At 44.9% G+C, this 144,179-nt stretch overlaps 1 protein-coding gene across 1 annotated transcript; it reads left to right on the top strand.

Annotated features, from left to right (window-relative positions):
* Positions 1 to 53,666: 53,666 nt before the first annotated feature.
* CSTF3 (cleavage stimulation factor subunit 3) lies at positions 53,667 to 126,618 on the top strand. The gene is made up of 21 exons (XM_088470444.1): positions 53,667 to 53,930; positions 64,783 to 64,884; positions 64,998 to 65,093; positions 103,301 to 103,333; positions 103,680 to 103,777; positions 105,256 to 105,322; positions 105,407 to 105,441; positions 106,881 to 107,007; positions 107,098 to 107,175; positions 107,555 to 107,717; positions 108,520 to 108,629; positions 112,258 to 112,374; positions 112,562 to 112,636; positions 113,155 to 113,298; positions 115,332 to 115,434; positions 115,760 to 115,829; positions 116,088 to 116,283; positions 116,673 to 116,826; positions 116,941 to 117,035; positions 118,174 to 118,234; positions 125,777 to 126,618. The coding sequence occupies exons 1-21, from the start codon at positions 53,847 to 53,849 to the stop codon at positions 125,977 to 125,979; spliced, it is 2,211 nt and encodes a 736-aa protein (XP_088326570.1). The 5' UTR covers positions 53,667 to 53,846; the 3' UTR covers positions 125,980 to 126,618.
* The last annotated feature ends 17,561 nt before the right edge of the window (positions 126,619 to 144,179 follow it).

The raw sequence follows: 144,179 nt of genomic DNA, 5'->3' as shown, positions 1-144,179 counted from the left end.
GTCAGTTCAGACACTGCCAGCTTGAGTCAGATCATTCCCCTCATCAGGCTTTTGCAGAAGCAGCTGGAGAAAGTGAAGGAGGAGCTAAGATGGAGCGATTCCGCTCGGCATGTGGGACTTGTGGATGAAGCCCTTCATTCGCTTTGCCAGGATTCCAGGGTGGTCAATCTGTTGAAATCAGACCACTACATTTTGGCCACCGTGCTTGATCCTAGGTTTAAAGCCTATGTGGTGTCTCTCTTTCCGGCTGACACAAGCCTGCAGAGGTGCAAAGACCTGCTGGTGAAAACACTGTCAGCTGAAGCGGAACGTGACACGTCAACAGCTCCTTCTTCATTTTCTCCCGCAACTGGGGCTGCCAGGAAAAAACTTAGGTATCCTAAGCAACCCGCTGGCAGTGATGCAGGGCAGGCAGGATCAAGTTTGGAAATCTGGTCTGGACTGAAGGACCTGGCAACAATTTCTGACATGTCTACTGTCACTGCATATGATACTGTCACCATTGACAGAATGGTGGAGGATTACATCGGTGACAGCATCCAAGTAGGCATGTCAGACAGTCCGTACCTGTACTGGCAGGAAAAAGAGGCAATTTGGAGGCCCCTGTACAAACTGGCTCTATTTTACCTGAGTTGCCCCCCCTCCAGCGTGTACTCTGAAAGAGTGTTTAGCGCAGCCGGGAACCTTGTCAGCGAAAGGCGTAGGAGGTTGCTTCCACAAAATGTGGAGAAGATGATGTTCATAAAAATGAATTATCAACTCTTCCAGGGAGACCAGCCTCCAGAACGTACAGAGAGACCTGTGGTGGTGGATTCCAGCGGGGAGTTAATACTCTGTGAGGATGAGGATGTACACAATACTGAAGAGGGTGAGGAATCGGTGGATGAGGAGGATGAGGACGACATCTTGCCTCCGTAGAGCCAGTTTGTGCAGGGACAGATTAATTGCCAGCTTGTTTTGTGGGGGCCCAAATGAACCAATCATTTCAGCCACAGACCCTGGCGCTGAAATGATTGGTTTGTTAAAGTGTGCATGTCCTGTTTATACAACATAAGGGTGGGTGGGAGGGCCCAAGGACAATTCCATCTTGCACCTCTTTTTTTTCTTTGCATTTGCATTATGTACAGTTTGGGGCCTAGTTTTTCAAACTGCCATCCTGTCTGCCACTGCAGTGCCACTCCTAGATGGGCCACGTGTTTGTGCCGCCCACTCGTATCGCTTAGCACAGTCATCCAGCTACCTTGGTGCAACCTTTTGGACATAAAAACACTATTGTGAGGTGTGAGGTATTCAGAAAAGACTGGAAATGAGTGGAAATTAAGGTTATTGAGGTTAATAATAGCATAGGAGCAGAAAAACCCACAAATTCTGTGATTTTAGCTGTTTTTATGCTTTTTTTAAAAAAAAATACAGATCCAAAACACAAAACCCAGAACCCAAAACACGGAAGGGTGGTTTTGGCAAAATCAATCCAGATCCAAAACACGAAGAAAGATCCAGATCCAAAATCAAAACACAAAACACGAAAAGTGGCCGGTGCACACCCCTAGTTTTACCCTACTGATGAGGTGTTGTCACCATAGTAATCCTGCTCAGTACGAGAGGAACCGCAGGTTCAGACAATTGGTGTATGTGCTTGGCTAAGGAGCCAATGGGGTGAAGCTACCATCTGTGCGATTATGACTGAACGCCTCTAAGTCAGAATCCCCCCTAAGCGCGATGATACCGCAGCGCCGCTGAGCCACGGTTGGCCTGGGATAGCCGGGCCCTTTCCCCCCTTGGGGCCAGGGCCCGGTGCATAGGGCCGCTCGCCATGGGACCGGCGCATGGACACAAGTGGGCCGCCTCTCTCCTGCAGCGCATCGCATATTCGCTGGGCACCCGGTGCTAGATCATTCGTAGACGACCTGATTCTGGGTCAGGGTTTCATGCATAGCAGAGCAGCTTCCTCACTGCGATCTATTGAAAGTCATCCCTTGAGCCAAGCTTTTGTCGACTCCAGGTGGGGGCAGCCGCGTGTGGCGCGCCATGCACCCGACGACTCCCGCCCCAGCCGGCCCGACTTGGTCCAGGGAGAAGGAGGAGATGGCCGGGGCCCTTTTTCCTCGGGGCGGGAGGGTCCTGCAAGCAACAAAAAAAAACGCCAAGTCTCTACACCCGGACTTGGATGGTGCCCCTCGCCCGGGCACCCAATGGGGCACCTCGGTCCACCCCAGAGGGCGGCAGAGGGGCGCCCATCCTGGGTCCCTCTCTCCCCTTGAAGGCAACCCCCATCCCCCAGCATAAGGACTGGAGGGGAGGGTGAAGGTGCTTGGATGTGATCTGCCCCTCTGAGAACTTGGCCGGCGCCTCCATCGCCCCGGAGGCCGAGACGGGTTGTCTCCCAGGTCCCGCTCCCGCCCTCGGCAGGTCCTGCCCCGGGCTTAACGGTCGGCAAATGGCGGTCACCGCAGGGGGGATGCTTAAGGCTTAAGGGTCATTTTTTTTCGGGAGAAGGGGGTGGTACGGCCAATGGACCCCCGGCCCTGGCTTAATGGCAGGCGGGTGCGGGGGAGGTCAGCCTGATTTCTTGCACTGGGAAGGCAGGGGCGGGCATCCCAACCGGTACCTCAGTCTCTGCGGAGGGCGGGAGGTGGTTCCCCTCGTGGGAGGTGCCGCTGGGATGTTACACCCCCTTCCCCGGGCTAAATAGTTGTTTTTTTTGTTGGGGAGGATTGGGGGGGCACTTTTTTGCTTTATTGGGAGTGGGGCAGTCTACCCGTAGGTAGGTGCCTGCATTTTTTTATTAAAAAAACTATTTTAATGGGAGGGGGGGCAGTCTACCTAGGCATAGGTGTCGGCATCTTTGTTCTTGTTTTATTGGGAGGGGTTCAGTCTACCCGGGAGTAGGTGTCGGCAGTTTTTACATATTTATATTTTTTTGTTTTGTTTTATTGGGAGGGGTTCAGTCTACCCAGGTTTAGGTGTCATCATCAATTCATCATGCTGAATTGACGAATACCTATAAGGTACCCTCACTGGCCCTGAAAGTAGGCCATAGCCTCCAAAATATATCTACCATGGTTGAGTGCCAGGCACTTATGGAGGGGCATGCCCCAACTGTGAAGAGTGCACGGAGCTTCCAAAAACTATACAAGGCAAGGTGGAGCGAGATGATCTTGGCTGCTGCCCTCAAAACCCTGGAGGAGCAAAAATGGAACACCCCCCTTCTACCTTTCACGGATGATGTAAAACAGTTGCACCTGTATCTCACTGACAGACAGTGGGAGTACCTAGAGGATTTGTCCACCCACCTGACCACAAAGAAGTGGTTGCCGCTGGCCAAGGTAACCCTCACACAGCTAATCCTATTCAACCAACGTAGGAAAGGTGAGGTCTCAAAGATGATGCTTTGCTCTTTTGCATCTCGGCACACAGCTGATTTACAGAGTGATGTGGTGCTGGCCCTGTCAGAGCCAGAAAAGAGGCTATGTCAGCACTTCACACGCATTGAGGTTCCTGGTAAGAGAGGCAGGAAAGTCCCTGTCCTCCTGTCCCCTTGCATGCAGAGTGCAATGGAGCACCTCACAGAGAAAAGGGTAGAGTGTGGTGTCAGTCCTGACACTGTCTATGTGTTTGCAAGACCCTCCGCCTTGTCACACCTCAGAGGATCCGACTGCATTCGTCTCTATGCACGGGCATGTGGGGCCAAGCATCCAGAAGCTCTCTCCTCTACCAGGCTTCGGAAACATGTGGCCACCCTTTTGAGGGTGCTGAACATGAGTGACATGGAGATGGATCAGCTAGCCGATTTTCTAGGGCACAATATCCGTGTGCACCGCCAGTACTACCGCGTCCCTGAAGGTACCCTGCAATTGGCCAAAATTAGCAAACTCTTCATGGCACTCCAGCAAGGTCGATTGGCTGACTTTAAGGGTCAAAGCCTGGAAGAGATCTCCATTGATCCCAATGGTAAGTAGCATGGGTCCTCACCCGACTGGTTGTTCCAAGGGGGATACTGTGACCGGGGATCTCTGTTTATCTCTGTATTTCCAGAACCAATCCTGCTAGCCAGTGATGAGTCTGATGATGAGCCAGAGATGGAAGCTGGAGCAGTGCATGTGGAGAAGGGAGATGGAGAGACATGCGCCCATGGGTACTAAAGGTGTGTGTGTGTCCGTCAAATCCATTGGGTGGCTTGGGCTGGCGGTGGGTTTTTGGGTGACTGATCTCTTCCCTCTCTTGCACAGGTGATTGCATGGGTTCTAAAAAGAAACCGTGGAGCAGAAAAGAAGTAGCAGCTGTTGAGAGACACCTGATGCGATTCATCCTCTCCTGCAAGGTACCCGGCAAAAAGGATTGCGACGCCTGCCTCGGTGCTGAGGAGCAGGCTGAAGGCTAGGAACTGGCTGTCGGTCAAATACTACATAAAACACCGAATAACTGCTATCAAGCGAAAGTGTACAGTCTGACTAAAATTTCTGTTGGTCCAACCAAGGCGTCTATCTTATTTACTTTGGTGAAACCATTAAGTGGTCATAGCAAAGGGCATACCCACATGGTTAGGAATACCTGACTAGGTCCCGGTGAGGCATAATGGTGTCTGGTTTCTGTCAGCAAGCTATACGGCACATGCGCGCTGGGTGATATGATATAGATACCCGCCAGCATGCACGGGTTGCTGGTCAAGCTGTTTGGGCAATGGGAAGCAGGCGTCCCCACGATGGATGATCTAGTCATGGGTCCTGAAAAGGTCACAAAAACAAGCATGTGTGTGTGTGTATATATATATATATATATATACACACATACACACCTGTGTGTGCATGTCTATATATATATATATATATATATATTTATATATTAGTCCCACTTTATGCTGGCCAATGCTCTGGTGCCCAGTCATATGATTAAAATACACAAACAAAAAGAAGGCAGCATTCAGAGACTATCATAAAAAAAAATCCAATGTATTAAGGTCAAAATGAGGTGACATTTTGGGGTGCAACCCACTTTCTCAAGTCAACACCACATATATCTATTGGCTTGAGAAAGGGGGTTGCAGTGATGACTCAGGCATGCTGTCGGCCAGAGAGGAGGACCTGAGGAGCTGTCAGAGACTCACACTCATGGAAGGAACAAAGGAGGGGGCCTTGGAGGGGGTACACTACTGGCACTGGGGGGAGCACTAATAGACTATATGGATAGGGGAAAGGGAGCCCTAAGGGACAGACAAGCAGGGGGAGGGGGGATTATGGTAATTACAGACTGGGATAAGGGGGGGCTGATGAGGAGGAGGGAGTGGGGTTAAGTCACACAATTAGGGACATCAAGAAGGGGAAAGGGAATGTTTGAGGAGGTCAGTTAACATAATACAGAGAAGGGGGGAAGGGTCACTATAGGGAATATACAGACAAGGGTAGGTCACTATAGGGAATATACAGACAAGGGTGGGTCACTATAGGGAACATACAGACAAGGGGGGTCACTATAGGGAACATACAGACAAGGGGGGTCACTATATGGAATATACAGACAAGGGGGTCACTATATGGAATATACAGACAAGGAGGTCACTATAGGAAATATACAGACAAGGGAGTCACTATAGGAAATATACAGACAAGGGGGTCACTATAGGGAATATACAGACAAGGGGGGTTACTATAGGAAATATACAGACAAGGGGGTCACTATAGGGAATATACAGACTAGGGGGGTCACTATAGGGAATATACAGACAAGGGGAGTCACTATAGGGAATATACAGACTTAGGGGGGTCACTATAGGAAATATACAGACAAGGGGGTCACTAGGGAATATACAGACTAGGGGGGTCACTATTGGGAATATACAGGCTAGGGGGGTCACTATAGGAAATATAGGTTTGGGATATTATGCCCATTAGCTGCTTAACAAATATGTCACATTTCCTGATGTTTGCTATTTTTAATAATATTACGGACTAAAACAAGTCAGAAATTCCAATGTACTCTCTTAAGATACAGTAAAAGTTATAATTTTGTCATGCAAAATATTGAATTTGTTCTTTAAAACCACAAAACTCAAACAAATAGTTACTCCACCGGGCTGGGAAGTGTTTGAATAAACCATAATGGGGCCTATTCATCATACCTTAAAATTCGATGGAGGTAATTAGGTTTAGAGCTTGCATGGAGTTCTACCTAATTACAGGAGGAATTCATCATTCCTCCTCTCCATAACTATCTATTCCGAAAAGCTGTCATTTTTGCGATGACAGCTTTTCGGGAAATAGATAGTTTTCCCACTCTACACTAACTTACCGCAGCTGTAATCTGTGCTGCACATGTGCTGTTACATTCATAAACCCAGCGCATGCGCAGCACTAACAGCTGCGGTAATTTTGTATACCCCCCCAACCCCCCCTCTCCCCTCCCTTCTCCGCTCACCTCCCCCCGTCCCACACTTTCCTGCCCGCGCAGCAGCCTCCGGCTCAGTCCTGCTGGTCTGAGACGTGGTCTCCCAGCACACCACAGTACAGTTTAGAAAAAAAAAATGTTGTTTTTTTTCTAAACTTTATTGTATTCTGCTGGGAGAACACAGTTGCCCGAGCAACCACCGGAGCCAGAGGAGGGAACAGAGTGCCGGAGGGGGCTGCGGAGGACTTGTCCAGCTGGAAGCAGGTAAGTCTCACCTGCTATTCACCACCTCACAGTGGCGGATAGTACCTCCATCAAATTCCGAAAATACGTAATTTTCGGAATTTGATGAATACCATAATTTGTATATCCCCATACTAATGTACTAATGTATGGGGAGTGTGGAAATTAATGCAGGGGGACTTAACCAGGAGATATCAGCGATATCTCCTGTGGTAAGATGCTTCATGAATACCAAAATAACGTTATTTAATGACATTTCCTTAAAAAACTTTATTTTAGTGTTGATGAATAGGCCCCAATGTCTGTAAGTTGTCTCCCTGAGTGTCCCTTACCAAGTCTGTGTACCTCCAACTCCCTGTGTGCCTCATTACCTCTGTGTGCCTCATTACCTCTATGTGCCTCATTACCTCTGTGTGCCTCATTACCTCTGTGTGCCTGTGTCTGCAGTATTCTGTGACAATCTATAGGGAGTGAAGTGCAGGTAGTGAGGGAGGGAAGGAGGAAGTAAGAGGTACAGGGAGTGAGAAAAGGAAGTAGGGAGTGAGGGATGCAGGATGTTACAAAGAGAGGGGAGGGAGTGAGAGGTGCAGAGGGTGAGAGATGGATGCTGACTATTTTGAATGGCCACGCCCCTTGTGATGTGACACCACGCCCCTCATGTCGTGTGACCACATGACTCGCGCATGCGCAGTGGGGAACATCGACCCACTTGCGAGCGTACTGCCGCTCGTGAGTGGGTCTGAATGACCCCCACAGTTCCTCCATACCCCCACTAGAAAATTCCCAATTCGACCACTGTTGTAGATTTTACTACACAAACTTTAGAAAACTCTAACATCTTGTGCAGAAATCTTCTCCAAACCCCTTTCCCATTTCCCCTCCTCACTTCCATACCACAATGGAAATGACAGCTGTAATCTGGCAAGCCGGCTCACAGCTTGGCCTGGCAAAGCTGTGTTACACCTAACCACTTTGTGCCAGTATTAGTGATAAATATTTTTAATACATTGTAGAGATAAGTGATTTATCACCACAAAGTGGCTGTTCACAGTGAATAGGTTCCAACATCTTTGAATTGGATCTGTTACTTTTATCAGACATAAAATTCATCTAACTCCTTATATTTATTTATTTATTATTTATTATATATTAATCGCTGGATGATGACAGATTACACATATGGGGGTTTATTTACTAAGCACCAGGTTCTAAAACCCAGTGCTATCCATCGTGTTTATGCCTGAACTGTGGGAGGGCGATGATATTACTAGTAACACACAGCCAGTAACAGCATTGCCCTTATAAACAATGGGCATAAACACGATCAGAAGTGACAGAACTTAGAACCTGGCGCGTAGTAAATAAACCTCATTGTAATAAAATTACTGCTATAAAGATGATAAATATTAATATATATGTATATATATATATCTATGCAATGTGTCTTATTTATTATAGTGAGAGACTATAAAATATCAGACTTGTGGTTACATAGCCTATGTCCTTTCTATAGCGATGGCAGCTTCCCATGTGGATGAGCTCCGCTCTCCTGCACTGCCCCAGGGATGTTACAGAGGGGGAGACCAGCCAGAATGCACGCTGCAAGGTAGGTGGATTTCAGCCGATGACACTAGTTCTTTCAATGTATCTAGCTAATCATTGTTGTGGAACTACAAAGCACAGCATGTCCTGTCAGAGGCGAAGCTGGAACTTGTACTTCTAAAATAACTGGAGAACCTTAGGTTACACGGGCAATGTCAGCATTCATGGTACCTGAATGCATCTTAAGAGATGGGCATTATTCATACAGTATGTGATGCGTGCATGTACCCACGTCCCATCGGCCCTTATGGGCCTCTACCATTGCATTTTCCCAGTGGGTCCTTCATGCCCCAGTTCCACACTACCCCTGATATTGTTTTCTTTATTTACTATTTGAACTTGCCTCCATATGCTGGCCTGGCCCCATCCCCACATAGTATGGGGGACGGGACACTGTAACATGTACTTGCTCCAGGTGCTATAGCTCTGCACTCCACCGCTGGTCACAATAAGCCTTGTATAGTGTTTTGTTATATTGTCTCATTGTATCACTATATTTCATAATGGGGTCTCCAAACATCAGCAAAATGTTTTCCACCAGGCGCGGGTGACATTTGCCCCCCCAGGGCCGGTCCCATGTAAAATGCATTGGACTGAAGGGTCACTGATAAGAGCAAAGCATACCAGGCCAGTTACGCTTGGTCATTTATTGATGTCACTTATCTGTAAAGTAGACTCCAAGCCAATCACTCAGGCTCAGACTTGTGCACAACCCCCATACGCTCTTTCTGTATTCCGGAATGGGGGTGCTTAGCAGTATAGAACAGTCTGTGTGGAAAGTGTTTCACATAACTGGCATGCTGAGCGGGTTATTTATGTTATATTAGGTACATGGCACATAGGAGTGGTGTATGTCACTGCCCATATGTGGGCTTATCTGCTCTTGTAGTTATAGCAATGATGCATTGCTGGTAATTACAGGGCCAGATTAATGTCTGTGGGCACCTAATGATAAAACTGTCAGTAAGATATACTGGCGATGTTATTATGTGTAACTACTCCCAGTACCACAAATGTGTTATACACAATGTAGTCCCCCAGTTTCCATTATCCCACACAGAATCCCCAGTTTACATACAGTATGCCACATATGCCCCCCACATGGGATGCAGTCGGGATCCCGACAGTCTAAATCCTGACCGTCGGCATCCCGACTGTCTAATCCCGGCAAGGGTCTAATGACAGGTGTCGAAATCCCGACACCTGTCATTTTACCTACGCCGGGAGCCCGGCATTCTGATCGAAGGTAAGTCGGGCACCAGGCACGGACAGCCGAATGGGGAAGGGTTAGGTATGGGGCTCCCGGGGTTAGGCTAGGGGAAGGGGAGTTAGGGTTAGACACCCCCGGGTGGAGGTTAGGGTTAGGCACCCCCCAAGGAGACTTAGGTTTAGGCACTTAGAAGGGGGGGTTAGGTTTAGGCACTTAGAGGGGGGTTAGGGTTAGGCACTTGCATACCTCCCAACATGACTCTCTCCAGGAGGGACACAATGCTCTGGTCCTGGACTTCCCTGGTAAGAGGTGGGGCTGCAGCGCAGTTCAAAATTCAAATAGGGGAGCCACACCAACTGCCAAACATCACTGGCTGGGACTCACTGGCAGTTGGTGTGACTCCCCTATTTGAATTTTGGCCTGTACTGCAGCCACACCTCTGGAGCCACAACCAATCATAAATTACCAGGGAAGTCCAGGACCAGAGCATTGTGTCCCTACTGGAGAGGGTTATGTTGGGAGGTTCAACACACGACTGATGTAGCTATGTATGTTGGTCTCCCGTGTGTTGGGGCCCCTCAGCAACTGCCCCAGCTGCCCTGTTATCACTATGTTTCTGTGTTACTGCTCTGTATGACAGCTATCACCTCTCTTCTAGACAATTATGTTTCTGTGCGGGGATGGGCTGAGTCTTTCCACAGGTGATAGAAAGCCTAGATGTGCCCCTGCCAGTATAGGGCTGCACATGATCAGAAGAGGCACCCGAATTGGCCCTCTGAGGCACAGTGTGTGTCCTAAGAGGCTGGAGCAGCATCGCCAGGCCCCTACCATAACTGTACTATGGTGCTTGGCAATGCTTGATCCACTGTACAACATTCAGACATGTGACAATAGAAGAAAATAAGCCCTCTCTAGTCTGCAAAACTGCCCAATTTGGGTGAAATATTGCCCCCTTTGGGCTTTGTAATTTGGGGCAGATGGGCGATATGCTATCCTGCCCCTGTTCACCTCTAATCATAGTCAGATACTTTATTTCATACAAATATCTGCCTGTATGGCTGCTGCTAATGTCTGTGTGATGACATCACAGTGGCCCATTGTTACACAATAAGTGGTAAGCCAGGACAGCACACTAGAGGTTATCCTGTTGCGTGGTACCCCCTAGTGCAGGAAGCGTTGTCTGGAGCTGGTGGTTTAGTGTATTCTTAGTGATAGGTTTGAGTTATTTTATTATTATTTTATTATTGTTAGTTTTAGGCATTTCTTTGTTTTAGTGTTATATCTAGTTAGTATATAAGTATTTTAGTTTATATAGTAGTTTATTTAGTGTTAGTTTTAGGCAGTTTTCTTATTATAATTTTTCTTATTATCTTTAGTTTAGTATATTAGTATTTTAGTGTATATAGAAGTTTAGTGTTAGTTTAAGTCAGTTTTATTTTTATATTATTTTTATATTATATTTAGTTTAGTATTAGTAGTAGGGGAGTAGGGAATAGAGAGTAGGGAGTAGAGAGGAGGCGTTAGGGTGCAGCCATGCCCCGGCCAGGCACCAGGAGAAAGGTAAGTGCGCTGTTATTGTTATTTGTTACTTGCACATTTAGGATTTTTCATGGATCTCAGAAGGGGCGGAGCTCAGCTGAAAGGGGGCATTTCTGGGCATAGAGAGTGGTGTTTTGTCCCAATTTAGTAGGTGTAAATGTTTGGAGGTGTCTGTGCCCAAGTCTCACTAAACTAAAGGGTTATGTATTACTTATAATTATTATTATTATTGCTGGTTCCCAGTGGTGGTAAATCGTAGGCGTTACACATGAGCTGATGGATGACAGAGACAGAGGGCAGATTCTGTGACCCTTAGTCACATGACGGTGATGTATATTTCTGTCTCCCACTGTCCTGTATATTGGCTGTATTACCCTCTCCTAGCACCTGGGTCATATAACACAGCTGGGTTACTCAGAGCATCTGCTGCCATGGTTGTGTGGTGGGCAGCAATGTGTATTGGTTGTATTACTCTCTCCTAGTAGCTGGGTAAATGATTGTTTTAGTCCAGGAGTATATCACATACGGCCCTCCAGCTGTTGTGGAACTACACTTCCCAGCCCTGTCACTGTTTTGTGTTCCATAATAGCTGGAGGGCCTCATGTGGAACCCGTATGCCTGTAACATGGGGCACTGATGAGTAAATGTCATTCTGTATCACACTGCTTACACCTAACAATGTAATATAGCCCCAGTGTAATGACTCATATACTCAATGCTGTAAGTACATTATTCTCTCTCTCTCTCTCTTAGAGCCCACGTAAACCCCAGCTGGCAGAGCAGCAAATTGAGGCACCTACCTGTAAGTACTCATCTCACCTTTTTTGGTCTTTGGGGAGCGCTAGATACCAGACGTGTGATATGGAGGGAGCATACTTACCCATTCTCCCTCATTGTCAGGGAGACTCCCTAACATACCAGCAATCTCACTGTTTCCCTGAAGAGTCCAGCAATCTCCCTGATTGTACCTTACCCCCATTACATATGTAGCTGTTATATTACATTCATCATTAGTATCATTTCCCTGCATTGGTTATAAGGCACAATGATCCCTATGGCTACATGCATTTTCTGACAAGTATTAGTGTGTTTTTTATCAACAAATAGATCTTACTGACTACTTTGGGGCTCATTTACATTAGGATGTAAGTCAGTGTTATGACACGCCTCTCAGATGTAGCGGTACATGCCCACTTTACTGCTGCGTTCATATCTGTTGCTTTCACAATCTCCCTAAAAAGCTTTTTCAAAAGTAGGCACGTATGGGAGAGATACATGTGTGGTGTCAGCCATGATTGCATTTTAGAGCAGCTGTCCCCGCACCAGGAGCAATGATGAATTGCTTCAGTGTTAACCATCCACCGCGGCGAGTAGAATATATTTACAAAGCAGCGGTATTTAATTTTGTGGTGGTTGTCTGATGGTTTTGCACTCCACAGATGTTTTATACCCCATACAGATGGAAACCACAGAGAAGCCAGAGTTTAACATACAATTGATCATCGGTTCATAGATACCCCGGATTTACTAAGCAACAGTTCTAGAAACCACCTACAAACCTGCCCAAATTAATGACCCGCCTGAAGCAGGCGTGTTTCAATTTTGATCTGTGCAGGCTTTTATACAAAAAAAGGTGAAAATTTTCAAAAATGAAGGAGAATTAAAAATAAAAACCCATCAGTGTTGGGTCCCCAGCAATTAATAACCATCCCTGTAAGCCTAGGCCGATTTTGAAAAATAAGGGGGGATGTATAATAGCAAAATCCACTATGTTTTGCTACTGTATTAAAAGCATTGCCCTTCCTTTGTGCTTAAACACGCCGGCTCTTACAAGACACTGCTTAGTGAATAATTCCCTGTAGCACCAACTTTTAAACATGGAGGAGGAAGTGCAATGGTCTGCGGCTCCTTCTCTAGACCCGGTGTCGGCACCTTGCATAGAGTGAGTGACAGGGAACGTGTGTAGTGTGAGCCCAATTATTGGTCTGCAATGGGACACATCAAGATAGCAATTTATATATCTCTAAAGGCCAACCTAGAATGATAAATATCACCTGTTTTAGGTAATATCTTATGTTATCATCTAGATGTTATTTATGAACAAGGAGGGTGATAGCTCAGTGTACACACATACACATATGTATGTATATATATATATATATATATATATATATATATACTGTACTATAGTCACTGAGTGTGATGTAGCTTACAATGTGTGCTTTTCCCTCCTCTCAGGTGCAGGGTCTGGAATACTATGGACTATAAGGAGGTGAGTGTTTATCCCAAATATCATAGACCCCCTGTCTGCATGTAAGACAATATACAAATGAATATACAATCCTGTAATGAGAGAGAGAGATCACAGCATGACATGATGGAGCAGAGGGAGGCGTGTACAGGTCAGGCAGTAGCTGTACCTCAGTAATGGAGGCATAGAGGCACTCAGGTTTACTTGTCGCTTCATATGACGTATATCATTTTAATTGTCACACCGGAAAAGCAATGAATGTGCTGGTAAATTTATATATTGATAATTCCCACTCTGTCTTTCAGGAATATGGCCCTCCTGTTCATAGTGGCAGTAGTCTGTGGTAAGTCCTTGTGTGTGTATATACTCACTGCCCCCAATACACAGCCCTTATATCACTCACACGGAATGGGTATGAAGTCCCAGCGACTGAATACTAACCCTAACCCCACTTCGCTCCCTAAACCTAACCCTCCCCCAGCGGCTAACGCTAAGGGCGCCCCGGTCTTACCTAATTCGGGCTGGTGCCCTTCGGCATTCCGGCATTGGGATTAAGATAGGCGTCGATATTTAGATGCCTATCTTAAGACCCTTGTCGGGATTTACTTGCCGTTAATGAGACCGGCGGCATTGCGGCCTCCAGTCTCATAACTACATCCCACTCACACTCCCCAATGCCCATCACTTACTCTCTGTACACTTACACATATTCTTATGTCTGTTATGTTTAGGCCTTCTATTCTGCATCATATCAGGTCTGCTGACCATGTTAGCGAATCAAAGGACAATCTTACTGATTCAGGTAAATTGATTTCTTATTAGATGTCATTTTGATTACTTTCATTTCTCATTATCACCATTATTAATTACAGCTGTGTCCTTTTATACCGTTGCTTCAGTCGCACCAAATAGCTCCTCTCAGCGATCCAGGTCCAGGGTGACTCGAAAATGCGGAGCATCTTTTTTGTCACAATGTTCATCTTAGTCACATAAATAAAACAAATGGTAGTGAGAAAGCTGCATTGCTGGCACACACAGACCACTGGGGACTGGGACATTTGTACATATGTGCGTGACTATGGGGCTATTCATTATCACTTCATTTCTACAAAGCTGGTGAAAATGAATATTCCCACCTGCTTTGGTAGAAAAATGATGTTTTGGAGCCATTCATCATAAAGGTAACGCAGGAGATATCACATAAAATTCCTACTTACCTTTCACTCCCAATGTGGTCCGCTGTCCCCATACACTAGTATCACAGATATCTCCTACTTACCTATCACTCCATGTGGTCCGCTGTCCCCATACACTAGTATCACAGATATCTCCTACTTACCTATCACTCCATGTGGCCCGCTGTCCCCATACACTAGTATCACAGATATCTCCTACTTACCTTTCACTCCATGTGGTCCGCTGTCCCCATACACTAGTATCACAGATATCTCCTACTTACCTATCAGTCCATGTGGCCCGCTGTCCCCATACACTAGTATCACAGATATCTCCTACTTACCTTTCACTCCATGTGGTCCGCTGTCCCTGTACACTAGTATCACATATATCTCCTACTTACCTTTCACTCCATGTGGCCCGCTGTCCCCATACACTAGTATCATAGATATCTCCTACTTACCTTTCACTCCATGTGGTCTGCTGTCCCCATACACTAGTATCACAGATATCTCCTACTTACCTTTGACTCCATGTGGTCCGCTGTCCCTATACACTAGTATCACAGATATCTCCTACTCACCTTTCACTCCGTGTGGCCTGCTGTCCCCATACACTAGTATCACAGATATCTCCTACTTACCTTTCACTCCATGTGGTCTGCTGTCCCCATACACTAGTATCACAGATATCTCCTACTTACCTTTCACTCCATGTGGTCCACTGTCCCCATACACTAGTCTCACAGATATCTCCTACTTACCTTTCACTCCATGTGGGCCGCTGTCCCTATACACTAGTATCACAGATATCTCCTACTTACCTTTCACTCCATGTGGTCCGCTGTCCCCATACATTAGTATCACAGATATCTCCTACTTACCTTTCACTCCATGTGGTCCGCTGTCCCCATACACTAGTATCACAGATATCTCCTACTTACCTATCACTCCATGTGGTCCGCTGTCCCCATACACTAGTATCACAGATATCTCCTGCTTACCTGTCACTCCATGTGGTCTGCTGTCCCTATACACTAGTATCACAGATATCTCCTACTTACCTTTCACTCCATGTGGTCCACTGTCCCCATACACTAGTATCACAGATATCCCCTACTTACCTTTCACTCCATGTGGCCCGATGTCCCTATACACTAGTATCACAGATATCTCCTGCTTATCTTTCACTCCATGTGGTCCGCTGTCCCCATACACTAGTATCACAGATATCTCCTACTTACCTTTTACTCCATGTGGTCCGCTGTCCCTATACACTAGTATCACAGATATCTCCTACTTACCTTTCACTCCATGTGGTCCGCTATACCTATACACTAGTATCACAGATATCTCCTACTTACCTTTCACTCCATGTGGTCCACTGTCCCCATACACTAGTATCACAGATATCTCCTGCTTACCTTACACTCCCAATGTGGCCATTTTCCCAGTGACCTGTGCATTCACTATAGACTCTGGTTGCACTCTAGGGCCCAGAGTCTATAATTCCGGTGCTGGCCGCGCACAGCTCAGTGCGCTGCCGGGTGGACAGGAGGGGGCCCATGTCGGAGACTGCACATGGGCCCCCTCCTCTCTAGAAATGCCCCTGCAGGGAGGAATCCAAAGTGTTGTGCTGACATGACCTCATTGGTACAGACAACACACATATATCTACTCACACATTCATTGTACATTCTCAGTACACATCATTGTCTAACACAGCAAAGCATAATGCAATTATACATACAAAGTGACTGAGATGTTACACAATACATTTATACATGTAAGAAATAAAAAACCACACATATGTAGCCTGCTATATGTGGAAATGGGGCCCTAGACTGCACACCCTGAAAATATATATAATGGGAGGTGCTACCTGTGGAGACTATTGTTGCAAACATACAAAAAAGAAATACAGATGCACTACAACATTTTTCAATATATATTAATAATACATTTTGCAATAGAATTTTGCAAATAATAAGATATTTTGGCATAATCATTGCCATGGTTATGGGCCTACCCACCACGCCCAGGTAACCTCTGAGGGTAGGTCCCTAACATACTGGGGTTGAAATCCAGAGCACAGGACACCCCCAAACCAGCCCAGCTGATTCACCCCAGGGCATCACTCCAATAAGGAAAGGTGAAGTGTAAAAAGGTGTAGAATAGAAAAGAGCAGCTGCTGCTGCATGTAGGGAGGTGAAAAATAAAGATGTGAAAATACCCCAGCATGTTAGGGACCTACCCTCAGAGGTTACCTGGGCGCAGTGGGTAGGCCCATAACCATGATTATGCCAAAACCTCTTATTATTTGCAAAATTCTATTGCAAAATGTATTATTAATATATATTGAAAAATGTTGCATCTCTTTTCTTTTTTGTATGTAGCCTGCTATCCTGGTGTACATCTATAATGAGACTATAAATCTCCTAGTTATATGTGCAGAGCTGGTCATAGGTGTGAGAGCCCTGATGGGGACTAATGTGTAGCATCAGTTAGAGCATACTTACCTACTCTCCCAGGACCTGCGGGAGGCTCATGATTTTTCCGGTAGACTCACTGGCTCCTGTAAGAGTGGGTACTAGAGAAGAGGACAGGATGGAGAGAATAATACCTGGAATCATGGTGTGTGAAGATGGGGCAGGGACTAGAGATGTAATGTAGTAATTTTGGTGATGTGGGGCCTAATGAGGCAAATAGTCAGACCCCACCCCATCACCAGCCACCTGTATCTCCTCTCTGGGCTTCTCCTGGAGAGCAGATTAGTAAGTATGCAGGTATGATTTACAGGCTAATTCCACTAATACTGAGTGCTCAGGAGTTACACAGAATATCACCTATCAGCGGGCAATCACCCGCTTTCTGGCCCATTCTGGCCATGCTGTCGCTGCCCCTGCCAGGTCTCTGTCATACAAACAATATGATGTCAGAGTGTGGTAATCACAGGACTATGTCAGACATTGCCGAAAATGTCCAGTTAGGTGGTTGTATTACCTTATTGTACTGGTGGAACTAGTGTTGATTGTATTATATACATATATATATATAGATACTGTATATGTATATATATATATATATATATATATAATATATATGTATTTCTATTAGAACCTGTCATTCATGTGGGGATTCTCACCTCTGTTGCCTTGTGTGAGAAGAGACATCTGGTGTCATTGGCTGAACTGCGTTGCTGCATTGTGGCACCGAGCGTCTAACTGTAGAAATGTTTCCTTGACCAAGTGTTTCGTGTTGTTCTGCTCAGTAACGTAACCGCTCTTCACCTAACATTTTCTTTTTAGAAAGATCTGCTGAGGCTGCAGGCGGAGAACGAGGATCTCCACAGGGAGGCTGCAATTCTGCAGGTAAATTTTAGACTCTTGTGCATCTTACACTGAAGCTTGTGTGTACTGGCCACCAGTATTTCTGTCACGCCGTAGGGAGCAATGATCCTCATACTTGGAGGTTTCAGAAAGAGCTGATGAGTTGTTCTTTATTTAAACTGAATATTAAAATGACCAGAAGGTTCCATCATTGAGTCCAAGGCCTTAGTGGTCTGATGTACAGCTCAGTCCATCTCTGGGTGTATCGGGTACAAGATTTTAGTTAGAGCTTGTTGTAAGTCAAACACTTGTTTTATGGTACTTTGTCAGCAGACGGGATCTCTACCAAATTGTTGATGACTTTCATTGTCCATGGATATATAAACGTTAAATAATGAGTTCCTTGTTCCCTGAGACTTGATAGGCTATGCTGTAATGAATATTAGCCCAGCCCACAAAATGAATACCTCCACCAGACCTCATGTACCACACACACTAGGGTTCCAAAAAAAGCCACTTTGTCCCTGGTGCACCTATATGGCCTGCTCAGTGTACAGTGCCCACCTACCTTCTGGTGCGTGGAGAAGCCTCTGCTAATTAGCTGCTGATAATCTCATGCTTTGTAGTTGATGTAGTGTAATTCTCCTGCTGTGTGGTCTGGTTACCTGGTAACTCACAGACACTCGTGTATCTGGCCATAAAGACGCACAGCTTACTGTGTTACCCCCTGTCATCGCTCAGATGCCTATAATACCATGATTTATACCTCTGTGCAGGAACAGGGATATTATATTCCCAAAGTGCCTCTGCTGGTACCTGTTATATAGTAACCCTGTCTCAGGCACACATTGAAGGAGGGGGGGTTTATTCTTATCTACCTCCAATGTGCCAGCTATGCCCCTCGAGCGCATGATGTCCAGGCAGATGCAGGAACCGTGGGGCAGCAACTTTGCCAGCCACAGAGCCCGGTGCTTTGTTTGGTGGCACCTCTTGCACACCCCCTTAGTTAAATCCCTGCCAAGAATGCCCAATACATGTTATACACTATACGTCTATGCTGGCACTGCCACTCTGCATAACACACCGTGGGCCATACGGGTTGTTTGGGAATATTTGGGTGTGACGCAGAATCAGGCCCAGCATTTCATTAATAGATAAAACATTTGATAAGTGTGAAGCCGGTTGTAGGTAAATTGTCCATAAATGTGATATGAGGCACAATGTATTGTTCTGTGTAACATGTTATTAGAGCTCACAACAATATATTATGTTACTGCAAGAAAAATAATAAACTAGTATTACATTCCATATGTAAGTGTTACTTAGCCACTCATGGATCCTGCTTTATTTATCCACTTGGCAGATGAGAGCGAACCACTTGCAAAAAGTACTGACCATGATGAGGAGATCGGAGGTAAGAGAAATAGGAATATACTCAACAGCACAATTCATTATTAGATACAGATGCAGTCACCTCAAACAGCCCCTCATGGTGCGACTGGTCCTGTGAGCCCCTCATGGTGCGACTGATCCTGTGAGCCCCTCATAGTGTGACTGGTCCTGTGAGCCCCTCATGGTGAGACTGGTCCTGTGAGCCCCTCATGGTGTGACTGGTCCTGTGAGCCCCTCATGGAGCGACTGGTCCTGTGAGCCCCTCATGGTGTGACTGGTCCTGTGAGCCCCTCATGGTGCGACTGGTCCTGTGAGCCCCTCATGGTGCGACTGGTCCTGTGAACCCCTCATGGTGCGACTGGTCCTGTGAACCCCCATTGTGCGACTGGTCCTGTGAGCCCCTCATGGTGCGACTGGTCCTGTGAGCCCCTCATGGTGCGACTGGTCCTGTGAGCCCCTCATGGTGCGACTGGTCCTGTGAGCCCCTCATGGTGCGACTGGTCCTGTGAGCCCCTCATGGTGGACTGGTTCTGTGAGTCCCCTGATGGTGTGACCGGTTCTGTGAGCCCCTGCTAGCGCTGGGCGTCTTTTTTGCATCTTTTTGGGCAAAAAAATGCATCACAATGTGCTGCCATTAGGACACTACAGAAGACTGTGCTGTATAATCTGATATGTGATACTTGTTATCTGTGTGCGACTGAGACTCTCAATCAGCATGCGAATTGCTACGATGCAGCGGCCGCAGCTTTTTTCCACACCAAGCGCCATGGACATTCTCATTTGCACACACATAGACAAGTGTTACATATCCTATTACTCAGAATGGTCTCCTGGTGCTTCCTAGTCACATTACATAGCGACTTAGATGCATTCTCAGCACAGAAAGACTCCCGGCACTAGCAGAGCTGCACAGGACCTGACGGCTCACTCACACCAGGCATATCGTGCTGCATGGCGTATTGAGGACACATTTGTAGAAAGAAACTGGTTACAGCTGGTAAATTTTGCACGTAGGGCCGCACATGCGCCTGCTGACCTGTAACAAGTTGCCCATCACTGCTTTAAAGGCCGTCCAGCTGACCATAACTAGAGCATAAAGTCTGATCCAAAGCAGCACCTCCGCCCTTATTTACCATCCCATGCAGGCTATTATATAAGAGCTTCATGTCCTAATATGTTGTGTCTGCTGCTCCTTAATGGTCCAGAGCCCAACACAGCTGCACAGCACAATAGTGAGTAATAAAGCAGCAGACCTAAGTGTAGTATAGACAGATTATTATCATTCGTTGTATCCTATCCCACTGTTATATTGCTCTATTGCTCCATGTTACGGGATTCATTCAGGAAGCGGACGGTCGAAATGCCGGCCAACGGCTTCCCGACTGTCATATCCTGGCAGGGTACTAATGACAGGCGTCAAATCCCAACGCCTGTCATTAGACCTACGCAGAGAACCCAACGCCCGGCATAATGAATAAAGGTAAGCCGGGCGCGGACAGCCGTAAGGGGGAAGGGTTAGGTTTCAGGGCTCTTGGGGGATTTAGGATTAGGCACCCCCCAGAAGGGTTAGGGATAGGCTAGGGAAAGGGGGGTTAGGGTTAAGGCCCCCATACATCAGAGATTGATTGCAGCAATCATGCTATTTGCAATCGATTGTGTATAAAAATCTTTCCCTTTTTCAATCGATTGTGGCATCTCTGCAATCCGCAATCGATTGAAAAAGGGAAAGATTTGTATACACAATCGATTGCAAATTGCACGACTGCTGCAATCAATCTCTGATGTATGGGGGCCTTTAGGCACCCCCGGGGGCAGATTACAGTTAGGCACCCCCCCTTAGGTTTAGGCACCTACCGAGTGGTTAAGGTTATGCACGAGGGGGGGAGGTTAGGGTTAGACACCCCTAAGGGAGGGTTAGGGAGGGGGGTAGGGTTAGCATAACTTACCTAAATCCGCTGTCGGGGTCTTCACCCCTGCTGGGCTCCCAGCATCGGGATTTGAGCATAATACATACTGATTCCCGTCTTACATAGAGAGACACATAGTTCATGTTAGTAAATATATATTTATAGCAAATCACACTTGCTTACATAGTATTTTAAAAAAAAATTATATTTTAACATTCATTTCCTTTATCTTCAATTCCAGAGGGAAGGTTTCGGAGCAGCGAGAATGTGGGGACTGATGGACATGTTCAATATCAGCTCCCTGATCTTTCATTTATTTTTTGTCAGTCCCAACTGGCTAGCGATGTATAGATGAGGAGAGACCGACCGTTGGGGATTGTTTCTGGTGGAAATGGAGATTCAGGATTACAGCAAGAGTGATATGAGAGTGATATAAATTAAACAATCTTGAGAAAGTCCCGGCATCCCACGGGACAAAACACATTGATTGCGGACCCCCCTTCATCTACACGTATTCTGGCTCCGGTCACCTGTTATTTCCCACCCAGAGAGATTGTGCTCCAACCACCTCTGAAGCCACCTCACCCCAAACTTCCTCCCCAACCACCTCTGAAACCGCCTCACCCCAACCTTCCTCCCCAACCACCTCTGAAGCCGCCTCACCCCAACACTCTTCTGGGAGCTCAAATCGGGCAGCTTCAGCCAAAGACGTGCCGGACCCAGTAGAGGAACAACATGGTGCTGAAGGTACATATAGTGTAAAGTATATCACCTATAATACCTGCTCTGATCCCTCCATTGGCGCTGTCAGCCAAATCACACATATGTTTGTATGATGGAAGTGTTGCAGCCAAATGTCCCAGATGCCATAATGCAATCTATAACAAATGTAGGAACCTGTAACTAATGCCATGTGAAAGCAGCATTAACCACAGTAGCCAATGTGCTACACTGTGCACTATTAGCCGGTGAAGGGATACACACAAATATTCATGGCTATGGTGGGTGGGTGATATTTTAAACTGTTATTATTGTCTAAAAAATACATCAAACACTAAATTTTTTGTTTTATTTATACTTCAGTTGAACAAGAGGAGACATGGCGGAATCTGCTCCGGAGGGAGCTCACAATCATAGCCACAGCTGTGCAAAACATTTTGGAGGCCATCAGCCAGAACCAAAGGGCCCTTTAAAAAAAATTTATCTTTCGAATAAAAAAACATGTGTTAAGATATTCCATTAGTTAGATTTTTTTTATTTAACTTTTTTATTACAATTTATCTATCTGTCTATATGTTCATTTTAATTTACCATTTAAATATATATATATATATATATATATATATATATATATATTTATTAGGAAAGTATAACAATTGCTCCAAAATCCAAACAAATTAAAGGGTTGGCCAAAAGCTTGTGCAATTTAAGATCCATATTAATCCCAACACATTTCCCTCTATATCAAAGTAAGAGCTATGGGCCCGATTCAGATATTTTAATAAACCCGATGGTTTACATACATATCTGATGTTAGTGGTTCTACGCATGTGCAGAATGAGTCCTGTGTGTTAGTGGGCAGTGCCCCCTAGCTGTAGCACGACTGACATGCTGTGACCATATGGGGGCAGTCCTGCATTCCAGGAAATGGAACGTATCGCCCCCGTTTCCTAGGAGTGCCTAGGCCAGGTTCTGCAGGTGTCCTGGCCTCATAGACCCCAGGATTTGGCCAGGCTGCGTAAGCTTCATCTTACACAGCATGGCCAAGGTAGCAACCATCACTACTGAGGGCCACAATGGTGATCCGAAGCAGCATCTACGGACGCTGCTCAAGATCACAGATGGCTGCAGGAGGCGTTTATTTCCTACAGAGACCTCCTGCCGCATTTGCATATTAGTTGGACAGTATTGCACAGCAGCATCTTTGCGGCTGTCCAATACCTGCCCACATCTGAATCAAGCCCTTTATCCCCTGGAGGTACATGCCACTTTGCATGCCATGAAGAGGGATGCCATACCCACCAACTGGAATGTTCCAGCAGGCACCTGGACAGATGCTAGGAATCTATCAATGATGTTCACAGTTAGACACAGGGATTCCAATTCCAAGTGCTTGTGATGCCAAATAGCCAGAGGATAAGTTCTCCTCGACACTCTGGCTTGAGCTGCAAGAAAAACACCATTCACAATTCAAAGTGAAGAACAAAACATTATATATTTCACTTTAGGTAAATAATACAGGGTTTTCTAGCAACTTTCCAATACTGAAATAGGGCTAATAAAATTAACATATCCTATGTATGTGATTTGCAATTGCATTTAATACACTAAATGTAAATTGCCTAAATATATAGGAATAACTTCAAGGCCTCCCTGCTCACAGCTTTAATGGGCGTATCCACTACACGATAAAAATGAACGATTATGACATCGTTATCACCGGCTCCAGGGGTTGGAGCACCCTGTACTGCCCTTTACATCGCGCGTGTGACCTAATTACCATAGGCCACGCCCCCTGCATGATGTTATTTGGAGGCGTGCCCGCTGAAATTGGGATGTTGGTGAGGGGTGCGCCATCTATGGGTGGCACCCCTGTTCGACCGCACTGGTCGAACACCCCTAGAGCCGGCCCTGGTTATTGTTCATTAATCATGCAGTGAATATGCCAGTGATGCACATTCCTTCTTTTCATTGACGGCATCTGTCATTGCCTGAACATGCAGGCCAACCTGCCGATATCGACAGGTTGTGCATGTTTGGGGATGAAGGAGAGTGCCTGCACTGAACGACATATCATTCAGTGTGGGTACATTCTCCCACTGCATGGTATGATGAACAATTGAATGATTACGATGGCCCTTTTTTGGGTGCATTATGTCCCTTTGAAAAATGAGGGGGGCGCCAATGCTCTTTCTGGCACAGGGCACCAAAAGTCTAATTACGGCTGTCACTCGTACATTGGCATGTTTACATTTCTGAGTATTTAGTAGGACAGACCATGTGGAAAAACATTGGGCGGTATTCAATAAATTTTGCAGCGGTGGATAAGTTTCGCCTGCCAGAATTTTCGCCGACATCGGGTCTGTTGAAAGCGGTAACTTATCGTGCGCTCCCCCGCTATTCGCTGTATTCAATTCCAAAAGACGCAAAAACGGAACCTGGCGGATCACATGTGTTCAATATCGTGAACAGTGGTGGATTTTGCCTAGGGGCTGCAGGGCTGCAGCCCCCCAGTATAATTCACCACCTCAGTGTAGTCAGTGCAGTCCGTGACTGCACTGGCTACACTGTGACTGGCAGTGGCTTCCTATTGGAAGCACTACCTGTCAGTCACATATACAACAGGCAGTCTCAGGGGGAGGTGTCTCCCCCCCTGGGACTGCCAGTCTGGGCTGCTTTTAGCAGAGAGTGCCTTCCAAGAGGAAGCCACTACTCTGCTTTCCGCCAGCCCTAACCGGCTCCTAGGGGCTGAAGACAATGCAGCCTTTTGGAAGCTGGTGACATGCTCATGCACTGCTCCCAACCGCTAGTGCGCATGCACCAGTCCCAGCGCCTGACAGATTGATTGTGCAGGAACCGGGACCCAGCCATGAGGAGCAGGTGAGTGATTGCACCCTCCTGCTTACAGCAGCGGCAGCCACCCTCATCTAAGAGGGTAGGAGCCACCATTGATCGTGAACCACTCCTGATTGCAACTGAAATGTCTAGTAGTACCTGAGTCAATATACCAGCAATTTCTTCTGCAACTGTCTGTGACACTTAAGGCAACTCATTCTTGCTATTACACTTCTTTTTCTGTGTAGCATTAACAGAAAGGGGGAGAGGGGTGCCAGTGCTCACTCTCACCCAGGTTCTATAATATCTAGTTACAAATCCAAGTAGCACAAGGCTGTAAGTCCAGTGCTTTTATGCAGGTCATTGAAAGAAATCTGTGAGAACTTTTTATGGAATAAATTATGGTAGTAGGAGCATTAGTCAGTATAACACACAAGTTTAATTAATACTGAAATGATGAAACAGGGCTGACCAATTATAATTATAAGAGATGACATCAGAAATTTCTGTATATACATATATTAATGACATGTGTATTACCAGCATATTGGAAGATACAGATGTGCCTAATGTCCTGAAGCATCAATATTTAAAATGATCACAGATCTCCTAGTCAGCATCTAATATTCACTTAACACAAGTGACATTAATTTTGGCCACCTCACAGCATCTGAAATTGCGAGGAAGGGCCTAAATACAATCCAAAACATGCAAGATCCATTATTCTAAATCCAAGTTCCGAATTGCGAGAAGACCAGAGTCAGGACTCTGTTCTACTTGGAACCCCAAAGTGACTACAAACTGGAACTTGATTCGACTTGGAACGCCTAGGTTTGGGTGTGTTGTGTTCAGATTCATATTTACTTAATTGTCAGGGGCCACCCGTGCCCTGATAATAAACATAATGAATAGACCCCTTAGATTTGGATATTTTTTATGTAAGTTATGTGGCACAAGAAACATCACTAAGCACCAAATATATAGATGGATTATAAAGGTATTTATTCAAATTATTTAAATCAATTGTAATATATATACTGAACAGATGACTGCAAACAATGTGCTGATTGTCAAGCTGGGGTGAGGTTTCTATTCCCGAACTGGAATCAGGGACTGGAGGGAGTGAACCAGTTATGCACTGTACACTAGAGGGCCTGATGTAGTTCCTGCGCATGTACTTGGTGAAGACTAGGCTGAGATGTATCAACACAAGAGAAGGCTAAGCAGGATGTAGACAAGTTTGGGAGGATCTGCGTCTAGACTCTGGAGAAGAATTGGTGGACTGGAGTCTAGGTTGCTTCTCAGAGGGTAGTTAGAGTCCTGAGCAGACTGAGGAGTGGCCTGAATCTGGGCTATGTACTGAAGTGACTGTTTCCAGGCTGGTACCGGAGAGACTGGGTTCCGGGCTGGTACTGGAGAGACTGGGTTCCCGGCTGGTACCTTAGAGACTGGGTTCCTGGCTGGTTCTGTTAATCATAACCTGCATGGGAGTCTCAGTGTGGGAGCACTGAGGAGCACAGAGACAGAACTCAAGCAGAACACTGTGAGAAAAGTTGCAGTGGCAACCAGCTGGCCACCCAGGAAGACCTTTTATAGCTGAGAGTTGCTGTTGATTGGTTGCCAGCAGGGAAGAATCAGGAACTACCTTCTCATTGGTAGTTCTTGCATCAGGTGACCATGCCAAAGATGGCTGCACCCGCACAGACTGACCGGTGGAAAGACCTCCATGTGGGATGCCAGCATCAGCGGTAAGCTGGAGTCGGAGTGTCAGAGGGAGAACTGCAGCGGCCATCGCTGGACCGGGTGAAGGAGCACTCAAAGTGGCCACTGAGACCAGATGTCCACTGACCCCTGATGCGAAGCGGAGAATAACAAAACAGCACCCGGACAGGTAAGCAGCGCGGTCTGATTCTGGGGTCTCTAACGGGAGCCATGACACTTATATAGCAAGTCATGGGATGTTTTTAACTGCCCAACATCTAATCCTCAGGCCGCAGGAATTCTTTGTTTCTCGAAATGCATGATTCTATCTTGTCCATACAGTCGAGCAGTTCACTTTCCTTGTATTCTCTGGGCTGCACACTGAAAGTATGGCCTCGGCACATCACTCTGCCTTCTAGGGTCATGCAGCAAGCTGCCAATAATGATGGTGAGTAGGTGGTAAATATGTAGTCAGACAGTCAGAACTGCAATATCTCTGGCTGGTGCAATGGCTTTGTCATTCTGTGAAAGCTTCCCATCAAATGATACAGAGATAGAAGTAGTGTTGTGGGAACTCCCAGATGGAACTGGAGTTCTGTCAAGTATGGTGCACTCAAGCTGGAATAACTGGACCCAGCTGAAGGTGTTAAAGCATATATCCAGCAGCTGTTCCATAGTTGGATGTCGTTGTGTCTCCACCTGAAGGGGATCAATAAATTAGTAATTTGCACAAGGAATGGATTGCAAGTTCTGATAGAATGTAGGGCCTGATTCAGACCCGGACGCAAGTGGCCGTTCGCTCGTCCACCGTACGAGCGGAAATATTTAAATTCAAGCGCTCGCTCGTATGTTCGCTCGTAGCTAATCTTCTTCCCCATAGTCTCCCAACCCCTCCTCTAGCTAGCGAACGTTCAAAATAGCGACCGTCCGTCTCCTCTTTGGTTGCAGGGACCGTTCGCACAAGTCAATTCCGGAAGTGGCCCTGTCAGTTTTCGATTGCCTGCTATTTCATTCTGCAAACATACTTGAATCGATTACTGGCAATCACTTTATTAATTACCTTAATTGTCATTCACATGTTTGCAATCCTTTTTTTTTTTTCAATGTCAATAAACTTTATTCTTGTCAGTGTGTGTCATTTGTACCGCAGAATACGTACAGTTTGACCAATGGGATGGTTTTTCGAAATTAAAAGTTTTTTGGAATGCTACTATTGTTTTGCGTTGTTTTTTCTAGGCAGATTATAATACTTTAATTGTTTTATTTAAATTAGCTTACGCATGTCACTGCATCAAGCCTATCATAACTCTCATTATATTTGTGAGGGTGTAGGTCACATGACTCATACAATAACCAATAGAATGGTTCCTGTTAATTTACAAAGTACATTAGCCAATCAAAATTTTTCTAAAACCTTTATTAAAACTGTTTTGTGTTAAAAAAATCATTGCCATAAGGAGAGCCTCAGCGTTTTGTAGGCATGAGCTACTGGTCCTCACTGAGGTGATGGACCAGAGAATAACTCACCATCCGCCCCCCATCACCAACCTCCGCAAGCGGATGGCGTACACGGAGGTGCGCCGCCGCCTGCGTTCCATGGGCTATCGCCGAAATATCGGCCAACTGGAACGCAGGTGGTCGGATTTGAGACGCCGATCCCCACGCCTGCTGGCCCTTTTGCGTCTCCAGATAGTGGAAAGTAAGTGTTTATGTATTTTTTTATATATATATTATTAATTTGTTGGATTTTTTTCGCCTACCTGCGTTTGCATGTTTACAGTATAGCCCTCTTTGTTTATTTTGGACCTACCTGCGTGTGCATGTTTACAGTATAGCCCTGTTTGTTTATTTTGGACCTACCTGCGTGTGCATGTTTACAGTATAGCCCTGTTTGTTTATTTTGGACCTACCTGCGTGTGCATGTTTACAGTATAGCCCTGTTTGTTTATTTTGGACCTACCTGCGTGTGCATGTTTACAGTATAGCCCTGTTTTGTTTTGTTTTTAGTATTTTGGTTAAATATAAAAAAAATAAAAAACATTGTAATTAAAAATGTTTCTCGCCATCATTTAGGGGCTGAGCGGAGAATGAGTCGGCGGTGTCTCGTCCCCTATCCCCCGCTCCCACCTAAACATCCTCTGACCACTCTTCCCCAAATTCCCCCTCCACCCCAGACCTTGCCGCTCGTCAGTCCCCTCCCTCTCCTCACCTTACCATCCCTCCAACTTCCCCCTCCCCTCAAACCCCCCCTCTCTTTTCCTCACCCTCCACTTCATCCCAAATTACCCCTCCTCCTTCCCAGAGCCACTGGCCCACCTCAGAAGAGGAGGAATTCGGGGCTACAGGCCCAGGCAGCATTTTGACCGGTATGTTTACATTTTAAACTATGGTTTTTTGTAGGAATTTTAAATTTGGGTTGATGTTGTGCAGTTTAAAATAGTAAAGTAGTTCCAATGTTTTTTATATATATCTTTGTGAAACCATGTCAAGGATGTTTTCCCCTTACACATATGACACATGTCCAAACACTCACACTTGTGTCTTTCTTGTTTACGTTACCCACAAATGTCGGATTTTTGCCACTTTTTTGGGGGGGGGGATTTTTATTTATTCTTTTTGGGCCCTTATTTGTTTTGAATCTGTTTGTTTTGCATTCCTTTTGTTTTGGTACCTGATGTTTTTTTTGGGGGATAGTCTGAATTTTTGGGTTGTTTTTAAAATCTAACTGAAGGTGTCATTTTAGTAATCCGCACATTTTTTTTACCCACAGAGGACCAGAGGCGTAACGAGGCATTTGCTGCAGGATTAATGGAGCTACGGGGCCATGTACTTGCCATGCTGGTGGCATTGGACCATCTTTTGGCGAGCCTGCGCCACTAATTTTTTGAGTTATCCAAAAATAATTTTATAAAAAATAAAGTTTATTTTGATTTATTTAAGTATCATTCCTTGTGTGTAAATCTTAGATTGTTGAACCTTACATAAGTGTACTATTTGTCCATGAGTTTTTAAGTAATGTAAATTTGTTTGTAGAAAGCTCAAGTAAGTATGTAAGCTTGCACATTAAACACATAACAATACCAATAGGTTTGTAGAATTAACCTCAAAAATAGAATAATTTTTTGTGTGGGTAATGTAAAAATTAAAGCTACCTGCTTAGGCCTAGAATTGAAAACATACTGATTCACCATAATACCTTTGGTGTTTGTTTTTAGCAACAAAGCAGGGTACTAAAGTTTACAAATTAAGAAATTACAGCATTAGGCATTAAGCAACTTTGCATTTTTTGCAACAGGTTACACTTGGTTGTAAAAGGCCGATACAGCACTCCACCACCTGCCTGGTGGCTGTAAGTGTGGAATTATACTGACTTTGTGGCCCTGGTGTGGGAACCAAATAAGGAGTGAGCAGCCAGGGCGTGCAGGGGTAACCACTGTCTCCTGTGAAAATAAAAATAACAGCATCAGGACCATCGAGTAACAAGCTTTGCATTGGTTTCAACAGAAGGTGTCAACTTACCCAGAAGCCACGCATCACCAGCTTGAAGGTTGTTTAATTTGTGCCAAATCCCTGATTGCCGGATGACGAAGGAATCATGTGCACTGCCTGGGAATTTGGCATTCAGGGACAGGATCTGGAGGGAGGCATCACATACCACCAATACATTCATCGAGTGAAAGTGCTTTCGGTTCCTAAATATAGCCTCCAGCCTTGCTGGAGGCTGAAGTGGTATGTGAGTGCCATCCACAACCCCTATGATGTGTGGGAAGCCACCAATTTGGTAAAAATTAGCCTTCACCACATTAAGGAAACCCATATCCAATGGCATTTTAATAAAATGATGGAGGTGTTTAAAAAGTGCCTCCATCACTGCCCTCATGATCCTTGAAAAGGAGGATTGGGATATTCCTGCCACTATTCCCACGGTGGTTTGAAAGGATCCTGAGGCACAAAAATGTAACACCGACATTAATTGCGTAAGTGGTGGTATTGCTGTAGGACTGTCAATTTGCCGTTCAAGATCACTCTCTATTATGATGATTTGTGGCGGAAGACGGTATCGCCTTAACACCTCATCATCTGGCATTCAAAAAAGGGTGACATGTGTTCTATATATCTGGGGCCTTGCATGCCTACGAGGCCTACGCCTGGGACGAAGTTGAGGTTGGTCGGGTTCTGGAACCATGGCCAATATAATACGACCAACATCAACCTGAAATGTTAAGCCAGGTAGTTATTGTTTTAGACAAATGTGTTAAGACAAATATACTTATCTTTTCCAAGATATTGAAAAATTCTTACAGGCCTGGGTCGTGTCATGTGAAATTCATCCTACATTGCAAAAGTAGAAAATATTTTGAAGATTAATTTAATAAACTAGGAATTAAACAAAATATAGTTGGCGAAATTTAGAGAAGGGAGCAAAATAGTACGCTACATTTAGAGTTAACACATGATTTTACACAGAAGAAGCACATATTACTTCGCAAAATAGTACGCTACATTTAGAGTTAACACATGATTTTGCACAGAAGAAGCATATATTACTTCGCAAAATAGTACGCTACATTTAGAGTTAACACATGATTTTACACAGAAGAAGCACATATTACTTCGCAAAATAGTACGCTACATTTAGAGTTAACACATGATTTTACACAGAAGAAGCACATATTACTTTGCAAAATAGTACGCTACATTTAGAGTTAACACATGATTTTACACAGAAGAAGCACATATTACATCGAGAAACATATGCTAAGACCAACACATCTAATTTGTTAATTAATAAAACCAAAAACACTTACCAAAAACAGACAAATATCCCAAAGTTTGAAAAGGTCACTTGGGTTCCAGCCAAAATAACTGTTTGAAAAACAAATAAAAATAATTTTAAAAATTTTAAAACAATTTAATAATAAATGTTTATGAGAATTTTTGAAATACTTACTCAAAAATATAAATCAAAATAGGAAAAAAAAACCGCAAAAATGCTAACAAACAAAGAAAGTACTAAAAAAACGCTCCTTCAAAAAAATACAAACTCCTTCACGAACCACCAACCAAAGAACAAACCACTACACCGAAATACCTCCAGCAATCCAAAAATGCCACCTCGAATGGAGTCACACCAAGCCATAAATAGTCTTTATTTTCACGCTCAAATTAAGGACGGACAATAGGAGCGCACAATCAATGATGTGGCCGAATAATGCTGACACGTGTATAAAAACGTCACTGAAATCCCAAATCGGTCTGCTGTAGTGAGAACTGAGGTCCAAAATGACTACAGAGCAGCAAAGCACTGGCCAAGAGGCGCCAGGTAAGTATTTGTCTTTTTTGTGGAAAATGATTATGTTTAACAATAATTTTGGAAACATTTTACATTATAAATTTTATTATCATTTTAAAAAAAGGTGTTGAGGATGCCATGGAAGAGGCTGCTGGGCCTAGTAGGCCAACTAAGCAAAAAAAAAAAAAAGGCAGCCACAATTCACAAGGAAGGAGATGGAGGTTTTGGTGCAAATGTGCAATGACAACCTACCACAGGCACCAAGGAATATGGGTGCAAGCCAGAGATGGAAAATGTGGGATGACATAGCCAGTGCTGTCAATGGGGTGGGTGAGTTTGAACGTTCAACCCGGGAGGTCAAACGCCGGTACGTAAAAACTACATTTGACTAAAAAGTGTTTACAAGTCAAAATACTGCTGGAATAATGCCAACTTTTTAACCAACAGATGGAGTGACTTCAAGTATCAGCTGAAACAAAAACTTGCTCATAGGGCTAGGCATGCAAGGGGGACAGGTGGGGGTCCCACCCCTGTGTCACTTGAGCTCACTGATTTGGAGGAGCTGGAACAGGGGTGTGTGCAGGATGAGGAGGTGTTTGGCATGTCGAACATGGATACCGACATGCCAGACTTTGCGGCTCCTCATGTTGACCTAGGTAAATGTTGTAATGTTAACAACTCGGAAATGTGTTATGGAAAATATCTAGATTTTAAATTTACTTTTTCTCTTTTTTCTCACAGAGACACAGGCGGATGAGTCTGCTCCAGAGGTGAGCTTTGGCCGCAGAATTTCTTCTGGCTCTGCACGGGAGGAAGCAGTAGATCCGACTGGGGACCCTGTGGAAGACAGTCCAAGGCATTCCCCCTCGCAGGCAGTGGCCCTCCTCACTGATCTCAATGTTAAAATGGATCAGCACACCGAGATTCTGCTGAGGATGGACGCCAATCTGCTGTGGGTGGCGGACGCCCTGGAGGAAAATGCAGCGGCCAACGTAAGAATTGCAAATGCCCTGGAGCAGCTCATTTGCCAACACATGTTGGAGCCGGCCTCCCTTCCTGCCGGAACATCAGGACCCTCCATCTCTGGAACAACAGCCATCCCTCCAAATGTGCCTAGCCCTATGCCTAGTCCAGAGGCCACAACATCTGCCTCTGGACAGGCCAGCCGAAGGCCATCCTGGACCCGTTCAGGCTCACTCCAACCCCCGGCCAAACGGCCAAAAAGGCGATGACAGCACTGGCTAATTTCCCCACAATCCATCTCTGTGTTTGCCCCATATTCCTTAATGCCCAAAACCTCCCTCTCCTTTCTTGTGAATTGTTTTTTATTTTGTATATTATTTTGATTGCAAGTGCCATTTATTTTGTTTTTGTGGCCCAAATCATTTTTTTGCATTTACCTTTCCAAACATTATTTTCTGGAAAAAAAAAAAAAAATTACATTTAATAAAATTATGTTGCAAATATGCAAAATTCTATTGTTGATTTATTCAAAAACTGGTTAAAAAGGTAATCCCTCAAACAAAATTAAAAACAATACAACGGAAATATAAACATTATTTTTTTAGAAAAAAAAACAAGGGTTAAAAACAATTTCTGAGTTTTAATTAACACTTATCAAACAAAAAAAAGGACGATTGGTTTCTTGGGCAAAAAAAATTTAGCAAAATATACAAACATGCGTACAATATTGTTTCCGTAAAAAAAAAACACTTACAAATATTTCAAAAGCCCACAAAATAAACCACAAAATGTTAGCTAATTGACTGTATTACCCAGAAATTAGCAGCTGAGTTGTTCACCTGCGTGCGGTTTTTAGCTACTAAAAAAGGTCTATTTGTGAAACAACTTACAATTAAAAGATGATTGTTTTTGTGGCCACAATTGATAAATTGAAACACCATCGACGAGCCCAGGTTAGGATGAAGAGACCATCGTCATTGCGGTAGACTATACCAGACCACAAGCTGAACGAGCAGTCTTAAAGGAAATTGGATCAGACAGTGACGTATCACTTGGTCACATTTGGCGCACGCATAAGATAATTTATGTACACCCAAAAAACGCCTCGACACGCCTGCGTTTTCCCATTCCACCCCCGTCACCGCCACAAAATGGACAGTTCTGTCAATCACATTTGACATGTCACTTCCTGTTCGCTGTTCTACGATCGACTGAAAAATGACCGCAAACAGACGTACGCACATGCGCACTGTTACACCAACGCATGCGTAGTTGTACAACATCGGCTGACTACGAACGAGCAGCCGCTTACAAGCGGCTCTGAATGAGGGCCGTAGTCTACATACATAAATAGCAAACAGTGATGTTGTCTATCATTTATACATATATATATATATATATATATATATATATATATATATATATACTGTATATATATATATTGTGATAGGATCATTGGTAAAGTGGTCTGTGGCAGGTACATTTGTTCCAGATTCCTGTCTTATGTGTTTTAAACCTCCAGGAGAAAGTCTGCAGTGTAGCAGGCTTGAGTCTCGGCTTTTTGAAAAGCCGGTTTGGGACCTGGGGGTTGTGGGTGAGAGGAGAGGGAGGGCTCCACCCACGGCCACTCCAGGTTTTGGTTCTCTTAGCCTGGCAACAGGCTTGTTAGGGTTTCCACCTGAGAGTGGTCAATATAAGCCTAGTGTGTTGAGGTCTGATTGTCTCACCTGGGAGAGCAGACAGGGAGTTTGCTCAGAGACACTTGAAAACCTAACTGTGAGTGTTGTGCTGTGCCTTTGTTGCTGGCGAGGGTATTAGGCCCTGCCAGGTTCTGGTAGTGAGGGAACTACCTGTGAAGTTAGTGCCCCAACAGGGCTAGGATTTATGTTTATGTTTTCTTTATGTTATTTCTGATATTGTACAACAAAGACTGGCGCCGACCAGCTTGTACTTGCATCCAGACTGGTGTGCTGCTTCCCTGCTGCTGTGTGTGTGTGTAAGGAAGGAGTCCTCTAACCAGGAGAGGGACCCCCTAACCTAACTGTGTCACAATATATATATTAGGGGTGTGCACTGGCCACTTTTCGGGTTCTGGGTTTTGAGTTTTGGATCTGTATTTTTTGGGGAAAAAGCATAAAAACAGCTAAAATCATAGAATTTGTTTTTTTTTTGTTCCTACGCTATTATTAACCTCAATAACATTAATTTCCACTCATTTCCAGTCTATTCTGAACACTTTACAGTTGCACCCCAAAACGTCGCCTCACTTTGACCTTAGTACATTGGATATTTTGATAGTCTCTGAGTGTTGTCTTCTTTTTGCGATTGTGTGTGTATATTGTAGAGTGCTATGTATGTGAATAATGCACAGTGATGTGTAGTGCAGTATTGCTCAATTTTGTGTGTAATGTGTGCAGCATAATATTGCACTGTGCTGTGTATGTGTATACTACACAATGCTCAGTATATTTTTGTAAACCCTCATCATACCAATTGTAAATAAATACTGTAATTATCCAATATATTCAAGTTCAATGTTAATTACCCTGAGTGGTGGTAGACATGCCCCATAGCAAAACACACCCCTCAATGGCATGCTGCAAGTGGCAGACTGGCCATAGGCATCACCGGGAAGTTCCCTGGGGGCCGCCTATTGGCTGGGTGACTTTTTTTTTGTAAGATGTGGACTAGAGAGAGATACTGCAGACTATACATACACCAGACTCTATATCCCCCTTTGCTGCTGCAGCTAGTGGCAGGAACACTTCCATTGTTACTCTGACAGGTACCCCCTTATGCCCTGTACTCTCTCCCCCAGTTCCCTTAACCCCTGCAGCCTCTCCCCCCTCTCCCCTGCACTCTCTTGCACTGTCCCTTTCTCCCCTGCAGTCTCTCCCACTGTCCCTGTTTTCTCATCTGTACCTGTGCCCCCTCCTCATCTGTGCCTATGTTCCCCACCAGCATGATTGCCTCTGCCCCCTTACCGCATGGCTGCGATCAGATATGGCATGGATGGACGGTTCACATTCACATTCAACAACACAAAATTGAACCTAAGGATGGCAGGTAATCACAAATTCAGTTACTAAGGGGCATATTTATCACAATACAAATTTTTTATGCGGATGCGATAAATATTTTACACCAAAGCCTCAATGTGTAAATTAATATTTTCATTCAAATTTACTAAAATCCTCTTGCCTGGAGACAGGCTCCGATAAGAGCCTGCCCTGGTGAAGAGCTGGAAGCTTTCTGGTCTGTTGGCCTGCGCATATATCACCAGGGGCCGATGGAGAGGGATCTAGAGCACCCCTCTCCAGAAGAATTTGCAAAATTGTAGCCCATGGGTAACGCCATCTGGACATGGCGTTAACCTAACGGGGCCAAGCTCGGGAGTGTTTCACAATGTACTAGTAGAAAAGCTGGGGACACTTACTTGTGTTTGCCCCCCAGGCTGAAAGTTGCCAGCCAGTCCCTGCTTGTGCAGTATCCAGATGGAGTGCAATATCTGTCACTGTCACTGTATAGTCTCCACACTCTCCAAGCAAGTTGCTATGCTCTGAATTAAATCCTGTTGTTTAGTTATTTCTTGCATGAACTGAGCCATTTGGTTCTGCATAGCTTCCAGGTTTTCCAAACGGCCTGCAATACTTCGGAATAAACCCACTCCAGACTCCTGTCCCGTGGCCGGGTCCATGTGGCCAATGCAAACTGTTAGGTTCTGGTTTTGTTGTGGACCCGGGGTGGTAATAGGAGTAGACACTGAAGCAGATTTAAAAGTAAACGTAAAGTTTTAATGAGTGGGTTAACAGACATGAATGTGGCAAAACAGAAAGTCCGGGTTTAGCACTAAAGTGCACTTGGGAACTGTAGTGATGCAATGGGAAAAAGTCCAGGTAGTGGTAACAGAAGGCAGTCCAGTATTCCAGGTTTTGTGAGGCTGAAGTGAATTGCAGGCTGTGGTGAATTGCAGGCTGTGGTGAATTGCAGGCTGAGGTGAATTGCAGGCTGAAGAGAAAATGTCCAGAGGAACTGTAAGTGGAGGCAGGGTGCAGGGTAACAGCTGACACAGGAACTCAGGCAATAGGAGGAGGCAGTGGAAGAAGGCAGTGGATGTCCAGCAGGGTAAGGAGCAGGTTAGGTGAAGCAGGCTAGGCAGAGATCCAACAGGCAGGCGGACAAGCTCAGGCACTCTCTCTCAGCTAGCGCTCTCCCTTAAATGCCCAGTGCCGCACTGTGACAGGCTAGAGAAACCATGTGACACACCAGGATAGGGCAACTAGGTCACATGTCCGGAGGCAAGATGGCAGCACCCATGCCAGAACGGAACGGAAGCACCACCAGGCCTAACCAGACCAGAGTGACAGTATCCCCACACAGGACTACGCACAGCCAATGCACCCCGCCAGACACCAGCGCCACTGCCAGAGGCCCCTCGCCATAGCATCCTCACAGGTATTACCCGTCGTCCCCTATGCCAGGAAACCCTTGTCGTGACAATTTTGCATGATGGGGCACGGAGCCCAATGTCGTAAGTGTCTGGCCCCTTCCCCTAACGTGGATGTCTGCATCTTCTCTCTAGGCTTCTCCTGGAGAGGAGACTTAAAAAGTTGTCCAGTATGGAATAGGGTTTACCTGTCAGCCCATAGATTATAAACCTGGCCTATAGACTGTAAGCCTGTAAGCCTGTGAGCCTGTGAGCAGGGCCCTCTTACCTCCCTGTCCATCTGTTATTAACCAATCTTGTTTTATTACTGTTTTGCTCCCAATTGTAAAGCACAGAGGAATATGCTGGTGCTATATAGGTATACTGTATGTAACTAAATAACCTTACCGTGCAAAGCTGTCCTGTCTAAACTGGCACTAATGGGAGGTATGAAGTCCTACAGGCTTAAGGTGCACCGCCGGGAATTGTGCGGTCCCCACTGCCCGCACGATATGCCGGCTCCCCCCCTCCTCCACTGGAATGGGATCGTACATCGCATCCCAGATCAGATGGTTCTGCAGGAGGGAAGCAATCGGGAAGCCGACTGCCTAAATACCGGCAGCCGGCTTCCCGACTGTCATTTCCCGGCAAGGGTGAAATGCCAGGCATCTAGATGTAGACGCCCGCATTTCCCCGACGCCGGGAGACCGGCGCCCGGCATCACGATCGTACTGATGCCGGGCACCGCGAGCGGACAGCCGCGGGGGGGGAGGGTTAGGTTTAGGGCTCCCGGGGGGGACTTGGGGTTAGACACCCCCCGGGAGGGTTAGGGTTAGGCTAGGGGGAGGGAGGGTTAGGCAACCCGCGGGGGGGACTTAGGGTTAGGCACCCCCCGGGGGACTTAGGTTTAGGCAGCGGGGAAGGGGGTGGTTAGGGTTAGGCACTTAGAGGGGGAATTAGGGTTAGGCACTTGGGGGGGAAGTTAGGGTTAGGCACCCCTAAGGAGGGTTAGGGTTAGGGGGGTTAGGTTAGTGTATACTTACCTATCCACGATCGGGATTTCCAGTGCTGTCAGGCTTCCGCTGCTTCGATCTCTGCTCCTGTCGGGCTGCCACTGACGGGAATCGAACCGCCGGCCGCATACCCATTCCCTGCAGGAAAATCTGGGGATGCAATGTACAATCCCACTGGAGCGCGTAGCACGATATCAGTACGTATATTGTGCCGTGTATGGGGGCCTTTACTACACTGACTGGTCCTACTGTCTCATTAATCTCCCATTTCCACACTGATACTTTCCCAGATGAGCAGGAATTGAAGTTTGTATATAATACTGGTGCTCAGACCTTTGTAAAACCTTATGTGACCACTAAACCAATTGTGCCCTATTTGATCCACACACATCTATTAGGGATTGAAAACTAAACGTTAATAATCTTAATTGTTCTTCCCTTTCTTAATTGTTTTAGATGTATGAGAGTGTTCTTACTGGATATACTGAGGAGCTCATTCAGACCCGCTCACAAATTGCGGCCGCTAGCTGGCAAAAAGGGGCCGGATGTTTAAATGAAGTGCTCGCACTGCGTTGTGTAAGGACGCCCACTATGTTTTAGCGAGCTATGGCAAAGTGTGCTCGCAAGTATCTAAAGACGCCCTCTTGCCACTCACAATACACATCATCTCCGTGAAATGTAGGATTAATCGGGACCATCGTGAGGCATCGGAGCTGCTCGCAGCCCTTGAGGTTGCCTTAACCCGCCGCAAGCACAGCGATCAGTACTGGCTGAAATACATGCAGGTGACGTGTACAACGATGCTACTTTGCTAATTATGCATGCTCTTCAAACAGTGTTTTTGTGGCCTGACTTCCCTCCGTTCGCACATCCACTCCCCCATTCACAAGCACCTTCCCCTGTTACCACCCACAAACGGCACTATCTATCACTATAAGCAGCGACTTGATAGTGGCTTATGAGCAACCAAAATCAGATCGCAATGACTGGCTTGCACACGCGCACTGCGAATTATACGCATTCGCAGATAGGCGAAAATCACTCAGAACGAGCACAACTTAGCGACCGGGTCTTAATCAGGTCATGAATTACTCAGAGAACCTTCTCAGAGGAAGCCTGATCCTGGAACAAAGATGTGACATGCAGATGTGGGCACAGCAAGGCAACAAATCAGGATTACAGCTGATAAATCTGATACTAAGTAAAACGTTTCTGCTTTTCACTTAAAATACCAATCTATATAGCATCATTTATGTCTTCACTTAGTGTAAAAGTGAGAAGGTATCAGGAATGTATTTAGGATATATGGTAATATTTTGATTATAAAGATGCATTTTTTTTGTCTGCTTCTGCAGTTCTGATTGGATCCAGCTCTGATGGGCTTTCCTGAGATTGGCTCCTATGAGCAGTGTGGGGATAATGGCAGTCTCTCTGCTACAGGAGGCCAGTGTAACTGCTGGGCTTTCCTGAGATTGGCTCCTATGTGCAGTGTGGGGATGATGGCAGCCTCTCTGCTATAGGAGGTCAGTGTAGCTGCTGGGCTTTCCTGAGATTGGCTCCTATGTGCAGTGTGGGGATGATGGCAGCTTCTCTGCTATAGGAGGTCAGTTTAGCTGCTGGGCTTTCCTGAGATTGGCTCCTTTGTGCAGTGTGGGGATGATGGCAGCCTCTCTGCTGTAGGAGGTCAGTGTATCTGCTGGGCTTTCCTGAGATTGGCTCCTATGTGCAGTGTGGGGATAATGGCAGCCTCTCTGCTATAGGAGTTCAGTGTAGCTGCTGGGCTTTCCTGAGATTGGCTCCTATGTGCAGTGTGGGGATGATGGCAGCCTCTCTGCTATAGGATGTCAGTGTAGCTGCTGGGCTTTCCTGAGATTGGCTCCTATGTGCAGTGTGGGAATGATGGCAGCCTCTCTGCTATAGGCGGTCAGTGTAGCTGCTGGGCTTTCCTGAGATTGGCTCCTATGTGCAGTGTGGGGATGATGGCAGCCTCTCTGCTATAGAAGGTCAGTGCAGCTGCTGGGCTCTCCTGAGATTGGCTCCTATGTGCAGTGTGGGGATGATGGCAGCCTCTCTGCCATAGGAGGTCAGTGCAGCTGCTGGGCTCTCCTGATATTCGCTCCTATGTGCAGTGTGGGGATGATGGCAGCCTCTCTGCCATAGGATGTCAGTGTAGCTGCTGGGCTCTCCTGATATTGGCTCCTATGTGCAGTGTGGGAATGATGGCAGCCTCTCTGCTATAGAAGGTCAGTGTAGCTGCTGGACTTTCCTGAGATTGGCTCCTATGTGCAGTGTGGGAATGATGGCAGCCTCTCTGCTATAGGAGGTCAGTGTAGCCGCTGGGCTTTCCTGAGATTGGCTCCTATTTGCAGTGTGGGGATGATGGCAGCCTCTCTGCTATAGGAGGTCAGTGCAGCTGCTGGGCTCTCCTGAGATTGGCTCCTATGTGCAGTGTGGGAATGATGGCAGCCTCTCTGCCATAGGATGTCAGTGTAGCTGCTGGGCTCTCCTGATATTGGCTCCTATGTGCAGTGTGGGAATGATGGCAGCCTCTCTGCTATAGGAGGTCAGTGTATCTCCTGGGCTTTCCTGAGATTGGCTCCTATGTGCAGTGTGGGGATGATGGCAGCCTCTCTGCTATAGGAGGTCAGTGTAGCTGCTGCACTTTCCTGAGATTGGCTCCTATGTGCAGTGTGGGGATGATGGCAGCCTCTCTGCTATAGGAGATCAGTGTAGATGTTGGGCTTTCCTGAGATTGGCTCCTATGTGCAGTGTGGGGATGATGGCAGCCTCTCTGCTATAGGAGGTCAGTGTAGCTGCTTGGCTTTTCTGAGATTGGCTCATATGTGCTGCGTGGGGATGATGGTAGCTTCTCTGCTATAGGAGGTCAGTGCAGCTGCTGGGCTTTCCTGAGATTGGCTCCTATGTGCAGTGTGGGGATGATGGCAGCCTCTCTGCCATAGGATGTCAGTGTAGCTGCTGGGCTTTCCTGAGATTGGCACCTATGTGCAGTGTGGGCAGGGGCGGATTGGGCCGCCGGGAAGCCGGGCCGTTTCCCGCTGGGCCGGTCCCTTATTTTATCTTTAGGGGCTGGCGGCAGCCCTTCCCTCACCCGGCCCTCTGCCGGCCCAGCTGCAAGCTGCCGCGATCGGAGCTCACCTCCGATCGTGCAGCATTACAGCTTCCGCACATGCTGGCAACCGCCCCATTCCCCACCCACCCTTCTGTTTAGACAGCCCAGCTGCCGCCCGATCGGGCAGCGTTACAGCTGTCTGTGTACACTTAAGCAAAAATGTCAGACGCCGGGGAGCTGTCGTGCATGCCCAGCTGCTGCAGCTCCCCCATATGCCCTTGCGGATGCCTGTCAGTCACTTCTGACGGCACCACCTCCAGGCTTTCTGCGGGCCCGCCTGGGTGCCTCCAGGACGAGTTATGTACACACCGGCAGGGCAATGTGCACGGAACAGCAGCATCCTGCACACAGGTGCCGACAGGACAGCCTACAGACCAATTGTTGTAGTAAGTAAACTATATTATTTATACCTAATATATGTCTGCCTGCCTAGATAGATATAATATATATATATATATATATATATATATATATATATCTATGTGTGAGTGTGTGTATATATATATATATATATATACACACACATATATACTATATATATATATACACACTGTGTGTGTGTGTATATATGTATACACACACACAAACACACACACACCCAAAGTACGGCCCATCATTTACTTGCTATATAGTGTTTATGTGTGTGCATAATATATATATATATATATATATATATATATAATATATATATATATATATTTGCGTACAGAGATGCTGAATCGATCTCATTGGAGGCCATACTGTGATGAAATGCAACTTGCATATGGTTGGGGCAAGTTTTGATGGTGTAAGCAATGGTGTCGTCTAAAGGTACACCAAGCAGTATTGCAGCACTTGTAGCGTTAATGCTGCGTACACATTTAATGAGCATAGTCTCAGTGATGGGCCCAGCGGTGGTGTCGGGAGCAACATCGCCATGGCAGGTGCCATGCTGTATTCGGCAGCATTGCCCTCTCTAACGATGTCACCTGTCGGACCTGCATGCAAGTCCAAGAGGCAATGTCACTGACGATGCGCAGGAGTGTGCATCATCAGTTAAACTGAGGATACACACTAGACAATGGCCCTCATTCAGAGCCGTACGCTCTGAGCAGAGCGCACGCTCTGAATGAGGGCCGGCCTCCATGAAAATGGAGCGTCCTTCTGGATGCTCGTATAGCTGTGGGTCACCACCCACAGGCTATACGAGCGTGCATTTTGATGTCCGGGATGGTCGAGACCATCGCGACCATCGAAATTGCGAGCCGGAGCCTGCGGTTGAGGTTTTCAACCGCAAGCTCCGGAGTGATTTTGGCTCTATCAGAGCCAAAATCACTCCCACTGACATCACTAGTGATGTCAGTGGGCCGGCTTCTGACGGGAGGCGTTCCCATGGGAACGCCCCCGTCAGGGAGGCACGCCTACCAAAGGGGGCGTGCTGTCAATCAACATCAACAGCACGCCCCCTTTGATCAGACACAACGAGCGAAGGACTTTCCTTCGCTCGTCGCGTCTGGCGCATGCGCACGACGGAGCTCCCTCCATCGTGCGCATGCTCAGTCCATAGCATCGACCCACTTGCGAGCGGACAGCCGCTCGCGAGTGGGTCTGAATCAGGCCCAATGTTCCCAATATGTCGTCCAATCCGTCCGGATCGGACAACATATCGTTTAGTGCACAGGTTCTCAAACTCGGTCCTCAGGACCCCAAACAGTGCATGTTTTCCAGGTCTCCTCACAGAATTACTAGTGAAATGATTTGCTCCACCTGTGGATCTTTTAAAATGTGTCAGTGAGTAATGAATTCACCTGTGCATCTGCTGGGTGACCTTGAAAACGTGAACTGTGTGGGGTCCTGAGGACCGAGATTGAGAACCACTGGTTTAATGTGTACAGGCCATAAGACTATGTGTCTCAGTCCTTGCAGATTCAGATGCACGGCTGTGCACCATGCAAGGGGTTAGTAGTAGCCGCAACTGCGTTCAATTTACAATCAGGGCCTATAAAGAGGGAGTATCCCATTCCCTCAGACCCCGCCCTCTCAACAGAGCCCACCCCCATCAGGGCTGCTTCCAAAAATTTCCAATATATTTTATGTGGAAGTGGTTTGTTGCAGTGTATTTTATGTGGATCTGGCTGGGCTCGCTCCCAACGCGACTAAAACCGGGTGTGATGCAAGGTCATACTTCTGCAAATGTCACACCACAGGCATGCACACAGAAATGCGGCGTGGGCTTGTGACAGCTAGGCCACACCCCATTTTTTGAGCGCGCGCCGTAGGCGCGCGCGCTCTATCTTTTCTTTAGCTACATATATTTTTCAGCGCTTTGCCTCTGACAGGTTAGACACCCCTGTACTCAGTAGTCACGGTGGCTGTCATTCTGTGGTCTTTCTAGATCACGCTCCCTTACTGTGATACCACACCCCCTCACGATGACGCCACGCCCACTCCACAATATTACTGCTTCGAGGGGGGGGGCGCATTTTGACTGCTCGCACTGGGAGCCTCAGACCCTAGAAACTGCCCTGCTCCTAATCTATAGTTGCATTAATGCAAAATTAGCTGTGTATTTATGTGTTTAATTTTGTACATGTTTGTAATTGGTATTGTTTAAATGTCTGTGAATCTTTTTTTACTTGCTAGCCATAGTCATGACCTGTGTTTGGATGGGGATCACTGAAGCATAGTTTATAGTGCCATACAACCTGTTTACTTAAACTTAGTGCAATATATGTCCACTGATCAATCTGCATTTCAACCAGCTGACCAATTGGCTCAGATGTAAGCTAGTGTCTTAATCAGGCATACTATTTCTTAACATTCAGTCTTAGGGCAGCTTGCTGAGGGTAGCAGCTTGATGTGGTTATGCATTAGGTGGTTAAAATCAAGTGTGCTTTCTGAACAGTTAAATAACAGTTGAATAACATTGAACAACATCAAAGACCAGGTTATTACAAACCCATTACTTTTTTTCCCAAATACAAAAAAGACAATGTATCAAAAACTTATTTTTACAATCCCACTCCATGGAATCATCTCTAAGGCTACTACATCCTTTACTCTTCCTGCAGCTCACCCTTCTGTACATATTGCTACTTCATTAATCTACTCTCCACTTATGAACACACATGAGCTTTTAACTTATCTATACACACTGACAATAACATTTACAACCTGTCGCCATAAAAATCTTTCGGACAAATCCAACAATTATATTTATTTCTCTCTCCTGCTGCTTCTATTAGCTTGTGACATATCACCAAATCCAGGCCCAACCCATATTCCACACCCACAATGAACTGTAAATCCAGCTAACCTCATAAACATTGCGTGCCTTCCTTCACCATCCAAGTCACTAAAATGTGCCTTATGGAATGCACGCTCTGTCTGCAATAAGCTAACATCCATCCACGACCTCTTTATTTCAACCAACCTCAACCTTCTGGCAATAACAGAAACATGGCTTACACAATCAGACACTGTCTCCCATGCTGCACTTTCACATGGTAACCTACACTTCTCACACACCTCCAGGCCTGGTAATTGTAAAGGAGGTGGGATAGGAATATTACTATCCCAATCTTTCACATTTACATCATTTGAAGTACATTCTATCAGGACTTTCACCCCTTTCTCTCTGCGAGTTGCTGTTATCTATCACCCACCTGGGCCACCTCAACAATTTCTGGAACACTTTTCTGCCTGGCTTCCTCACTTTCTATCCTCAGACATCTCCACCATCATTATGGGTGATTTCAATATCCCCATTGACAGTCCACAATCTCCTCATGCCTCCAAACTACTCTCTTTAACATCCTCTCTTGGCCTCTCCCAATGGACTGACTCCTCTACTCATCAGGAGGGCCACTGACTTGATCTTGTATTCACCAGATTATGCTCAGTTTCTGATTTCACTAATGCTCCTTTCCCTCTCTCAGATCACAACCTTATCACCTGCACACTCTCCTCCATTACATCAACATCATTGAAATCAACCAAACCTAAACCTAAAACCTGTAGAAATATTAATGCTATTAACCTTCGACAACTATCTACCTCTCTACAACAACAACTTTCACCAATTTCTACATTCACTTCTCCTGAGACTGCTGCATCACACCTAAACCAGATTCTAGAAAAAGCCCTCGATGAAGTAGCTCCAGCTACCCATCACACACCACGTAGAGTTAGACGTCAACCATGGCATTCTAGCTTAACAAGGCATCTACAAAAACTCTTGAACATCAGTGGCGAAAGTCTCATACTCCAAGTGACTTCCTCACATATAAGACTATCTACAACTCTTATCGTACTGCTCTGGACACTGCCAAACAAACATATTTCCAATCTCTAATCTCTGCTCAAGATTCTAACCCCAAGCGACTTTTTAATACATTAATACATTTAAACTGCTTCTTACCCCTCCATCACCCAAACCACCTGCTACTATCTGTACACAAGATCTTGCTTCCTATTTTAGGGACAAGATTGATAAGATCCGAAATGAAATGGTAGGCTCTTCCTCAGCTAGTGACCTGCACAATTCCCCACCTGAACCCTCTGGCACATTCTCTTCATTTGATCTCACAAACGAAGATGAAGTATCTACACTCTTCTCATCCTCCTACTCTATTATCTCTCAGATCCTATACCCTCACAAATCAGTAAAGCTCTGTCTCCTATGCTCATCCCAACCCTAACTAAAATCTGTAATCTCTCTCTCTCTACTGGCAACTTTCCATCACTGTTCAAGCACGCAGTGATTACTCCCATTCTGAAAAAACAAAATTCTGACCCTAGTACTCTCTCAAATTACCGTCCTATCTCCCAGCTCCCATGCCCCTCCAAGCTACTTGAGAGACTTGTCTACACCCACCTCATACACTTTCTTAACTCACACATCTTATTGGACCCACTTAAGTTCGGCTTTCGTTCCCAACACTCCACAGAGACAGCACTGACTAAGGTAGTAAATGATCTTGTCACTGCCAAGGCTAAAGGCCATTACTCTCTCCTAATTCTTCTAGATCTCTCTGCTGCTTTTGACACTGTTGACCACTCTCTTCTCATACAAACACTGCAATCCCTAGGTCTTAAGGACACAGCTCTTTCTTGGTTTTCTTCCTACCTATCTGATCGCTCTTTTACTGTTGGTTTTTCTGATTCTGCCTCCTCTTCGCTACCTCTATCAGTTGGAGTACCGCAAGGCTCTGTCTTAGGTCCTCTGCTATTCTCAATCTATACCACCTCTCTTGGCAAACTAATCAGCTCTTTTGGATTTCAGTACCATCTGTATGCGGATGATACTCAAATCTACCTATCCTCTCCAGATTTATCTCCATCTGTATTGGTCCATGTCACTGAATGTCTTTCTGCCATTTCATCTTGGATGTCATCTTGCCACCTGAAACTTAATATTTCTAAAACAGAATTAATTATATTTCCACCGGCCAATAACAGTTACCAACCTGATCTCTCTATCACTGTTGATACCTCGACCATCCACCCCGCCCCACAAGCTCGCTGCCTTGGTGTCATCCTTGACTCTGAACTGCCCTTTGTTCCCCACATTCAATCTGTCTCAAAATCATGTTACATACATTTAAAAAACATATTCAAAATTCGACCATATGTCACACAAGACACTGCAAAAAATCTAATCCATGCACTTATTATTTCCCGCATTGACTATTGTAATAGCCTCCTTACTGGTCTTCCCAAAAATGGGCTATCACCATTACAATCCATTATGAATGCAGCTGCAAGGCTTATCTTCCTTGCGAAACGTTCTTCTTCTGCTGCCTCGCTCTGCCAGTCCCTCCATTGGTTGCCGTTTTTTTACCGTATTCAATACAAAATACTTTCACTTACACATAAGGCTATTAACCAAACCACACCAACATACATCTCTTCACTCATCTCAAAATATCTCCCAACCCGACCTCTCTGCTCAGCACAAGATCTGCGTCTCTCATCCCGATGCATTACTTGCTCCCATTCATGGTTACAGGACTTTCTTCGCTCTGCACCCACTCTATGGAATGAACTACCTCGCACAATAAGACTTTCCTCTAGTCTCCAATCCTTCAAGCATTCCCTGAAAACTCACCTCTTCAGGCAAGCTTATCAGATTCCAGAACCGCCCACATAACCTTCATAGCTTTTTATCTAATTACATCCCCTTTTACAGACCACACACAATCTCACACATCGTCTTTCTCTCACATCCTCATGACATTTGGTCAACATTCCTGTGTGACTGGATCATGCAGCCAACCGAGAAACTGTGCATTCTGGCTGGACCAAAATGCAATATATAGCACCTATCCTTGTGTATCAATGCCTATTTCCCTATAGATTGTAAGCTTGCGAGCAGGGCCTTCCTACCTATAAATCTGCCTGTTATTACCCAGTTTTGTTCTATTAATGCGTACAATTGTAAAGCGCAACGGAATATGCTGCGCTATATAAAAAACTGTTAATAAATAAATAAATTGAATGACATTGAGGTTGAAGTAATGGAGGAGAGTGTGCAGGTGATAAGGTTGTGATCTGAGAGAGGGAAAGGAGCGTATTGAGATGCCCACCGGCGGCTATTGAGACTCAAGCAAGTGTGTACAAAGACTCAGCCACTGTTGCTGATAATTCCATAATCAGTTACCTGAGTAGCCCTGTGGTCACGCGGAATGGCTGCCTGAACTGAGACCTCGGAACCAATTTATTTACATTTGGGATCGCATACACCGGCTACTAGTGCCCCAAAAACGGGGCAGGATGACACCTTAAACATGGAATGTCACAACAGAGGTGCAATTGATCTATCCTATAGCACCAAGCACATTGAAATCAAACACCACTTTGTGAGCTTGTGAAGAATGGATCGGTTGCTGTGGTCTATATAGCAAGTGGTCACAGTGTCCCCTAAGCCACAGCATTGACATGTTGTGGCCATTTGGGGGGAGGGGTAAGTAATTTTATTCTGCTATTCACTTAAAATACCAATCTTTTTAGTGTCATTTATGTCTTTACTCTATGTAAAAGTGGGCACAGAAAAAGACAAATCACAGGTGCACAACTCCAAATTACTAATTATATATAAATACATTATACAATAAAATTTTGCAATGAATAGAGGTTTTTAGCATAATCATGGCAAAGGTTATGGGCCTACCCACCATATCCAGGTAAGCTCTGTAGGGTAGGTCCCTAACATACTAGGGTTCAAATCCAGAGCACAGGACACCCCCAAACCAGCTCAGCCGAGCCACCCCAGGGCATTGCTCTAATGAGAAAGGTGAAGTGTAAAGTAAGATAGATAAAAGCAGCTACGGCTGCATATATAGGATGGAGAAGTGAAAGTACAAATATAATAAACAGTAAAAGTGTTAAAATGTGCAAAAAAGGAAAAATGTGTTATAAGTCGATGCCTTGAAGCAGACCAACCAAAGCAATCCAGGGGACCCATGCCCCAAAAATTAACCCAAAGTTGCACTACAGTATATAATTTGTAGGACTTACCTAAATTGTGCCTATTACTAGTGTGCATTCACAATGCCAGACTCCATGCTTTAAATCAATATATATTCAGGGTGTGCAGTCTAGGCGATCCGTCGCTGGATCAGGGAAACACAGCAAGTTAAAATTCCCATTTTGTGGTCTGAATTGGCGAGTAGGGGAAATCCAACATGGATTTCTCCGGTCCCCCTGTTATGGTAGACTGAGAGCAAACGACCAAAATAACCTGTAAGGAGAAAGACACAAACAAAGGTGGTAAAAACAAAACTGGTGACTTTAATGTCACTAAAAACTGGAAACAGAAATAGTAACGAAAAGTTCAAAAACAGAAGAGACGGCTGAACGTCGGTGATGTGGTAAGATAGCAAATTATATGGCTGCGCAGCCTGCGGAATAGTCAGAGATCATAGGTTGGCTATTGTAGCTGGTAAGCTGATGTTGCAGTGGTTGCACCGATGATGTGGGAAATGAGCCGGTGTTGCAGCTTGGGAGCCAGTGATGTAGCACGTAACCCAATGTTGCAGCTAGTGAGATGGTAATATAGCTGGTGAGGCGCCGATTGCGCCGATGATGTGGAAAGTGAGACGATGATGCGGCTAGGGAGCCAGTAATATAGCTTGTAAGCTGACGGTGCGGCGATTGCGCCAATGATGCAGCTAGTGAGCCAATTATAAAGCTCATGAGCAGATTGGTGTGGCAATTGTGCCGATAATGTGGCTAATGAGCCGATGATCCAATGATGCGGCTAGGTAGCCGGTGATTTCGCTTGTAAGCTGATGGTGCGGCGATTGCACCGATGTTGTGGCTAGGGATCCGGTAATGTAGTTTGTAAGCTGATGGTGCGGTGATTGGACCGATAATGTGGCTATGAAGCCGGTAATATAGCTTGTAATGTGATGGTGCGGGGATTTCGCTGATGATGCAGCTAGGAAGCTGGTAATGTATCTTGTAAGCTGATGGTGCAGCGATTGCGCTGATGATGCGGCTAGGAAGCTGGTAATGTAGCTTGTAAGCTGATGGTGCGGCGATTGCGCCAATGATGTGGCTAGGGAGCCAGTGACGCAGGAACCTGATGACAAGCAAGTGGACTCAGACATAGCAGGTACATAAGCTAGAGCCAGCAGGGTGGAGAGTACTGCAGGTGGAGTAAGTGGTTCACCAAACTAAAGAAGCAAGTGGTAGCAATCCAGCAGGGCTGAGTACTGGCAGGACAAGGATACTATCAAAGTGGTACTGGAAACAACAGAAACTGTGGAAACTCTGGATAGTCGGGTACTTCAGACAGTATAACCAGCACTGAGTGCAGGGCTGGCTGTAACTTGAAGGAAGCAAGACCCAATCAGAACCAATTTCTGGAGAGTAATTCCTAATCAACGGCATGTGTGTACCTGCTCTGCAGACAGACAGCTTGTAAATTAGTGAGCACATGATGTGAGCACACATACAGGCAGGAATGACAGGCTAAGCTGTACACAGACAGAGCATTATATGAACCGTATCCAGTAGCAACAAAAAACTGGGACCTGCGACCACGATGATCCACTACCGGTGGATCCTAACACCCTCGAGCCAGAAAGGGGAATTGCGGCAATAAGTTGCAGATGTACTGTATGTGCCCCAGAAGTGAGTGCAATTGTCATCTTACCTTTCCAAGATGACAATATAAATGAAATCAACATATAGCAAAAACATTGGTACACAAAATAAAGACGTCAGATCTATAGGCGACCCAACACATTACCCACCTTTCAGGGATGCCATCAGACATGATAGGGCCCAGTACAAATGAAACAGACAGGGCAGCTCATGACCATCTCATCCCCACTATATGTATATAAATATAATATATATATATATATATATATACTATATATATATATATATATATATATAGATCCCGTCTGTCCCCTTATACTAACTCCCCTCGCTCCTGTTCCTCCTAACGTTGCTACAGCACGCGTGTGCATGTCACACATAGGGCTGAATAATTAGCTGCAATAATGCAAAAACTTAACAACTGTGAAGTTTTCGCACAATTCGAGGCTTTTGGTGTGATCATTTCACAACTTTTGCCTATGTGCGCTCCCATTTTTTGCACTATCCTATTTCAAAAGACTTAATACAGCATTCACCCGAAAACTGTCCGTGGTGTAACTGGCAAAAAGTACAGCTGAGTTTGGGGAAATCTGTGCCCCTTAAAAAGGCTAATACCCCTTTTCCACCTAAATTCCGGGTCTGACCCGGAGTTGGAACAAAGTTCCTATCCGGACCACACCCGGAATTTTGCCGGCGCGGACTCGGGATATTCCCGAGTCAGCACCACTAGCACCGCAGTCGGGTCTGCATAGACCCGGCTTTTGCGGAGTGAAAGTGGTCGCTTGGAGATGATGTCATCTCCAAGCGCCACTGAAGCCAGACCAATCGGCCGGCTAGCAGCGCACTCCAGGTCATCGTGACCCGGAGTGCGCTGTTCTCACAGCAGGGTTTCATGGGCTACGCCCGTGTTAAACCCTGCTAGTTACCTGGGTTGGATTGCCTGGACACTCGACCCGGCGATCCAACTCTCTCCCCTTTTACACCAGGGAGCTGCCCGGGTTAACCCTTCAAAAACCCGGGTTTTAGCTGCGGTGTAAAAGGGGTATAACTGACATAGGAAATCAACATAGAAGTGTATTAGTGGCCATAATAAAAGTATTTGGGGTTCTTAAATTGTGTCACATGGCTGTTATATGCAGTTTTTTCTATAACAGTGGAAAATTGATAGAAAGCAAGATTTTTGGGCAAAATAAATTCTGCAGTTAAATTAGGGGTACATTAACATGGGAGCAAGTATATTTTTTTGTCATTTTAGGGCACTTTTAAAAATGTCAAAAATACACCTGGTGCAGCCACCTGCAATGTTTAAAACATGTCCCATCCATACAGCCCCCCAAAAACCTACCTCACTACTTTAAACCAATTTTCCAACACTTTTTTTTTAACCCCAAAAATGACACGTTATTATTGGTCAAATTAAGCTAATTAAAAATATATTTTTGCCTAATTTGTCATTAAGGATGGTGTCCAAGGGGTTCTGAACTAAGGGCCTGATTCAGACCCGGTCGCTATGAGCGGACGCTCGCATGATGCGTATGCAAATATTTTAAAGTGACGCGGCGGGAAGCGATCACTCACCAAGGCATAGGTACGCCCATCGTACCTGTACAAGCGTTCACTTTTGTGTATGCAGACTCCCCTTAGCGTATGCAGAGACGCCCACTGCCCCACGTCATCTCCTGGAAGTTTATGAAAACATTGGTACATCCACCACTAACGGATGTGAACGCAGTGCTTGTGGTAGCTGTTTTTTACAGCAAGATTTGCGAGGAAAACAGAGGAATAAAATGGCTGGTGACGTGTACTATGACGCTGCCTGTTAATTATGCACGCCTCTAGAACAGCATTGAAACACTCGGGCACGCCTGCGTTCGCATCTCCAACCCCCCATTTTTACTGGACTGCCCCTGTCACCACCCACAAATGGCCTCTCCTGCCACTCACTCTGCTGGGCTGGTTTTGCTGGGCGAGCGTGGGATCTGTGATCGCACAGTGTAGTTCGCGCATGAGCAGATTAGCAACCATCGCCAATTGCGAATGGACTGCAGATACCTTCCGGGTCAGAATCAGGCCCTAAGTCCCAACATTTTTAGCCAAAAATAGGGGTTTTGCACCAAAAAAAAACGTTTTGACGGTTTTTGTCTATGAAGATTTTGCACATACGAAAACAGTGGCAACAGGATTGAATGATACGCATTTCGTGCAAAAAATTTGCATATCTGAAAACTTTCCGCAAAAACGCGGCTTATCGCGGCTAATTGAATTCCCCTCATAGTGTGCACAGTGCATACAGTGTAACGTGCACTCGCCACAGCCACAATTAGGTCATCACATAAACGTGCGTCATAACCTAATTTACATCAGGGTCAAATTCTATAACTATATCTATATGTGTGTCTGTGTATATATATATATATATATATATACAGTCAGGTACATGCTGGTCAACCTGACGATCACATCAAGTTCAGCATGTACGGGATGATGGATGTGCCTACAACTGAACTTTCAGTGTAGGCACATCACAGACATAGAAACAACAACACGATTACAATGTCGTAATTGTGCTCTCGTTTCTATGTTTATTAGTGGATACGCACCTTTAGGGGTCTATGTACTAAGCCTTAGAGAGAGCTGAAGTAGATGGACCTAAAGTACCAACCATTCAGCTCCTAACTGCCATTTTACAGACTGTGTGCCTGAATAATGACAGTTTGGAGCTGATTGGTTGGTACTTTATCTCCATTCACTTTATCTCTAGCCAAGGATTAGGGCCTGATTCAGACAAGCTCGCAAGCGGGTCGATAGTCCCCCACTGCGCATGCGCCGCCTCCGACGTGCGCATGCACGAGACCCGTCCTCCGACTGCAGCTCAGTCGCTACGGGTCTCACTACAAGACGGGGCGGTTGTCGATGGTGAGTGACAGCTCGCCCCGTTTTGTAGGCGGGGAGGGGGGTGGCTGCACAAACGCAGGCGTTCCCTTAGGAACGCCTGGCGTTTGTGGGCGGCCCTACTGACATCACCAGTGATGTCAGTAGTGGACTTCCTGCTTTATTAGAGCAGGAAGTCCTCTCAGGCTTGCGGGAGCCAAGACCCTACCACAGGGTCTCGTCGCAAGCCCGATGGTCGCGATTATCGCGACCATCTCCAGGCGGCTCGCACAAGCTGTGGGTGGTCACTCATAGCTTTGCGAGCAGGCTGGAGAAGAAACAAAAACACGCCCTGATTCAGAGCGAGCACTCTCCAGCAGCGAGCGGCTCTGAATCAGGCCCTTAGTACATAAACCCTTTAAAGAGTTCAAGCAGAGAAATTGACCATAGCAACCAATGATCTTCTACCGTTTCTTTATCTAGTATAGGCTATGAAATGATAGCTAGGAGCTGATTGGTTGCTATGGGTAACTTGCCCACCTGTCCTCTTTAGAAGGGTTGCTCCTCGCACGATGACTCTACATCCATCCAGACAACCAGTACTGCTGTAGCTCTGGGTGCCGCGCGGTGGCGCTGTCCGTGATAACCTCGGCCGCCTGAGAGCGGTGCAGCACGGACACAGCGGTTCTCCCCTGCTAGCCGCCATTTTGCGCGCCGTCGCCGGGCTGCGGGTAGTAGGTGCCTGGAATCGGTGAGCGGACACAGCCGGAGCTCCATGTGCGAGCGCAGCGAAGGGACAAACCTGCGGACACAGATAAGCGGGGACATGATGTCCACCGGGGAAGGTCCCTCCGAGCAAGTGAGTACTAGTAGTGGTGAGGCGGGCGAGTACGGGGCCGGGCTGGGGAGGCCGCAGTGGTTCCGGGGCTGGGAAGCCGAGTAGGGGGAATATCCAGTCAGGGGTGGTTGCTATCTCTTGCATGAGGGGTCCGTACGAACCTACATGTGGTTGGTGGGTGAAAGGGGGACACTCTACATACGGAGGCCGTGTGAGGCTCGGCCTGGGCTCCCTGTGGCTGACGTAGAGGCTGTACAGGCGTGCTGGCACTTGTAGTACACACGTCGCCCCTATGTGACCCGAGCACAGTGTGATTATGTATATTAGTCAGATATATGATGGTGTACGTATATAGATGTGAATGTCTTATAGTAGCCAGGCATCTAAATGCACAATGTCCAGACCCAACACATGTGAAATGGCTGTGACATTGGGTTGTACATATCATTAGGGTGGTTATCTATGGTGTTGGAGCTATATACCTTAGTCATCTTTTACTTTATTGCAAGACAATGTTCTCTATCTTGTTTGCTTGTACCCAGCATTAATCTGCAATGCAGAACTTATATTATGGAAAGGTATATTTTTCCTTTTTAGTATTGGTACCTGGAAGTGACGTGCTGTGAGGGTGGAAGTGTGGTTCCATGCCCACCAGAAAAAGAAACTTGTCCCCTCACCTGCACGCTTCACTCGCCTTGTTACGGGCTTGGTGGCTCGCTTTGCTTGCCACAGGTTTATATTCTCCCCTCTATCCATGTGGATATTAGGGAATATGATGTTGGACAGTAACTGATGATGTCAGGGTACAAAAACTGAAGGTGATCTTTCCACTTCTGCTGTATTATGTATTAGCTGGTTAGTGGATGATAAAGCCTAGCGTGCTCAGTACAGGTGCCTTGTGATGCCAATGTAAAGGCTGAATGAATCAACAACAGAACGTTACGACTGCATTACATTAATGTCAGAATACCTACTGCACCATTTGTGTGCCTGTATGGGATCACTTCTTTGTCAGTGGGCACGATTCTATTCTATGCGATGTGAATAGTGCCTGGAGTGAGCTCCTGGAGCTATTCAATACACCGAGCTGCCAAGTCCGACTAGGATTTCTTCTCTCATCCCCCGGGGATGAGAGCAGAAATCCGACAAAAGTCCCGGCGCGAGGCTGTTTTCTGCCCTTAGCGCCGGGAAAACAGCATCGTACTGGGAAGTTAGGTCGGGGAATGCCCGTTATCGCGCCTTAAACAGGGTGTTTAGTCGTGAGAACAGGCATTCTCCGACTAAACACCGTGCACAATTGAATAGCTCCTGGAGCTATCTCCTGGCGCTATTCACATCGCATAGAGTAGAATCGTGCCCATTGACTCATGCACCATTTTTGTGATGCTGTATCCTTTCCTAAATGTTTTCAATTTTTATTTTTTCAACTGTATACATTTGGTTTATTTCTACTAATGTTTGCTGTTTTCTATTTGAATCAATGGCTTGTTTACTTGAATATTGCCGTACTGTAAGAATCTGGCGGGCTGTATATGCAATATAGTATATACCCTCCCTAATGGTATGTTACCTTGGATTCACTGCAAAGTGACTACAGGGCTTCTGCCATTTTTGGATACACTGGGTAGATTATGGATTCAATATTCTGTGTCTGCTATGGTAGGGACTGTCGTGATTATAATGGAAGTACCTGCCTTGGCCCGATGAGAAGTTCAATCGGCATCACGGGGATGTAGCTCCTGTGTTAAGTGCCGATACCTATTCAAGTGCTTCTACTGTAAGCCCGTGTCTAGCGGATTTCTGCTTGGAACCTCTTGAGGATGCCTGCAGAAATCTGTGCTGACTAGGGTTTTGGGACTAGATGCGGTTTTACACCCAAACCCCCCCCCCCCCCCAAGTGTGATTGCTGTACAACTGCCATGATATAATAGTGTCCTGTTACAGGGACATATTGTTCTACACCTCAATAAATCTTATCAAAATGTGAAACTCCTTGGTGCTCCTGTCACCTATGCAGTAGAGCAGTGTTTAGGCCTCCCTACGCTATCTGATGGATTGCCGGATCGGAAATGCAGCCCGGCGGCCATCGATGTTCCGCGATCTGTCGAAGGATTGGTGAAATTCTCAATGTTAAATTTCACCGATTTGCAAATCACAATCATACTTTGATCAACATTTTGGATTTCACTGATATGTTGATCACGATCAATACGATCGTGATTCACCGATCCAGAGATGCTAGGTTGCAGGAACGTGTCAATCCATCGTTGGTGTATGGACCCCTTTTCTCAACTCCAACCCTTGAGTACCCCAGCAGGTCATGTGGGTTTCTTTAATCGTGCACAGGTGAGTTAATCTATTTTGCTGGGTCAGTAATTATTCCACCTGCTTGCAAAGACACACATCTTCAAAACATGACCTGATGGAGGTACTTAAGAGTTGGCTTTGAGGACCATTACTGTAGAGCAGGCCTGGACCGCCTGTGGCTCTTCATGAGTTGTGAAACTACAGGTCCCAGCACTCCCTGACCGTTATAAGCAGGCCAAGCCTACTGGGGCTTGTAGTTTCACAACACTTGGGGAGCCACACCTGTAGGGAGATTTATTATTGTGTACAGTCTATCTGCTAGAGAGCCGTGGAGTCATTTAAGGCACTGAGTAACTTAAATACCTAAGGCCTGACTTGTATTCATGAGGGTGTGGGCCGCAATGTCATGACTTGAGTCCACAAAATTGTTGTCACTGTTGTGTGTAGATTGGTAAGTTTGCATTATTTCTAGGTTAAACACTACCCCTGCCCGGCATACATTCTCATAGAATGGAATTCCCACCTACAGTTACAAGAAGTGAATGGTACCTGTGACCTCAATGGTGTAGATGGATTCATTGTTTGTCATTCATATAAGGTCATTGTAATCGAAAACAATGGGATATATTTACTAAAGGTCAATTTTAAAATGGATAAAAATTGATGTTGTGTTTCTGGGGCTAAATCACACTTATTAATACTTTAAGTGTGATTTAGACCCAGAAACACAACATCGATGTTTATTTTAAATTGATAAAAAAATTATTAACATCGATGTGTTCCTGGGGCTAATCGCACATTTACTAGCAGACAATTTTTTTATATTTATATATTTATTTATTTTTTGTCAGTAAATGTGATTTAGCCCCAGGAACACAATATCGATGTCTAATCAATTAAAATCGATTGACATCGATAAAAAATATCTTTAGTGAATATACCCCGATGGCTCTCATTAATCAAGTGGAGAATTTTGGGCAGTTACAAAGTGGCAGTTTTATTACCAGGAAGCCCGTTGGAAAACTGTATAGGGGCAATTCAACTAAATGATATGCTGAGTAGTTCTGGTAATGAGTGTCCGGAGCCATTCAATTGTCCCAATCGCGCCTCCCCTTAAGTAGGGAGATGCAGCCTAATGCCGTGTGTTTAGTCACGGTAAACTGCATTCTCCTTTTTAAGTGGTGGCAGCGATGCTGTTAGTGCACATGCTAAGCCCGCTACTGGCACTAGTTTAGTTGGAATTGAGCAGAAATCCTCTAGTCACATGTTAACAGTGCAGCCAATTGAATAGCTCCAGGAACTCATTCCCGGCGCTATTCAGCATCACATTTACTTGAATTGCCCCCTATATTTTCAAACCCGTACATGCTGGATTAATAAAAAAACGTGGTGTGTGGGATCAGTGGGGCTGATTCAATTCAGTACGAGTTAAATATTGCCGGGAAGCTGGTCCCAGAGCTATTCAATTCAGCGTGCTGTTTAGTCCGACTATTACAAGTTAAGTTGGGGATGCAGGTTCTTGTGACTTAACCTGGGTGTTTAGTTACAAGAACCACCATTCTCCAGCTAAAGTGCCTGCCGTGAGGCTTCTAGCGGGGCGCTAAGACGGAAAACAGCCTCGCGGACAGCACTTTAGTAGGATTTCTTCTCGCACCCTCAGGATCATTTAGTCGACATAACAGTGCACTGAATTCAATAGCTCCAGGACCAACTTCACAGCGCTAAATTGAATCATAGCCTTTATTTGGCTGAGGTTATTAAGTTGTAAATAATGTTTTGAAATATATTATAAGTAACATTGGCCTTTGTGATGATTTCTCGTTATTTTTATGGTGTCTCTGTGGGGGTGTTTCAATTCAGTGTGATGACTAGTGCCAGGAATTAGTTGAATTAGATGTATTGGAGAATGCCGGTTACCTGGGCGTTTGGTTGTGGTAACCGGTATTCTCCGACTAAAGTGCCGGCCGCGAGGCTGTTAGCGCTGCGTTTATCTGGAAAATTGCATTGCAGCCAGCAGTTAAATCTGATTTATGCTGGCACCTGAGGAGGGTGCGAGAAGAAATCCTGTAGTCGGACTTAACAGCACGTTCAATTGAATAGCTGTGGGAACTCCTTCCCGGGGCTATTCCGCATTGTGCTGAATTCCATCACCTCCTTTGTGATCATTCTATGGAGTCCTGTTGTATATAGCTTTTACTCCTGAACTATGACTATCTGGATTTTTCTTGCATTTGTGTTTGGCTTGATCTGGCTACTTTGTGGTCAGTCCAAGCGGCTAGGTTGCCTTGAGTCTGGACACCTTTGCTGTGAATTTTGGTGTTTCAGAAGCCACTGGAAAGCATTATGGTGATTAATTTTTACTCTCCTAGAAGTAGAGATGAGCAGTTTGATTCTCTTTGCCAAATTAGCGCAAGTTTGGATTTGTTTGGTTTTATCCTATTGGCTATCCAAAACGTGAGCATTGGATAGGTAATATGATGTTGTATTTCAGATCCGAACATAACCAAATAAAACTGCTCATATCTACCATGAAGTAGGGCTTGTTTTATAGGATGTACCACAGTTTGCCAGTAAACCGCCAGTTGTGCATGGCTTAAAGGTCTGTGCCATGCGTATTTTTGTGATACACCTGTGCAGGGTTAAAGCAAATGTTTTTGGACATTCACTCTTACTTATTTGCAGGGGGTCTCTTCTAAGAGAGAATTCTAGATCAGTGGTTAAAAATGAAGCTCCTGCCAATGCATCTGACATTTCAATAACTATATAATGCCAGGGCTTTATTGCATTGCCTTATGTTGTTACCATATTATTAGATTGCATAGTTTGTAAGTTAGAATCAAATAGATTTGAAAGCTAATAGCCGTGTATATGAATGCCTTTCATTTATGTACGTGTTAGCATGTCGCTCCCATTGCATAGTGTTCACTCTAGGTCCGGCGCTGGACCTAGAGAAACGGCACTTGTGCATGTCTTTGTGACTCGTGCCCGGCACTTACGGACATGATGGGCAGCCCCCAAGCGCTGCGGCCACTGTGAATGGATGCCGGGTGCATGTGCCTGGCAGTGACCGCTGCACCACCGTATTCTCCACCCGTGGGACACTGCGGCCTGCGGGACGGGACAGATCCTGCAGGCTGTTTCAGCAAGGCCCACTGAAACACCCCAGGCAGGAAAGAGGAACTGCATGGCTTGTGACAGCTGCAGGGTGCTAAAACGAACACCATCCTTTTTTTCTCTGCCCGCAGCAGTATTGCACGCCACTAGCTATTCAATTATTCCTGCTGACGAGCGCAATAGCATGATTTCACTTGCCTGAGGTGGCGAGCAGAGATAGGCGAAAGTCCTGGTTTTGGTTGCCTAAACAGCCGTTTGGGAATGCTAACCAGTACTTGATGGAAAAACCTGCTTCTACGTGGCTAAACCCGGTCTATTTGGGCATGATGTGCACAAAAGAAAGAAAGCAGTTGAATATTGCATCATTGGTTTTGAAAGGGGGGGGGGGTGTAAGGCATGGTCGGACCACAAAAACAATTTAATATCACTCCTTACGGGGCGTATCAATTGTGCCGAGCGCTCTCCACTGGGCGTCTAAGCGAATAGACACCCGACTGAGCCCATTAGCAATTTACGCGCCCACCCCCCCCCCCCCACCCCCCCCACGGCACTTTAGACTTTTTTTTTTTTTTTTCTTGCACCTACCGGAGTCTGCGAGAATGTCACTGCCGCAGATAATGGGCGTCTTATCAGAGAAACTATTTATTTGATCTGATAGACACCCATTACTATATAATGCCAGCAGGGAGTGCACGGCACAATTGAATTGCACCCTTGTTTAAATTGGTTTCTGCAGAAAGTATTTTAAATTGTGATACAGCGGCGCTTAATAGCAATACACCGGAGACCTGTTTGGTAGTTTTAGGGTATGGTGGTGTACAAAGTTAAGATTATCATTATACTGACAATTTAGAATAGAGGTAGAAACTGGTCAGCAGAGTCGGGTGGGGGACAGAGCTTGCAAGACACTGATAGACTAATCATGCCAGGACTTCTAATAGGTTATGTTGCAGGAACAGTTATGGACAGTAAGAGCCAGTTCTTCTTTTAAAGTTCCTCCTCCCATCCACAGATGTGTTGCTTATGGAGTTTTTCTCTGTTGGGTAACTATTATACAGCAGTGTATGACCTTGATCTGGAGGAAGGGGAGGGTTTTACAAGGCTGTGTGTTTCCTTCATATAGATAAATATGGTAAACTGAGAACAGGTCAGATGTGCAGTATTCTCATTTGGACAGTCAGCAACTGCACACAGACGTAGGTAACCACTACAGGATTGACATCTAGTGGTACAGAGGGGCAAGAAGGCATCGGGATAAAGATCCAGGGGAAAATAGACAGCAAGGCAGACATTCATGCCACTCGTATGCTGTCTGTGCAAACAGAGTGGGCACGCAAAAAAAGCCACACTTACTGTAGACATCCAAAGGTCAAAACAGACAGAAGGACATAGATCAAGAACATAGGGAAGATAAAAGCGTAAGTAGCCTACATACAAATAGAACAAATAAGACACTATGCATATGGTAAACACATTAAAATACATAGGAAAGAATTCCTGGACATGGACTACTAAAGGGACAGAAAAGTAGAGAAACATTATACATCACTGAGAAACAGAATGATTAGCACACTGAGAATAATGGCTAATTTCCCCTGAACTTGTAAAGCTGCCTCCTTCAATACAAGACACCCTGTCCAAGTGCCTCATTTGACATGTAACAACTGCAAGCCAGATGTGTAGGTCTCTGTCTCTAATTATTTACTTCATTGCTGTCCTTACCAGTGTAGCGGCTATTTGTTCTTGTTTCTGGAAAATGTAACTAGTGGATTTGGAAGATGTTGGAGATGTCTGTAAATGCTTTACGTAGTAATCTCTGGTTACCCAGAATCGCTCTACAGTAGATGAAATTCTGTATTTCATTCCTATTGTAAACAGTACATTCCCTTACATTCCCTTACCTGCGGAATGCTGGTAGACTTGTGACATCTGTCCTGTGTGACAATTCTGTTAATGGCAATATATCACCGCACTTATTCGCTAATTACGACAGGCTCAACATCGCTGATTTTCCTGTGCACCTCTATGGTGTGTGAGGAAAGTCTAGGTATGTCTCTGGCTGTGGTGTGCCATTCCAGAATATCACATCATGTACAAGCTGCTAGTTGGATTGCCCCTTTGTGGTGTCTAATTTTGTAATGAAGTACTATCTATTTGTGTTTATCCAAAAACAATGTACCCTAGAGGCCATTTAATTAGTGTCTCAGCCACGATGTGCAACATTGGTAGTTTTTATTTGCAAGCGATAGTGGTGTGCAAGAAAATGAGCAATGTTGAGCCTACTATTTAGGCACCATGTTGCCACTTTTTGATTTGGCCTTATGAGCTGTGTGTTCTAACTTTTTAATGGGAGACCGCAGAACATTGTCTGTCCAGCAGACTTGCACTATTTAAGGAAACCTTATCATGCAAACAACTAAAATGGATCTGCGTGTTGCTGATTCAACAATTCAAAGGCTTATTCAGTGGGGACTAATTATTGCTACTGTGCATTCACCTCAAAACACTTTCGTTCATCTTTGGTGTTTGTAAAGGTGCATACACAGTCAGATTTGACAGATGAACGATTTTACCAATGATTTGAAAGATTTTTGACTGCATTAAAATGACTGACATCGTCCAAAACTGACTGCAAACGCATCAGATATCTTTATCTGCCCATCGGGAACTCGCATCGTTCAAGGCTCACATGTCAGATTTTCCTTCAGATATGAACGATTTTTAAAATGGTTATCGTTCAGATCTGAAGAAAATTCTGACCATGTGTATGCACGACTAGTTGTATACAGACATGTTTTACAATGCTGTGTGTCGGGCCTGAGCAGTCCCTTAGGTTTACGTTTCTGTCTAGTCATTGCAGACATTAGGCCATATCCAATTAGCCGCGAAAAGTGTTCACAGATGCAAAAATTGCATAGACAAAAGCCGACTAACTGTTTTCACAATTTCAGAGCAGGTAAAAATGTGCATAATCCATAGTTTTGATAAAATATGTGGGGTCTTGTTTCAGAAACCCTTGGACACAAATCACCCCCCCCCCCCCCATGACAAATTAGGTGCAAAAAAATATTTTGCTTAATTTGGGTAATGATGACATGTCCTTTTTGGGGTGTTGGAAAATGGGCTTAAAGTAGTGAGTCTGGTATTTTGGGGGCTTTATGGATGGGACATGTTACACATCGCAGGTGGCTGCACCAGGTGTATTTTTAAAAGTGCACTTTTACCCCCTAATTTAACTGCAGCATTTATTTTGGCCCAAAGATCTTGCTTTTTATAATTTTTCCAATGTTGAACAAATATACATATAACAGCCATTTAACACAATTTTAGAAACCCAAATATTTTTATTAGGGTCACTTACTCTTCTATATTGGTTTCCTATGTCAGTTAGCCTTTTTATGTGGTACAGACAGATTTCCCCAAATCTTGCTGTACTTTTCACTGGTTTCTCCACTAACCGGTTTTCGTTCTAATGCATTTTTGCGTCTTTTGTAATAGGATAGTGCGAAAAAACGGGAGCGCGCATAGACAAAGACGCAAAAAAAAATCGTAGCAAAACACGAGAATTGTGCAAAAACTTTCGGCGTTAAGTTTTTGCTTTTTCAAGGGCTAATTGGATATTGCCTATTGTCACTCTGGTATAAATACACCATAAATAAGTAATTTCATTTGATTTTTATTTGGCCATCCCATGTGGAGGCCTTGTCTGTCCAATTAATGAGTAATGTTACTTTTACTAGATCCAATTTGGTCATCACAATGCACAGGCATGGGACTGGCTTGGTGCTGCAACATCTCCTGTATACATCCCAATATTAGCTGTGGTTCCCAGAGGTTTATCATCTGACCCAGGTGCTAGTGTGTAATACAGGGATAATGTCCTATTTGGTGTATATTATACACTGGAATTGTCATTATGTTGTCAGTTTGATAGCAAGAAAGTTCATGTGCAACATAAAACCACTGTTACTGTTGGAGGTATGTACTTTTTTGACTTGTCCATGAAATGAGATAATGGGCATTGCCTAGCTGGATGTCAAATGATAATGGGCAGTGACTTGGGTGAGTACACTGATGGCCAATGTAGCCTCACAAATGGCTCCTTTGTGCCCTTCACACAATGGCATTAAATGTTAATAGGCACAAAGGTTCTAACTGCAATTTGTAATATATTTCTAAAAAACTAACTTGCTTTCCTGCCCTTAATTGTGCCCTAAACCTTCATCAGTGTGGATAGTATTGAGATGAGATTGTCCACCCAGAAGGCTGCAGTTTAGGGTTATGCTCCCTCTCACATAAGATGCATACTTAATCCACTTCAGTTACCCATCATAATTACTCTCCAGCAGGGGGGGGGGTTTGGGGGGGGAGATGTGATGTCGGGGTGGCCAGCAGGGGCGGGGGGGAGGACGGGTATTGTCGGGGTGGCCAGCAGGAGGGGGGGAGGGAGATGTGATGTCGGGGTGGCCAGCAGGAGGGGGGGGAGGGAGATGTGATGTCGGGGTGGCCAGCGGGGGGGGGGGGGGAGATGTGATGTTGGGGTGGCCAGCAGAGGGGGGGGGGGGAGAGATGTGATGTCGGGGTGGCCAGCAGAGGGGGGGGGGGGAGAGATGTGATGTCGGGGTGGCCAGCAGAGGGGGGGGGGGAGAGATGTGATGTCGGGGTGGCCAGCAGAGGGGGGGGGGGGGAGAGATGTGATGTCGGGGTGGCCAGCAGAGGGGGGGGGGGGGGAGAGATGTGATGTCGGGGTGGCCAGCAGAGGGGGGGGGAGAGAGATGTGATGTCGGGGTGGCCAGCAGAGGGGGGGGGGAGAGAGATGTGATGTCGGGGTGGCCAGCAGAGGGGGGGGGAGAGAGATGTGATGTCGGGGTGGCCAGCAGAGGGGGGGGGGAGAGAGATGTGATGTCGGGGTGGCCAGCAGAGGGGGGGGGGGAGAGAGATGTGATGTCGGGGTGGCCAGCAGAGGGGGGGGGGAGATGTGATGTCGGGGTGGCCAGCAGAGGGGCAGAGGTGGGGGGGGAGATGTGATGTCGGGGTGGCCCGCAAGGGGGGGGGGATGGGAGTACAAGTTTAGACAAGGGCAGAGGGTAGGAGATTTTTTTTTTTTTTTTTTTATTGTACTCTAGTATAATTTCAGTGCAAACACTTGTCAATGTTATTTTAAGGGTAAATTCCTCTTAACCATAGATGCCATTGTTTGTAGCTCTCAGCTGAAGCTATATAGACAGCCCTGCAATAGATTCAGCCTGAATAATAACGCTCTTCTGATCTTGCCCTAAATATAACGATTGGACTCTTTAGATTTCCCGGTCTTGTTTTCGCCATAATATTAGGATCTTTTCTGTGTATGATTATGCATTTAAGCAGCCAATACAATTTTATAATTTTTCTTTTTTTTTTTTCTTTTTTGTTATTTCTTTCTTTTTTTTTGTTTCTCATTTGCTTCATGAAGCCTGCTGAATATGTTCCAGAAAAGGTGAAGAAAGCAGAGAAGAAGTTGGAAGACAACCCATACGACCTCGACGCTTGGAGCATTCTCATTCGCGAAGCACAGGTTTAGTGACATAGGATTACATTACATTCTCTTTCAGTCCCGCTAGCGGCTTTATATTCTAAATGGTCTCTATAAATCCATAATATTATGAATGCTGTTTATCCAAATTCTAGAATCAGCCAATAGACAAAGCACGGAAGACATACGAACGGCTTGTGGTCCAATTCCCAAGTTCTGGCAGGTTCTGGAAACTTTACATTGAAGCAGAGGTTAATATTTTTCTATTTCATTTATGGGTATTTTTCACACTACTACATTTGGCAAATGGTATTAAGAGTGGGGACAACACAAACTGGACCAATAGTTCAGGTTTAATAACCATGTAATTTAGGGTTAAAGTCATAAGCGAGTTTTCTAAAGTGTTACCGTACTGATGATTGTTGCATAGTTGAGACTGCAACAACATTAAAACATTTTAATGGTATGGAGTGCTTTTAGACTTTTATTTATTTGTCGTGTCAATTTATTGCCTCCTGTGTCATTTATTTAGATCTTATAACATGTTCTTTACATTGGAAATTGCTAACTAATTTGAATGGTATCCTGAAAACAGTAGTCTTTCTTTCATAATAAAATGTTGTTAATGCTCCATATGGGTAATGTAACATAATTTACGTACCTTGTTTTAATGTAATTATTACATGTTTTGCATGGAAGTGCTTTAAATGTCCTGAATAACCCAATGTTCCTCTTGCAGCGTTTGTTGTAGCAATATTAATCCCATTAAACAGTGGAAATCAGAACACATTTAAAAACAAAAAAAATGTTGTGTAAAATACAGATAAAAATGCCTGTAATGAAAACATCTGGGATGAGTTGCATCCATTAAAGTATACTTGTTAATTTCACATTGCTGTCACTGCTATAAAGGCTCTGTGTATTCAACTTACTTTTCTGTTTCAGATATTACGGCAGGTTATAATATATACTGTAAACATATTCTGTATACCCAGAATGGCATGTACTGACAGTTTTTAAATATTTGATTACTTAATGTGCATTTGTACTTTTTACTGTGAAAGCCAGAAGTGTAAAATGTTATTTTATTCTTACACATGGATCATTATAAAATAATTGTTGTCACAGATAATGTGTTCATAATTACATGTACTAATTTGGACATTTACAATAGAGACTATAATATGGACATACCCTTTCATGAGAAAGCAAGGCATATGTGCTGCACAATGTGTAGTCAGTTATTTATACTGTGTATAGTTGTGTATGAGTGAGATAGAGATATATATATATATATATATATATATATTTTGCACAAGTGCGCAACATGAAAGCATAACATAGAAACAAATAAAGTCCAATATCGGCGATGTACATGCTGCCGTCCTCTTATTAGCCTCACCACAGGCCAAATAATATCAATCATGAAACTAAGAGGACAAGGCGCATCGACGTGAGTATGAAATTACAACAAATCACATTTACTACGTGTAATAAGCTCACACCCCCTGACTAAGTCCTTGGTTGACTAAACTAGTTGGGCGTGGTTTGGTGTTGGACGTGGTGTCGTCACAAGCAGAGTCCCTAGCTGTTTGCTGCACGGAGAGCCGGACGAGACTGCCACTTTGTATAGCGTGGATATCCATCACCCTGGGTGCGAACCGGAGGGTTGAGTGTGAGCTGGCCGCTGTTTACGTTGATGTATGTGAGCTTATTACACTTAGTAAAAGTGATTTGTTATTTTATACTCTCGTCGATGCGCCTTGTCTTTTAGTTTAAAAAAAAAAAAAGTATATATATTATTTTTTTAAGCATGTTGGAATGTATTGGGAGTGGCTGGGATATATTTTTATCTGCTGTGCATTAACTAGTTTATACCGAACAGCTAAAAATTAGCTCAGTGGTGGTACTACCACCTAGAGAACTTTCAATAGCCACTAATAGGGAGTGGGGTGCAACCCATGAAATAACTGTAGCCAAGGCTTATAATAGGTATGTATTGTTGTTTTGTTAATATTGCCTTATACTGAACTTCAATAATTTAGTTTAAACTCATCCCACTCCCATATCTCCTGCGTCTGCCTGTCCCCCTTTTCCCTCATGCTTCTGTCTGTCCCTTTTTCCCCCCCCCCCCTCTCCCTGCATTAGTCTTTCCTTTGTCACCTGTTTCACTGTCTAAGAGAACCACTGGGTTAGGCTACACTGTATGCAATCGGGAAGCCGACTGCCTAAATACCGGCAGCCGGCTTCCCGTCTGTCATATCCCGGCAAGGGTGAAATGCCGGGTGTCTAGATGTAGACGCCCGCATTTCCCCGGCATCCCGGTCGTAGTGATGCCGAGCGCCGCGAGCGGACAGCCGCCGGGGGGAGGGTTAGGGTTAGGCTAGAGGGAGGGTTAGGCACCTCCGGGGGGGACTTAGGGTTAGGCACCCCCCTATTGCACGAAAAGCTGGAACAATTGAATAGCGGCCCGCCATCTCCCGTCACTTTAGGTGGGAGATCCGGGCAGCGAAAACAATTGAATTCCGCCCATAGTGAGTACCGCTGGCATAGAATGTTTGGAAATGGTAACCAATTTTAAAATGTTCTACGTGACTTTACTTTACTCTGTATTGAGTTTTCCTTTTTGGTAATTAAAAAAACAAAACGCTAATTTTAAAAAGAATAAAGGAATAGTCTACAAGCTTCAATAATTAGCCACAGTGTTAATCAGCCCAGACTGGCTATTAGTGTAAAAGGGATACTGGTCCGCTTGTTGTAGCCATGACTGCCTTTGTCAGAGATGGGTACTAGTAGGTGAAAAAAGCAGCATGAACTCCTGTCCTGGCGATTTTCAGCCCAGCATTTAGGCGGTGGGTGTCTGGATAATGAATGAGCGAATGAGGTTTGCCGTCCTTGTGGTCCCTGCATAAAAGACAATCTGTACCCACTTCCGTTATACATATAATAGTAAGTAATTTAACAATGTTTTTATTACTATGACAAATAGCACACATTAAAAATAAATAAAACCGTGCTCTTGCCTTAAAATTCAAACACCCAAAGTGTTTAAGCATACAGTAACTTATGGCAGCAATGTGCCCTTTTATCAAGTAGGGTTAGAATGTCTGAGGTGTTTTGTTGTAATTCTGTTATAGTATGTTAGAGAGCCATACCGTCTTTATACGATTGCAGAGAGCAGTTGTTCACATTTTTGTTCGGTAACCAGATTGAATATAATTTCACATTCATAGTTTTGTTATTTGCATTAATTTTGTGACTCCTTTCTCCCCTTTTTTAAGTGATGCTTTTGCTTATTGAATAAACTTTTGAGTTCAGTGGTCATTTTTATACTCATTTGACACTAAAGCTCCTCTCTCTCATATATACTTATCCAGCAAACTTGTATTGCATTTTGCAGAATGAGTTGAGCAGAACATTTTCTATTTAAACAAAATAAATAAAGGTTTATGTACTGTGCACTCTGTCAGTCCTGCCTTTTACACCACTGGAGTACTGTGTATAGACAAGTATAAAGACACTCATGAATGCCATAAATTTACATACTTGCTGAAGAGCATATTCTCATTCGTGAAGACTGGTCTTCCGCATTGCAATAAAACAGTTGCTGTTTTTTTTAATTATAAACGGGGCCACTAGGCTAAAAACCTAGTGCTGTGCTTTATGTATCCCTACATTTATTTTCCTTGTAATGCTCCATTGCAGCCATCCACAAATGGGTTAGCACCTTAATCAGCTGAGCAGAGAGAGGAAAGAAACACCCTAGGAGATCTAGATGTGACAACTACTTCCCTTCTGTGTCTTTTGAGAATCTTTCCAAGCTATCTTATGCTGGGTGTATGCCATACACTATAGCAGAGATTCCCAAACGCGGTCCTCAAGGCACCCCAACAATTCCTCTTAGAGAGATCCATGGTTGAGAACAGATGGTTAAATCAAATTGACTGAGGTACTGATTAAGCCATTTGTGATCAAGAATGGATATCTTTAAAACCTGGGCTGTTAGGGTGCCTTGAGGACTGCGTTTGGGAACTGCTGCACTATACAATTATCTGGCCGATCCGCCAGATATCAGAGGGTCATACAAATAATTGTACAGTGTATTGCCACGACTGGCCAGTAATTATCGTTCTGTCGGACATGCTGAAATCGTCCAACATCTCTGAAAGATTTGATGATTAGTCAGCAGCATCTGGCAGTGCATCTGATGCCAACAGCCTGACGTTCCCCCTGTTCCTTCACAGGGGAGGATTGGGGAAATGTTTCCTCCCCTGTGAAGGAACGCAGGTGTTGTGGCCATACACTGTGAAATATCAGTGAATGGCCACGCTATCTGACAGACATTTTATCCAACAGTGTATGTCCAACATAAGAAAGCATAAGCAGTGGGAACTATATGGTTGCCATGGAGGATTTCAGAGAAGAGAAATTAACAGTACTTTGATTTTTCCTTTTTACTCCATGGCAGCCATGAATGAATGGGACATACCCAAATGCATATACAAATACATAAACTGAGGGGTGGTGTATTAATTTGCTTATAGTCAATAATGCAAGTGCAGATAGTGGCAACAAAAAAAAAAAAACAACTTATCATCCACAAGATATCTCTCTCCCAGATGATAATGTTGGCATAAATCGTCTGCTGAATCCTGAGCCCCACATGTCTGGGAAGTTGCCACCACTCTTTGTAAAATGCAACTGATACCTCTGGCACCTTACATCTGTTTCCCTTGTATGACTCCACAGTTACATCCTTGATCCATCTTGCAAGAGTTTGTATGGAGCAGGTCATTAGCGCTGTGGAAAATGGTGTGCGCTAATGTAAATATAAGGTCCTATAGGAAGAACAAACATTTTTTTCTGTCTATTGAAAGATTCAGAATTGTCCTGACAAGTCTCGTGTATGTTTTTATCCTTGGTTTATTGCAAACACAGTGAGGAAAGTTTAATTTCCTGGTCTGAAAAATTGAAATGGCCTTAGTGGTGCTGCAAACTAAGCCTACATTCTTACCTCTTTCCATATATAATGTAAAGTAAAGGTCCCATAGAAGTGTGCAGTTTTCCACTTGGCTGGCAGATACAATTGCTGGGAAAAACAACACCTTATGCCACCTGAGGGGAACATTGTCTAAAGGAGCAAAGGGATCAGACCTTCTCTCAAGTGGGGTTCCCCCCCACCCCCCAAAAAAAAAAAATATATATAAATATATATATCTCCCCTGCACTTTAGGTTTTCTTTCAGTGTGGAGTGATGTCACATGCAATGACCTTGCACATTGGTGAATTGCCATCACTGATGGGATTGAAACGAATCATTGCTGAGGACAAGTGAATCTCTTCTTTGTCAGTCCGGCTTGTCCTTAGCAGTGATGACAAATATTTTCCACTTATTTTCTCTTTCATATCCAAAATGAACGGTATCTGCCCTATCTGAGTATTGTGGAATCTGAAGCCATAGCTGCACAGGACTAATAAGAAGACTAAGAATGATGAAATGTGAAGTTATTTAAAGCAACTTTACATTTTCCTATTCATAGGATCATTTAGTGGACCTCCATCTTCTAATTTATTAGTTGTCCTTGTAGCCAGGCTTGCCACTGCTGCATCAATTTGGGGTACCCAACACCATTTAGAAGCTGATTCATCCTGAAAGGGATACATTGGTTAAGTCTTTCAAGAATACAGCCATGGCCAAAAGTTTTGAGAATGACACAAGTATTGGTTTTCACAAAGTCTGCTGCTTCAGTTTTTGAGGGCAATTTGCATATACTCCAGAATGTCATGAAGAGTGAACAGATGAATTGCAATTAACTGCAAAGTCCCTCTTTGCCATGAAGATGAACTTAATCCCAAAAACATTTCCACTGCATTTCAGCCTTTCCACAAAAGGGCCAGCTGACATGTCAGTGTTAACACAGGTGAGAGTGTTGACGAGGACAACACAGGTGAGTGTTGATGAGGACAAGGCTGGAGATCACTCTGTCATGCTGATTGAGTTAAAATAACACACTTGAAGCTTAAAGGAAGGTGGAGCTTGAAATTGTTCTTCCTCTGTTAACCATAGTTACCTGCAAGGAAACACGTGCAGTCATCATTGCTTTGCACAAAAAGGGCTTTACAGACAAGGATCAAACCATTTAAATCAACTAAACTAAATCAACCATTTATTGGATCGTCAAGAACTTCAATGAGAGAGGTTCAATAGTTGTGAAGAAGGCTTCAAGGCTCCCAAGAACGTCCAGCAAGCGCCAGGACCGTCTCCTAAAGTTGCTTCAGCTGCGGGATCGGGGCATGACCAGTTCAGAGCTTGCTCAGGAATGGCAGCAGGCAGTTTTCTGAGTGCATCTTCACGCACGGTGAGGCGAAGACTATTGGAGGATGGCCTGGTGTCAAGAAGGGCAGCAAAGAAGCCACTTCTCTCCAGGAAAAACATCAAGGACAGACTGATATTCTGCAAAAGGTACAGGGATTGGACTGCTGAGGACTGGGGTAAAGTTATTTTCTCTGATGAATCCCCTTTCAGATTTGGGGCATCTGGAGAAGGAAAGATGATCACTACCATCAGTCCTGTGTCATGCCAACAGTAAAGTATCCTGAGACCCATCATGTGTGGGGTTGCTTCTCAGCCAAGGGACTGGGCTCACTCACAATTTTGCCTAAGAACACAGCCATGAATAAAGAATGGTAACAAAACATCCTCCAAGAGCAACTTCTCCCAACCATCCAAGAACAGTTTGGTGACGAACAATGCCTATTCCAGCATAAGTGATAACTAAGTGGCTCAGGGAACAAAACATCAACATTTTGAGTCCTTTGCCAGGAAACTCCCCAGACCTTAATCCCATTGAGAACTTGTGTCAATCCTCAAGAGGCGGGTGGACAAACATAAACCCACAAATTCTGACAAACTCCAAGCATTGATTAGGCAAGAATGGGCGGCCATCAGTCAGTATGTGGCCCAGAAGTTGATTGACAGCATGCCAAGGCAAATTGCAGAGCTCTTGAAAAAGAAGGGTCAACACTGCAAATATTGACTCTGCATAAACTTAATGTAATTGTCAATAAAAACCTTTTGACACTTATGAAATGCTTGTAATTTACTTCAGTATACCATAGTTACATCTGACAAAAAGTTCTCGATTTCTATATCCCAGCTACCCTAAAACAAACCCTAGAGGCCATGCTGCCTTGTATCTGGCATAAAAAGATCAAATATCTCGGGGGTTTTCTTAACTCATCACCATCATCAGCTGTTTCAGGCAAACTTTCCCCGCCTTCAAATTGTATTTAAGTCTGATTTGCATGATTGGTCCAGTTATCTTATCTCTTGGATAGGCAGAATACATTCTGTTAAGATGAGTGTTCTCCCTCGGCTCTTGTATTTATTTCAGAGCCTCCCGATTTACATTCCTCCCTATGTTTTCAAATTCCTTCAGTATCAAATTTCATATGGAATCGGAACCGCCCGCGGATCAGACTAAAGTTGCTTCAGCGTCCCTCCAGGGGAGGAGGATTGGGTATTCCTGATTTTAGAAAATAATATTATGCTGCGCAGCTTTCTCATTGTGATCAGTGGTGTAATTTTAACGCAAGGAAGGTCTGGGTTGCTATTGAAACTGAGGAGCTGAGTTTGTCTACTGTATCCTCCATGTTATGGCTTTCTAGGATTCATTGCCCCCGGATGGTTTCTTCTCACCCTGTAGTTTCCCGCTCTTTAGCTATTTGGGATTTAATCAATAGAAGTTTTAAGTTGGCTCCAGGCCCGTCCCCTTTGATTCCATTATTTCATAATCCTATTTTCCCTCCAGGCTTATGCAAATCATCCTTTACTGCCTGGTCATCGGGTAATATTTACTATTGAAACGACATCACTATAGATACAAATTTTCTGAAATCCGAGAGAGTAGCAATCCCATCCAAAGAATTTTTTCTTTTTCTACAAATTAGACATTTTCACTCCAAAATTAGCTCGATCCTGATTGGCAGACCTTTTGACTTCCTTTGAGTCTATATGTTGGAGACGACCCCTCCCACTAGGGGCCTTATCTCTACTATTCACTCTTTGTTAAAGGAAGAAGTAAGTCCCATTCGGGATTCTCATGCATTGGCGTGGGAGCGAGATTTGGGGTACTCTATAGATGCTGAGGATTGGACGGAAATTTGGGACAATGCTGCCGCCAGCTTTATTTGCGTCAAAATTAAAATATTTACAAATTGCTATATCGATGGTATTCTGTTCCATCGCGACTACAAATAATGTTTCCTGATGCTTCGGATAGGTGCTGGAGGGGCTGCTGTGGCGAGGGCACTTTTTTTTTTTTTTGCATATATGGTGGACCTGTCCCAAAATAGCCAGTATATGGCAGGAGGTTAGATCTCCTTTCGCACCTCTTTGAGACCACTATTCCCTCTAATCCTCAGCATTTTCTCCTTCCCTTGTATCTACCCACCCTGTCCCGGTATCAGAATAAGCTACTCAGACACATAGTATCTGCTATGACCTGCCAAATAGCAGCGGATTGGAAGAACCCTAGTCCTTCTCCTATGCAGGTAATATTATCACGTGTATGGTATGTTTACAAGATGGAATACATGGCAGCTTTAACGCAATACATCGAAATCTTTTGATAATATATGGTCCCCTTGGTTGAGATACCAAAACATTCCTTCTCCAGTCAATATTTAATTTTTTTTTTTTTTTCTCTACATAAGAAAACACTTCTTCAATCTAAATGTGATAGAGTCCCCCCCCCCCCCTTTATCTTCTGTTGTTTTCTGTTTTGTTTTTTTTTCTTTCTTTTTCCCTCTCTCACTCCTAGACAGTTCGCCACACTGTTGCCGCGAGATATTTTTTTCTTGCTTCTAAACTTTTCTCTTATTACAATGAGAAAATCACTTTATTACTGTTTTGTATTATAGTTTTTATGTTATATGCATATTAGGTGCTGTAATTTATTTTTGCATATTTGACAGCACTATTTTATTGTGATTTGCTAAATAAAAAATATCGGACAAAGGTCTAAAAACACTGAAGCAGCAAACTTTGCGAGAAACAATTACTTGTCATTCTCAAAACTTTTGGCCATGGCTGTATACTACAGTTTGTACGTTTTTCCAATTCTTTATTAATAAAATATTTAAAAACTGTGTACTATGAGCACTCTACTCTTTCTCCGCTGATCCCTTTTAAATAGTGGATCTTGGAGAGGAGATGGAGCTTAGGGTATCTTCCATAGTTTTGCTTGGTTAAGTAAAGCTAGGTACACACTGGAGTGACAGACATTCGTTCTGACATCGGAATAAATGCCCGTCAACAGTGATTGTGCATCCACACTGGACAACGTTAATGAATGATGTAACTATCACAATTTATGTCATTCATTAACAATTCACTGGCCGCTAACGATATGGCTAGGTTTGATGTGCAGCATTATTCAAACCTGGCTCCTGCGACCACAGTAACGCGCAAATATGCATACACACCGAGCGATGTAAGCGATATGTCGTTCTGGAATGGCATATTGTCCCGACATCGCTCTAGTGTGCACCCAGCTTAAGGCATTACTCACTTCAGGTTTAGAAGACTTTTTGGTTTTTCATCAATCTTACCAGTCTCATTACTTGATGAATTACGTTCCACAAGAGAACAGAGGGACTTGCTCGCACATGAAGGACCAGTCTGTATCTTATTGTCCACACTTATCTGGCTCCCTTGAGCCCCTGTTTAGTAGTAAGTCCTCCTAAGATATAAACATCCTGTTTTGCTACCAACACTGAAGCAATAATTTCTTTCATTTACCCAATAAGGAAAACTGGGGTTTCTTTTGCGTTGGGTATACCGTCGTCCTAGTTGTTCCTAAACCTTTATCATATACAGCACAAACAGGCTTTGCTAATTTTATTTTCTCCAGCAGTCTCTGCAAGAGTACTGCTAAGTATATTACTCACATATTGACCTATTTCTAAAGTAGTTGTTCTAGTAAGACACCTCCTAAGAAGAGGCTTACCATAGGCTCAGTGCTCTTTTGGCTTCTTATGGATTGGGCTTAGGTTCCATGGCTGCAGAAATAGTTTTGGTGCTGCGTTTCTATACAGAATAGGGGTTCAGCGTGCATGCAAGTTTTCCAGCAGTCTGCACAGTATTATAAGTAGGGTCTCACGGATTGTCCCTGGGACACAGCTGCAGCACAGGAGACTATCAGGAGTAGCTGTAAACCGGTAAGTAAATACACTAGTAACAGTACAATTGCCCTAAAACTACACACAAACTTGCCTCACTTAGCTGAAAGGAAAATCAAGGAGCCAAACTACCTTCCATTCTGTGCAGTAGACCAAGGTGTTAACCCATTTGTGGATGGTTGCCATGAGGTTTAAAAGAAAATTAAGGGTGTTAGTAATTCATATCCTGCTGACTACTTCACGCTACATATTTTTAAATGGTTTGCTGGGTATTGCAATTGCGGTCAAATTGGGTCTAGCTGGGTTAACCAGGCTATTTTGATAGGTATGAATTGGCCTTCAGGAGTTAAGCTGGGTATACAACCTAGCCGACGTGCCGACCTATCTAACGATTGGTAAGTGCACACACGCCAATTGTCCGCCTAATGTGTGTGACCAGCAGAGCCATTTGAAAATGCCCGCTCACTTGTGATGTCAATGGCTGCTGCGCCGCACTCAGCAGGGCGGCCGTACAGACAAAATTATATATTGTCATTGGCTATGCTGCAGGGCCGATCAGATATGTCTGTGAATGTCACCAGTGCACCATCGATATATTGTTTGATATATTGTTTGTTGCTCGAATGATCTGTCATTCAGTTGTGACAGCTAGAAGCTGAATGGTACTTTATCTCTCTCCAAGTTTTGATACATCACCCTCTGAAGGTGCCCATCCACTAGAAGACAGGCAAAAGACTACACGATTACGACATTGTAATCATGCAGTCGTTGTCAGTCTATGATATGAACGAGCAGTCGTTCAGTGTAGGCACATCAATCATCTGCAAACATGACGTTATCGTCAGGTTTTGTTCAACATGTTTGCCCGATGATAGATGTCTAAACGACCAGCAGGACCGCGCATCGCTGGTCGTTTTTAGAAATGTTTGTAAACTATGAACGATATCGTTCAATCGCTCAACTTAATAGTCTAGTGGATGGGCACCTTTAGTCGCATCTAGATAATGGGTTTGGTAAGACACATGTGACATAGAGAAAGGGTGGCAGTTGAATAGGAAAATTTTGTATCGTGTGGTTTTTTTTTTTTTTTAAATCTTTTAAGTATTTTTTTTATAAACATGTTTATTCTTAAAGACCTAAATTGGAGACTACCGTAGTATGGAGGATTCCAAATTTATTTTCTTTCTCCCAACTCTTACCACAATAAACTAAGGCGACCATTTTGTGGGTTTAGCAATTCTTTACATGCTTAGACCCTGTCCGTTCTGTAAGAACAGCAACTCACAAATATTAGTCTTCGGTGGGTATTTATCAAAGCGTGGAGAGAGATAAAGCACAAATCAATCAGCTCCTGATGCATACACAGACTGTAAAATGACAGACGCTGTTTGGTTGGTGATTTCTCTCCACTTTATCTCCATGCTTTGATAAATCCCCCCCCCCCCCCCCCCCCATAAGCTTAAAGCTGCATACACACACGATTTTGTTACGAACGATTTTCTGTCAGATTATCTGTAATTTTTTAAAGTGTAATGCACTAATTTTTTTTTAACTACAAATAATTTTTGCATATTGCCTTAATGAAAATCGTTCAGTTGGTCAGTCTGACTGAACTACAAACATGAACGCGCATGAACGATAATCGTTCATCGTTAAAACTCAGAAACAACAATTTTTTTTTATACGATTGAACGATAACGACGTCATTATAGTTAAATTGTTAAAAAAAAATCGTTTGCGTACGCACCTTTAGTGTTGCTAGTTCTTACTGAATTGAAAAGCTGCTTGGATGCCGGGCCAGCCCACAATATGCCGGTCTCAGTTTGTGTAGGTAACAAGTGCTTTTCCGTTATACCTAGTAACAAGGATATCACTCAGTAGACCGGTTTTCTGTTCTTCCTCTGTACAGGCTAAAGTTGGGTACACACTGGAGCGACGGGCATATGTTACAACATTGGAACGTGTACTCTTGAACGGGGATTGCCTGTACACACTTGAACGAGCTGATGAACAACAGAACGATCACTGTTCTGTCTTTCATTAACTTACTACAGGTCGCTAGCAACCGTGGGAGCGTACAATCGTCCCTACACACTGAGCGATGTAGGAGATTTGTCATTCCGAAACTTCAAATCGCCCCGACATTGCTCCGACACAGCTTATTAGTAACTTGGGGGCAGATGCATCATACATTCTGAAGAGAACAGGTGGAGAAGCTCCCCCATAGCAACTGACCCATTTCTAGGTATGTAATCGAAATGTACTTTATAAATGATAGCTCAAAGCTGCTTTTGTTGCTGTGGGCATCTTCTCCTTGCACTAGTCCTCTTTTTAGAAGGTTTGATAGATCCCCGTTAGTGATATAAGAATGCTGCTGCCCTCAACTTTTAAGATTTTGGTTGCGTTTTTACTCCTGCATTCCTAATAGTGATTTTGGTGATCTTCCAATCTCATCCCCCTTAAGAGATGGGGATTTATGCCTATGGGAATATTTCTGATTACTGGGGCATGTGCAAAATGCACCAGACATGGTACGTTTTTTCAGAACCATCTTTTTCACTTCTGAAATGTGCAGATACAGCAATTTTATATGACTGCTGTTTTGTTTATATCTGTACTTGACCACATTTTTAGCTGCATGCTTACTACTTAGTCCACGTCTCATCTACTAATACTATAGCGCTACCACTTGTGCTCATTTTATTTTACATTTTGTTTCTAAAATACCGCTCTCTCTGTACTCCTTTTATGTCTTCAACCATTTGGGACTATATTTATTACATATTTGTGTATTTGAAACCTTTTTATTGGATTTGTCTTGAGTGCCCTTAGAATTGTGCTTTCCTTAAAAGTGCGATAGATCTGCCCCTACTCCTGGGTGTCCCTGTGCTTTCTCAAACTCAGTAGGTTCAAATTCATTGTTCTCTCCTCCCACTCCCAATGAACCCTTTACTTTCTCTTCTCTATCTTTTGACCGCATGTCGTCTCTGCCCTTCCAAGTCTTCTGCCTCTGCGTCCATTTTGACTCCTCCCTCTCATTCACTCCTTCCATCCAATCTATCTACCAATTATGTCACTTCCACCTTTTAATATCTCTAGAGTCAGACCCTTTCCCACGAAGACTGCCACCAAAACTATCAACCATGCTCTTGTGATTTCAGGGCTGGACTAATGCAACCTTTCCTCTCTGGCTTTCTTACCTGCCTCTCCCCACTTCAGTCATCATCAATGCTGCACCCGTCATGTGTAACTCTCCTGATGCTCTATATTCCCCTTCCCTTAGACTGTAAGTCCTGGCGGGCAGGACTCTTCCCTCCAATCTCTCCCACTAGCAGTATCCTCCTCACCAGTGCGCCTTTGTCTCTTACTAGTGACTGATCCTCACTTATTGTACAATTGTTCATTGAGAGCCTATATGTGGTATCACTTCGTAGATAAACTGTATTTGCAATTTCTAAACTCAGTAATAAATGTGTTTTGAGGGTGTCAAAGTGCCTCAACTTGCTTCTTCCTAGTGAGCTAATACTGTAGATTGAATATTGGTTCAGCCCACAAATTGGTTACTATCACTGTTAGGTGACAAGTACACGCATGCTCCATATTGGCCAGTTATGGTCATCAGTTAGGCCTGTGACATGCAGCCTTATAGCCAATAAGTAAAATGTTTTACCATTAATAGTATTACCATCTATGGTGGGTACACACTTAAACGACAGTTCGGTCTGCCGATGGTAAGTAAGCTATACACACTTACTAATCGGTCACTCAATGTTTCTGGTCTGACGTCACAACTGGGTTGGCATTTAAATTTGCACACCCAGTTGTTATGTCAGTGTCTGCGGCTCTTGCAGCCAGTGTACAGGCTGTCGGCGGGTCGCCCATACACACAGCCATACGTACCGATCTATCTGCAAGATGCATCTGCAGTGCTGCACGGCTGACCTGATAGGTCTGGGAACGATGTAGTTCACAGACCTATCGGGTGTATACACCTGCTGATGCACTTGCAATATATTGTTCATTGATTGACCGAACAATATATTGACAAGTGTGTACCCAGCTTTACAGTATGAGTGTGAGAATGTCTTCTGAGTGCATGGTACCCTATGTGTAAGATACGAAGATCTAACCATTGTAATATTGCAGAACAGGTTTTCCCATAAAGCAGTGTATACTGTGATGGCCATAACCAGGTAAGTCTACTCCGCTGGAGCTAATTTGTATCATTGCAACCCCATTAGTCTATGAAACCTGCATTTCAAAGATGGGGCTGTCACAAAGTATTTGCCTCTGGAAGTTTTTCTATAGTAAATATTAGCTCTGACTACAAATCATAGTTTAAAGAAGCTTTGCAGACTAATAACAGTTGATATTCATGAAGATTAAAACGTATAATGTCCCATGTGGATAAAATTGCCATTTGGACTCATCTGGTTATTTGTAGCAGTCGCTGGAAATGTTCTGTAGTATGCAGTACATTATTATTCTCTCTATGCCTGGGTGCACTGTGACCAGTGTAATGAAGACACAAGTAAACACATAAGTGACACCTGTAATAAGCAGCCTCTATATCACCTTGTGATTAATACCAAAATGGTTCTGAACTGTGCAGATATGTACCCAGCCGATATGACAGGCCAACATATCTGATCCGGAGTACACAGAATGATCCCTCATCCCATCCTTCATTAACATGCATGGAGCCTCGAGCTATATGGTCTGATTTGATGTGCGGCATATCAAACCTGATTATGTTGTAGGAGCATGCATATCGTGTAAACTCTGCACGCTATGTATTTACAGTTTGGCCAAATTGTAACAACCTCATTTTAGTGTGTACCCAGCTTTTAGTGTGGTCACATCGTATGTGACCACCCTAGTAGTTAAAGACCATGAAGTGGACGTGCTCCTTAAAATCACTTGTCAAACCATTTAGATGCCTCTACAACTTTTCCTTGAATCCTATTTTTGCCTAGTGTTTCTGATGATGGAATCACAAACCCCAATCTTTGAAAGACATGTGGGCCCCACTTGCTTTGACTATTTGTGATGCCATGGACCGTCTTATCCCTTTTTTCTTGGAGACATGTTGGTAGCCACTACCGGAAACAGTAACTACTGGTCCAAATTTTCTCCATTTGAATAAATAGGTCTGTTAACACCCAGAGTCAGGGAAATGGCGGCCTGGTTAGGGTTTATATCAACTCTGTCCCCCTCTGGGAGTTCCCTAATGAACCGGTGTGCAAACCGCTTCACTGTGGTAAGGGCCAAATGTCAGAATCACACTGGGCAGCAGGCTCTAATGTTATCTGATCTTTACCCAATGTACTAAAACAGCTGGTATAAATACTTATATTATGTTCACTAAATGGGCAAATAGATATTTCTGTAAGTTTGGTTACCATTGTAGAAACCTTAGATTTATATCGAACAATTTGGGAAACACGGCGCAAAAACCATCATAAAAGGGGACGGAAGGAAATGTGGAAGGCCTGGAGCATTTAATGTAAGGCAAAAGAACACAATGCAAATGATGTGATAGGCTAAACGAGGAACAAGATAAACCTAGTAAGGGCTGTATAATAGCTTACCTGGGAGGCTGAGATGTTTCTGTTTAAATTGATTCTGTGGTCTAGATATTAATCAGATGAGAGGATGCAGAAGGTGTGCTCAAACCAGTGGTTTCCATATTGTAGTGCCTCTCGATTAGCTGTCATCAGTTACGGACAGACCGTATTGGATATGGGGCGGTAAAGTGATAGCCTGATGTGAACGCATGGGAGCGTGGTGGGCGTGTCCGTGAAAGCGGCTGCATTCTCCGGTGCAGAGCCGCAGCCACAGAGGCCATGTTCAGATGGAAAAACTGCTCCTGCCATAGGGCTAGTGCAAGTGCCTATGGTGTGCCAATGGTTGTGTCAATTATCGCAACCATTGGCGCACCATACACACTTGTTACAGCGTGCAGAGCCGCTACAAGTGGGCGTTTCGGTGTTTGCACAGTCAGACGCAGGCTACTACACCAGGGCAAGGCTGATGGTAACCTTTGCATATTATCGCAGCTGAGACTCCGGCAACAGACGCAGGAGCGGACGCAGCAGCCTCAACCTCTGAATCGGGGCCTGTGTGATTTTTTTTTTTTGTTTGTTTGTTTTTTTACAACTTTGACACTAACTGGTGCTGGAAATCTAAGCCCTGCAGCAGTTTGAATACTACGCCAAAGCCTTTTTGAAATGTTTATGCAAACAACTAAGTTGTTGTTTAAATCAAATCTGCTAGCAGTCTAATGGTGCATACGCACGGTCAGATTTTTCTTCAGATCTGAACGATAACGATTAAAAAAATCGTTCATATCTGAAGGAAAATCTGACATATCTGTCAGATGAACGATGCGCGTTCCCGATGGTCAGATAACGATATCTGACATCTGATGTGTTTGCAGTCAGACTTGGACGATTCCATTCATTTTTAATTCAGTCAAAAATCGTTCAAATCGTTAAATTTTTTTATAAAGTTCCACCGTCTCAAAATTTTACGTACATGGTCTTCTCTCTTGCTGGTACCATTGTGCCTACTACATGCAGCCCTTTTTCCCAAACTTGATAGATTAATTCACCAACATTTAATGGTGGGGAAAGTGAACAGGAGGAATAATCACAAGATGGTATCGAGAGGGCTGTGAGAGGAGCAAGGAAGCCCTGGGGAAAAAAAGCTGCATATAATGGTACCTTAGGTTCCCTTCATTTGGCTGCATTGCAATGTCTATTACCTGGCACTTCATGTGGGTAATATGGGGTAAAGTGCCATAGCCTAAGTATGGATACAGTTGGTTGTGTTAATTTTAGATTTAACAAACGTCCATCATAGGATAGAAATGCGTTGTTCCTCTTTACACTGCTTTTCTCTGTCTTGCAGTTCTACTATTCTATTCAGAGTTATAGCCAAGCCAGCCTCAATTGTGTTGGGATGCGGACAGCACGTCGATGGTCACAATGTCGACCGTTAGGATGCCAATAGTGCTCGAATGTTGACATCTGCAGAATGTTGACAAGTGCATGCCAACATTAGGATAGGGACAACCACAGTTTTGTGACAGTAGCTCTCTCTGGCACATTAGCTGCTGGGCTAGGGTACTTGCACTGTTAATTTTTGACAGCCAACAATGTCAACAATCATTAAGGGGAGGGGGTTTGGTCTGGCACACTTTCCTCTGATTATGAATTTCTCCAAATGGTTATGCTGAATTATGTGGGGAGAAAAAAGGTAGGATAATAGTGTGTATCCATAATGATATATGGATAACCTGTAAATATATGAACTCGCTGAGTTTGGTATGAAATACCAGCGGCCGAGTAGCTGCCGGTTCATATTCTGACAGCGGCATGCCGACAATCCTGACTGGGTCGTAAGTATATTAACCCCCCCCCAAAACCACCCTTAGTGGTGCCCAACCCTCCCCGAGGGGTTCCTAATGGTCAGAACACTGACTGTAGCATCCCAACAGTCAGAATCCAGACATCATTTTGTAAGTATACTAACCCCAACCCACTTTTCATGCCGCCTAACCCCCTCCCCCTAGCAGGCTAACCCTAATACTCACGGTCGGGATGGCAGTGTTCGGGATTCAGACTGCTGACGGGATTCCGTTGATGGGACACCGACTACATCCCTTATTTACTGTCCCTAAAGTATCCCATGCTGTAAGCTACAACAGTATTAGAATTTACTAAAAATTTAGAATTTTTAAAACTATTTAATTCTAAGCATAACTCAGAGCCCTCATCTAAACACAATTTTATTGTTCAGGGTTCGTCACTCTTGATTATACACCCGTATCACCAATTATTACTTGACAGATTACATCAGACACCACTTTTTCACATTCTTGTATACAGCTAGACCACAGCTACATAACTGATATAGCCATGTAAGGTGAAGAGCTCCCTGGCTGTATTACATTAGTCCTAACTATAAATAAAATGATTGATGTCTGCTGATATTTTTCCTGATTTATTTGTCCATATCATTACTCATGTAGCACATGTGCCAGAGATAATATACTATTTTCAGTTCTATTCACTTTGGGTTAAGTTGGGAAATCCACTAGTTTTCCTTAGGCTGCAGAGATTGGGAACCTGTTTTTTTTTTTTTTTTACATATACTTATTGTTTCCTCTAATATTTCTATGCCCATTGAACTGTTAAAGAATAATATACTATTATGTGGCTATTCTCCCTTGAGCGCTGATCTGTTGCATTATAAAGAAATGAGCTGATCTAATTTCTGATAGAATGAAATCGCCTCTATTGGTTTAGCACTTTTCCAGGTCGCATCCCTCTGTCAGGTCCTCGGCGGCTGCCATTGCATGTTTTCACTGTTTTTTGTTACATTGACTGAATCCCTCCTATGGTCTTGGGATGAAATCTGTAAAACTGTTATTGGTGACAATTTAGGACAAATATGAAATGCAAAGCTTGTACACAATCGTCTGCTAATGCCTGAAAACCGCATAAGAAATTACATTCCTACTATTGCATTGTGAAACTAGGACACCAAATTCCTAAATCTAATTTAATGTCGTCTTGTATAATGGTTTGTATTGGTAAAGGGCATGGAAAATGCATATACAATGTGATGAAAGTGCATGCTTTACTGCCAACTCTCAATAGGGCCAATACAATGAGCGCGGAAATGCTGCCAATGGACCCGCAATTTGTGCCCCCTTTCAGCCCGGAGATGTAGGTATCGGTCACTTCCATTACTTGGAGATAACTTTACCTCATTGACTTACAATAGGGAACTAGTCCTAGTAGTATATCATCTGCAGTGGCTGCACTCGATAATGCTCCAATATTTCAATGTATTTTGCATTTTCTTCAGGAGAAAATAACTTTTTCAATTACAGTGAGTCGTTAGCTACCTACATTTGTGTGTGTGTGTGTATATATTTTATTTTTTTGTATTGTGGCAAATAAATCCTTGCCTGTCTGGCTCCAACTAAACAAAATTATTCTGTCTGAGTGGAAGGACCTAATGTCCCTCTCACAAACAGAAGTCTTTAGCATATTGCATTCAGTAATCTGTGTCTTTCAACAGGCCTCTGCCCTGTTCCCCAGGCAGTGAGTGATTGCAGAGCTGGACACCCTTTATCAGCCTCTCATATGTTGTCTGGCAAGCAAGGCTGCTAATCGGTTTCTGTCTACCAGACAGAGGCTAAAAACATGTAGACAGAGGCTAAAAACATGTAATCTTTTGGGGGTAGCTGGCAGCCTATCACAACAGATAAGCAGCAGCCCATCATGCACCCTCCCATCTGGCATCTCACTGGTGGAGAGTGGGAGGTTGCAATGCTTGCCTCCAGTGCTGCTTGGGCTGGGTTAGAGGGGGTGCCTGGCCTAGAGGTGTATCTAGGGGTCCAGTTGCCCCTGGGACTGGTGCGCTTCCCCCCTCGTATCACTTCAAATCCCCCTGTGTCACCCCTTGTCTCTCCAGGCCCCCTTCTGTCACCCCCTGTGCTTCTCCAGGACATTGTGCCACTCCTCTGTGTCTTCCCAGGCCCCCCATGTCACGAGAGCTAGTGCAGCTGGCATGGGTGTTAGGGCACGTCCCCTCCATGTCCTTGATCTGCTTTCTTCTGTACTCCTTGACCTCAGTGCAGGGATTAAAGACTATCATGCTCGTGGGCTCCCTCTCAGCCTCCTCCAGGGTCCCCCACTCTCTGCCGCTGGTTCAGCCTGCATTCAAACTGAGCTTGCCAACTTGTCCGGAGCCAGTCTCCGTCCCCAGCCGGCACCTGTTGCATCACAGCCAGCGAAGGAGTAGGCCCTCAGCAGCCATCATGTGACCGTCCTGGCATGTAACACAATGTGATCCTGGCCGTGAGTGACACCGCCGAGCAGCAGCTCTTCCTCCCAAACCCACCCCCCCCCCCCCCCTCTCGGTCAGCGCCCCTGGCAAGTGCTGTCCTAGCCAATGGATAGATTCGCCCCTGTGGGTGAGGGAGTGGCCAGTATCCTCCTTCCGGTGGCGGCGGCTCCAAACAGTGACCTGTACTGTGACACTGCCAATAAGTTGTGTTGTGCTGATGTTTCTATATGAAATGTCAATGCAGCGCGGCTTTCGGTCATGTCAGAGTACCAGATGGCAACAAAACTTTGCCCATTTCATTACACATATTCAAAAGAAATTTGAGGGACATTATTTCCCTATGTATTACACACTTCACACGTGTACGTTTTAGTAACTAGTCTTTAACTGATAACAATAGTTTGGGTTCTGCTCTACTGCAATGATGAAAATATTGCCAAGCAAAAAAAATTATTTTATGGCCCATTTATCTACTAGTTTTATCATGCGCAATGCGTTTTAAAACTCATTGCATATGATAAATGGTGCTCCAGCCAATCAGCTCCCAACTGTCATTTTTCAAACAGATTATTATTATTATTATCGTTTATGTTGCCACAAGTGTTCCGCAGCGCCTTACACTGTACATAAACAGGTTGATTTACAGTGACTTACAGTACAGTACAATACGATACAAGACATGGATAATATACATTGCAGCATTTGCGACCATAACACCCAGATAAGCAACAATGCAAAGCAACCAAGTGTTAGGTTCCCTGGTAGAGAGTAAGAAGTAGATGAAGGTAGAATAAGGAGAAGCACAAGAGGGTAGAGGGCCCTGCTCATAGGAGCTTACATTCTAAAAATGACAGTTGGGAGCTGATTGGCTGGAACATCCTTATCATATGCAACAAGTTTTAAAACTCGTTGCGTATGATAAAGCTCATTGATAAATGGCCCCATAGTATGGCATAATTTACATATTTGTGAATGTTATTAATAACACTTTTCAGTAACTACTGTTTAGTGGTCCTTCATTTTTTTTTTTTTTTTTTAAAGAAATTACATTTTCTTTATAGCTTGTTTATAGACTGAAACTTCCCACATGAAATTCAGAAACCTGAAATGAAGGTTCGTTGCGGTATAGGAAAATCTATTTAAATATTTGTGCTATATATTAAATAGAAATATGGATCTTGGCAGTTGGTGATCTCTGAAATTTGTGTAACATGAAATGCTTAATTTCCTTGTAAATATACGTGTTTGTGCGTTTTTTTTTTCTATTACCTGCAGTTCTTGTTAAATTAAACTAATTTAAAAACTTTTTCTGCAGTTGTTTCATTGTTCATTTTATTGACTGCAAATGTCTCCTTATCAGAATACACAAAGCAGACTTCATCATTTCTAAAATGTTGTTTTTTTTATTTTCTAAATCCATTTTTTTACCTGTTGTTCTCTGGGCCTGATTCAGAGCCGCTCGTAAGCGGCCGCTCGTTCGCTCCGAGTGATGTTCGCACATCTGCGCATGGGTTGTAATATGCATGCGCCAACCAGTCAGTGCGGTCGGAAATCGTGTGCTCGCAAAATAGCGAATGCCTGCTAATTTGAGTGACAGGATGAGGTGTTTGTGGGTGGTAACAGGGGAAGGTGCTTGAAAACGGGGAGTGGAGATCCGAACGCAGGCGTGCCAAACGGTCAAAACGGGCGTTTAATGGGAGTGCATAATTAACTAACAAAGCAGCGTCATTGACCACGTCACTTGGTTTTCTTTTAGTCTGAACTGCTCGCATGATTGCGGTAGGAAAATGCTACCACAAGAATAGCGAGCAGTTCATACGCCGTTCGATGTACTCGAATAATCTAATAAATAGCGGAGATGACGTATGATGCGAACGGCCAGGGGGCGTTTTTTTTCAAAATAGCGAGCGCATGTTTCATTCGCTCGTTCAGACATAGAGGCGTCAACAGACCGCAAAGAGTGAGCGCTTAATTTAAATATCCGGCCCCTTTTTCTGAACGAGCGAGCGCAAATAGCGTCCGGCTCTGAATCAGGCCCTCTGTCCTTACATGCTAGTTATGTTTTGTTTTATCTAGTTGTACAGAGTTCAACATAGAACCCCTGTGACATGCTAGGGCAGCATTAAGGTGCTGCTAAATGAGAGGAATTCTAACTGCATCAGAAAACATGCAATCATTTATGTATAACAAACAACACGCACCTTAGGCAAATAATGCGGTAGAACATCAATTCAGAAAAACCGTAGGAGGGTGTTTCTAAATGAGAATCAAATACAATAGATTTTATTTCCTCATAATAAAGTAAGCTTTGAATGTTGTAAAATAAAGATCCCACAGCGCGACCTGGTACAGCATGTGTGCTTGGGTGTAGTGTGACATTTAGTGATGCTGCCTATAGCAACAAATCAAATGTATGTAACATTTCTAGTGCAGTTTAAGAACTGGAAACAATCCAGTTTTTATGGTAACCGCCACCTATTTCCTATGCTTCAGGTGTTTATAAATGTCCCCCATTGATTTACTTCAATTGCAGTCCACATACTGGTACCAAATCTTCACCCAGTATTTTGGCACCTTTACGAGGCTGAACCACGTTACATATGAGTATGGTGCCAGTGTTACACCCTGGCTGCGTAATTACAAGGCTTCCTACCTGTGTCACTTCAGTTGATCTATGTGGTTCTCAAACTCTGGGCCTGATTCAGAGCCGGACGCTCTGACAGAGCGCTCGCTCTGAATCAGGGCCGGCCCTCTGATTTTTCAGAACGGCCTCCTGGCCGCTCGCATAGCTGGGGGTGACCACCCACAGCTATAGCGAGTGGCCAAGATGATGGTCGCGATGGTCAAGACCATCGGGCTTGCGACGAGACCCTTATGGTAGGGTCTCGTTGCCGCAAGCCCAAGAGTGCTTTTGGCTCTAACAGAACCGAAAGCACTCCCACTGACATCACTTGTGATGTCAGGAGGCCGGCCCCAGACGGTAGGTGTTCCCATGGGAGGCCCACCCACCAAAGGGGGCGCGCTGTCACTCAACATCGACAGCACGCCCCCTTTGGTACGAGACTCGGAGCGGCTGTTTGCCCGTCGCTATCCGGGTCTGACGCATGCGTACGACGGAGCCGGCTCCGTCATGCGCACCGGGCCACCATCGACCCGCTTGCGAGCACGTAGCGCTCGCAAGCGGGTCTGAATCAGGCCCACTGTCCTCAGCACTCCACACAGGTCATGTTTTCCAGGTCACCCAGCAGGTGCATTCATTACTCACTGACAAAGTTTTAAAAGATCCACAGGTAGAGCTAATGATTTCTTTTGTGATTCTGTGAGGAGACCTGGAAAACATGCACTGTTTGGGGTCCTTGAGAACCTGTAATCTGTGTTAACCGTCTCGCTTCTCAGCGGTGCCTGGCAGCTAGGATAAACTGAGTGCAGAGGATGCCAACCGAATATATAGTAATGGCCACTCTTTTCATTTGTTAAAAGTCAGGAGATTATCAGTGGGAGGCAAACAGAATATAAAATAGGGAAGGGTGGTGAAGTAGTGAACAATATAGACATTAATGTACATGTAAGCAAGGAAACAATGATTTTATATTTTACAGCTTTTTCTTTGGCCTTTCTGCCACTATAGGTTGGCACAATTCCAATCATGTAAAAAAGGCAATGTGATGTATTTTTGGTAACAGGGCTAAAAGTCGCCTGGCTATCCGTGTCACCAATGGTGATGATCTCTATTGTGATTGCTATTCTCCCTATGGGTGTTACACCTATTAAAGAGATTACACTTCTGGGTCATTTCAAGCCAAGTAAAAACCAAAAAAACTTTTCAACTCGACCATCTCAGATTTTCGTAAAATATATGGTAAAATGGTAGGTGGCATAAAGTAACTTTCATATGTATAATATTAGCCCTCAGAGATACACGGTGTTCATACTACAGGGCTGTAAACATGACAAGAAAATACTATGCTTGCAAGGTCAACTAAAACAAATTATAAATTTGCTTCAAAACAAGACCAACATGAAAGTTCTACCACAATTAGAAGCAAAGGGACCAGAGTTTTCATAAAAAATAGTTTTCTATTTAAATATGGACTTTTACATTTCAAGGGCACAAGATGTGACTTTTTTACCTGGAATATCTAAAAAACAGTGTTTAATTTTTTGTACATAAAGTATGTTATAAACTTAAATACAATCTCTGTGGTACAAGTTTCATTTTGGGAACAGGAGTAAAGTACGAAGTGCGGCATTTTTGCACTAACCATGCAACTGGCAAGTTCAGACTTGTGGTTTTCCATTGATGGCACCTTCGGTGGTACAGTATCAATCTATGGTGAACCATTGATAGTTTGCACCACTTTATAGCCACCACTGTCGTGTGTCTGGCAAGCCGCGGGCTAATAATAAAATGGGGTGTGGCTTAGCTCTGTCATGAGCAGAAAAAAAAACACATCAGGTTCCACTTTGCCATCGATATTTGTAAACTATTGATGGTCGATGGCCATCCGTAATGTGTTCTTCTCAGTCTGGCTGCAGCTTCTGCATTGAAAACTAGTGATAGAAGGGACTAAGGCCCTCATTCAGAGCCGTACGCTCTGAATGAGGGCCGCCCTCCATTATTATGGAGCGTCCTCCTGGACGCTCGTATAGCTGTGGGTCACCACCCACAGCCTATACGAGCGTGCAGTTTGATGGCCGCGATGGTCTTGACCATCGCCACTGCGAGCCGAAGCCTGCGGTTGAGTTTTTCAACCGCAAGGCCCGGAGTGATTTTGGCTCTATCAGAGCCAAAATCACTCCCACTGACATCACTAGTGATGTCAGTGGGCCGGCTTCTGACGGTAGGCGTTCCCTTGGGAACGCCCCCGTCAGGGAGGCACGCCCACCAACATCGACAATCAACATCGACAGCACGCCCCCTTTGATCAGACACAACGAGCGAAGGAAAGTCCTTCGCTCGTCGCGTCTGGCGCATGCGCACGACGGAGCTCCCGCCGTCGTGCGCATGCGCAGTGCACAACATCGACCCACTTGTGAGCGGACAGCCGCTTGCGAGTGGGTCTGAATCAGGCCCTAAGACAGTTTACCTAATATAGTTTATCAGTGAATAGTGGTAGTTTTGATCAAGAGCATGACAAATGAATAAAAAGTACATTAAGACTCAGTGCTGCAACCCTTTTGATATTAAAGGACACACCAGCAGTAGAAAACTGTTATAAGGCACAGGTTCCTCAGCTGGAATATTGAATATATCCTTTTTATAACTGTTGCAATTTTTACAGCTTTCTTTTTACAAGTTTTCTTTTTTCATCATTCTTTTTCTCTTGATCGGTGATGCTCCCACCCTGCTTAAACTTCCATTTAATGACTGCAAAGCTGATTCAGTCCTGCATGTTACCACTCCTGTGTCACTTTCCTCATCAATTAATGTACTTTTATCCTTCCTCAGCAGTTAGACTTTTTAATTTGTTTTCTACAGTTATCACAAATAATTTGATCACTGACACGTGGCTGTATTTTAATCATCCATGGTAGCATCTTCCTTAATTGTTTTCTACAGCTGCTATGTCCTTTTAATATCAAATGAGTTGCAGCACTGAGCCCTAATGTACTTCTTTATACATTTTGTCACACTCTTGATCAAACTACCACTATATACCACTGATAAACTGTATTCGATAAACCAGAGGTTCCCAGAGAGAGGTTCTTAGAGAGATCCATGGTTGAGCACAGGTGGTTAAATCAAACTGACTGAGGTACTAATTAAGTCGCCTGTGGTCTAGCATGGGTATCCTTAAAACCTGGACTGTTATGGTGCCCTGAGGACTGAGTTGGGAACCTCTGAGATAAACGGTCTTAGTCCCTTGCCTACTCTCCTGAAATTGCTGGGAGCATCACGAAAATCCGATGGTGTTCCCGGACCTCCAGAAAAGCAGGCAAATCTACCATCCGGCTGCCTACCCCCCTCCCTGACCCCCTGGCAGCTCCCACACAAATCCCTGCACACGCTGAATTTGCATCATCAGGGCCCCGCCCCCTGCCTTACAATGTCTGTAATCTCAGCATTTTGTAGTGGTGGCGGGGCCAAAATGATGCGATCGCATGGTCATGCCCCCCCTGCTCTGCTTCCAATGCCGGGTAATTTCCGCGCCACACCCCGTATGCCGACCTGGCTGCCCCCTCCTGGAGGAAAGCTTGTATTGTATCACTAGTTCTCAATGTAGAAGCTGCAGCTAGACTGAGTGGTGCAAACCATCTATGGTTCACTAAAGACTGTTATTGTACCATCGATGGAAAACCACCGATAGCCATCCCTAGACACAGAGAGACACTACGCGACAACTCTTAACTTGCCAGTTGCAAGGTTAGTGCAAGAAGGGTTGAACTGATATACTTTATTTTTTTTACTCCTGTTCCCAAATGTTTCCCAAAATAAAAGTTACACCAAATAGAGATTGTATTTAAGTTTATAACAACATACTTTGTGTACAAAAAAAAATTAGCATGACCTTGAATATCTTAATATCATGTGACCTTGAATTGTAAATGCCAATATTTAAATATAAAACATTTTTTTATGAAAACTCTGGTTCCCTAGCTTCAAAACAAGACTAACATGAAAGTTCTACCACAATTAGAAGCAGAGTTATGATTTGTTTTAGTTTGACAATTTTAAAAAAAAATTTCTCTGAGGGCTAAAATACACATGAAAGTAACTTTATGCCATCTATCATCCTACCAATTTCATGAAAATCTGAGACTAGTTGGAAGCTGTGATGATTTGGCTTGGAATGACATTATATATAATTAGTTCCAGTGCCCACTTTACTCAAGCGCGCCAAATCAATGTGTAATTTGGCAGGAGAGCTGATCATCATTCATTTGCACATTAAAGAAAGAGAATTCCACAAAAAAACTTAGGTGTCATTCAGTAACAATGTTTAAAAATAATTGGTGCAGGTATCTCTCTGGCAAGTTCCCCAGGGCCTCCATTGGTCTAACACTGCATTCTCTTCTACTACTGTTTGCTGGATTCGTACACTGGTGGTGTTAATGCAGGTAGAAAATTCATGGGAGGAAGAGCATTGAACACTCAGCCTGCTTGAAACAGGGCTATCGAAGGCCATACACCCACTGGTGTTTTTTCTCTTTTATTTAACACTAGTAAAACCGTGTTCACGTTTGCCGTTTATTCATACTAGTGGTTTTACTGGAACTAAAATGTTCATTGCAGTCATTCTCAATGCTTTGTACTAGCTTTTTGTTTTTCAGAAGGCAAACAGCAGTTTACATGCATTTTGCTAGCGTTAAAAACACTAGTAGTATAAATAACACCAGTTAGGTGTGAGCCCTTATTAGTACAGGAATGCTATTGCAGACCATTGGAGCCCTCTGGGTGACCTAACTGATCATAATGGCACCACGTTGAAGGTAAGAAAATGTATATTTTTTTTTCAGTTTTTTAATTTTAAAGTGCAGGTATTTAAATATTCATAGTTGGAGTCACTGAGCCCCCCCATATTGCAGCATGCTGCGGTGGATATTGCGGCATGGTAAAATGTATGTGACAGAGGATCGCCAGATTCTAGCTATCATTTTATGTACCTGATAAATGATACTAGAAGTTCAGTTACTATGGGCAATTTCTGCACTTGTCCTTTTTAGAAGGTTTGATATAGCTCTTTATTTTGTTCACCCGGTAGGGACCACATTAATATAACTCAGATCAGCTTAGGGTAGTTTTGTTGTAAAGGTGATTTGTAGTAAGCAAATAAAAATGAAAAAAATGATGATACGGGTAAAGGGGCCCATATTTACTACTCCACATTATAAGAGCATTTGTAACCACTTCACATTGTGTGTATCCATAACCCTTCTCTCCATAGTATTACCTTGTACTTTCTTACCCGCATAATGATATTCCACCTAATATACTCCTCAAGTGTGTTTGTACACTTCCCAGTTACTTCCTTTTAAGCTTGGGTATCCACGAGTGATATCGGGCCTTCCCGTTTCTGGCCGGATCGAAGCGACATATCGGCCGGATCGCTCAGTGTGTGCGGCCAATCTCTGCTCTCCCGTGGCTGTTAGTGATCCGATATCTTCCAGTCCGCGCTGCATGGGCAATTGGACAATATCGCATGCAGTGCCGTGCAAGGTAATGAAGGACGGAATGAGGGATCGTTCTGTCCTTCATTACATCTTTCTGATGTGTACCGTAGATACGATATGTCGGCCGCCATATCGCTTATACACATAGTATAGTGTGTGCCCAGCTTGAGTCCGTTTTGTAATAGTCTTTTGTTTTGTCACTATGTTTATTCCAAATTGTAAAGCACTTATGCCTGTGCTATATAAATGTGTTAATAACACTTAGGGGGTCTATGGACTAATAATCACGAAACTGCCGCGATTATTATGTATCCATCTTGCTGGGAATATTTACATTTTTAATGACAATAGCCCCACTATGTACCAAGGGGAACTCGCATGGACAGCGGTTGTGGTTAACACTGTCCCTGCAAGTTATATCCCCGGCATTTAGAAGACGTCTTTCACAGAAGTGAAAGACTTCTCCGGGGCAGGCTAAAGCTGGCCACACATCTAAAGATTATCTGTTCAACCAGCCAAGTGGTTGATTGGTTGGAATGAAAAACTGGGAATGTATGGGAGTAAATGATGATTGGCAATTTGCTCCTAAATGGCAGAAAACAGATTAAAATGGACATTCAGACAAGTTTGTTAAATGCTTGATCTAAACAATTTGTTCAAACAGTTTTTGTCCATTTTCTGGTGTTTGGGAGCAAATTGCTGATTGTCACTTGCTTTCACACCTTACCAGATTTTCATTCCAACCAATCAACTAGTTGCTTGGTTGGACAGATCATCTTTAGAAGTGTGGCCAGCTTAATGCTGCACATGTGCACAGTGTCCGCTTCTGGAGCCAGCTGGGGAGAGATCGAAAGATCTCTCCCCTGCACCTGGAACCTCCATAGGCTTACAGTAGTTTACGCCATCTGAATATGGTGTTTAACTACCGTCTCTAAACACCTAAAAGTTTAGTTTTTTGGAGTTGAGTACATAGGAGTCTGATCTTCGTCCCCAATGACAATAATGGGCACTGCGATCTCTGTGAAATCTCCTACATTGTGCTATTAGTACTGTACATGGCAACAATACATCAAATTATGCATAAACTGCAGTTTCTGCATAATTTTATGTAAAAATCAGCTTGATAATTATGCCCCTTAGTATTAGAAAGCAAACCAACTAGTAAGGAATTAGCTTAAATGGACCCTTTCAATGCATCTGATTTTTGGGGTAAAGTGGATCATGTACAGCTGGATGTAAATGCATTTTGTGCAGTTTATTCTCTGCCAAATGTGTGGTGTTGTTTTTTTTTTTTCTTTAAAATCTCAGGTGGAATGGAGGAGGGAAAGGGAGGGCTGGGTTAGCCCGAGTACAGTGAAGTGGTAATACCATATGAGCTATGCAGAGTTGAAAGAGCTGCAGATACTCCTCTTAAGCTAGGTACACACCTGAACTATGGTGCGGTGCTATAACGATGTATCACATAGCGCCATACTCACTACACGATCTGCCACTCACTACACAATCGTTACATGCGTCATGTAACAACACCGCATCGTCCCGTCTGACGTGCAAAACATGCGATTGGACCACGCCACGAAAAACGTGTAAATAACAGATTAGGTGTACACACTGATAGTCTTACAGATTAGTTGAAAGTACCAGGATTGCACAATATATCGTATAGTGTGGAGCTTCCCAAACGCGGCCCTCAAGGCACCTTAACAGTCCAAGGATATCCATGCTTGACCACAAGTGACTTAATTAGTACCTCAGTTAATTTGATTTAACCATCTGTGCTCAACCATGGACATCTCTAATACCTAAACTGTTGGGGTGCCTTGAGGACCGTGTTAAGGAATCTGTGGTATAGTGTGCACCCAGCTTTAGAATGCATATCTGGTGCGGCTGCTTCCCCCTGGTGCAAGGTCTGTGCCGGTAACAGTCACCAGCTTTCCATGTTGCAAAGAAATTAAACAAATCGTAAAAAAAATAGCAGTACTTTATTGACGTTGTATACGGTGGAGAATGGGTCCATAGAGCTCTGTGATTGGGGGGGGGGGGGGGGGGGGGGGTTGTGGCAACAAAACCAGCTCAATCATTCATATTCTGACCTCAAGAAGCCTTCACAACATATTACCACTATTTAACAGGACTACTTTAAAAAACAAAAACTCAATTATGGAAATATTTTAGCTTGAGTTTTCCTGATTGATTTGATATACTGAACTTTACTGACGGTCATCTGGAAATGTATGCCAATAATATTAAAGGGTACAGCATTTTAGATTTGTATTTTACATTTTGTGATATGTATGTCTTTGTTTAGCTAATTTTTAATATTATGAATAAAAAAACGGTCTTGGTTTTTCGCTTACCAAGGTAGAGTCATTTTCAAACAGATTTTCTTAAGGTACTTTGGAATTAATCTTCTTCTTATCTATATGTTCACAGGGCCTAATTCAGAGATGTAAATAAACCTGATGTTTACGCATATCTCCAAAAGTTTTTTAAATCTGCGCAGAAGCTGCATTGCCCTAAATGCTGCAGCATTGTTGCCTCATTCTGTGACTTTATACAACGTTTTCTCAGTCCTAATTTGTCCTCCCAATGTGCCATTTTCAAAAGCCCATATTTAGTCTTCACAATACCTGTACCTTGCAGCCACTGCAAAACCTGATAATAAAATTGGGACTATACTTAGGTCTATGTATGTAGCCGTGAGAGTCTCTTGAAGACCCACTTCCAATTCAACTTGGGCGGACAAGCCTAAAGGTGCATACACCTGGTCAGATTTGTCAAGACGAACGATTGAACGATTTTTGACTGCATTAAAATGAATGGAAACTGTCCAGAACTGACTGCAAACACATCAGATGTCAGATATCGTTATCTGACAAACGCGAACGCGCATCGTTCAGATATGAACGATTTTTTTAATCGTTATCGTTCAGATCTGAAGAAAAATCTGACCATGTGTATGCACCATAAGGGAAAGTTCTCAGCAACTCTAGGATGGTTTAGTGAGGTAGACCTAAGCAGTAAAGTAATGGACAGTTGAACACATCGGAGAGGTTTCTAAACATCTGGGTGCTGCAGCTCTGCCTGAGGTCTTATTGGAGTTAGGTTTTCTGCTTCAGTGGTAGCCCCTGGTTCTTTACAGCAGTGTTTCTCACCTGCTATTCGCACCCTAATGGTGCATTTTTTTCAAATCCTCTAGCTGGTGCACAGGTATGTTAATTGACTAACACAATAGATCTACAGGTGGTACTAATTATTCCTCCTGATACCTTTTGAAAGCACGTATTGTTAGTGTTACTTAAGGACAGTTTGAGAAACATTGCTCTACAGAGATCAGTGGTTCAGTTCAACTTCACATTCCTGGGGGAGTGACGTTATGGATCGAGGTTGTATCATTGATCTCAGGTCTACCCAGATGTCCATTTTTTTTTTTTTTTTCATTTGCTACGACTCTTCCAGGATTGTGTTACTCACATGAGTGTAATCAAATCTGTGCCTGCAGTGTGGCGGGTGGTGGTCAAATTTGTTAGCATCTATGTTCTGGTGGGCACATTAAAGATGGAAGTAATCAGATCTGACATCAACAGCATGCAACAAGTTCAGTTCATGGCATCCATAGACTTCAAGGATGCCTATCTGCTTGTGCCGTCTGGGAGGTTCACCAATGTCATCTCAGATTTGCAGTTACTTCCCACCAACCGGTTTTGGACTTTCGGTCTGGTGACTGCTCCTTAGGTGTTCACAAGGATCATGGCTATCAGAACTACGTATCTGAGATCCAGGGTTATGATAATTATCCCTTTCTTGGATGATATCTTGATCAAGGTAGTCAATGACTCCTTCGCTACATCAATGAATGCTGAGCAGTGCAGCATGAGGTTTCACCTGAGCTGCAGTGCCAGGCAGCCACATGATTTCTCAGGGCATACGGGTACAGAGATTTTCAAGCTTAATGTTTATTCAAGACGGTGGTGTGCATTGTAACTGAGCGTAACCGCCTGAAGCGGCAGCTTTGGGTCGCCACATGGTCTAGTTTGCCCCAAGAGTATGAGAGAGAAAACAGGATTTTTAATGCTGAAATCTTTTTCTGTTAATCCGTTCTGGTACGCTAACCCATTGTACACTGTCTTTCAGTTACTTTTTTTTCTCAGGGATGATGATCGGTCTCTCTTGGGGTTTTGCCTCTCTCTGTACTGTGGGACTTGGTTAGATAAATAACTCTATGGAGGCTCTGTATCTCCATGGTCCAGTATTCACTGATGGATTCAGAGAAAAATAACGGGTTTCAGTCTGGAAAGCCTGTTTATTTTTATTTGGCTGCTGTTACACTCCCAAATTTAAGTAGGGATTTAACTCCTGCTGCGGCTGCTCACATGGATCATGGTTCTCTTTTTGCAAGGCAGTATTGCAAAGCACAGTCAACGGAAGAGGGGAAGAGTTCGTATCATGGCTTTGTTGGGAACCAACCAAATGTATTGTAGTTTTCAACCAAGCATACAGTAATAGGATATTAAACACATTGCTCTCCCTCTTGTAAACTCTCAGGTACAGTAGCTTGCTGCATCTGTGGGGGAGATTCAATTGTTCTGCCGGCTGCTTTTTTTTTTTTTTTTTAGACCCCAGACAGAGCAATTCAATTGTTGCTCTGTCAGGACGCGTTAGCCACCGGCATTTCTGCATGCACTCAGGAGTGCGCGAGCAGAAATGTGACAAACACCCTGGTTAGGGTGCGCTAACCACAGATAGCGCTCCCTAACCAGAAATTAAGATGGGTTTAGCCGTTTTAGACGGCTAAACCTCGTCTTTTAGTCGGCGAAGAGGGTGATAATTAATGAGCGCCCAGAACATTTGAATAGCAAACTGGGCGCTCATTAATTAGCACGCCCATAAAAACAATTGAATCGCCGTCTGTGTGTGTTCGTGTTCTACTCCAGATGTGACGTGTGCACTGGTGTTATAGCCATGGAAATAAATGGGGATATCTGTCAGTATGCAAAGTGATATATATCTATGCAGCCTCACAGCCTCCATCTAACCGCTTGTGAAAATAGCCTCCATCACAATCCGCACACGTTTGCAGCAGCCGTATACATGGTGCAAGAGATGCCTGCATATGTTTAACTGCATAGCCCACAATTCCGTCAGCACACCCTCAGAACACCTAGCCTACATGCAAATGCCCAGTTACACGCATCCGGCCTTTTAACCCTTAGAGTTCATAGATACTTGTTAATGCCATTATTAGCTCTTCCATATAAGGCAAACTTGCCTTTTTAAACCATGTGGCAAGCAAATGTTTTTTTTTTATTTTTTTAAGTGATCTCGCTTCTATGTGCAATCTTTACTTAGTATCACAAGACTAATCAGTAACTGGAGATCCTGTTAGAATAATAGCGAGGTTTGGGAATTTTTGCAAATTATATCAGTAATGTAAACTATAACCCCTTCCCTGCCATCTTCAGGACATTTCAGTCACCGGTGGCCAGGCTGCACTCACAGCTGCCGTTAATTGATGCGGACTAGCTTCGTATACCGGAACCCAGCTGCCGTGGATTCCAGGGTGGTGGTCAAAAACATGTATAGTTCTTGGACACAATATTGAAGTACACAGAACTCTAAACCATTTCCGGCTTGGATACTGTGTATAAGCTCTGTTTCCTCCTCCTCCCTTTGCACCTCCTCTCTATTAAAATCTTATCTCCTTAGGTCTCTAATGCCACCTTATTTACCTGCTCACCTGGGTTCTATCCCACTATAAACCTAGAAACATACTTTCACATCTTGCCTTACTTCGGATGTCTCGGGTCTTCTCAAATTAAACATGACCAAAACCAAACTCTTTGTTTTACCTTCTCCTCGGGCCCCCCCCCCCCCCCATTTTTCTTGTATCACCGTCTTAACTATCACTCAAGTCTGCTGCCTAGGTGTCAATTTTGTTGGTGTTTATTCCACTCTCATACACCCCTCACATTTAAAATATATTTCTTTGTTCCCTCTCTGCAACATCATTAACATCAGACCCTTGATGCCACCAAAACTCATCCCACTTCAATCAATCCTGAACGCTGCTGCCCATCTGGTTTTCTCCCTATCCACGCTGCCCCCGTCTCTTTCGCTCATCTACAGACTGCTGCCTCACCTAAGCCAACTGTTGGCTAATGTTTGGTGCTGGTTGGTGGCATTTTAGACAATGCTGGATAGTCAAATAGAGTGAGAAAGCTGCGGTTATAATGTAGCTTTGGGCAGCCCAGTAGTCTGACCTATGCCAGTTTGTGTAAAGAACGTACAGTAAACCAAACCATAAAAAGTATTTAATACTTTTACTATACATCATTTTAGTTTAATATTCCAGTGGGAAGCATAATTGTTAAATCTACCAATTATACCCGTTTTCCACCGCCGCAAAAACCCAGGTTATTACCATGTCAACCCACCTGCGGCTCAGTGGAAAAGGCTCCTAGGAAAGAATCCCGGGTAGTCTGACCCGTCATTTCTTCCCGGGTCTCAAGCAGGGTTTTACAAGGGTAAGGCTCGGTGGAAACTGGTATCCCAGGTCATTCGACCCGTGTCCTGTTCACAGCATATGGGAGAACCACATTACCTGGCACTTGGAGATGATGTAAGATGTAAGCACCGGCAGAGGAAAGACAGGGCAATACAACATTTTTATATGAACACAGGCCCTGATTCAGACCCGCTTGCTGCCAGAGGCAGCTCGCAGGTCTGAAGGGCGTTTTTTTTTTCAGTCCGGCCTCCTGGACGCTCGCTAAGCTGTGGCTGTCCACCCACAACTTTAGTGAGCGGCCAGGTGATGGCCGCGACCATCAGGCTTGCGACGAGACCCTTGTGGTAGGGTCTCGTCTGCCGCAAGCCCCAGCACTGACATCACTCGTTCCTTCGGGAACGCCTCAGTTTGGCCAAGCAACACCCCCCCCCCCCCCACGACCCGTCTACCAAACGGGGCGAGCTGTCGATCAACATCAACAGCCGCCCCTTTTGGATGCGAGCGCTGGAATGAGTGATTTCTCGCTCCTGGGTGCGCGCCGCGCGTATTGACCCGCTTGCGAGCGGGTCTGAATCAGGCTCGCAGTTGAGTACAAGAGAAGGTTTGGAAGCACATAACCTTGCTGCACAAGTCATGCAGACTCTTGGGGCAGCTGATGACGCAGTCCTGGTGCTCTATAGATCAGATGCAAGAACAGCGGTTTGTAAGGAAGATGTGACTGGGGGATTTGGCATTGAGGCTAGTACACCCAGTACTTTGCCCAGTTCTGCTGTCTCGCCCCAGATATTTTACACCATGGTCACGGTAACAGAGATTCATTATACCTTAACTACATTACAAACAGATTATTCTTCCAGTTACAAGCTCACTGAATGTGCAGTGACCTGGTCCTTTTTTATGGGATACTTTATATAACAGTGGGTATTTGTTAAAGTACAACAGTTTGAAATCTGCTTAGAATTGTGTTTTGCTGTTTGCTATCAGTTATAAACCATATTGGATGTGAAGACTCCTACTTAGATGACAACAAAAAGTAAATAACTGTAAAAATCCTAAATACCCCAGATTGCAGTATCTGGTTTTGTCATGTGGCTGGCCGCTAGGAGATCAGCCATCAGGTTAAGTCTGGGGCTAAACAGAGAACAGATTTTCATGCGATTAATTGCATAAGCAAAAATAGTCCAATTTTATGTGAATGAAGTCATGAGATTATTTGGTCGATGGAAAAGAAAACAATGCTTTCTTGTGTTCTCTACGTCATATGAGCTTCTCCTGCCTGGAATCGTCTCATTTCTAATGGGATCACTAATTGATTATTCCAGTGGTTCCAGCGTTTCAGCATTGTTTTCCTGGCTCCCCTAGGGCAAAAGGTCCTTATTGAGACATTCAGAAAAATATATTAAATTATGTAAATTTTGCATGCATGTTGTCCCCAGGTTAAGTAATGTAGTGGTGGACAGGGCGGCACTTCTGTTTGATTACATATTTTACGATTGACTGCCAAATGAGATTTTTAGAGAAGTGCATGAAAAAGTGGGGAGACCATCCTGGACCCCCAAAATGGATAATTTAGTTAGCAGGACAGCATAAAAGGCTGTCTGTGGACACTAGGAAGGTACTGCAGGTTTCGAAATGGTGTCAAATGGCTGATTTGTGCTTTTTAAAAAAAAAAAAATTATACTTTTTTCATGTAATCTAACGCATTAAACGAAAAATGCAAATAAAAAAGTAGGAAAAAAGGTTATTTTGGGGTACTTTGAGGGCACCGTTGTAAGAAAAAAAAAAGATACAATATTTTTTTAATTGAAAAAGAATTGTTTAATTCAATTTGGGGTGCTTAAATGTAAATAAAAATAATTTTGTTTTTGGGGTCATCTGAGGACAAATATATATATAATTTTTATTTTTTTTTACCCCAAAAAATGACATGTATTTATTGGACTAATTAAGTTAATTGACAGGGAGGTGCGAATGGACAAATGCGAATTCAGTCTGACTGATTCAGTGCAAATTGCTAATTTGATTGCAAAATGAATTTGCTATTCGAACTCGAAGAGAAAATAGCAATTCGCACATAATTGGACTGACCCCATAGAGCCAGCACTGCAAAATCTACATCTGTTTACCAACCCTTGACAATTGTAGTCAACACTGTTGTTTTGCAAATGATCAACTGCTTTAATTAACCGGTAAATGTATAAACCTTGATTAAAATTGGCTTATTGGCGTCTCAACTGAACAAAGGATTTGATCGAAGACGCACGAGGCACCGCTGCATGGACGAATAAATATGGTTTAACTATGAAAAGCAAAGAATGAAAACATTTCATTACATCACCTTCCTGCCTTTTTAAAACTTTTTGAATAATCAATCACAGTAACTGATATATGATTTCTGCACATTATGCTAATATGTTGTGTAATATGTGAAAGACACTCCGCAGTAAGGGGATCTAAATATGTTCTACTACGTTCTACACACACTCCACATAAAGGGTATAAATGATGTCAATGATCATATAAGGTTTGGGAAGTGTACTCTAGTACCTTTTAATACCCCTTTTACACCAGAGCAAAAACCTGGGTTTTTGCTGGGTCTACCCGGGTCGCAGCTCAGTGTAAAAGGGTCCCTGAAAAATAACCTGGGTCAAGTGACCCTGCAATCCAACCCAGGTAGCTACCAGGGTTGGACCCGGGTAATGGTGCAGTGTAAACTGTGCAACCCGGGTTATCTGACCTGGGTCATGCCTAAAATGAGCTGATTGGTGGCTGTGGAGCAGTCACCTCCCACTTTTAATGATCTCACAGGTTTAGCAGGGCAGACCTGAGTTCAGTGTGAACAGGGCTGACCTGGGAGTAACCCAGATGAAAGGTGCAGTGTAAATGGGTCTGACCAGGGTTGGAACCATGTCCAAAAACCCAGGTCGGACCTGGGTTTTTGGTGGAAAAGAGGTATTAGTTACGTTTGTTGATGCAAAATGGGATGCCATTTAAAATAGATTACAGTTGTAATATATATTTTCCACAGATGTCCAGTGATGGTCTATTTGTGAAGACCACGGTAAAAGGATTCTGAACCACCAACTAATGAGCTTATTCATATTTAAAAAATTTGTGCTTAAACGGTTTCTATTAAATTTAAAAACCTCTGTTAACTTGTAACCAATAGGATTCTAATGCAAATCACATGTGTTATTGACTAAACACTGAACTATTGGTCCTGTAGCTTACACCAAGATAAAGTTAGTCTTTACTTTCTGGTGATTGGTGGTGATGTGAAAAGTAAAACATGGAATCTTAGTAGATCCCACTAGCTATACATACCTAATAATCTGCCACTCCAGATCTTTATTATTCCACCTAGATTCTGGTTTTCTCATGTTCTCTTGATGCCTATAATGGATTATATGTTACTCTCTTATAGTGTAGCTCTTATTATAATGATTTTATACAGGGTGCTATCATAGTATATAACATAAACAATATACCTATAGGTGGTGGGATCAAGGCGATTGCAGGAACATTGTTTTTAAGCATAACATTGTATACAGAACCCTGTTACCACTAAACCAAAGTTATTAGATTAATAGGGCTAATATACATTACTAATGTGATGTACTGTAGAATCTGGGGGGGGGGGGGTATACTTTTTTTTTTTTTTTTTTAATCTGAGTCAGCAAATCCTTTAGAACACTCTTACATTGCTCATAGTCACGGTATGCAAGGGTCTCACTCCAGGTCATGTACAAAGTAACGTTGGCTGACTATATAATTTTTACTCCAATTTACTTGCAGATTAAAGCAAAGAATTATGACAAGGTTGAAAAGGTGAGTTTAATCAGCAGTTCCACATTGTAAGATCATTGCCTCTGCTATAATTAACCAAACCATTTCTGAATAGTGTTAGGAGAACCTAGATTGGCACCCCCTATGAGTGAGTTGGAGGAATTGTAACGTCCGTGTGTATGTATGTATATGTGTATATATATATATATATATATATATATATATATATATTCTATTATAATGTGTGTGTATATGTGTGTTTAGAAGGTTAGAAATTACTTCTTTGGGATAACAATGGACACTTTTTAATGATAATCTTGATGCAATTTCTGCAATAAGTATATGGTTAGTGTCAAATCCAGGCCTTATTTTTCCTTGAACTCTGCAGTTATTTCAGCGATGTCTCATGAAGGTCTTGCACATTGATCTCTGGAAATGCTATGTCTTGTACGTACGGGAGACCAAAGGGAAACTGCCAAGTTACAAGTAGGTACACAATGCATTTACATGGCTCTTAGTCTTTTAGCTAGGATGCCAAGTATAAGTGCGTCACAGTTGTTAGTCCCCAGAAGAGGGGGTTCAAAATAGAATATATTGCAGGTTCTGGGGCTCTCTTCTCTTTTATTGAAGAGGTTGGAAAAATACCACTACATCAGTCTCTTAAGAAGCTTCAGACCTAGAACTAAACTATTTTAAGTATCAAATACAGGTCTTGGCATCTGCGATCCCAGAGTGCTTTATTCAAACCACAATGGGCATGTTCAGTTTGTGTATGAAGACTATACAACATAAATATTGTGTGTACATTCATCGGCATCTGGTAGTACTTTGGGTTAATATGCAAAGTGTACAGAAACCTCTTACATGATCATACCTACCCCAAAGTATACAAGCGGACATCCGGAAGTGTCCTGCAGGCTGCAGCCATTACTGATACCAGAAATACATGATCTGTTCTTGTCTGCTTTTGTCAAATACTTCTAGATATGTTACATGTATAGAATGTCATAAGCATGTCCATTCCAAACACAAACTATAGTTTTAAAATATATATGTAAACGTTGAGCCCTTACCGGTTCTGCTGCCCTGCAAGTCCGTAATAAAGAAATAGCCTGAAGGGATACTTATAACAGCTGCGGCATTTATCGGCTATGCAGGAGGCCATACAGTTGTCACTGGCAGAAAATGTCCTGCCTGTTTGGTTGTGCTTTGCCAGGACAGTAGACCACCTATTGCACTGACCTGGTGAGTCGCTGTGCTTACATTAAACAGGCCTGCCAGCCAGCATGGCATCATTTTCTAAGAACACAGTGGGTAGAGGCAGTTCTCATATACTGTATGCTCCAGAACACAGTGGGTAGAGGCAGTTCTCATATACTGTATGCTCCAGAACACAGTGGGTAGAGGCAGTTCTCATATACTGTATGCTCCAGAACACAGTGGGTAGAGGCAGCTCTCATATACTGTATGCTCCAGAACACAGTGGGTAGAGGCAGCTCTCATGTATGAGCACACTGTTAATTTATTTAAAGAGCAAATTAACATGCCACAGTGTTTAGCTATTGTAGGGGGCGATTCAATTAAACGCGAATTGAATAGCGCTGGGAGCGAGCTCCCGGAGCTGTTCAATTCAGTGCGCTGTGTGGTCGGAGAATGCCGGTTATCGCGCCTTAACAAGGGCGTTAAGGTGCGTTAACCAGCAGTCTCTGACCAAAGTGCCGGGCGAGCGGCTGTTGGCACCACGCTAAGCAGAAAAACAGCTGCGCGCCCGGCACTTTGGTCGGATTTCTCCTCGCATCCCCAGTGAGGTGTGAGAAAAAATCCTTAGCCCGCCCAAACTGCGCACTGAATTGAATAGCTCCCGGCGCTTTTCAGTTCGCGTTGATTTGAATCGCCCCCATAGATGACAACATCAATTTGCACTTGTAACGTATTTAAATCCAACTTTTTTTTTTTTCTTTCAGGGAAAAAATGGCACAAGCATACGACTTTGCTCTCGATAAAATTGGCATGGAAATTATGTCATACCAGGTATAATTGCCCTTCATAATCCAAAACGTATGTTGTGTATAGCTTAATTATGGTCGGATTAACACGGTCTTTCTTTCTTTGCAGATATGGGTTGATTACATCAATTTTTTGAAAGGAGTGTAAGTCAGTTTTTATATTGCAAGTTATAGTCGTTCTTGTTCAGGTTTAATAAATGTACCCAAGCAGCAGACCCAAATAGATTTCATGCAGCTTCTGTAAAGGCCCCCATACATGGTGCGATGCGACAAGAGATCTGTTGTCCGACATATCAACCGTTCTGCGCGATCGGGGGGGGGCGACTGCACGATATGCCGGCTCCCCCCTCTCACCTGCATAGTAATCCATTGGATCGCAAATCGCATCCCCTGATCTTATGGTTCTGCAGAAAGATCAGGGGGTGCGATGTACGACCCCATGGGAGCACACTCGGCCCGATAACAGTGCCAGACACTGTGCGATATAGCAGGCAAGTCGCACCAATCTGTCGAATCACCTGCTTTATCGCCCCATGTATGAGTTCCTGTAAGACATGCTTATTTCAGGTTCGCAAATATTTATTTTCAGGATAAGAGGCCAGAGGGACACCCTGCCAAACCATGACTAAAAGCATGATAAGGCTGTAATGATATAACTGGAACTAATCGAAGGGCAAATGTGTCTATACAACTAGCTTATCTCACCTACCTGCAACAGTCGTCCCTATAATACCCTGCCTTCATGAGCCCACTGTGCAGTCAGCTGTAGACCTTTTATTTATCAATTATAAATAAAACGTTTTAATTACGCTATCATTCCCGTCACTCACACCAAAGTGGCACAGTCCTCTTTCCTGCTCAATTACAAATATGCCTTCCACATTTATACTGTCATTTGTAGCAAGCAATGTCCGAGGCAGAAATTGAGAATTAGGTCATAAACCCATTTTAGAAGGATTATTTTTATTTTATCTGGTAATTGAAGGGGTCTTTTAAATGTTAACGTTTCCATGTGTTCTTTTATACAGTGTGTGTTCTTTTATACAGTGTGTGTTCTTTTATACATTATGTGTTTTTATACAGTGTGTGTTCTTTTATACAGTGTGTGTTCTTTTATACAGTGTGTGTGTTCTTTTATACATTGTGTTTTTATACAGTATGTTTTCTTTTATACAGTGGTGCCAGTTTTTGCAGATTACAAACTGTAAACAAAAGTTACATTTTCTCTTTTTTATATATAGTTAGGAAAATAATCATTACCAGTAACTACTAGAATAGTTTTTGTGGCATTTTACAGATCTGTAGCTGGGAAAATGGAAGGTATTTTAATTCAGGGGAAAAAAATATATTATGCAACTTCCTATATCACCTGTTATTCTGTGGATGTGTGAATGATAGGAGCGAGTTGAATTTTAGCTAGCCTTGCTCCATCGTATTATATTGTATCGCTGGCTGCTCCGTGATGATCTAGTCGCCCACACGCAGTTAGGGAATTACCCGCTCTGTAGGACGAGCTCGCAGATCACACGCTGCATGATAGGTTTGGTTACACAGTCATGTGCATTTGGTTTCTTGACGATTAGGGAAGCTGTGGGGTCTTATGCGGAGAACCAAAGGATCACGGCCGTCCGCAGGGTCTACCAGCGAGGATGCGTCAATCCCATGATTAACATCGAACAGCTATGGAGAGATTACAACAAGTACGAAGAGGTAATTTGTACGCGATGAATTCTGAATACATAGAATCATTCTAGGTCTGGGCACCCAGCAGGTGTAACACGTTGTGTTTTTATCCTTCAGGGTATTAACATTCACCTTGCAAAGAAAATGATAGAAGATAGGAGCAGAGACTACATGAATGCCAGGAGGGTCGCCAAGGTAAGTGCCGATGCGTTTTACCACCACCTCATGCCATCAATCGCCAGAGATGCCGCTTTCAATCCTCTTAGACAGCAAGAATATTAATATTGCTTGTGTGATATTTGTTTAGCTCCATCATATTGTACAGAGCTGCATGCAGTGGTTTGGCCTCCTGTACCTTAGCGATGTACTGTGTGATATTAGTCCCTAGTTATCACATATGAAAGGCAGCTGCTGTATCCGCTTGCCTCACCAGGGGTGACTGTGACGGCTGACCATTTCTCAGCCATCGCACTACAGTGCCTATATCAGATATTCTTTAGTCGTCATGTTTGTTTTCACTAAATGTCTATCTGAATGACATATTCTATAATGAGGACTTTTCCACTGTTCTAAGGAATACGAGACTGTGATGAAAGGGTTGGATCGGAACGCTCCCTCCGTGCCGCCGCAGAATACCCCGCAGGAAGCTCAGCAGGTGGAGATGTGGAAGAAATATATACAGTGGGAGAAGAGTAATCCTCTCCGAACTGAAGACCAGACCCTCATAACAAAGAGAGGTACAGTACACTTGGGGAGCTGGAAGTGTTGTGTGCTTATGGAGCTGCTATGTAGGATTGGGATCCTGGGAGGAGGTGTACTAAGCCTTGAAAAGTGATAAAGTGGAGAGAGAGAAAATGCCAACCTATCGGCTCCTACCTCACTTTACAGGTTGAAAAATGGCAGTTAGGAGCTGATTGGTTGGTACTTCTCACTCTCCACTTTATCACTTTTTAAGGCTTAGTACATCTCTCCCACTGTCACCAGGTTCTCTGATGTTAGATTTTTTTTATTTTGCTTTACTGCATACTGCCTTATTTTATTCAGAGCTCAGTGTGTGCGACTCTCCCTGTTCAGGTGTCTTCCAGCCTGCGTAGCAGGAATAGAGGAAGCTAGAATGGGGATGAGTGCTGTACTCCCAATTGTCTGACTATTCTCTCAAGCTTTCAGACGGCATTATATGAATGCTAGGAGAGCTGCAAATGCCAATGCTCCCGGGTTGGCTGCTTCTCTACCTCACACTTTCCTATTGTTTGGGCTGAATGAAGCCTGTCCAGGAAGAGCACCGCAAGTTAAACATCTTTTTATTTTATTTTTTTCTATATAGTGCACAAGGTATTATAAGTAACAAAAAGAATAACCTCATAGGGCCTAGTGGTGGGTGTGCTTGCAGTACTGATGGAATAGGCTGCTCTAGTCTGCTAAACATGCTTACTTTGAGAGCCATGGCTTTTTCATCCTTTTGTTAGTATCAGGCCGCTCTATCCGCTCATTGTTCTGGGCAGATGTTCCGCACTCGGTAACCTATGTCTTCTCTTTCAGTCATGTTTGCTTATGAACAATGTCTGCTGGTGCTGGGACATCATCCGGACATCTGGTACGAAGCTGCCCAGTACCTGGAACAGTCCAGCAAGCTGCTTGCTGAGAAAGGGGTATGTCTATTTACCATGACAGCTATTGCAGTCCATTGCTTTACACTGAGATTGCCGAGGTGCCAGTCTGTACAGTGCATCTAACACAAGAATGACTGCGTATTGGTGACTGGTGCACTGTAACAGATCAGACGACTGCAGACAATGCATTATGTTGTGATGTTCCTGTGTAATGTAGATATTTCTTTACTCATTTAAAACCAATTATCTTTCATGTGTTATCTAGGGACCTGTTGTGTCAATGAGATAATATTCCACGTTTTAATATGCTTAATTCCATGGGGCTGATTCTTGGTCGGACACATATGGCGAGTCTTTGCATAGAGCGCACATGTGAATTTGAGCATTTCCATACTATTCTGAGTCGCGCAGAACTCGGTCAGATCTGTCTTTCCATGAAACTAGGCGGTTCAGCTGTATGGAATATCGCATTAGCATAAGGTAATGAATCCACAACTGCAGCCACTTTGTTGCGACTCAGAATCGGCCCTTATGTGTAAACCTATTTTATGTACTAGACAAGTTTAGGGCTTCATTCCTCATAGCCGTCTCCCACACGGCCAGAGTACTCTTACATTCGGCTGGAAGCTTCATGTCCCTGCATTGTGTATACTTACTGTGGCCAACAGGAAGGGTCTCCAGGCGTGTACGGAATGCAAACATGTAGCCAAGTAACAAATGGGTGGGTAGGAGCTCTTGTTTGTGAGGAAACACAGTGGGTATATTAAAACACAAATATTTAAAGGCAACAATACAATGTAAATCAATAATGCATATGATAAAATGAACAATGCGCTCTATACATAGATCCCAAGACGTGCTTTACTCTGCACTATTAAATTCAATATACTAATATAAAAGCATTGTCCATTCCGTGTGTGAATAATGTTCCAAGTGAATGAAGGAGCATCCTGCATTCACTATCCCAGACCACTTGTGCACTGGAGTATTGTCATCCACATACTCTTTAAGCAGGGAGCCTGCTGTGACACCGGCACTCGGTTCTTTGCTGGCCGTTACAAACTACAGGTGTCTCACACAGTCAAGTATAGAGAACTTAGTACCTGGTGGTATTTGATCCAGCATCGAGCTCCCGCCGACGAGCGGTGGAGCACTACTGTCCACCTGAGACTTTAGCACACCACCTCCAAGTGCGGGCACTGGTCACCGGAGAGTGAGACCCAAGTACCCAGTGGTTACCGATTCCAGCACCGACGCTGACGAGCGGTGGAGCATAACTGCTCTTTAGAGATTTCACCACGCTATCTCCCAAGTGCGGACATCGGTGACCGGAGAGAGATACGGTAATTATACTCGCACATGCAGGTCTCTTACTCCCGCTATGTAGCGGTAGGGTATCAACTCCCTAAACCCATGCTTGGGGCCAGTGTGCACTGGACAGATACCTTGTTCCCACCACATCCAGCAGCTTCCCTGCAGCAGCCATTCCATTATTGCCAGTTTTTGTTGCACATTACTAACATTATACAAAGAGGATACATTGTTCTCATTCCTTATGAAAATAGCAGTTTTTTCCTTCATTCACTTGGAACATTATTCACACACGGAATGGACAATGCTTTTATACTAGTATATTGAATTTAATAGTGCACAGTAAAGCACACCCTGGGATCTATGTATAGAGCGCATTGCTCATTTTATCATATGCATTATTGATTTACATTGTTTTGTTGCCTATTAAATATTTGTGTTTTAATATACCCACTGTGTTTCTTCACAAACAAGTGCTCCTACCCACCCATTTGTTTCAGATCCTTTTTTAGCAGGTAACGGATCCTGCTTGCTAGGAGCTGTCAGTTTGGTAGTATTGTGTTGATTGGTTGATAGGCGCACCTTCTTTTCTTTCCTGTGTAGCCAAGTATGTCAAAATAAGTCACCAAATAGTCTGTGTGGTGAGCGGCTCCGTATCAGTGAGGGGGTTGGTCCAGATCACATCCCCTAAGCTGCTGATAGCAGGTTACATATAACACTGGATCTAAATAGTCTTCTGGTGCAGGAGATGCATTATAACCTCCCCTCACTATTTGTCTCACCAAAATATAACATACATTTGTAAATATGTTAAATGTTATGATAAAGTTGAAAAAAAAAGAAATAAAACTTTAAAGACCACTCATCCTCCTTCATCCTCCCCCCATCTTATCACATAAGTTTCCTTACACTCATGAAACTGTGTGGATATCACTAATAACATCCCCACCCCAAATAATGCCTGCCCCCTATTACGGGTCTCTCTATTCCAGGGTTACCTTTCTCCCAAACTAAGAATTCATGTACACCGCTGTGCTATACTAAACAGACACCCTGCATCTTGGGCCTATAACTCAGTCAGCGGTCCCGGGACCTCTGTGTGCAGGAGAACAATTCCATTACGTTTTAGCGTGAATATTTATTGTGTTTTTGTACTTGTGAAACAAACTGTGGGAAGATGTGAAAATGGGGGGTAGACCTGCGCTCTTGTTGATGAGGGGGTGGTGTGTTGTGGTACGGAGTGCTGCACCTTTATGCGGGAGTACAGTTCCTGCACTGAGTTAGAATGGGAATAAAGGGGGTAAGGTGCTACCTGGGTGAGGTGGTGAAAACTGTTGTGTTACAGTGGGTGCTGGGGGTCGGCAGTCTGCAGGGTGTGTCTCGAGGTGAGAGGTGTAAGGGATGGGTGTGTATCCTGTGTTGTTAGAGGGAGAGGGGGTGTGTGGGTTGGGTGGATAATAAAAGATTTGGCCCCCACATCTGTGTCTGGCTGGTTTCATTTTTACTTTCATTATTCATTTTCACTTTCACTCTCATTCCCATCATTCCATCCTCATTCCCTTTCCCATCGCACCATTATCACCACAGCACCATCTCCATCCACACTGCTCAGCAGTGCAACACTCGCACCTACCCAGTCACCCCACTCCATACTCACCCACTGTAACACAACAGTTTTCACCACCACACCCAGGTAGAGCGCACCTTACCCCCTTTATTCCCAAACTGTGGGAAGAATTGTGAACAAGCTAATATATTTTTTACTTTTTGTGCATTTTTTTTTCTCTATATAGTGTATATTTATTTTAAAATGCTAAAGAAACGCCTCATGGTATGAGACTCGTATATTGCTTAATGACCCCCCCAGTTGTTTTTGACCCTCCGGATTAATATTAGACAGATATTTTATTTTATTTTTGTTGGAAAGGGGAGAGGGGGGCCCAGCCGGCCACGTCCAGGGAAGATGTTATATGTATATTGATTGTGTTATTGTATAATTGATTGATTTATATATTATACGTATTATCAATTTATACTGTGATATGTTCTTTCTATCCTCTGATGAATAAAGAAAGTTTAAAAAAAAAAAATGCTAAAGAAAAAAAGCCCACATAGAATTTACTTCCCTGGACTTTTTTAAATCATCTCATCACAAAATATGATATATAAGGAGGTCTGGAAGTGGTTGTTATAATGTTAAGGTTTGAAGTCTGCTAGTCTTCTCTTTAATCTTAAGTGACTGTGGTTTGATTATGAGCCAGTAAAACAAGAGTTACAGTAGGTAGCGTTTGTATTACCGGTTAGCTTTGGAAGTGTAACCTTTCCGTTTAATGACATTTTGACGTGTCTATTACAGGACATGAACAACGCAAAGCTATTCAGCGACGAAGCTGCTAATATATATGAACGTGCAATTAGCACCTTGCTGAAGAAGAATATGCTGCTATATTTCGCCTACGCCGACTATGAAGAGGTTAGTGTTAGGCACAAAGTGACAGGAAGACTTTAATTCAACACCAATCCTGATCCTTTTTTGTACAGACTTTATCATTAGTTGTCTTTAATTCCTAAGCAGCGCCAAAGTTATTTTCACATATTGCGGCGCTGTCAGTGTGCTTCTAAATATTAATTTGCGTCATGAAATTCTCTTGTGATTGTAGAGTCGCATGAAGTATGAAAAGACGCACAGTATATACAATCGGCTCCTCACTATAGAAGACATTGACCCCACCCTGGTAAGATTCATCGGCCTACGTTTCATCATCATCATTGAGGAATGAAATTGTACATCAGGCGTTTTCAGATGGGACCCAGATTATGGAAGGGACCCGTGGTTCAGTTTATAATTATTTATACACTTTCTTGGCGATCACTTTTCGGTTACAAATTTGGAAAATGGGATAAAACAAATATAAGTAATAGCAGACTGGGGTCTTGTGCAAAATAATAGCTTTTAAATATGATTCCTAATCTGTGTATTAGTTGGTAGCAGAAAGAATCACAAAGCGAAACGGACTCCCTATAATTTGGGTGACTCTTTGAAGAAGATGAGAAAACAAGGGGGGTGCCTCGCCAAGTATTGTAATGCAACACTGGGGAACATGTGTAATGTTCCTATATGTCTACAGTGCTATAAAAATGTTTTTCATTTTCCGGAAGAAAATACAAATTGCTTTTTTCCCGAGAAATGGGGCGTTTTTGTTTTTTTATGAACGCTCTACAGCTTGATTTGTACCCTATTTCTGTTACCCAGGTTTATATCCAGTACATGAAGTTTGCGAGGCGGGCAGAGGGCATCAAGTCTGGGAGACTGATTTTCAAGAAAGCCAGGGAAGACCTTAGGACCCGTCACCATGTGTACGTCACAGCGGCCTTAATGGAGTATTATTGCAGCAAGGTTAGAAACTGATGTGTCTTGTGCTCCTGTACGCTCACAGTAATGAAATGCTTTTATTATGTTGTCTGTTTGGATTTAAAAGCAATAAAAGCAGAAAATTTTGGAAGCATGCATAATTATTTATTACCAGTTATTTATGTAGCGCACACATATTCCGCAGCGCTTTACAGAGAATAGTTAGCCATTCACATCAGTCCCTGCCCCAGTGGAGCTTACAATCTACATTCCCCATAATGTCTCTTTCCTATGTAATTAGTAAAGATTGTTTACAGAGGAAGAACATTATTGTAAATGCCTTTGTGGAACTGGTCCTTTTAAAGTAGCCATATATAATATAATACACCATCTAACCTTCAATTGGCCCAGACGTGCCCTTAATCTCATTAATACATTTATATAATACATTTAATTCACAATAACATATCGGCTGGAATTTTTAACAAGCATTGTCTATAACAAGCAAATCTGTCAGTAAAGCAGGAAGAGCCTGGGGGCCATAGGCGAATGCTCAGAGGTTCAAATGCCGCTGATTAACTTCTTTACAGCTTGTCTCCGTTGCAGGTAATAGATAATAGTGACAACAGTGCCATCTCCAGGTCTTCTGGGGAAGTGCTGCTAGAGGCATCTTGTGGGCTGACCCTATCATTATGGGAATGCAGTTTATCCATTTCTACAAAACATTAACATCAGCGAGGCAAACGGTAATGGTGACATTACTGGCTCCTAGGGAATCAGTAGTCTGCTTTCTTGTAGCTGTTGGTTCAGCTTCAAAATAACTGCATCCACTGTGATTTATGTGATATAATGCATTGTAAAATGAAGATGATATTTATACAAATTACTACATTTGTACTTCATGATGTCATTTCATAAAAAGCAAGCTATAATACTAAATGATCCAATATGATATGTTCTCCTTTAAGGGTAATCAATCTGTCTCTGCATACTTCTCAACATTTAAATTGGGACGCAGCTCAGAAAGGGTGTGAAAGGTGTGCCAGGTGCTTTAAAGTGCTAGACCTCCATTAGAAAACAACTCCACTCCCCTAAAGACACTGTTTAATATACACGGGCACCAGGAAATCTTACTCTAGTACCCGTGGCAGCGACGTGCCTCCTGGTTCATTGTAAATCAGGACAAACGCACCAGTTGTGGAAATGGGGGCATTTTGGAGTTATGAAAATGTTACAATACCATAATTAGAGTTAGGATGTTTGATGTTGTGCATTAACACCTTATGTGTGTATTACATATGGCTTCCTGCTGAATCTAATAGCTGTCTATCAGTGAGAGAGGGCTTGATTCAGCAGTGCACGCAAGTGTACTGCTGGAAGCAGATTCCTGATTAACGGGAATCTGCCCATGCGCAGGACCCATTCTGCAAATGTGCCGAATGGGTCCTGCACAATCGCACGCAAGCCCTTGAATGTCTCTGCCTGATTGACAGGCAGAGCCATTTAGGGGGCAGCCAGCATTCCCAGAAATGGGGGGGTGTCCACCCAATTTTCCGGGAGTGGCCAGCCCAGAGAGTGCGTGGGCGTATGCAGTCTTCTGGGCTCGCAAGCTGGCCAGCCTGAGTAAGCTGAGGCTAAAGGCCCTCCATACATCAGCAATTGATTGCAGCAATTGTACAATTTGCAATCGATTGTGTATAAAAATCTTTCCTTTTTTCAATCGATTGTGGCAATTCTGCTTTCGATTGAAAAAGGGAAAGATTTTTATATACAATCAATTGCTTCCTTATAGGAAAAAACTATATTTCTTTTTTTTTAAATTGAGTATTTTTATTGACTTTAAAAGAAAAAAAACCTATATTTCTGAGACGTTTGTGAAACCTTTACCTGTATGTGAACGGTGCTAGTGGCTCTTTAATAAAACCCTAATTGCATTATAGCTATATGGTCCTTTTTTATACAGCGCAAAATACAGCCGTGTTTTTATTTTTTAAATATTAAGCAGAAATTTGCTTTTCTTTGTTCATCGACATTGCGAGGTTACAGTTTTAATCCTGAACCAATGACTCCTTTTACAGGACACGTCGGTGGCCTTCAAGATTTTTGAGTTAGGACTGAAGAAATACGGGGATATCCCAGAATATGTTCTTGCTTATATTGATTATTTATCTCACCTCAATGGTAAGTTCTAAGTACATGTGGTGGTATTAATGTTGTACTTTCTGTAACTGCAAGATCTACAACTGGTCTCCATCACTTGGGGTCAGCCAGAGTCACACATCCTGGACCTGGTTATAAGTAACATTAAAGTAATTGAAAAGAAAATGTGTAATGTATAAATAGGTGGAAAGGGGACATGATTTTTTTGTTTTTGTTTTTTAGTATGGTTATGGCAGTTTATTTATATCTTGTTTTTGTTTTTATGTTCGACTATTATGTATATTGATCTTGTATAGGATTATAGAATAGCGGGTTGTATTCATGATTTGTTTTTATCTCCTTGCAGAGGACAATAACACTAGGGTATTATTTGAACGAGTTTTAACATCAGGAAGTCTGCCCCCTGAGAAATCTGGGTATGTACTTACCTATTATGTTTTTTTTCCTTTGCTTATAATGTATCTGGGTATTTTAATTTCCTAACGTTATAGTATCTGTAGACACTAGTACTTTCTGTTTACTATAACATTGTAGATGATCATTGAACATTATATCAGTTTATTGCCACCTGTGTTTGACAGCAGTCAGGAAACACCCACTTGTATTATGGCATTGGGAGACTTTTGATAAGTGTCTCCCTAAAAAACAAAAATATCCTCATTTGGTTCCTTCAGTGAAATCTGGGCGCGATTCTTGGCGTTTGAAAGTAATATTGGTGATTTAGCCAGTATTCTGAAAGTGGAGAAACGGAGATATACTGCATTCAAGGAAGAGTATGAGGGTAAGGAGACAGCACTGCTGGTGGATCGGTACAAGTTCATGGATCTCTACCCCTGCTCTGCCAGTGAACTCAAAGCTTTGGGATATAAGGTAAGTGTGATACTCCACCGCTCCCCCTCTCTGTTAGTACATATTTACTAAATATGTTCTTATTGTATCTAGCTTCATTATTTTACAAAACCTCTGTCCTCACTATTATTTCATGTCTCTATCCCACCCTTTCCCCTCTTTTTACCTACTTTATACCACCTCTTATTCTTTCTCTTTCCTTTCTCTTTCCCTTTCTCTTTTTTTCTCTTTCCCTTTCTCTCTCTCCCTTTCTCTCTTTCCCTTTCTCTTTCCCTATCCCTTCTCTTTTTTTTCTCTTTCCCTTTCTCTCTTTCTCTTTCCCTTTCTGTCTCTCTTTCACACTCTTCCGATCTTACCCTGTTCCTCTTCCTCGCTCATTATATAATTGTAATTTCAACTTCTTTTTCCAGGATGTCTCCCGTACCAAATTAACGTCTTTGCTCCCAGACCCTGTGGTTACTCCTTCAATAACTCCATCCTTAAAGGATGAGGCTGATAGAAAACCTGAGTACCCCAAACCAGACACCAGCCAGATGATCCCTTTCCAGCCAAGACATCTAGCTCGTAAGTCATTCTGAAGATCAGGACACAGCAGTTATGGGGAGAAGAGAAAATTAATATCTGCTTGTGACTTTATATAAAAGCCATTGTAACTTATGATATGGTGTATTTTTCCAGCTCCTGGACTTCACCCTGTGCCTGGAGGGGTATTCCCAGTGCCCCCCGTTGCTGTGCTATTGATGAAGTTGCTCCCTCCACCTCTATGCTACCAGGTTAGTGAATGTTTGTTTCCTGTCATTGTCCGAGCTGATTTATCGGTCGTTCCATACTTACTAAACCACAGATATTATATACTACGCAAAATTACAAACTAGGCTATTCAGATAATGAATTGTAAACCACACGATTTCTTCAGCTCTAATCAAATAAGCTTATGGACAGGAGTACTCTGTTTACTTTTTAATGCTTTAAGCTAGTGCATATGTCTACAGCGTATCCCTTTATATGGCTTGTGACTCCCTTTTTTGTGTTACCCCCTTCATCATGGTTACATGTGCTTGGGGCACTTAAAAGCCATAAACTGTAATGTTGGAGCCAAAATACTACTTCATCCTTCATAAATGCAGATTGTAAGGGTTGTTCTTTAGACACTTACCCCCAGGTCTCCCTTTTGTATTTGCCTAATGGGAATCTTTTGAAATATCTTTTATATTAATATAATGAGTTCAAGACTGTATTATACCTATTTTCTACAAAGGTGTTACTAAGTGTGCTTGCCGACGTTCAGTAGCATGCCATTGTTTTAGGCTGTCTAATAATGTTCACTGATGGGCGATACCTTCATAGCAAAAAAACAAAACTCGATGTGACCTCGTAGGGCAGATGGTGTGGTGCCAGAGGTTGCGTGGACAAAACATATATGACAGAGGTGGCCGACACCACTCTCTAATTTTGCGCATAGGCTGCACAGCACAATATCACAATTATATGCCCAGCAAAGCCTTCCCCTATTACCAGGCACATTAGGTGAAACATGAATTGCCGGTTGCAGGGCCATTTTGGTTTATACGTTGATCCAAAGCAATGAGAAATATTTTGGATGAAAGAAAGGTGGGTGGCCGTTCTCTGTGCCGTCCTTCTCACAAGGCAGCACTATTTGGGATGTGGCCTATTTATGTGTATATCTAACTTACTAAATAATTCAGGTGTTCTGAACACACAAATATGATATACTGCCTTTTTAGTCTGCCATTCAATCCAAACCTTGAGACTATTGTGCAAACCCTTTATAAATAAGAATGTAATATAGAGTATACTGTAAAACCTAAACATTGAGTTGTTCCACCAGTGAATATTCCAGGTGTGAATTTTCAAAGTTTAGAACTCAATGTAATGTTTTCATCTTCTCAGGGTCCCTTCGTGCAGGTGGATGAACTGATGGAAATCTTCCGCCGGTGTAAGATTCCAGATTGTAAGTATATTGATTGCTTTTGCTGTAAATAATCAGTATGTACTTACGTGAGTGTATTAAAGTAGTTTAAAAAAGGGTAATGTTTGAATTGCAGTGCGATTTCAGGGACTGACCATTATGTTACATGTCAGGGATTATTAATCCCTCCTAATTTCATGTATGTTTTGAGAAATGTGCGCTGCTCTCTCCACCGTCCTGTATGTCAGGGCGCAGCTCTTCCCCACCAGTCTGAATGACTGTATGTTGCCCCCCCTTCCCCCATTCCTGTATGTCAGTGCGCTGCTCTCCCACCATTAATCCAGTATGTCAGTGCGCAGCTATCCCCCACCATTCCTGTATGTCAGGCCATAGCTCTCCCCCACCATTCCTGTATGTAAGTGCGCAGCTATCCCCCACCATTCCTGTATGTCAGGCCATAGCTCTCCCCCACCATTCCTGTATGTAAGTGCGCAGCTCTCCCCCACCATTCCTGTATGTCAGTGCGCAGCTCTCCCCCACCATTCCTGTATGTCAGTGCGCAGCTCTCCCTCCCACCATTCCTGTATGTCAGTGCGCAGCTCTCCCTCCCACCATTCCTGTATGTAAGTGCGCAGCTCTCCCCCACCATTCCTGTATGTAAGTGCGCAGCTCTCCCCCACCATTCCTGTATGTCAGTGCGCAGATCTCCCCCACCATTCCTGTATGTCAGTGCGCAGATCTCCCCCACCATTCCTGTATGTCAGTGCGCAGCTCTCCCTCCCACCATTCCTGTATGTAAGTGCGCAGCTCTCCCTCCCACCATTCCTGTATGTAAGTGCGTAGCTCTCCTTCCCACCATTTCTGTATGTAATTGCGCAGCTCTCCCCCACCATTCCTGTATGTAAGTGCGCAGCTCTCCCCCACCATTCCTGTATGTCAGTGCGCAGATCTCCCCCACCATTCCTGTATGTCAGTGCGCAGATCTCCCCCACCATTCCTGTATGTCAGTGCGCAGCTCTCCCTCCCACCATTCCTGTATGTCAGTGCGCAGCTCTCCCTCCCACCATTCCTGTATGTAAGTGCGCAGCTCTCCCCCACCATTCCTGTATGTCAGGGCGCAGCTCTTCCCCACCAGTCTGAATGACTGTATGTTGCCCCCCCCTTCCCCCATTCCTGTATGTCCGTGCGCTGCTCTCCCACCATTAATCCTGTATGTCAGTGTGCAGCTCTCCCCCACCATTCCTGTATGTCAGGCCATAGCTCTCCCCCACCATTCCTGTATGTCAGTGCGCAGCTCTCCCCCACCATTCCTGTATGTCAGGCCATAGCTCTCCCCCACCATTCCTGTATGTCAGGGCATAGCTCTCTCCCACTATCCTGTATGTCAGGGCATAGCTCTCTCCCACTATCCTGTATGTCAGGGCATAGCTCTCCCCCCACCATTCCTGTATGTCAGTGCGCAGCTCTCCCCCACCATTCCTGTATGTCAGGGCATAGCTCTCCCCCCACCATTCCTGTATGTCAGTGCGCAGCTCTCCCCCACCATTCCTGTATGTCTGGTTGCAGCTCTCCCTACTAATCCTACATGTCAGTGCACAGATCTCTCCTTACTAATCCTGTATGTCAGGGGATAGCTCTCCCCTACTATCCTGTATGTCAGGGCATAGCTCTCTCCCACTATCCTGTATGTCAGGGCATAGCTCTCTCCCTACTAATCCTACATGTCAGTGCACAGATCTCTCCTTACTAATCCTGTATGTCAGTGTGTTGCTCTCCCACACTATCCTGTATGTCAGGGCATAGCTCTCCGCTACTATCCTGTATGTCAGGCCATAGCTCTCCCCCACCATTCCTGTATGTCAGGCCATAGCTCTCCCCCCACCATTCCTGTATGTCAGTGCGCAGCTCTCCCCCACCATTCCTGTATGTCAGGCCATAGCTCTCCCCCACCATTCCTGTATGTCAGTGCGCAACTATCCCCCGCCATTCCTGTATGTCAGGCCATAGCTCTCCCCCCACCATTCCTGTATGTCAGGCCATAGCTCTCCCCCACCATTCCTGTATGTCAGGCCATAGCTCTCCCCCACCATTCCTGTATGTCAGGCCATAGCTCTCCCCCACCATTCCTGTATGTCAGGCCATAGCTCTCCCCCACCATTCCTGTATGTCTGGTTGCAGCTCTCCCTACTAATCCTGCATGTCAGTGCACAGATCTCTCCTTACTAATCCTGCATGTCAGTGTGTAGCTCTCCAACACTATCCTGTATGTCAGGGCATAGCTCTCTCCCACTATCCTGTATGTCAGGGCATAGCTCTCTCCCACTATCCTGTATGTCTTGGCACAACTCTCCCACACTATCCTGTATGTCAGGGCATAGCTCTCTCCCACTATCCTGTATGTCAGGGCATAGCTTTGTCCCACTATCCTGTATGTCAGGGCATAGCTCTCCCCTACTATCCTGTATGTCAGGGCATAGCTTTGTCCCACTATCCTGTATGTCAGGGCATAGCTCTCCCCCACCATTCCTGTATGTCAGGCCATAGCTCTCCCCCACCATTCCTGTATGTCAGTGCGCAACTATCCCCCGCCATTCCTGTATGTCAGGCCATAGCTCTCCCCCCACCATTCCTGTAAGTCAGGCCATAGCTCTCCCCCACCATTCCTGTATGTCAGGCCATAGCTCTCCCCCACCATTCCTGTATGTCAGGCCATAGCTCTCCCCCACCATTCCTGTATGTCAGGCCATAGCTCTCCCCCACCATTCCTGTATGTCTGGTTGCAGCTCTCCCTACTAATCCTGCATGTCAGTGCACAGATCTCTCCTTACTAATCCTGCATGTCAGTGTGTAGCTCTCCCACACTATCCTGTATGTCAGGGCATAGCTCTCTCCCACTATCCTGTATGTCAGGGCATAGCTCTCTCCCACTATCCTGTATGTCTTGGCACAACTCTCCCACACTATCCTGTATGTCAGGGCATAGCTCTCTCCCACTATCCTGTATGTCAGGGCATAGCTCTCCCCCACTGTCCTGTATGTCAGGGCATAGCTCTCTCCCACTATCCTGTATGTCAGGGCATAGCTCTCTCCCACTATCCTGTATGTCAGGGCATAGCTCTCCCCCACTGTCCTGTATGTCAGGGCATAGCTCTCCCCCACTGTCCTGTATGTCAGGGCATAGCTCTCTCCCACTATCCTGTATGTCAGGGCATAGCTCTCTCCCACTATCCTGTATGTCCGGGCATAGCTCTCCCCTACTATCCTGTATGTCAGGGCATAGCTCTCCCCTACTATCCTGTATGTCAGGGCATAGCTCTCCCCTACTATCCTGTATGTCAGGGCATAGCTTTGTCCCACTATCCTGTATGTCAGGGCATAGCTTTGTCCCACTATCCTGTATGTCAGGGCATAGCTCTCTCCCACTATCCTGTATGTCAGGGCATAGCTTTGTCCCACTATCCTGTATGTCAGGGCATAGCTCTCCCCTACTATCCTGTATGTCAGGGCATAGCTTTGTCCCACTATCCTGTATGTCAGGGCATAGCTTTGTCCCACTATCCTGTATGTCAGGGCATAGCTCTCTCCCACTATCCTGTATGTCAGGGCATAGCTTTGTCCCACTATCCTGTATGTCAGGGCATAGCTTTGTCACACTATCCTGTATGTCAGGGCATAGCTCTCCCCTACTATCCTGTATGTCAGGGCATAGCTCTCTCCCACTATCCTGTATGTCAGGGCATAGCTCTCTCCCACTATCCTGTATGTCAGGGCATAGCTCTCTCCCACTATCCTGTATGTCAGGGCATAGCTCTCCCCCACCATTCCTATGTATCTTGGTACAACTCTATCCTACTATTCTGTATGTTCAGGTGCTGCTATCCCATCATTCCTTTACGTGAATGTTCCTAGTGCATATTGTTGGCTCTCACAAATACTTGAGAGCAGGTAGGTATAGGGAGGGAAGTGGAGTGCACTAAGCTCTGCCACTGACCTGTGGGTCTTATGTACATATTGGACATGTATTAGAGGGTTATCATATGCAACAGTTGGGACCAGGTAAAACATTTGCAATTGTTATTAAGCATATTATTTATTTTAAATAATACATGTTATTCAATTATGAGGTCTGCTTAAATGATTTCAAGATGTCAGTATAATGGAATTCTTTAAATACATTCACATTTTAATAAGTTTAGAAAACATTGCCAAAAACTTCTTTATGCACTTGTTAGCAACCTCTGGATATCACCAGACAGAGGGCCTGATTCAGAGCCGGACGCTATTTGCACTCGCTCGGTCAGAAAAAGGGGCCGGCTATTTAAATTGAGCGCTCGCTCTTTGCGGTCTGTTGACGCCTCTATGTCTGAGCGAGCGAACGAAACATGCGCTCACTATTTTGAAAAGACGCCCCCTGGCCGCTCGCATCATACGTCATCTCCGCTATTTATTAGATTAATCGAGTACATCGAAAGGCGTCTGAACTGCTCGCAGTGCTTGTGGTTGGATTTTCCTACCGCAATCATGCGAACAGTTCAGGCTAAGAGACAACCAAGTGACGTGGCCGATGACGCTGCTTTGTTATGCACACCCTTAAAACGCCCGTTTTGACCGTTTGGCACGCCTGCGTTCGGATCTCCACCCCCCGTTTTATAGCACCTTCCCCTGTTACCACCCACAAACCCCTCATCCTGTCACTCAAATTAGCAGGCACTCGCAATTTTGCGAACACACGTTTTCCGACCGCACTGACTGGTTGGCGCATGTGCATTACGACCCATACGCATGCGCAAACGTGCAAACATCGCTTGGAGCGAACGAGCGGCCGCTTACGAGCGGCTCTGAATCAGGCCCTGAGTCCTTTATTTTCAGTGCTGTGGGACACCATTGCATTCAGTGCAGGTGTCTTTTCGGAACATGTATATCAGATCAACAATAATAAACAATTCTCACTTACGTGGGCCATACATCCTACAGCCCCGATTTCCCGTTCTGACAATCGGCGATCAAATCCACCATCAATGATCGGCGATCTGTCAGCAGATTGAGGATAAACAGAATGTTAAAAATCCCAGATTCATCAATCCCGACCATATTTTGGATGAAATCGGCGAGGCAGGGAAATCCAACATGCCGTCTTTCTCCGATCTTCCGGGCCAGCCATCGGCAGAACGGGGAATTGCGGCAATCCATCACCTATGTATGGGGCCCTAAACTATTGTACAGACAAAGCTGGAAAGAATAATGTTGGACACTGCCAGATAAAATGCCTGTCAGATCCACAAATATTTTATCTGGCAGGCTGACACCCTGCAGATATCGCGGGCGGGGAGGAGACCTTTCCCCTTTCTTTCCCTGCGAAGGAACAATGGAAATGTCTGTCGGCCGCGGCTGGTCATACTCTGACTGATGCGACATTTAATTTACAGAATATTGCATGCTGGACAATCCGGCATACCAGTCCGATATTTTACCCTCTGTCGCCCGCACAAAAGTACAATTATCAGGGTGACCCGCTCACATCTGGCAGATCGCCCTGATAATTGTATAGTGTATGCCCAGCATAAGCAATATTATAGTTAGGAAAAGTTGCAGGAGGCAATATTCAGAAAATGAATGACTGGAAAATGTAGATGCCCTGTGTTCTCTAAGCTCGCCCCTGTGGAGAGGTCTTTCCCGAGCACGGGGACATAGGGCCCGATTCAGGCCCGTTCGCTAGATGCGGCCGCTCGCTCCCAGCGTATGCAAATACAGCTAAGTGACGTCAAAGCAGGCGATCACACAACAAGGCATAAACACGCCCACTATGTCTTGGCGAGCGATCACTTTGTGTTTACAGACGCCCACCAGCCTGTCTTTAGCCGCCCATTAGCGAACATCATCTCCAGGAAGTATATACAACCATCAGTACATCGAGTTCCATCGGATCTGATCGCAGCGCTTGCGGTTGCCTTTACCCTACCGCAAGCACTGCGAGCAGTTCAGTGTAAAAACCAGCCAGGTGACGTGTACTATGACGCTGCCTGTTAATTATGCACGCATCTGAAACGGCGTTGAAACATTCAGGCACGCCTGCGTCCGCAACTCCACTCCCCGTTACTGCTACCCTGCCCCTGTTACCACCCACAAACGGCCTCTCCTGTCACTCATTCCACTGGGCTGTCTTTGCTGGGCGAGCGAGCGAGCGCTTCCCAATTACCCGAACTAGTTTGCGCACTGCGATGCATACGCATGCACAAATGCATAACGGCCGCGTATGAGCGAGCGGCCACTTGCGAAAGGATCTGAACATTGCCCATAGTCCATAATCTGATTCTTCAAGGGAAGGAACCAGTGTGCCGGATCTATATTTTGATACAGTTGCTAGTAGCGGTACACTTAAAACCACGGCATGAGAAACAATTTGAACAATCCTTAGTGTGTTTCTAAATCTGGGTACACACTGGAGCGTTGTGTACCCGGACAATATGGCGGCCGACATATATCAGCGGTACACATCCAAACGATGTAATGAAGGATTGAATGATCCCTCGTTCCTTCACTCCCTTGTATGACGCTGCATGCAATATCGTCCGGTTGGCCATGCAGCACGGCCGACGAGACGATATCACGACTGCGGGAGCTTGTAGATTGGCCGTACACACTGAACGATCCACCCGATATGATGTAACGATTCAACTGGAAACAACATATTGGGCCGACATCGCTCCAGTTTGTACCAAGCTTAACATAGAAAGTAAAATAGGGAACACCAGAAGGGCACTGATGGTCTTGTTCAGTTGCCATACAACGCTTTTTAGATGAAGACTTTGTGAAAGGTCAGTGGGCTCTGAATCGGATGTCTGTACTCCAGCTGAAAGCCACAGAATGCTTTAGAGCGTCTAATCTTAGTGTGTACTTTAGTTATTTTCCTTTGATAGCACTGCTTAGCGGAGGCAGTCTGTAAAATAAAAAATAGTGTCCAACAATGTCGCATTCACAAGTGTCCAACAATTTGTTGAAGTTCTCTTACATAGAAATTCCACTTAGTCCTTTCTCATAGACCTTAACGGCTTTTATTCCAAATAAGTGATCTTCAAAGCATGTTTTATCTCAAAAAAGATAGAGATACAGCATAATATTGTCTTCTATGAATTTACAGACTTTATTTATACAATGCACTTGCATTAAAAATAAATAAAAATAGGCATATATCACCATATCCCAGGTGTGTACAACACAGGGTCTTTACCACAATCGCCCTTCCATGATGGTTTTAACTGGAGTAGGTATCCACAAATCTGTGTCCCCAGCCCACATGACCAAGAATGGTCTAGACATTGGGCTCCAATATTACAATATGACCATAATTGTCCCTCAAAAACTTTCCTGAACTCCTTGAGAATCTGTATATTTTTCATTGTCATGTATATGTTTTTTAAGGCTTAGGCTCCCGCCATATGTTTATAAATAATTTTGGGCACTTTCCCCATCAGTGGAAAGCTTGGAGCTCTTACGACCTAACTTAGACCATCAATGTTACATTACAGTCGTGATAGAAATGTATTTCCTGGGCCCATAATGAACCATCTTTCTCTCCTCACATAGCTGTGGAAGAGGCGGTCAGGCTGGTTACCGGGAGCCAGGTCGAGCTGTTGCTGGAAGGTAACGGCCCCATGGAAGTAAACACCCTGATCAGTAAATCACTAAAAAGAGCCAATGAAGATTCTGACGACGATGAAGAAAAGGGGGCTGTTGTGCCTCCAGTTCATGACATCTACAGAGCTCGGCAGCAGAAGAGGATTCGGTGAAAGGGTTCCAAAAGAAGAAACATTATATTAAAGGGACAAAAAGACTTTTTATCTCCCAAAGTGTTTTCTTTTTGCCTCAAACCTTCTGCTTTAAGGACAACTATGTTGTCACAAGCATCTTAAATATAAATTTGCATTGGTGCCTGCATAGCCCCCCATAAGTTGAAAAACAGAAGAAACTAAAAACCACGCCCATATGGAACGCGACGCCTTGAAATGTACATACTCCTTCATTTTCCATGTTTTTATGTATGATTGGAAGACTCATTGGGACTCCCAAGGTTTTATTTGAAAAACTGGACCGCTTATAATTGTGACCATTTTTTTTTTTTTTTATCTCCAACCTACAGTTGTCCTACATTTTGTTTCCTCCCCCTTCGCTTCTTCATTTTATTTGTGGCAGAATACCAGACACTGTATTTTGTTGGGGGAGTGTTTTGTTTGCAGCTGAGTGGATTTACATTCCCGGACACCAGGGGGCGCTGCAAAATTTTGCCTTGTTTGGTTTTTATTAGTAGGAAACAGCTGCTATTTTAAAACAACACTGTAAGATGGAAAGCAAATATTTCTCCATCATAAAACACTGCGCCGTTTGTAACCTTTTTGAATTGCGCAATTTACCCTGTTCATATCAATGGATTTTTCTTTTGTTTAGTGCTAGTATTCGCTGTGATGCACTGCAAAAGACTTCAGGGAACCTCCCTATGGCAGAGAGAATTTAAAGTGCAAATTCCACTCTTTTTTTTTTTTTTTTTTTTAACCTTCATATACTGTATGTAATGTGGCTGGCTGTTTGATACATGTCACTTGTTTTTTTTGTTTTTCTTTTCCATACAATGAATAAAAACATTAAACAAATACGAAATGTAACATTTATTTTGGTGATACTGTGGATGAAACTAAAGTTACGGCTTTTGAACTGTTTTAGGCTTATTGTAAAAGTTTATGTTTTAACTCATTTGTTGTCAAATAAATAAAATGAAGCTCACACACCAGTACCAATTGCGTAGCATCATACTGGCTCTTGGTACCCAGCAGCCTCTTAGCTGTGACTGCCAGGTTCCAGTTCTGTCACTGCAACATTCAATTTCCCAATCACAACCCTGCGGTATACGTTTAGGAAGCCGGCGGACGGAATGCCGATCGCCGGCTTCCAGACAATTTAATCCCGACGAGGGACGAATGACAGGCGTCTAAATCTAGATGCCTGTCATTTTACCGACGCTGGGAGACCGGCACCCGGCATCCTGATCGAGTGGATGCCGGGTGCCACATCGGACTGCCGCAGGGGGGTGAGGGTTAGGCTTAGGGCTCCCGGGGGGGACTTCAGGTTAGGCCCCCCCCCCCAGGAGGTTAGGGTTAGGCTAGGGGGAGGGTTAGGGTTAGGCACCCTCGGGGGGAGGTTAGGGTTAGGCACCCTCGGGGGACTTTGGTTTTGGCGGCAGGGAAGGGGGGGTTAAGTTTAGGCACTTAGAGGGGGGATTAGGGTTAGGCACAGGGGAGGGAGGTTAGTGTTAGGCACCCTAAAGGAGGGTTAGGGGGAAAAATAGGTTAGTTTATACTTACCTAGGGACGATCGGGATTTCCTCTTCTGTCGGCCAGCCGCTGTCGGGATTTGAACTGCCAGCCAGGGGTCCATCGGTAATTTATACCGATTTCCAACCCTGCAGCTGTATGTGTGTGATTGTGTAGTATTTGTTCTGTGCAGTTTTTGTTCAGTCTATTCGCCATTGCTGGAGATGATCAAAGTTTTCAGAACTGTTCCACTAAATATTCACATTGTTTAGCAAATACATTTTCTACACTTTCGCCAGCAGAATTTCAATCTCTTTGCCTTCCGCTGATTTTTATATATGTCTGCTATGCCCTGTTTTCCCCACTCTCTGGTACTGCTGCACATTACACATCTACACAATAATCCATCCACATTGGAGGATTGTGTGATTTATATAGGAGAGTCCTATTTATTACAAACACCAACCCCCCCGCCCCACGGCCACACAGACACAAGAAAGACTGTAATGAATGGCCGATTGCAATTATTATAATTACCCCTCCTGTCATGTGGGATATTGTAAATGATTTGGTGGTGATCCCACACCGGACTAAAATGTAGCAGCAAATTGTAGACCAACTTAGAGAGATATACATGTAATTAATTCAAAAATCTATGAAAAAAAAATTGTTGGCGGTGCTCCCTAGGAAAATGTGAATGAATTCACAGAGCTATACAAGAAAACGGCAACAGTGTTTTGCATCAACCACTTTCCCCCCACTATTTCCTATATTCCAAAAGGGGAGTTCTTAAGATTAAAACTCAACTGTTCTGATGAGATGATATTTAAAGAGAAGAGCATTGAACTTACTGAACGCCTTAAAGAACGTGGTTATAGCCACAAATCACTTAAAAGAGCAAAGGCAGCAATCAGCTCCATCAAAAGGGATACTCTTGTCTTCCAGACGAAAGGACAGAAGAAAGACCCCAAGGAAATTCGGTTTGTTGAAGACTATTGTAAAGAATGGCGAGAATTAAAGAGAGCTATACAGAAGCACTGGCCCACTTTACTGTCCGATCCAGATCTTGCGGATAAATTACCATTTAGGGTCTCTGAGTTGGAGTAGATCACCCAATCTTCGTGACCATTTGGTCAAAAGTCACTTCAGTAAAACCAAGCGTAAATTACCATCCATCACTGGTACCTATGCCTGCGGAAAATGTAAAGCCTGTAAATATATTTGTAATAAACAGGAAGTTGAGGACATCTTTGGAACAACCATCAAAATAAAAGAATATTTGAACTGCAAAATACCAATATGGTCTACTGTATAACCTGTCCCTGTGATAAGATGTATATTGGAGTAACCACGAGGATGCTCAGGCAACGCATCCTTGAACACGCAGGGAACATAAGGAACGCATCAAGAGATCTAACCAACATGAGATAAATTACCACGGTAGCCAGACACTTCCATTCCCTCCGACACGATAGTACACATCAGATGAGGGTATTTGGTCTAGAACGCATTAAATTGGGTATCAGAGGAGGAGATACTATGAGAGAAAGCGAATGGACTTTTACAATGGGAACTGTGGCTCCTAGGGGCCTAAATGAATTAATTAATTACTCCGTCATTCTTAAAAAAATAAAATATTAATTTTAAAAAACCTAATTACTGGAATTCTAACTGGAAGCAAGTATGTCCCATGTATTTACCACTGATCTATGGGATCTGATCATATGATATTTATAGACATCAATGACATTAGACTTAGTGATAGAGCCGCATTATCACATCTGTGTCCTTATACTTAGCTTGAATATCTAGGAGATTTTATATGTATGGATATACATGCAGATAGAAACAACTCAATTTTTTTATTATCTTTGTTAGAATCGATATACATATATTCTAAACACGTTTTCATTACTTGGTTCTCTTTACTCACTATTATCATATTGTAGTGTCCCTTGTTATCTTTTTCTATAGTTATATTGTACATATAATTGTGCATGCGTACATTTGTGTATATGTGTGTGGGTAAACAGATTTGTGCACCAGGCACTGGTGCACGGTTTGTGTATATACACACAATCACATTACAGATAACCCTATACATGTATAGTTGTCATATATATTTACATCACATCACTGATTAACAAATGTTATCACTACCATGTAACGGTCCCTTATTATTTACTCTCCCTCTAGGTTTTTAATGAGGGTCTTTCTAATCTCACAAAGGTGTTTTATTCACTTATTCTTTTCGCCACATATATAGGGATTATTTCTTTTCACACGGACTATTATCCATAGGATTTTTCATCTGGAATCCACATATTCGGATCTCCGATGCACTCTTCCTCACATCACTATTGGTTTTGTTCACAATCTGTATTTTTCTGCACTTAGTTGGATTTTCTGCACTCACAATTCACAACACTAGAATCATAATAATAAAAATATATATGGCTCTTATCAGTCATTTTACTACACCTCTTAAACTTCACGATAGATGATTTGTTTAAATATGTTGACACACATCTGTATAATGTGTGCTTGATTTATTGCACAAATTGACTAGTCCTAATGGAGATATCATTTATTTAATATGATACCTATCACATCAGTTATTTTAAAATATTTTTTATGTATATATTTTTTAATTTTTTTTTTTTCATTTAATTTATTTATCCATTGATATTCTTAATGTTATGACTACAACACACTATTTTACAGCATCATCACAGGGATACTCCACAATATTCATGTACACTATTATTTATCTCATAACAAGTATTGTTGTCTAGAATTATGTTCTCTTATTTTATAAGGTATCTTTATTATTCTTATTTATTTTAGATGTCTTAAACTATTTAGCTGGACAAAACGGGATGTTTGTGTGTAATCCTATATGACACATCTGGATACACAACTACCTCTATACCATACTTATGAGATGTAACAATTGTCTTAATTATACAATATGAGCAGGCTTTTTTACTAGTCTGGACTTCCATTAGTCTCATTGATACTAACTGCTGATGGGAGGATCCGAGAATAAGTTTCTTACTGGTCAGAATTTCTGTCCATTAACAAAAACCACCCGGGGATTGGTCATCTGTTTACATATAACAGCGACACCCGGACGTCCTGTCAGGTTGTAGGTGAACAAGCTACGGAGGCGAAATGCACGTCCTACAACGAGCCCCCGATCCGACACTGAGGGGCATGACCACTTACCACCCAGGAGATCTCCGAATAGTCTGCACATCACAGGTATCTTCCTTCTGTAAGAGTGACACTCCCGCGGTGCATTTGGCCTCTGCAATGCCTCCGGCACCAGAGACCATCTAACACCCTGCAGGGGACCTCTCACTCTTACCTTAACTTTCTTTACGTCGGCATTACTGGAGTCCCTCTCTCATCGGGTGTCCTCTCCTACAAGACACCGACAGCAGAAGGGACGGAGATAGCATAGTGCCGTACTATTTATCTATCCTACTCTACACATACTCACTAAACCACGATATTTTTGTAGCACTTCTTGATACGTGTGATATTTTTCATTGCACAAGAGAATCCAATACACAAGACAGCACAAATTGAAAATATTCTTCAAGTAATTGACACACGTGCCATATGGTGAAGCTAACTAATGCATACGTATTTTTCTTGCAATTTATATGTGGTTGGAATACATGTGTATGGAACATTGATCTTTATTTGACAATAATACTATTTTCTACTTCAGGGTCCATAGGGTTCCACAGGATACCTTGGGTATAGGTGTGACGTCAGTCGCAGGGCACCAAAGAGTTAAGCTTTCAGCCTCCCAGGATGCACTGGGTCCCCCTCCTATACCCCGCCCCCGAGCCAAGGCACCTCAGTTTAGTTTGGTGCCCGGCCGGAGTCGGGTGCACCTGTTGGAGTGGGGGCTAGAAGAGCCCCTGAAGCTTTTTCTTCATGCAGCTGTGGCTGCACATCTGGATGAACAGCATGGACAGTCAGTCCTGACGTCCATGCTGTCTTCCCTACACCCCGCCGGTACCAGAACGCCGGTACTGATCCGGGGATGCTGGTGGGCATCTGGGGTCACAGCTAGCGGTGACCCCAGATGTTCCGGACCATGGCCGGATTCAAGGGGGACAGAGGTAAGCAGCGGGGTCCCGCGGTGGGTCCCCGCTGATCACATGGTCCTAAGTCCCCAGGCAGGGGGCTCCCTGGGGACTGGCTGCAGTGTGGAGCCAGGCGACCAACCTGCGCTTCCACTACCCCCTGGGACAGCGGACCACAGCAGAGCGGTAGCGCTGCGGCGTCCCAGGGGTTAAATGCATGCCAGGGGAGCGCGCCTTCCCTGTCTCACAGCCGGCGCCTCCCCCGCTGCACACAGCCCTCTCTGCACTGTGCTGACTGGCCCTGTGTCAGCGCTCCTCCCCCAGGCCAGCCTCCTCTCTGCTCCTCGGCGGCCATCTTCTCCAACGCATGGTGAACGCTGCTGGAAGCAATGGACGGAAGCATCGTGGTCTGGGTCCCCCCGCATACCTCTCCTCCGCTGTGGTCAGGTCTGTGTATGCAGCGCTGTGTCCTACCATGCCCTGTGTCTGTGTAGTTGAGTGATCAGCGCTGTTAGTGCAGGAATTGATTTTCTTTGCATTGTATGAGACTGTGCTAGCGCTGCCTGTAACTTTTCTTCTCTAAACTGTCAGCTTTATTACTGTCCCTGTCCTTTCTGCTAAGCCCTTGCGGTGCGGTGCTGCAGGGTGGTCTCTCGCCTATTTAATATATAATTGGTGAGAGGGGTCACATACGTGGTGCCATCATGTCTGAAAGTGATTTTCCCCTCCGGCTACAGTGTACCACGTGTAAAGTACCGTTAGCGGAGGGGGAGTGTAGCGCGGAGGGCCTTTGCCGGCAGTGTTTGTCCATGGCGCGGCCTCTTACGGTTACAGCACCGGTACAGGAGCCGCCCTGGGCTTGTTTCGCTCAGGCGCTAACAGCTTTAGTGGGCCAGTTAGCTCCGCAGCCCGCGTTTACTCCGATGGGTTTGTCCCAGCAGTCTGTGGTGTCGTCACCCATGCAGGGTTTCCCACGACAATTGGTGGTACCCCACAGTCTCCCTATTTCCCCGCTCCCGGTTTCTCAGGAGCCAGCGTGGGTTAACTCCCTGACGAGTTCTGTACAGCACTTGTCTGATGTATTGCAAGGGGAGTCTGTGATGCGGCCTCATAAATGGCCGGTGGCGTCTCTGTCCGCTCCTTATGAGGATGACGAAGGGACGTCTGATGATGGGGAGATTCTGGATCCTTACGATCAGGAACCTCTCCATACTAAGGACGCTGATGCTAAGTCCAAAGTATATATTCCTGGACTTATTCGGGCGGTCCGCACAGCCTTGGTGATTGAGGACGAAGTTCCCCCAGCGGCTAAGTCTAAATATGCCTTTTTCAAAGATGTGAAGGGCGATGCCACAGTCTTTCCTCTTTCGGGTCAGTTGGTGGACCATTTAGAGGAGGCGTGGAAACAGCCTGGCAAAAGATACCAGCCGCAGAGACGCCTGGCGGTGGCTTATCCGTTCGCGGATAATTATTTTGCTAAGTGGGAATCCCCTCCACAGGTGGATTCTCACGTGACCCGTCTTGTCCGTAGTGCCACATTGCCGATGCCATCCATGTCCTCCCTTAAGGATGCTACGGACCGCAAGGTGGAAATCTGCCTGAAGTCCGCTTATTCCCTTGCGGGGGGGGCAGCACGGCCGGCTATGGCCATTTGCTGGGTTGCCAGAGCGATGGAGCGCTGGGCGGATTCATTAGAAGCTTCTTTTGATTCCGACTGTCCGGCCGAACAGGCGGAGTTGATTGGCAATCTCCGTGATTCGGCCACTTACATCAACGAGGCGGCTCTAGACATTAGTACTCTGGTGTCTAGAATTTCTTCAGCAGCGGTAACTGCTCGTCGCACCTTGTGGCTACGATCCTGGAAGGCGGACGCAGATTCCAAGAAGGGTCTGGAAGCCTTGCCGTTTACCGGAGAAGTTCTCTTCGGTCCGGATCTGGATAAGATTGTGGCCACGCTGGCGGCAGCCAAATCGGCTTGTCTCCCGTCGGCCGCTGCTCCTTCTGGTTCTGGACCATCGTCCTTTTGGTCATCTAGGGCCCAGGGCAGGCCCAAACCACAGTCGTTTCCTCGTCAGGCTGGCTCTAGGACATCGGTCAAGCCCCGGAAGCAGGCATGGAGTGCCAGACGTCCGGCCCCCAAGCCAGATGACAAACCTGCGGCCTGACGGTCCGGGCCTCCCTTTGGGAGATCCCAGGGTGGGAGGCTGCCTGCTGCAGTTCGCCCAGTGTTGGTCGGTCACTACGACAGACACTTGGGTTCTGGAGGTGGTCTCCCACGGGTACGCCCTCTGCTTCGGGCACAGACCCCCGGCTCGATTCTTCACCACGGGTCTACCATCAGACCGGAACAAGGCTACGGAGCTGCGGAAGGTATTGCACACTATGCTCCAGGCTGGAGTTATAGTGCCTGTTCCATTCTCCCAGAGAGGCCAGGGTTTCTATTCAAATCTTTTTTTGGTACAGAAACCCAATGGGTCGTATCGTCCGATTCTCAACCTCAAAGCACTCAACAAGTCTTTGCGGGTACCGAAGTTTCGGATGGAGACCCTACGGTCCATCATTCTGGCGCTGGAACCGGGGGACTACATGGTGTCATTGGACATACAGGACGCTTACCTGCATGTCCCTATTCTTTTGCGCCATCAACAGTTCCTCAGGTTTGCAATCCGCAGCGACCACTTCCAGTTTCGGGCGTTACCTTTTGGCCTGGCGACAGCACCACGTGTTTTCACCAAGGTCATGGCGGCATCTCTGCGGCTGCAGGGAGTCCGAATGTTGCCGTACTTGGACGACCTGTTATTGGTGGCGGGATCTCCAGAGCTCCTGTTACGCCACTTAGACCTGACCATTGCCCTGCTGCAACGGCACGGCTGGTTAATCAACTGGCAGAAGTCCACTCTAATCCCGTCTCGGAGGATTCTGCATCTTGGAGCCTTATTGGACTCGGGACAGCAAAAGATCTTCGTGACGGAGGAAAAGATCTCTGCTTTACAGTCAAGGGTGCGCAGTTGTCTGCACAGCCGCCAGGTGTCTCTACACTCGGCGATGAGGTTACTGGGCTCCATGGTGTCGGTGTTCGACATGGTGGAATATGCCCAGTTTCACTCCAGACCTCTGCAGCACCTGATCCTGTCAAAGTGGAACGGGCTGCCTCAGTCTCTGAAGTCCCAGACGATTGTGTTCACCCCGGAGGTTCGCCTGTCCCTTGCTTGGTGGTTACAGACGACCCACCTCAGCGAGGGACGTCCGTTCTGGATTCCAAATTGGGTCCTGTTGACAACGGACGCCAGTCTTCGGGGCTGGGGAGCAGTTTCGGGTCCACATCTGTTCCAGGGCAGGTGGACCTTGACAGAAGCGGAGCTTCCAATCAATATCTTGGAACTCTGTGCGGTCTTCAATGCTCTCCAGCAGGCACATCGGTTTCTCCAGGGTCACCCGGTACAGGTCCAGTCGGACAACGCTACCACCGTGGCCTACATAAACAGGCAAGGAGGAACCCGAAGCCGGGCGGCTCTCGTAGAGGTGTCTCGGATCCTGGTTTGGGCGGAGCGCAATCTTCCGGCCATATCAGCGGTCTTCATCCCGGGAGTGCTCAATTGGGAGGCGGACTTTCTAAGTCGCCAGGACGTTCATCCGGGGGAATGGTCCCTGCACCCGGACGTTTTTCAACTACTGGTGGACAGATGGGGTCTTCCAGAGATCGACCTCATGGCGTCCCGGCACAACAACAAGTTGCCGGTGTACGGGTCTCGCACAAGAGACGAAGGGGCGTCTCTGGTGGATGCTCTGTCCGTCCGGTGGACGTTCCGGTTCGCATATCTGTTCCCTCCGGTCTCCCTTCTTCCACGGGTAATCCGGAAATTCAAACAGGAAGGAGGGACGCTCCTGTTGATAGCTCCCGCGTGGCCCAGACGGCACTGGTTCTCAGACCTTCAGGGTCTGTCCGTGGACAGTCCTCTGCGGTTGCCGCTACGACCGGACCTCTTGTCTCAGGGTCCTTGTCGTCACCCGGACCTGACTCGGCTGTCTTTGACGGCGTGGCTGTTGAGACGGCCATGCTGAGGTCCCGGGGGTTTTCCAGCTCTGTGGTGCGTACCATGATGCGAGCTCGGAAACCGTCTTCCGCGAGGATATACCATCGCGTGTGGCATACGTTCTTCCAGTGGTGTCGACCGAGAGGTTATGCACCGCGGGAGTTTCGTCTGTCTCGGATTCTCGCCTTCTTGCAAGCGGGACTAGATCATGGGCTTCGCCTTGCTTCTTTGAAGGTACAGGTTTCGCCCCTGTCTGTCTGGTTTCACCGTAGGATTGCTACAATCCCGGATGTGCGCACCTTTATGCAAGGTGTTGTCCGCATTCAGCCGCCCTTTGTTCCACCTGTGGCGCCTTGGGATTTGGCTGTGGTCCTGAGGGCTCTCCAAGGACCGCCGTTTGAACCACTGGGCTCAGTGGATCTTAAATGGCTAACAGCTAAGACTGTTTTCCTTCTGGCTATTGCTTCGGCCAGACGTGTTTCTGAGTTAGGGGCTCTTTCTTGTAGACCCCCTTTCTTGGTTTTTCATGGGAACAGGGCAGTGCTCCGCACTCGGCCCGAGTTTCTTCCCAAAGTTGTTTCCCACGAGGAAATCGTTGTTCCGGCCTTTAACTCACCGGGTCTTTCCGTGGGTGAGGCCTCTTTGGATGTTGTGCGGGCCTTAAGGACTTATGTTGACCGCACTTCTTCGTTTAGGAAGTCGGACGCTTTGTTTGTCCTCTATGGCTTCCGTAAAAAGGGTTGGCCTGCTTCAAAGCAAACTTTGGCAGCCTGGATCCGTATGGCTATTTCTGAAGCTTATCTTCATGAAGGCCTGCCGGTTCCTCCTTCTGTGAAGGCTCATTCCACTAGGTCTGTGGGTCCTTCGTGGGCAGCTCGACGTGGTGCCTCTGCAGTCCAGATCTGCAAGGCTGCTACGTGGTCCTCTGTCCATACCTTCATGAGGTATTACAGGTTTGACACCTTCGCCTCTCAGGATGCTTCCTTCGGGCGGCGGATTCTCCTTTCAGCACAGGAGCGTCCCCACCCTTAAAGGATACTGCTTTGGGACATCCCCAAGGTATCCTGTGGATACCCTATGGACCCTGAAGTAGAAAATATGAGATATGGTAAGAACTTACCCTTGTTATCTCTATTTCTACGAAGTCCATAGGGTTCCACAGGACTCCCGCCCTGTCGCACCTGTGCTGCAGATGGGCTTTGCTCTGGTCACCGGTTTTCCGTCTCCCTCTGGTGAGAATGTGATTCTTGTATGTGTCCAGATCTTTGTTCTCTCTCTTCCTTCTCCTCCTCCGGCCTATGGCTTGGTAACTAACTGAGGTGCCTTGGCTCGGGGGCGGGGTATAGGAGGGGGACCCAGTGCATCCTGGGAGGCTGAAAGCTTAACTCTTTGGTGCCCTGCGACTGACGTCACACCTATACCCAAGGTATCCTGTGGAACCCTATGGACTTCGTAGAAATAGAGATAACAAGGGTAAGTTCTTACCATATCTCATATTATTATGATCAAGAATTTTCTGAACATTGCATCCCAGCATTAATACTAAATAAATCTCAATCAAGAAACCGGCTGACATGATCCCGACAGCCGGCTTCCCGACTGCTTTATCCCGGCATGAGTTAAATGACAGGCGTCTATATCCAGACAGCCGCAAGGGGGGGGGGGGGGTTAGGTTTAGCACACCCAGGGGGGACTTAGGGTTAGGCACCCCCTCCCCCCCCCCCGGGAGGGTTAGGGTCAGGCTAGGGGGAGGGAGGGTTAGGCACCCCCGGGGGGGACTTAGGTTTCGGCAGCGGGGAAGGGGGAGTTTAGGGTTAGGCACTTACAGGGGGGATTAGGGTTAGGCACTTGTGGGGAGGTTAGGGTTAGGCACCCCTAAGGAGGGTTAGGGGGGTTAGGTTAGTGATTACTTACCTTAGGACAATCGGGATTTCCAACGCTGTCGGGCTGCCGCTGCCGGGATCCGTTCATCTGTCGGGCATCGAACCGCCATCCGGCCGGCGGTATTTCATACCGATTCCTTACTGCTTTATTAGGATCAAGAATTCTCTGTGCTCCAGAGACTAACATACGGAGAAACATCAAATAATTGTATTTAAACAGACTCATTATATGCTTTTGGGTGGATGGATACCATTGTGTATAGATTCATTATTCATTTATTCGCCACATATTTATCATAACTTTGTTTTCATTGATCTATGAGATATTTAGTGTTTTTAATATTAGGGGCAGACTAGTCCATTTTCACAACCCAAGTCTGGATATCCAAACCCCTATTTCCTAACAAGTAGTAATAAACGTTACATTTTAACTATATCGTCTTTACATTTCAACACGTAAGTCACTAAATGAGTGCCCCATGAAAGGAAATTCTTTGTTTAGCATTTCTGCTAATTTTTATATTGTAAATGACGTAAGTGGAATATTGTAATATTTTGTATGGTCCCCAATGAAAGTTTGTAAGGTTATATTCACTGTCCCTGCCCCCACAGTTACAGCAACTACATAGCAGAATGTAAAATAAGTAAGTGGAAGATTATAATGTTCTATTTCCACTCTCTACCAAGCACACTAAAGTATATCATCAATACCTCCCCTCCAACCAATGATTACGGTAAGTAAATGAGAGAATGTTTCCCTGATAACGCCTCCCCTCAGTTTACCAGAAGTACAAGCAAACTAAAGTAACTTTGCAGAATAGTGTAATAGCATCCCCAGCCTAACTCAGAGTTGTATGTAATAAAGAATAATAAATGCACCAAATATCAAACTATTTGTATTTTTAGATTTACTATCCTGCACACAGACAGATCTGCATAATACTGCTGTCTACCTCTCTCCACTCCATCCTCCAATATTGTTCTATGGACCTGCCCTTCAGTAGGCATTAACATTTGTTAACTACAACTATACAGCACAACTGTAAAGGATAATTCACCAAGAGTCCCATCCTAGTCTCCTTTTAATATTACCGGTCACCCGATTAACACAAGCAATGAAGTTGTCTGAGCCCCTCCCCTGTGTAATTCATATTTCTTCTTCAGGGTCCATAGGGATCCACAAGGATATCTTGGGGGTTGAGGTAGAGGTTAGAACCAGACAGTTAAAGCTGTCGACTCCCAGGATGCCAGAGACCTTTCAGTTCTGGTGTCTGCAGGAGTCGGATCACCATTTAGACAGTGGGCTGCTTTAGGCAGCCCATAAGCTTTTAATTATTTGATTTCTTAGTTTTTACTTATTTTACCATTGTGTGTTCAGCATCAGACTGTCCATGACACGTCTGTACTGACACTCCATCACCCCTCCAAACGTTGCGACTACAGTTCCGTCTGGTACTCTGGACGGGCTTCCGGGGACCTTGCTAGCTGGCCCCGCGGGATGACCATAGACTGCAACTCGGACATGGGACAGGGAAGACGGGTTACCCCTTGCGGTAACCCGCACGTGGGCAGTCTTTCCTCCAGTCTCGGGCCAAATCGGAGGACGCTGAGTGCGTACACCGGGGTAGTCCGCGTGCCCCACTAAGACCAACAGTATACATATGGTGCGGGAAACCAGTGTCCCTGGGGTCAATAATCAGCCTGGGGAGGCCAGCTTTCCCTGTTTAAGCGGCCCCTCCCCCAGCACAGGGCCCCATTCCGCAGGGTCTAAACCGCTGTGAGCTGCATCTCCTCTCTGGCTCCGCCCCCTTGGTGGTCTCCGGTGGCCATCTTCTCCAAGGCTCAGCCACAGCTCTCTCTGGGAGTGCAGCGTCCGGGTCCCCCTACATACCTCTCCATGGAGCCAGGTTATGTAGCCTACCAGACATTAGAGTCTGAGTAGTTGATTTTGGTGCCAATTGTGCAGTTACTTTTCTGCATTGTATGCGATCTGCTAGCTCTGTGGGTCTGTTTTGATATTTTCACATGCTGTCAAAGTTTGCCTATCACTTTTTTCTCTCTGTGTCCCTAACAATACCGGTGTATTAAGGGTCCATAGGGGTCCACAGGGTGACCTTGGGGTATAGCTGGATCCTGGATCCTCGGGCACCACGGAGTTAAAGCTTTCAGCTGCTCCCAGGATGCACTTGGGTCCATCCTCCCCTATACCCTGCCCCTGAGCCACAGGCACCTCAGTTTAAGATTGTGCCCGGCCGGAGTCGGGTCACCCTGCGGGGGGGGCTGCAGGAGCAGCCCCCTAAAGCTTTTTATTTTTTTCTAAATTTATTTTTAATAAGTGTTTCTCCAGAGCTGCAGCGATGGGCTGTCTGTACAGACGCCCACGCTGCCGCTCCTTCTCCCTGCTGGCGCCGCGGCGCCAGCACTGAACTGGGGATCGCGACGGGGGAAGCCAGAGTCTGTACTAGCCGGACTCTGGTTTCCCCCGGGACAGCTGCCGGAGACGCAGGGGAGATCCAGGTAAGCCGTGCACCGCTGATTAGCGGCGGTGCGCGGGTTCCTTTTAAAAATGCAGTCCCATGCCCCCGGTTCTAGGGGACAGACCGGGGGAGCTAGCGGTGGTGGTGGGCCCCCCCTCCAGCGGAGGCATACCCCGCCAGACCACTAGACCACCAGGGTAAATAAGGCAAGCGGGATGCCGGCAACCTTGGGGGTTAATATGCTAGCCAGGGGAGGAAGCCTTCCCTGTCTAGCGGCTCCTCAGCTCAGCGCGCCTTTCAGCACGTAGTATGGCGTCGCTGAGCTGCAGTTACACAGCCACTCCTCCTCTGAGGTCTCCAGCAGCCATTTTCTCTGTGGCAGCGCAGATACTCTCAGGGAGCACGCGGACCGGTCCCCCTGTGTACCTCTCCCCCGACAAGGACAGTGTACACAGCACTATAGCCCTCCCAGGCACTGAATCTGGGCAGGTTGATTGTAGTGGAAAGGTGCAGTGAGTATATCTTCCTGCATGGTATGTGACTTTTGCTAGTGCTGCCTGTCTGTGCTAATTTCTACTTACTGTCAGCTTATTCCTATCCCTGTCCTTCTCCTACAAGCCCCTAAAGGTGTGCGGGGGAAGGGTGTTTCTACTGACCTCACTTATATAGATCACGTATTGGTGAGGTCCGTCACATACGGTTGTGTGCTACACAGTACCATATTGTGGGCTGTTGTCCAGCAAACTGGTGAGTGCGCACGTTTTCTTCCTGTGTCATAACTGTATATTTAATTATATAGTCGGTCATGTCTGAGGAGGAGATTGAGCGCTACGTGGCTCCGGTATTGTTCTAATGCAGGCGCTGTTCTGCAGGAGTGGATAGGGAGGATGTCGCAGGACGGCCTGTGCGGACGGTGCCAGGCGATCCCTGGTACGTCTAAACCTCCTATGTCGCAGGAGCCACCATGGGCGATGTTTTCCCAGGTGCTGGTGTCCATCGCGGACTGTCTGTCGGTCCCGACTGCCGTCCCTACTAGGGCGTTGCCCCAGCCTACCATCCCTCATTCCCCGGGTGTCCCACAATTATTGCAGACTCCCCCGGGGTCTCAGCCTGTTGGTCCCTATGCGGGGTTGCCCCCCGGTGGCGCAGCAGGCTGTGGTGCCGTTTCAGGCCCCTGTGGCAGCTCCTCCACCCTGGGTGGATGTGCTTTCCCACACTGTCCAAGATTTGGCGGCAGCATCTTCGGCTTTTCAGTCAATGTTGCGCAGCGACGTGCCCTCCGTGCCATCTAAACGCACAGTTATGGCGCAGGCTGCGCATTTTTCGGACTCTGAGGGGTCTTCGGATGATGGCGAGGTGCAGGATGACTCAGCCTCAGATGCCTCAGTCCAGGAGGTAGACACTAAGTCTTCCATCAATGTGCGGGCTCTGGTTAGGGCGGTGTGGGCCATTCTTCTGATTGAGGATGAGGCTCCTGCTCCCAAGTCGAGGTATCCTAGTTTTAAAAAAGCTAAGGTTACTTCTGCAGCGTTCCCTTTGTCTGATCAGTTGACGGATCACATGGTGGTGGCCTGGCAGACGCCCAGTAAGCGATTCTTGCCACAGAAGCGGTTGGCGTCCAACTATCCGTTTCCGGAGGCGCATTATAAGAAATGGGAAACTCCGCCTGCGGTTGATTCCCATGTAACACGCCTCATCAGGAGTGCTACTTTGCCATTGCCATCTATATCCTCGCTGAAGGATCCTACGGACAGGAAGGTGGAGACTTGTCTAAAGTCTATTTATTCTCTCAGGGGCTGTGGCCCGGCCGTCCATGGCCATCTCCTGGGTGGCCAAGGCCATTGAGGGTTGGGCCAACGCCTTGGAGGATACGTTTATGGATGAAACTCCGGAGGTCCAGAGGGCGTTGTTAGGACAGATAAGAGATGCTGCTTTCTACATTGGAGAAGCATCTTTGGATGCTAGTTTGCTGACCTCTAGGGTTTCGGCGGCAGCAGTGTCTGCTCGCAGATCCTTGTGGTTGAGGTCTTGGAGAGCAGACGCTGATTCAAAGAAAGGCTTGGAGGCCTTACCTTTTAATGGAGAATTACTATTTGGTCCGGACCTGGACAAAATAGTAGATACCCTGGCAAAGTCCAAGTCAGCCTTCCTCCCTTCAGCTACGACACCTGCTAAGGTCCGGAGCTCGGCCTTTCGCTCTTTTCGGGTTCAGGGCAAGGCAAAAGGTCAGTCCTTCCCGAGGCAGTCCGCAACCAAGACCGCCTCAAAGCCAAAGAAGCAAGCCTGGAGTGCTAGGCGCCCTTCTTCCAAGCAAGAAGATAAGCCTTCGGCATGATGGGGTGGGCCTCCCTCTGGGGGACCTCAGAGTGGGAGGCCGACTTCTTCAATTCGCCCAGTGCTGGCACAATACCACCACGGATGCCTGGGTGCGAGAAGTGGTCTCCCAGGGGTACGCCCTGTCTTTTCGGCACAGGCCGCCTTGCCAGTTTTTTTGCACGAGTCCTTCTCAGGACAAAACCAAGGCCTTGCAGGTTCAGGAAGCCATAGAGGCCTTGCTGACGGCAGGGGTCATTATACCCGTGCCACAATCTCAATGTGGGATGGGGTATTACTCTACGCTGTTTCTGGTGCAGAAACCCAATGGCTCTCATCGCCCCATCCTCAATTTGAAGTCCCTGAACAGATTTCTCAGGGTTCCCAAATTCAGGATGGAAACTTTGCGTTCCATCATTCTGGCGATGGAACCGGGGGATTATATGGTCTCCCTGGATATCCAGGAAGCCTACCTCCATGTGCCTATAGCAACTTCGCACCAACGGTTTCTGCGGTTTGCTATTCTCCACAACCACTACCAATTCAGGGCTCTACCCTTTGGCCTCTCCACGGCACCAAGGGTATTTACCAAGGTGATGGCGGTCATGGCGGTCACCTTCGGAGCCAGGGGATACGGTTGCTACCGTATCTAGACGACCTCCTCTTGCTGGCAAGCTCCCCGGAGGTACTGATCCAGCATATCCACCTGACGGTCGCTTGTCTACAGGCGCACGGGTGGTTGATCAACTGGAAGAAGTCCTCCCTCATCCCATCTCAGCGGATGGTTCATTTGGGGGCCCTTCTGGACTCTCGTCAACAACGGATTTTTCTGACTCCAGAGAAGGTCTCCTCCTTACAGCTGCGGATTCACAGTTGTCTGAGCAGGGGCAGAGTGTCGGTGCACTCAGCGATGAGAGTTTTGGGGTCCATGGTGTCGGCATTCGACATGGTGGAGTTGGGCCAGTTCCATTCCAGGCCCCTGCAGAGACTGATTCTTTCTGAATGGAACGGATTGCCACACAGGATCCGCTCTCAGATGCTGGTGTTGTCCTCGGAGGTGCGTCTGTCCCTGGCCTGGTGGCTACAGACGGCTCATCTCCTCGAGGGGCGCCCCTTTTGGATCCCGGAGTGGGTTCTGCTCACGACAGATGCCAGTCTCTGGGGTTGGGGAGCGGTGACAGGCTCCTTGTCACTTCAGGGTCGTTGGTCGGTGGAGGAAGCGATTCTTCCCATCAACATCCTGGAACTGCGGGCAGTGTACAGAGCCCTGCAGTCGTCCGGCACCGCTCTTCACGGAAGGGCTGTTCAGGTGCAGTCGGACAACGCCACCATGGTGGCGTACATCAATCACCAGGGAGGGACTCGCAGTCGAGCTGCGATGTTGGAGGTTTCCCGCGTCCTGGCTTGGGCGGAGCGCTATCTTCCAGCTCTCTCTGCAGTCTTCATCCCGGGAGTCCTCAATTGGGAGGCGGACTTGTTCAGCCGTTACGACGTGCATCCCGGGGAATGGTCGCTTCATCCAGAGGTATTCCAACTACTCGGGGACAAGTGGGGGCTGCCGGAACTGGACCTGATGGCGTCCCGTCACAATCACAAGCTGCCCATATACGGGTCAAGGACAAGGGACACAGGCGCAAGTCTAATAGACGCGCTGTCGGTGAAATGGTTGTTTTGCCTGGCTTACTTGTTCCCTCCGATATCTCTGCTGCTTCGGGTCCTGTGCAAGTTCAAGCAGGACGGAGGCACACTGATCCTGGTGGCCCCAGCGTGGCCCAGAAGGCCGTGGTACTCCGATCTGCGGAGCCTGTCCATCGACGCTCCGTACCTCCTACCTCAACGACGGGACCTGTTGTCTCAGGGGCCCTGTCTTCACCC

The sequence above is a fragment of the Taudactylus pleione genome, unplaced genomic scaffold (genome assembly GCF_031769625.1).
Source record: "Taudactylus pleione unplaced genomic scaffold, aTauple2 ptg000100l, whole genome shotgun sequence".
Lineage (NCBI taxonomy): Eukaryota > Metazoa > Chordata > Amphibia > Anura > Myobatrachidae > Taudactylus > Taudactylus pleione.
Note: the sequence above shows the minus strand (reverse complement) of the source record. Positions and strands in the feature narration are given on the sequence as shown.

Excerpts from the sequence above, each read along its gene's own strand:
- CSTF3 (XM_088470444.1), top strand. The coding sequence starts at position 53,847 with ATGTGCGAGCGCAGCGAAGGGACAAACCTGCGGACACAGATAAGCGGG. Across the intron at positions 107,008-107,097 it reads ATTACAACAAGTACGAAGAG|GGTATTAACATTCACCTTGC; the intron begins GTAATTTGTACG and ends TTTATCCTTCAG. Across the intron at positions 116,284-116,672 it reads TCAAAGCTTTGGGATATAAG|GATGTCTCCCGTACCAAATT; the intron begins GTAAGTGTGATA and ends TTCTTTTTCCAG.